The 144,179-nt window shown below is 41.8% G+C and overlaps 5 protein-coding genes, 3 long non-coding RNA genes and 1 other non-coding gene across 39 annotated transcripts; 3 read left to right on the top strand and 6 right to left on the bottom strand.

The window, feature by feature from the left end:
* Nucleotides 1–3,359: 3,359 nt before the first annotated feature.
* On the bottom strand, nt 3,360–21,412 carry LOC127009426 (uncharacterized). Its single transcript, XM_050882521.1, has 2 exons — nt 21,382–21,412; nt 3,360–4,009 (listed from the first exon to the last, which is right to left on the bottom strand). The coding sequence occupies exons 1-2, from the start codon at nt 21,410–21,412 to the stop codon at nt 3,360–3,362; spliced, it is 681 nt and encodes a 226-aa protein (XP_050738478.1).
* A 727-nt stretch (nt 21,413–22,139) lies between these two features.
* On the bottom strand, nt 22,140–22,210 carry Trnag-ccc (transfer RNA glycine (anticodon CCC)). Its single transcript has one exon. It is a non-coding gene; the product is annotated as a tRNA-Gly (tRNA).
* Nucleotides 22,211–50,784: 28,574 nt separating this feature from the next.
* On the top strand, nt 50,785–78,047 carry LOC127009338 (uncharacterized). The gene is made up of 4 exons (XR_007761879.1): nt 50,785–51,613; nt 61,948–62,079; nt 67,372–67,463; nt 76,454–78,047. It is a non-coding gene; the product is annotated as an uncharacterized LOC127009338 (long non-coding RNA).
* On the bottom strand, nt 73,896–97,968 carry LOC127009336 (ribose-phosphate pyrophosphokinase 1). Of its 2 annotated transcripts, none has more exons than XM_050882305.1 (7): nt 97,719–97,968; nt 94,912–95,095; nt 93,389–93,612; nt 91,715–91,888; nt 91,094–91,253; nt 78,472–78,615; nt 73,896–74,548 (listed from the first exon to the last, which is right to left on the bottom strand). In XM_050882305.1, exons 1-6 carry the CDS (start codon nt 97,940–97,942, stop codon nt 78,520–78,522), a joined length of 1,062 nt encoding a protein of 353 aa, XP_050738262.1. In that variant the 5' UTR covers nt 97,943–97,968; the 3' UTR covers nt 73,896–74,548; nt 78,472–78,519. The 2 variants fall into 2 exon arrangements, with proteins under 2 accessions (XP_050738262.1, XP_050738264.1); XM_050882307.1 differs by lacking the exon at nt 73,896–74,548 and adding an exon at nt 84,560–84,699 and having other exon boundaries at nt 97,719–97,967.
* Nucleotides 97,969–100,709: 2,741 nt separating this feature from the next.
* Nucleotides 100,710–115,993, bottom strand: LOC127009335 (zinc finger CCCH-type with G patch domain-containing protein-like). 2 transcript variants are annotated; one of them, XM_050882304.1, is made up of 10 exons: nt 115,795–115,993; nt 113,130–113,241; nt 112,759–113,001; nt 108,464–108,664; nt 107,946–108,088; nt 106,855–107,080; nt 106,384–106,512; nt 106,013–106,133; nt 103,917–104,087; nt 100,710–103,519 (listed from the first exon to the last, which is right to left on the bottom strand). In XM_050882304.1, exons 2-10 carry the CDS (start codon nt 113,175–113,177, stop codon nt 103,200–103,202), a joined length of 1,602 nt encoding a protein of 533 aa, XP_050738261.1. In that variant the 5' UTR covers nt 113,178–113,241; nt 115,795–115,993; the 3' UTR covers nt 100,710–103,199. The 2 variants fall into 2 exon arrangements, with proteins under 2 accessions (XP_050738261.1, XP_050738260.1); XM_050882303.1 differs by having other exon boundaries at nt 115,787–115,992.
* Nucleotides 115,994–116,176: 183 nt separating this feature from the next.
* On the top strand, nt 116,177–121,945 carry LOC127009337 (protein N-lysine methyltransferase METTL21D-like). The gene is made up of 4 exons (XM_050882308.1): nt 116,177–116,431; nt 118,579–118,663; nt 120,426–120,615; nt 121,027–121,945. Exons 1-4 carry the CDS (start codon nt 116,296–116,298, stop codon nt 121,252–121,254), a joined length of 639 nt encoding a protein of 212 aa, XP_050738265.1. The 5' UTR covers nt 116,177–116,295; the 3' UTR covers nt 121,255–121,945.
* A 9,199-nt stretch (nt 121,946–131,144) lies between these two features.
* Nucleotides 131,145–135,073, bottom strand: LOC127009334 (DNA fragmentation factor subunit alpha-like). Its single transcript, XM_050882302.1, has 2 exons — nt 134,996–135,073; nt 131,145–133,069 (listed from the first exon to the last, which is right to left on the bottom strand). The coding sequence occupies exon 2, from the start codon at nt 133,058–133,060 to the stop codon at nt 132,530–132,532; it is 531 nt and encodes a 176-aa protein (XP_050738259.1). The 5' UTR covers nt 133,061–133,069; nt 134,996–135,073; the 3' UTR covers nt 131,145–132,529.
* Nucleotides 135,074–140,039: 4,966 nt separating this feature from the next.
* On the bottom strand, nt 140,040–141,680 carry LOC127009333 (uncharacterized). 16 transcript variants are annotated; one of them, XR_007761864.1, is made up of 5 exons: nt 141,464–141,574; nt 140,852–140,987; nt 140,648–140,783; nt 140,252–140,449; nt 140,040–140,183 (listed from the first exon to the last, which is right to left on the bottom strand). It is a non-coding gene; the product is annotated as an uncharacterized LOC127009333 (long non-coding RNA). The 16 variants fall into 16 exon arrangements; XR_007761870.1 differs by having other exon boundaries at nt 140,716–140,783; XR_007761869.1 differs by having other exon boundaries at nt 140,515–140,715.
* On the top strand, nt 140,098–142,237 carry LOC127009332 (uncharacterized). Of its 14 annotated transcripts, XR_007761850.1 has the most exons (7): nt 140,098–140,225; nt 140,291–140,417; nt 140,551–140,757; nt 140,826–140,893; nt 140,962–141,097; nt 141,302–141,454; nt 141,523–142,237. It is a non-coding gene; the product is annotated as an uncharacterized LOC127009332 (long non-coding RNA). The 14 variants fall into 14 exon arrangements; XR_007761859.1 differs by lacking the exons at nt 140,962–141,097; nt 141,302–141,454 and having other exon boundaries at nt 140,291–140,349; nt 140,551–140,683; nt 140,820–140,893; nt 141,506–142,237; XR_007761861.1 differs by lacking the exons at nt 140,962–141,097; nt 141,302–141,454 and having other exon boundaries at nt 140,291–140,349; nt 140,483–140,683; nt 140,820–140,893; nt 141,506–142,237.
* The last annotated feature ends 1,942 nt before the right edge of the window (nt 142,238–144,179 follow it).

Genomic DNA, 144,179 nt, shown 5'->3' with positions numbered 1-144,179 from the left:
TCTTTTGAGGGAACACATGGCCATTAAACACAGAGGCTCTCAAGGAACAGCTGAGGTTCTGAACGGCTGGTAAGGGAATACGTTATCGAAACTCTGAAAAATACACTAATGACAAAGCCTTATTCCCCTTCATGCGCATTTGATATCTTTTGGATCCTTACCGAGCCATTACATGGAGACTCCTGAGGTACATAAGACTGTAAGATATGCAAGTATTTTATTCAGAGTCTGGAAAAACACTAACGATGGAGCCTAGTTTCTTTACCAGTGATTAATTCCTTTTGAAGACACACACAACTTCTTACAAAACTCTTAGATCCTCCCAACGCCAGAAAAGAAAACACATAACCTGGAGACATTATTAGGTTGTGGAAGTCGATGAAATAGCTTGGTGCAAATACAATTAAAACCTTGAACTTAGTGGTTTACGCAGATTTGTGAACATATGGTAATGGTAGATTGTAAATAGCTATATAGATCTGAAGAGCTTCCACGTGTAGTCCAGCTGATCTCTCATAGTCTCCTCTTATCCTTGAGTACCCGTGTGTAGCCTTGTGTCAATAGATTATACCTTCCTCAGCCGTGCCTCAAGTGGTCGAAGGGGAAACCAATAATTACTCGAGGGCTTGTCATCAAATAGGTTATGAGAACACGGAGAAAGGAGCATCAAAGGCGTTGGTGGTCGGCAAAATAAGAAAAAAGGGAAAAGAATGTTTGTTAAAGATACCTGCTGGACACACACACACACACACACACACACACACACACACACACACGAGAAAATTAAATAGATAAATATATAGATAATGAGAGAAAGAAACAAGTAAGAAGGTAAGAAAGATAGAAAGTAAGAAAGAAAAATAATTGAATAAATAAGTAAATAACCGAAAATTCAAATAACCAAAACAATCAACACAAACAGAAACAAATAAAAAAACTATACAACGCCATCAAACACCGAGGCTTTTTTTAGTGTTTTTTCTTTAGTTTGCCCTTGAACTCCCCCCTTTAACGTCAACATACACACACACACACATACACACATACACACACACACACACACACACACACAAAGCATCCCCCCCCCCCCCCCCCCCCCCCCACGCACACACCTACACACACAAAACATCCCCCCACACACACACACAATATCCCCTTACCCCCCTTACCCCTCCCCCCCCACCCTCCCACACAGCACCCTTTTCACCGGGCAAGCAATTAAAGCAACACACGCACCAAACTCTCCATCACTTCACCTGGGGCAGTGTTAATCATGCTTACTTGCCCGTGTAATGAGTCCAGGTAAGGTGCAGCCATGAATATACTCTTCAGGTCACTAATTACCCTCCTCCTGTACCTCGCATCGCTCCCTTGTTCTGATAATTCTCCCTCTCCGGCGCGGGTTTATGGATGGCGTTTCCGAGCCGTTGGTTGTCTCCCCGTTATGAGCCGCCTGGGCGCTGATGCAAGAGTGGAGGGGGCTCGACGCTCATTCCATATAGCATCCGAACGTTATTAATGTTATCATGGATTCTGGGGTTTATGTTTCTGTGGTTTATATATCTTTTTTACAGTAAAGGGAGCAGCTCAAGGGGAAGATAAATTATGAGAAAAAGGAAAAAAAAACCGCTAATCACTGCCCCTATATATATAAAAAAAAAAAAAAAGTTCAGAAGTGGCCAGAAGAGAGGTCAGTTTCGGGAGGAGAGGTGTCTCGATTTAGTTTCCTTTTCTTTCCTCTTCTTCCTCGTGTAATGTAGTAGTGGATAGGAATGATTTCTCGTTTTATGTTGATTTTATTCGTCCTTTTTCTTATTATTTTTGCTTGTTTATTTCCGGAGTTTAGGATAGTTTAGGATTCTTTACAGGAGCAGCAAGTAGAGGGCTTTTTTTTTATTATTGTTTCCTTTTTTTGTGCCCTTGTGCTGTCTCCTTTGCTGTAAATAAAATAAAATATGAACTACCCAATTGTTCCCCGTTCGACCTAAAGAGCCACAAGAAGTTATATGTTGCTTGTTAGACTCATTATTATTATTCCTTTTGCGAACATTCTTAGTCTGATTCCTATTTTTCTATCTGGTATTTTTTTTCTTCACACACCAAGTTTTCGTTTGTTAATTCATATACAGTGTCCGAACATCTTAATATCTCTTACTCTTGTTATTATTGATGCTGTTACCTCAAGTACCTTCTTTGCAATAATTTCTTCTTTCACAAACTAATTTTCCTTTGTAAGTTATAAAGTCGTTGAACAGCATGTAGGAGTATTTTTTGGGGTTTTACAGACAGCGACGAACATCATAAGTTTGTTCACGTTATTTTCATTATTTTTTTGTTTTTTTCTCTCTCTCTCTCTCTCTCTCTCTCTCTCTCTCTCTCTCTCTCTCTCTCTCTCTCTCTCTCTCTCTCTCTCTCTCTCTCTCTCTCTCTCTCTCTCTCTCTCTCTCTCTCTCTCTCTCTCTCTCTCTCTCTCTCTCTCTCTCTCTCTCTCTCTCTCTCTCTCTCTCTCTCTCTCTCTCTCTCTCTCTCTCTCTCTCTCTCTCTCTCTCTCTCTTTTTTGTAACTTCCTTCTCCGCACACGAATTTCCTCTTTCAAGTTGTAAAGCTTCTGAGCAGCCTTTACTTGCACTTTTATCGGCATTTAACAACAGATAATAGCAGTTGTAAGTTTGCATGTAATTTTCATATATACATAAACGTTCCTTACTATGCTGTACCCCCAAGCATTATGTAGAAGAGGTATACGCCTTTGCTACTATTGCCACGCATAATGGGTAGTACTATATGTCTACTTTCTTATTTTATTACATCGAGGGAGGCGGCGTAAGGGTAAAGAGCAAAACAACAACAATAATAGGCCTCTAGACACTATATAACAGAACGAGAGGCCAGAGGAGAGGTTAATTTCGAGTGGAGAGGTGTCCCTATTATATATATTGGCTCGTAGAGAAAGGGAGGAGCGGAGGAAAGCTTGACAGAAGTAAGGATGATATGAAAGAGGAGGAGAGGAAGAGAGGGAGAGAGGGAGGGAGAAGTAGGTGAAGATGGGAGAGGGTAAGACAGAGGGAGGAAAGAAATGGTGAGATGGAGAGAATGCGATACGCAATACTGGTGAGAATTATAGCTGTCCGATTGTCAAAACACACATATGCACACACACACACACACACACACACACACACACACACACACACACACACACACACACTTATACACATACGTCTGATGCCTTTTCTCGAGAGAGAGACAAAATTGTGATAGGAAACAGGATGCACAAAAGAGTAGTAGGGCAGATAGGGATAGAGAAAGACAATGGCCCGTGCCCATCAAGGCCTCCAGGCGGGCGTAGCGGGGCCGCGTCACCAGTACGTCCAGTACGCCTGGACGCCGGACACGTTGACGGCACAGATCGCCGTGCCGTCTAGAAATGCGTCCGTCCATGTGTAAGGGGCGTCGTGTGTCCTGGAAGTCGCGGTGTCCCTGCCGCGGGCGCGCCGCTTGGGCTTCCTTGCCTTCCGGCGGCGGAGAGTCTGGCTGCTGGAGTCCGCGGCCGCGCCGCTGGGTTTTCTCACATCATTGACCTCACAGCTCGAGGCCGGGGTCATCACCACACCGGCTTCCTTCACATCATAGACCTTGTCACCTGAAGCAGGGGTCGGGGGGCTGGCATCATCTGCCTTGGTAGTTGTAGCTTCAGTGATGGCGCTGGCATCATCTGCCTTGGTAGTTGTAGCTTTGGTGATGGCGCTGGCATCACCTGCTGGGGTACTTGGAGCTTTGGTGATGGCGCTGGCATCACCTGCTGGGGTACTTGGAGCTTTGGTGATGGCGCTGGCATCACCTGCTGGGGTACTTGGAGCTTTGGTGATGGCGCTGGCATCACCTGCTGGGGTACTTGGAGCTTTGGTGATGGCGCTGGCATCACCTGCTGGGGTACTTGGAGCTTTGGTGATGTCGCTGGCATCACCTGCTGGGGTAGTTGTAGCTTTGGTGATGTCGCTGGCATCACCTGCTGAAATGCCAGAGCTTTGGTGATGTCGCTGGCATCACCTGCTGGGGTAGTTGTAGCTTTGGTGATGTCGCTGGCATCACCTGCTGGGGTACTTGGAGCTTTGGTGATGTCGCTGGCATCACCTGCTGGGGTACTTGGAGCTTTGGTGATGGTGCTGGCGTCACTTGCTCCCTCCTTTTGTATTTTTTCCGCTGTTTCCTTCTCATCAACTTTTATTTTTCTCTCATGTTCCTTTTCTCCATACCCTCTTTCCTCCTCCTGTTACCACACGTTTGTTTGTCTTCTCATTTTTTCTTTTCCTCTTCCTTCATTTTTTCCTCCTCTTCTTTTAATCCTTTTTCTGCTCTCTTACTTTCTTTTTTTCACCCTATTAAGTTCTTCCTTCTTTTGTCTTCCTTTTTCTTTTCTGCCTCCGCCCTCTTCCCTCCTCCCACTCCACCTCGTCCTCCTCCTCCTCCTCCTCCTGTTTATTTACGAGGCGGGGGGGAGGGTCGTATCTCTCAGGTTGGAGGTCGTTTCCTGCTCAGCGTGACTAAATGAAGCTGTGCATGACTCATTTTCTCTCTCTCTCTCTCTCTCTCTCTCTCTCTCTCTCTCTCTCTCTCTCTCTCTCTCTCTCTCTCTCTCTCTCTCTCTCTCTCTCTCTCTCTCTCTCTCTCTCTCTCTCTCTCTCTCTCTCTCTCTCTCTCTCTCTCTCTCTCTCTCTCTCTCTCTCTCTCTCTCTCTCTCTCTCTCTCTCTCTCTCTCTCTCTCTCTCTCTCTCTCTCTCTCTCTCTCTCTCTCTCTCTCTCTTCCTTTCCTTGCCTCCTTTCTCCCTCCCTCCCTTCCTCCTTCTCTCCCTCTTCATCCATCCCTCCCTCCTTTCCTCGCTTTTCTCTTCCTCTCTCCCTCCTTCTTCCCGTTTGCTCCCCAGATCTCTCTCCTCTTCATCCTCCCCTTTCCCTCCATTTATCCCTTTATCTCTTTCCACTTTCTTCCCCTCCCTCTTTCCTTCCCTTCCTCTCTCCTTTCTCTCCATTCCTCTTTATCTCGCTTCCCTTGCCTCTCTTTGCCTTTCCCTTATCTCTCCTTTCTCTAAACTTTTCTCCTTAACCTTCTCTCCATTCTTCTCTGTATGACCTTCTCCCTCCTTTCCCCGTTCCTTCCTCCTTCCCTTCTTTTTCCATTCCCTTTCTTCTGCTTCTCTTTCCCTTCCTCTCTCACCCTCCTACCCTCCTTCTTTGCCTCTCATCTTTCCATCATTAACCTCCACCTCCATTTTCCTTTCTTCCTTCTTCTTTCCCTCTTCTATCCTCCGTCCTCTTTCCTCTCTTCTATCCTTCATTCACCTCATTACACATTCTTTCCCTCATCTTTTCTCACTTCTCTCTCTCTCCCTGTCTCTCTTTATCCAAGCCTCCATCATGCCTTCCTCCAACACTCTCACGTCGTCCCCTTCCTCCTCCTCCTCCTCCTCCTTCTCCTCCTCCTCCTCTCACCCCAGTCTCATTAAGGCCGAGAAAAGTTTACGAATACATTACTCTCTTACTTAATGGCGTCGAGAAGGATGAACCTCTTTTGGGGCTCATTCTTGTTGATCTTTGCCCGGTTTGTTTGTTCTCGTTCCCCTTTTCGTGACGAGTCTTTACCGCAAGATTTAGTATTCTCACTCCTTCCCCTTTCTTTCTTTCGCGCGTTGGACAGGCTCACTCATTCACTCACTCGCTCACCACAACCACCGCCACCATATGTATCACTGCAACGCCTCTTCACTTCCTCCTCACTGACGTTTCTCCCTTTGGCTTATTCCATGCTAGTGTCTTTGAGGTCTTAACAGGAAGTAGTGCAAGGGGGAATGTGTGTGTATGTGTGTGTGAGAGGATTATTGCATTATTTTTTTAGGCCTATATTCTCATTTTTTTCTGGACCTACACACCTACATGTGACAAGGATTTCGTAGGTGCTGTGTTAGTATTTCCACGGGTAGTTTTATGAGCTTAGTGATAGTGTAAGAAGGCTTTTGCTCCATGGACGTAAAAAAACAATACTGAGAAGCCGACTAATCTTTGTGGCCAATGGAAATATTTGTTGAGAGTCGAAAGCGTCTGAGAGTACTGACCATAGACACCATAAATAGTTGAGCGCTATCCCTGAACAACATTCCCCAATATATCGCCGCCTTCAGTTTTTACGTCTACCTCAGCGTTAAATACATCATACATAATAACACAACTCCGCCTCCAGTACCTGTTATTAATTACCTCTTATTACCCTTCTCTGCCACCACGGTCGTTATTATTAGTATCATTATCATTACTCTTTTTATTATTATTATTATTATTATTATTATTATTATTATTATTATTATTATTACTATTATTGCCGAAAGTAAAGACACTATCATTTGCATAATCGTTAACCTCGACACACTAAAAAATGGGATAATTAAATAAAAACTAAATAAGTAAAAGATAGACGATTAAAATATGTAAATCAACTCCGGAAAATTAAGAGGATCAAGCAACGAGAAATAAGCATAAAAAAGAACATTAACAACCAATAAAAAGCAAAATAATCATCAAGTTTTACAATAATAGTTTAAAGATAATCTGCTCTTATGTGCCTTAACTAGACCAAGACAATCACGCTAACAGTAAAGCCACAACACAATTCACATCTAAGCATGACAAATCGAATCATTACGAACCCTGACTCCTTTAAAACATAATACCTATAATATCATACGTTAATGTGTATCCCCTATTAAGCAATCATAGCACGTGCAATTAAGTTCAAACTACAATACTTTTCGGAGTTACTAAGTTGGTTACGTGACTGAATTGCCTGGTAATGCAAGTCAGGGCCAGCGACGAGATGACTTCCCAACTAGACCGAGTTAATCACACCGAAAGTTATCCGTGCACGACTGGAACTGGCGGCGGAGGGGAGAGTGTGACGGACGGGAGGTGGGGGACGGCAGGGTACGGATGACGGAGAGGAGATAGACGGGAAGAGAAGATGGCAGAAGGGCTTGGCAGGGAGGTAGTGACGGACGGGAAAGGACGAAGGCAGAGGATCGGCGGCAGTGAGAGTGTGACAGACTGAAGACGGGGACAGAGAAGGCGTGAGGGACGGGAGGTGGCAGCAACAGGGAGGATGTGACAGACGAGAGGTGATGACGGCTGAGAAAGGGACAGTAAGGCAGTGACGAGCGGGGAAGGGTGACGACAGCGAGGTAGTGGCAGTCTGAATGTATTGAAGGTATTGACAGGGAGAGCGTGACAGGCTAGAGTTGGTGACGGAACAGAGGGGCTACAACAGAAAGGCAGTGACGAGTGGTGCGGGATAACAGCAGACAGAGAGGGAAGGGAGGGGAGTGCGCTGCTGAGGGGAGGACGGGCTGAATGCGGCACAGACTCGGCGATGCTGCATGATTCCCCCGCCAGAGAGCGTTGGAGGCCTTGATTTATTGGATGCCGAGGCTCCGGTGATTGGCGCGGCCTGGGCTGGGCTTCACTGAGCAGGGTTGGGCTCGGTTGGATAGGCTGGGTTTGCATGGGATAGGATAAATGAATGTGTGTGTGTGTGTGTGTGTGTGTGTGTGTGTGTGTGTGTGTGTGTGTGTGTGTGTGTGTGTGTGTGTGTGTGTGCAGGTGGCAAGATGGGTGCAAGGAATAATTTGCTTGAGGACTCGCTTTCTGTTCTTACTAAACTATATATATATACGCAAATACGTTAACTAATAACACATAAATTTTGCCTGTCATTTCAATTCACATCTTTACTTATTCTGCCTATCACTTCTGAACTTATTCTGTCTATTAACTTGCTATATTATTTTTTATATATTCCCTATTAATTCACACTTTTTTATATATTTTTCCTCGTAGTTGACTGTTTTCTTTCCATCCATTTACAATAAGGTGTGAGTGAACTCCCAGTGGCAAGTTATATTTCCCGATCTTAACATATTTTTGAAACATTTAAATGGGTATCTTCGACGAGGTTATTTTCGTCAAACTCAGCAACCATCCATCCGTTAAAGTCAGTCAGGAATATTCGAACTTCATACCTTTGAAAAATATATATAACTACTTTTCCATTTTCATTTTTCATGCCTAAAAGCGAAATAACGGTACCAGAGTTGTTAGTCTTTGGTACAATTAGCCAGAACATTTTTTACTTCAGTTTCTTCTCTAATCATTCTCTGCTTTTCTCTATCTCTAATCTTCTTCTTCTCTATTCCCTTTATCCTAGTTCTCTGTGCCTTGGGTGTGTCAGTGTTGTTACAGACTTTACAAATTATCCTTATTCTTTAATATAACCCATTCATACACACACACACACACACACACACACACACACACACACACACACACACACACACACACACACACACACACACACACACACACACACACACACACACACACACACACACACACACATTTACACACATACACGTTTCTTGTATTGCCTCGTTAGTGTTGAGTTCCTAATTTGTTTAACAGTGAATTGTTTTTATCGTCTGGTGCTAATTAAGTTTCCCGGTGTGCAAATAACCTTCAGAGGCAACGAGGCATATTTTTCCCTTAATTTGCTCTTCGCCCCACACGTTCTCATCTTCTTGGCGGCGCTTTTAATAATTCTTTCCCGATTTCATTCTGCTTGTTTTTTGGGGGTCTGCTGTTTATTCTTCTTTGCTTCTCTTCACTTTGCTTGTTTTTGGGGGTCTTTCTATTTCTTATTCCTTACTTCTCTTAATTTTGCTTGTTTTTGTCAGTCTTACCCTTTCATTCTTCTTTACTTTTCTTCATTTTGTTTGCTTTCAACAAGAATAATTCAAAAACGACCGTTGTTTTCATTGTCTTTTTGGGGGGGAATTGGTAATCTCTGACCTTTTAGCGAGGAAGAGTTTGCAGTACCTAACTTTATGGTGTCACTCACATAATTATTTTTGGTTTATCGCTGTCCTCCTTAATTCGTGGTCAGCTGGGAATCATTTAGAGCAGACCCAGTTCTATTACTAGTTACTGGAAAGCTTGTGTTTGAGTTGAGGACTAAGCATAAGGCGTTAGTTACACACTTTATTGGTTAGTGCTTGCCTCAGGTTATATAAATACAAGTAAGACCGAGATCTTATATACGCGTATTTCATTGTTGATTTTACTTCGATATACGAGAAATCCTATCTTTGGTCTTCCTTCTATACCGCAAAAGAATAAAAAATCAGACCCAGGCCATCTCAGTATTTCGATTTTCTCACCATTTTAAGAAATCTAGTTGAATTTTCCCCCTCGCGCCTCACTTTTCGGTCTGTCGCCAACGATATATAGGCGTCCCCGAGGCTGACAGCGCTGCCCGGATGTATTTATTCTTCGACGTTTCACGAGAAATAAAATATGAAAGGAACTATTTATATTTTTGTCGATGGAACGCCTCCCTCTCTGTCTGTCGCCAATAATAATAGCTGGTCGCCTCTGAGCCTGACAGTGCTGGGACTCTTTCTTTTCCAGACTCACAGAATAGAAAATAGTTAAGGAAGTCGAAGTGTTTTGCCTAGAAGGTTATTAGTATCATTGCTGGCACCATTATCATTAATCACAATGCAATAGATGGAGCCGGAAAAGAATATATACGATAAATTATGAAATCTGTAGCCACGACACATCTAAGACAGAGATTATGATTAATGACAAAGAGAAAAATATAAAGAAAGATAGACAGAAGATAAATGAAAAGATAGAAAGAGAAAAAAAGATAAGAGATAAGCAAAGAATGAAAGACAAAGAGAGGATAAAGAGGAAGAAAGAGAGAATTATTGAAGTATATAAGATTTGGCAGAGAAAGCAAAAGATAAGAGATAGATAAAGACAGAAAGAGAGAGAGAGAGATGATAAACAAAAAGAAAAAGACATTATTGAAGTATATAAGATCTGACAGAGAAGGAAATTGATAAAAGATAGATAGAGAGATAGAAAGACAAAGAAAAAGGGAGGATAAGGAGAAAGAAAAAGAGAATTGTAGAAGTATATAGGATCTGACAGAGAGAGAAACAGATCAAAGTTAAATAAAAAGAGAGAAAGAGAAAGAGAAAGAGAGGATAAGGGAAAAAAGAATTATTGAAGTATATAAGATCTGACAGAGAAAGAAAACGATAAGAAGATATAAAGAAAGATAGAAAGAGAGGATAAAGGAAACGAAAAAAAAAAAAGAATTATTGAAGTATATAAGATCTGACAGAGAAAGAAAACGATAAAAGGCAGATTCAAAGATGGAAAGGAGAAGAGGAAGAGATGATAAAGAAAAAGACAATTATTGAAGTATATAAGATCAGACAGAGAAAGATAAAAGATAGATAGAAAGATAGAAAGAGAGAGAAAAAAAGGATTAAAAGTGGAGAAAGAAAAAGAGAATGACTGAAGTATACGAGATCTAACAGAGAAAGAAAAAAAAATAAAGATAGATAAAAAGACAGAGAGAAAGAAAGAGAAAGAGATGATAAAGAGGAAGAAAAAGAGAATTATTGAAGTATATAAAATCTGACAGAGAAAGAAAAAGATAAAAGACAGACACAAAAATAGAAAGAAAAGGAAGAAAGAATAAACGGAAAGAAAAAGATAAATTAAGCATATAAGATCTGACCAACTGTACCGTCGACACACAACTCTATATCATTATTTCACTTTACGTCGGGTGTGTGTATATGTTCTTTCTAAGTGGTTTACCGCGGGATGAATCTGATATACGCTTTAGAGGGACCGGATATTGTGGTAATGCTGTCGTGTGTGGGGGAACGGGATTAAAATGTGGAGCGGCGGCGGGAGGCGGAGCAGGGCAGGGCGAGGCAACCACACAGGCGGCGAGGGAGGCGAGAGTGGCTGCGATCCATTAGTTAATCATGGTCTGTGGGTTATGAATGGGTGGTGGTAGAGGGGTGGGTGATCTGAACTTACGGGTATAACTTTTTTTTCTTTCGTTGTATCAGTTTGTGTCTTTGTTTATGTATATGTTTGCTTTGGTTTGGTTTTGTGAATGGGTGGTGGTAGAGGGATGAATGATCTGAATTGACGTGTATAAGTTTCTGTTTTTCACTCTCTTTTTATGTAGGCTGAATTTGTGGCGTTGTTTAGGTTTGTGTTTGTTTAGGTTTGTTTACGTTTGTTTGTTTGTTTATGTTTATCCGTTTGTTTCATGTGACCAGTATTCAGAATGGGGCCTTTTTGGGGGTCGTTTATTTTTTGCCTAAATTTATGGGTTTATGTTGAAGTGGTCAGTGTTTTGAATTTGTCTCTTTTCGTCGTCTTTTTTTTTTTTTGCATGAATTTATGGCTTTGTGTTCAAGTGAAAACTAGAAAGTGGAAGAAGGAAGTTAAATGAGTGAAGTCGTAGGATATCAGATTCTTTTCCTTTTCGTCATTCTGTTAATGGTAAAAGAAAACAAGACAAGATAGACAGCAAATACACAGGAAGTAAAGAAGTGAAAGAAGAAAGAAGTTAAATTAATCAACTGAAAACACATCAAATTATTTCCTTTTCGTCATTCTGTTAAGGTTAGAATGAAAAAATTAACACAAAAGAGAGATGACAAATACACAAAAAATAAAGAAGAAAATAATGTCCCTAGGAAACAAAAAGGTAAATGTCTCTGGTCCAAACACATATCATTTTTTTCTCCTTTTTCTCACCCTTGTGTTGTGGGGAAAAAGAAAATAATAGTAGGAAGAAAAAACAAGAGAAAACAAAGCAACATTCACGAAACAAAAAGGATTAATGCCGCAGGTTAAAACACATTACTCATTTTTTTCTTCTTTTTCTTACCCTTGTGTTTTGGGGAAGAATAAAATATAGTAAGAACAAAAAAAGAGAAAACAAAGCAACATACTGATAAATGAGGAGAAGAGGAAATAGATAAAAGAGGAAATGGCACACTTAAGAAACGACACAGCTAACCATTTCCTCCTTTATTTCCTTTTTTTTTTCTTTCATTCGTTTCTTTACCTCTCTCATCCGGTCTCCTTTCTTTCCTTTCCCTATTTTCTCATTACATTTTCTCTTTCACCTTTCTCGCTTAGTTATCTTCACGCTTAGTTATCTATCATTATTTTTTTCTCCTTTATTTCCTTTTTTCCTTCATTCGTTTCTCTATCTCTCTCATCCGGTCTTCTGTATATCCTTTCCCTGTTTTCTCATTACATTTTCTCTTTCACCTTTCTCGTCTAGTTATCTATCATTTAGTTTTTGTTGCTCCTTTTAATCCCTAGCCTTTTCAGTCCACTTTTTCGTTTTTTCATTCATTCTCGTATAATTCTTGATAAGGGAGAAAGAAAACATCAATAAACCACAGAAACACGATGGAAAATAACGAATCAAAAGTTGTCAGGTCAATTCTTAACTAATTACTTTTTTCCCTTTTTCTTTTCCTCGGCGGTGGTGGTGTCCGTAATGAAGGAAGAACAGACACCCAAAGAAAAGATACGTGAAGTAAAATCAATAATCCACAAAGAAACAAGAAAATACAACAGCCGAGGAGCGAAGTGCTGATCAAAATGTGCAGGTTAGGTATCGTATCATTTTCTCCTTTTTTTTTTCCTCATGGGCGTTGTAATATTCGTACCATAAGAAAATATAAACAAAAGAAAAACAAGAAGTAAAATCAATAACAAGAGAGAAAAGCAGCAAAGGAAGAGGTGAATGAGGTCAGGACAACACTTATATCTCATTCTTTTTTTTCCTATTTATTTATTTTTTCCTGGGCGTTGTAATGTTAGTAAAAAACGAAGTAAAAAACAATAGCAAGAAAATAAAGCAAGAAAAACAGCCAAGCAAGAAGTGAAATAGGTTAGGTCATGTCAGCACACATATCTTATTCCTTTTCACCTTTTCTTCTTGGGCGTTGTAGTGTTCGTAATTAAAGAACATGAACAAGAGAAACAAAAAGAAAAATCAACGTCAAGGGGAAAAGAGAGAAAAGCAGAAAAGCAAGAAGTGAATTAGGTCAGGTCAACACACATCTCATTCTTTTTCCTCCTTTCTCTCGCCCCTGTGGTGGGTTGTTGGTCGTCTTCGTGGTGGTGAAGGAAGGAAATCAAGTGTGTTGGGAGACGCCTCAGGCACTCACACTCTCCCTCACTCCCTCCCTCCCACCCTCCCTCCCTCGCTTCCTCTCTCCCTTCCTCCCTTGCCTTGACATTTCTCCCACTCCTCTATTTTTTTGTCTTTTCAGTCCCCTCCTCCCCTCCTCCTCCTCTTTCTCTCATTCTTTTCTCTCGTCTTCCACTCACTATTTTATTGTCTTTGTCTTTCATACCTATTATTTTTTTCTCTCCTTTCTTTCGTTTCGTTTGTTTTATTGATTTGTTGTTTGGTCTTCTTTTCCCTTTTTCTTTTATTTACTTTCATATTTTTCTTTCATCCGGTTTCGTCAATTTTCCTTCTTTGTTCGTTTTCATCACATTCTCTCTCTCACCTTTCTCGTCTCGTTCTCTATTTTTTTCTTTTTCTTCTTTTATTCACTATCGTTGTTGTTTTTTTGTTGTTGTTGTTCCTCTCTTCTTCATTTGTTTTAGTGATTTGTTGTCTATTCTCCTTTCCCTCTTGTTCTTTCACTATTTTTCTATATCTTTTATCCGGTTTCCTTTCCTTTATTTTCCCTCCTTATTTTCCCATTACATTTTCTATTTTTTCACCTTTCTCGTCCTGTTTTCTATTTATTTTCCCTTCTTTTACTCCCGTACGTTTTTTTTATTAACTTTTTCTTAATTTTCTCATTGTTCTCCCTTCTCACTTCTCTTGTCTCATTCTCTCAATCTTTTCTCGTATTTTTTTATATCAATACGTTTGTGGAGGGTTGTTTGTTTATGTTTGGCGACGTTGCCGCTGCCCCTTCCGCCGCCTCTGCCATTACAAGTGCTGTTTGTGTATCTCCTCTTCCTCCTCCTCCTCCCCCTTTCTCCTTCTCTTCCTATTCCTCTTTTCCAGCTGCCTTATTCATGTTCCTGCCCTTTTGAAGTGGTTCCACGAGGCAGCGCTGATGATGGATTCTCAGATGATATACAAGACTGTTCAACCTCCTTTTTTGGCTCTCCAGTTGTGATAAATAAAATAAAATAATAATAATAATAATAATAATAATAATAATAATAATAATAATAATAATAATAATAATAATAATAATAATAATAATAACAGTTTTCCATTTTCTTATAATTTTCTTTTTCGCTCATCAAGGTAATAATTCGCTTTCATAATATCACGCTCTTGTTTCATCGCATCTTATTATCTCTCATTCTGTGTTTTTCGATTGGCGTTTTTCCGCGTCATAATCCGTCTGCGTGTCATTAGCGGTTCACCTTTAGCGCCGTGTTATATTCTCTCCTTTGTTCCTTCCCTTCGCGATGGCGGCTTTTATATGGATTTTTATATTAGCGCTTCCCCCCTCTCCTGCTTCCACTTGTGCACTCCTTTTTATGAATCCTTGTTCTCTTTTTCTTTCTCTTTTTCTTCTTGTTCTTCCTTCTGCTCCTCCTCTTCTTCTTCCTCCTCTTCTTCTCTGGTTATTCTTTATATTATTCTTTTATATGTTTTTTAGTTTCGGTATTGGTAATTCTTTTCTTTATTTCTTTCGTTTTTCTCATTTTCTTTCCTTTTTTCATCTGGTTTCTTTGCTTCCTGTCATCTTTCCTCTCTTTTTTTATGCTTTATTTTCCTCCCTGCTTTCTTTCCTTCTATCTTTCTTTTCTTATTTTCCTTCACCTCTTTTTTTTATTTCCTTCGCTCCTTCATCTTTATATAAATAATTCTTTCTTCAGTTCTCTCAATTAGCGTTCATTACCAAACTTTTCTCTCTCTCTCTCTCTCTCTCTCTCTCTCTCTCTCTCTCTCTCTCTCTCTCTCTCTCTCTCTCTCTCTCTCTCTCTCTCTCTCTCTCTCTCTCTCTCTCTCTCTCTCTCTCTCTCTCTCTCTCTCTCTCTCTCTCTCTCTCTCTCTCTATCTCTCTCTCTCTCTCTCTCTCTCTCTCTCTCTCTCTCTCTCTCTCTCTCTCTCTCTCTCTCTCTCTCTCTCTCTCTCTCTCTCTCTCTCTTTACCTTCCTCTCTCCCTCCCTATCTCTCTCCCTTCCTCCCTCCCTCCTCTTCCTCTTTCTCTTCCTCTTTTCAATAATTCCTCTGAGTTTCGTATTTCTTCCCTTTTCTCTCCTCCCATATCTGTCCTCTCCCCTCCTCTCTCACTTCCTTCCTTCCTCCCATCTCCACCCTATCTCCCCTCCCTCCCCTTTTCCTCTTCCTGGCATTGTTTATTCTCTCCCTTCTCTTCCCCCTTTTGGCATCATACCTTCCACCTTTCCTCCCGGGTCCCTCTTTTTCCTTTTCTCATACATGTTCTCCCTTATCCTCTCCCTCCTGTATCTTCTTAACCTTCCTCTTCTTCTACTGAATCAAATTTCTACTCCACTTTCCTTTTTCTGACTTTTTTTTTTCTTCTCCTCCTCCTCCTCCTTTCCTTCTTTCTAGCCTCCAAACTTCCATCTTTTCTTTTTAATCTAGCTAACACTGTCTCCTTTTCTTCTTCCTCTCATTTCTTTTCTTTCTTTTCTTTCTTTTCGACCTTAACTTTTATCTTCCTTATCCTGTCTTTCCTCCCTTAGTTGTACTCGTTGATTTCCAGTCTTCTTTCTGTCTTCCCCATTTTTTCTCTTTGGTCTTCTTTCCTTTTTCTTTATTACATATTTTCCCATTTTCTCACTATTTAACTTTTCATTTTCTCCTTTTTGTATTACGTATTCTCAACTTTCTTACCTCTCTCTTCTCTATACCTCTTTTCCCCTCTGTCTTCCTCCCTCCTGCCTTCCCTCTCTTTCCCTCCTCTCTCAATACAAAACAAACATGACCTGAGGCAGCAGAAGACGCAGTTAGCATACACATAACGACTCGTAAGGTTAAGCACTGAAACCCAATCGCCTTTCTAGCCATCACAACCAAATCACGGAAGCATTGCCGAGAAAAAGTGGAATTCATATTATGGGGCTCCTTTTTTTTGTCCTCGATCCTCCTGATATAATGAAGATCGTCTAATTGAACCCAGAGTTGTATAATTTTCCTCAGAAGATCGTTAGATAAATTGTCATAGGATAGGATGCCCTTTTCTTCTGCCTCATCCTCTTCCTTTTCTTCCTACTTATCCTCCTCCTCTTCCTCTTCTTCCCCTTTCTCTTCCTCCTCTTCCAAGTGCATTCCATTGTCTTCTTCCTTATCCTCCTCTTCCTGCTTACCCTCCTCTTCCTTCTCCTCCTCCTCCTTCAGCATCATCACCATCAACATCATCAGGAATATCGTTCAACACCATCAATCTCATCTTCATCACCACCAACACCACCACCATCACTCTAGTCTCCACCAAGCCATTTTTACTCCACCACCACTGCCACCTCCACTTCTTATTGTCACCTCCACTCCTACCCCCTCCACCACCACAACCACGTCCACCCCTCAGTAAGTATACATAACCCCCACTCCCCCCTCTCTTCCCCGGTACGGACCAGACCACAGCAGCGTCCTTGTTCCGTGTCCGTGTCCTTGCCCTTGGCCTTGTCCTTGTCCTTGCCGTCCGGTTCCGTAGCTCCACTGACGCAGAGCCTATTGAGCGGCGGCACGCACATACAAACACACACACACACACACACACACACACACACACACACACACACACACACACACACACACACACACACACACACACACAAACACACTACCACCATCACTACGATTACAGGGAGGAAAAGGAAGGGAGAGGTTCAGGAGATGGTGGTTGTTGTTGTGGTGGTGGTGATAGCGAAGTGGTGGTGAGGTAAAGAAATGGTGGTTGTGGTGGCTGGGATGGTGAGGTAGTGTGGTAGTGGTGGTGTGGTGGTGAGGAGCAGGAGTGGCTGTGGTGGTGGTGTTTGACAAATGGAACTCACTCCTTGAATTATCACGTATTGGTATTTTATCTATATGTCAATTTCCTCATTTACTTATCAAACATCCTTTCGTTTTATTTTAGTCACCCATCATGCATTCACTCACGCCTTTCATCCATTCATTCATTGCCAGACACACAAACTAATGACGCACTTCACATCTGCTAAAATCACAGGTTGTTTGCTCACGCCTCCGTCCTCTGTCTTCTCATCCGTCTTGTCCACGCAGCAGAAGGTCGTCGCCCCTCGCTGCCGCGCCGCCCCGCCCTCGTGTAAATATTAGACTACCTCAGACGCGGCACACTTTCTTTCGAATCAGCGCCTGTGAATTATGACGGAGAGGAGCGATAACTCACACACGCCACGCTCGCTCACAATAAAAGAAACACCCGCCGCCCCCCTGTTCAAGGTTCAATATCCTGTTCTCTCTTCTCTATCGAGAGTGATTTGTCATGCCACGCTTTCTTATAATCATTCAATCCACTCTCTCGTCCCCCTGTCGGAGATGCAACACAATTTTATACTTATTTGCCGAGGATAACAAATGTAAGTATATATAAAGACATTCTTCTAAAATGGTTCTCAGTTTTTTGCTTTACACACTTTCCTCAATTCATATATGCCACCCTTTCGTTCCCCTGTCCGAATTGCAACACATTTTTATACTTATTTGCAGAGGATAAATGAAAGTATATGTATAAAGACATTCTTCTATAGGGGGTCTCTTTTTTTTTTTTTTTGCTTTACACACTTTCTTCAACTCATACAAGCCACCTTTTCGTTCCCCTTGTCTGAATTGCAACACATTTTTATATTTATTTGCTGAGGATAGTACATGAAAGTATATATAAAGACATTTTTTCTAAAGGTTTTCTCATTTCTACGCAATATACACTTTCTTCAACTCATACATGCCACCCTCTCGTTCCCCTCTCCGAAGTACAACACATTTTTATTTATTTATTTACTGACGATAACACAGGAAAGTATATATATATATATATATATATATATATATATATATATATATATATATATATATATATATATATATATATATATATATATATATATATATATATATATATATATATATATATATATATATATATATATATATATATATATATATATATATATATATATATATATATATATATTAAAGCATTTCTAAAAGGGTTCTCATTTCTACCTCTTGAATTCGTACCCTTTTTTTAACAGAAGTGGAAGCAGCTCAAGGGAAATAAGAAGAGGGAAGAAGTTACAAATCCGCAAGAGACGTGACTCAACCCTCGACAGACACCTGGTAGCCACTCACCGCTGGGCAAAGAAAACAAAGGACGATACAAAGGTAGTGTCATATCCTATTCCAGAGGCCATTTGATGCGCTCTCCTGTTGGCTAAATGCATAAAGATATCCAATAGTGACTCCACGTTTAGCTTTACTCCGTTGGCAGCTCCATTTTTATATCACCAGACTCACGCATAACTCCCTAAAGCAGCTCTTCGTGTAGTGTTCGCAAAAATTCGTAATAAGTTCCGTAGCAGAATCTCGGTTACCCTCTCACCCTGTTGGCAGCCGCTTTGCATAATGGTTCTTACATTAAGCATATTCGTTCCTTTGTTCTGGCTTCCCGTCGCGTCTCGGTAAATGCAGCTTCTCCTTCGCTCCTCATTGCCCTCACATTATCAGCACGAGGCCAGGCCGCGTAATCCTTGCCATTATCCGCTCTCATTGCACCACATGTTTCAGCTGCTGTCCTGTCCGAGCGTTCCGTTGACTCCCTCCAACCATCACTCACGCTCATATCTGCTCGGCTTCATGCGTTCGCTCTCGGATTTAATTATCAGCTGACGCAATTAAAGGTTATGTGTAGGGAAAGAAAAGAAACAATGTGCTCCTACTGATGAAGGAATGCAACCCTTTTTTAATTCATGCTGCTGTTTCAAGGTTTTGTGTCTAATAAATTTGTATTGCTATTGCTTTCAAGCGGTCTGATAACGAGAATTTTTAGATTAACCATTATTGGCGGTGTTGTCCATCTTGCTAAAGAAAATATCGGCACGTTTTAATCTGGCGTAAAGGAGACTGAAAAATATAGCTCGGTCACCGTTGCTACATTATCGCACACAGACCATTGTAGTTACCGGTTTCTGATGCCTAACTATTGCCAAGAAACGTCAGGAATTCACTATTTCAATGATAACTATAAATGGATCTTGTTATTGGGGCCCAGGAGACAGTATTTGGGCCGGAAGTCGGTAAATATAAGAGGCTGAGGACGACAATCTGGCAACGTTGAACTCGGTATGGATTAACGTGAGAGTAGATAACAGTGTAACACCTAAGAATTCGTTTGATGTGAAGTATGACCAACCAAGGCGTTATAAAGACTTCCGTGGTACTGCTAGGAATTCATTGATATCACATTAGAGGCGCAGAGGTATTTATAGGGGTTGATTCTATTTAGACCTTAGGAAATAGTATGATCACGAGTATTACTAAAACAGAAGTCTAAAAAAATATGTTATACTGGAGAGCAACTACTTATTTTGTTATTTCCGCTGAGTAAATGCTCTCCAAACTGTATGGAATAGTATTATCACGAATATTACCAGAACAGAAATCTTTAAAAAAATATGTTGTACGGGAGAGTAACTCGTTATTTTGTTGTTATTTCCGCGTCCGCCCATCCTGGAATTGCTGCCCACCCCCGAACGCGAGCGAACACGATCGACTCTCCCGTTTGCGTCAAAAGCTTTTCCAGGTGTAATTTTCATCGGTAATTGACATTCTGAATTCCAATTGTAAACACTGTAATAGATCTTTTCGAGGGTAATTGTGCTTTTGATTGACATACAAATACTTGGATAGACATTTAAATATATATTTGTTTCTAGTTTGCCTGAAAAAAAGGAGTTCCACTATTTGTTTGCGTACGTCCTCCTTCATCCCTTCTGTGATACATGACCCTCAAGTACAACAGGCGTCAGGAGGGCTCGAGGCTCATTTTTCGTCCTCTCAGTCCCACTCTTTTTTTGTCTCCTCTCTGCATTCTTCGTTTATATTTTTCCTCTCCTCCCCTCCACTTCAGTCACAGCCTTTCCACCCCCCTTCCCCGTGGCTTCCCCGATACCGTACACTCGAGAAACAAGAACCTAAGGATAAAAAAGGTGTGTATCGATGACGACTTTCCAACACTACAGGTGATCCTATCCTGCTTGGCCAGTTTGACTGTGATGATCAGCCAAAGATTTTTCAGCAATATTTACACCAAATTGCAACTAACTTTACAATTCTTAGGGCCGCTTTCACAGTCATTTTGTTTGATTTGATCGTTACCAATGGCGGCGATCACCGCTATAGTATTTCCACGTAAAACTGGCCGATGGGGTAGTGGCAGCTGCGGGGTTAGCCTAGGACCGCACCTTACCACACACTCTCAACATCTCTCGCTTCCTCTGCAGCCGCCACTACCCCATAGGCCAGTTTCACGTGGAAAACTATATCGTCGATCGCCCCCATTGGTAACGATCAAAACAAGCAAAGTGACTGTGAAAGCGACCCTTAGAAGATAAAGTTTGTTATGGATGGAGCATTGCCTAGGCTATGACGCGAAAAAGTCTTCGGACACAGCAATTCATGTTTCATTAGTCAACAGTAGGACGGATTTATCCTACATTATTATAATTTATTAGTCATGAATCGGGTACTAAATCAAAACCAGGCGAGGTACCACTGACTTAACCGGTCCCTCTTGACAATTATCTGGGTGGCCAAGGGTGGCGCTGCCTGTATTTCTTGTCTCGTCTATTGGATCGCAGCAATAATACTTTGAAAAGCACTCGCGGCCTCAGCGTGCTCAGGGAGTCAAGAGGGCTCAACTCCCGGCCCTTTGACCTCAATATGTTTACAGTGGAATTTTACTTCCTTCTTGATATTCGAAGTATTTCTGCCTCCACCCAAAGGTGGATTGCATATGTTTAAGGAATCCAATATGTAGATGTGTGAGGGTCCGGAGAAAGCGGGTGACTTTTTTTTTTATCTAAGACGAGGACGAGTTTTCAATCGAATTGTTTTCTGCAGAGTTCACGAAAAACTGTTTTGAGAAAGCTGTTGCATAAATGATAAGCGTTATTCTCTTTTCATTATTATCATTACTAATTTTATGACGTAATATTCTTGATGCCAATAACACCCACAAATACATCTTTCATCTGCAAGGATGAGTGGTATTATATATATATATATATATATATATATATATATATATATATATATATATATATATATATATATATATATATATATATATATATATATTACTGTTAGCATTACGTATTACCCTCATTATTATGATTACTATTACTATTGCCTCATCGGACTAATCTATAAACATTAATCAAGAGAGAATGATTACTTCGACACCTGACCTTCCTCACTCACAGCCACGCCCTCTGGCATTATGAAGGGATTTTAACAACATATATCACTAACACTCCTCGTGTCCTGCCCTCACGTCACACACACACACACACACACACACACACACACACACACACACACACACACACACACACACACACACACACACACACACACACACACACACACACACACACACACACACACACACACACACACACACACAAAGGTGACCACATGGTCCCTCTAAACAGCGAAAAGGGGCAGAGAACCAGGTTTCGAGGTTCCGTAAGCCTCGTCGTATATCACAATGATTCAACGAAAAAAAAAATAATGCAAATATGTATGAAAAAAACTCGCGGCCTGTTCTCCCTCCTTACTTTCTTATTCTTTCCGTTCCTTCATACCCCCCCCACACACACACTTCTTCATCTCCTCTCCGTCTTCCTTCCTCCCTTTCTTCTTTCCGTCCTTCATACCCTTCTTTTTATCTTTTTCTTCCCTTCTCTTTCTCTCCCATTTTTTCCTCGCCCTCTCATTTACACGTACATGAAGTTTTACCGTAGGCGCATATAATCATCAAAATATATATGGTCAAACACGCTGGCCGTTAGAACTGAGCTGATATTTATGTAAAAGGAATATGGCTGATATCAAAACAGTACAATGCAACATGCTGTTCGTATACAATGGCTGCAAGATTGTTGGAAAATTAATTCAAGCCCATGATTGTTCGTTATTGTCGGAAAAAATAACATTCATTCACTGCGCCGCCCGGGAATCGAACCCGGGTCACAAGAATGGGAATCTTGCATGATACCACTACACCAGCGGCGCCATGGCGAGGAGGGAGGACGAAGGAGGATGCTACTATACACACACACACACACACACACACACACACACACACACACACACACACACACACACACACACACACACACACACACACACACACACACACACACACACACACACACACACACACTCTCTCTCTCTCTCTCTCTCTCTCTCTCTCTCTCTCTCTCTCTCTCTCTCTCTCTCTCTCTCTCTCTCTCTCTCTCTCTCTCTCTCTCTCTCTCTCTCTCTCTCTCTCTCTCTCTCTCTCTCTCTCTCTCTCTCTCTCTCTCTCTCTCTCTCTCTCTCTCTCTCTCTCTCTCTCTCTCTCTCTCTCTCTCTCTCTCTCTCTCTCTCTCTCTCTCTCTCTCTCTCTCTCTCTCTCTCTCTCTCTCTCTCTCTCTCTCTCTCTCTTCATTATGCTCCCGGAGAGGTTTGTCGAGGGTCGGAAGCAGTGATAAGGAGGGGGGGACAAGGGGGGAGTGGGTACAGGTGTGAAAGAGGAGGAGGAGGGTGATAATGAAGAGCAGGTGAGGGCTTGAGAATAAAGGAGAGAGGGAGGGAGAGAGGAGGAAGGGAGGGAGAGAGGGAGCAGAGGGAGAAGCGAAGAAAGGAGGAGGAAAGGGGAGGAGGAGGAGGAGGAGGAGGAGGAGGACGAGCAGGAGAAGAAAAAGAAGAAGACAAAGAAGAAGTAGAAGAAGAAGAAAAAGAAGAAGAAGAAGAAAAGAAGAAAAAAAAAGAAGAGGAAGAAGACGAAGGGATAGATTTAACTGGTGTAGAGAAAGGCAGGAAGGGGGAAGGTGATGGGAACGAGAAGAAATGGGGAAAGAAAGGAAGAAAAAAGGGGGAGAAAGATGAAGGTGGTAGGTACACCATGAGGGGAAGGAAAAAATAAAGAGAAGAAGGTTAGGAGGGAGAGAAAAATAGGTGAAGCCAATATAGAGCAAAGTGATAAAAAATAAAAGTGGCACAAAAAGAGCTCGTAAGGGAAGGAAAGGGGTAAAAATATGAGGATGGGAGATGAAGGAAGGGGAAGAGGTAACAGAAGTAGAAGGGAAAGAATGGAGGAAGGAGGAAAATGACAAAATGAGGGTGAAAGGGAGATGGGAAAAGAGAGAAAGAAAGCAGAAACACGCAGACGAGAAGGAAAGAGAAAGCTACGAGGAAGAAAGAAAGGATGGGAACGAAAGAAAAAGAGGGAGGCAAAAGATAATGGAGGGATGAGGAAACATGAGGGAGGGAGGAGAGAGAGGAGAGAGGGAGGTGATCAATGACTCTTGTCCTCCTATGTTACTCAAGTAGGCAAGGGTGAGGGAATTTGAGGGACGCTGTTGGGTGGAAACGAGAGAAGGAGGAGGAGGAGGAGGAGGAGGAGGAGGAGAAGAAAGAAGAAAAAAAAGAGGTTAGAGATTTGGTACTTGATGATATGTCTGGTTTTAATTAATAGAAGTCCTTAATTATTATAGTAGTAGTAGTGATAGTAATAGTAGTAGTAGTAGTAGTAGTAGTAGTAGTAGAAGTAGCAGTAGCAGCAAAGTATCAGTAATTATAGTAAGAAGAGGAAGAAGAAATAATAATAGATGTAAAATAGATAGAAAAAAGTGTAGTAGAAACAATAATCACAAACTAAGCAATAAGGAGCAAAGACATCCATGAACATTTAAATTCCTTAATATATTCAACTTCAAATAATTAACTCGTAAAATACATACTTACGTGCAAAATACATTCATACTTACTTGCAAAATACATACATACGTGCAAAATACATACTTACCTCCAGCCGTTCGGTCAGTCAGTCAGGGCATGGAAAGGAAGGGAAGGGAAGGGAGAGCAGGGCAGGGCAGGGCAGGGCAAGGAAGGGGAGGGTGATCAGGGCAAAACACTCATGGTAAAAGATACGAAAAAGGGCGTAGAGAGGCATCATTATCCGCGCCCCCTTCACCTATAACCATCCTTTCCATCTTCATTTCCTCTTCTCGTGATTCCTCCTCCTCCTCTTCCTCCTCCTCTTCCTCCTCCTCTTCCGTCTGCTTCTCCCTCGTTGACTTTCTTTATCCCATGTCCCTCCTCCTCCTTTTTCTCCTCCTCCTCCTCCTCCTTCTCCTCCTCCTCCTCCTCCTCCTCCTCCTCTTCCTCCTCCTCCTCTTCACATTTATTCCCATGCACCTCTTTTCTTTTTTTTTTTTTTTTTTTTTTTTTTTTTTTTGTTTTTTTTTATCTCTCTCTCTCTCTCTCTCTCTCTCTCTCTCTCTCTCTCTCTCTCTCTCTCTCTCTCTCTCTCTCTCTCTCTCTCTCTCTCTCTCTCTCTCTCTCTCTCTCTCTCTCTCTCTCTCTCTCTCTCTCTCTCTCTCTCTCTCTCTCTCTCTCTCTCTCTCTCTCTCTCTCTCTCTCCCCCCCCCCTCTCCTATTACCGAAGTCTCCCCTCTCACATTTCCCGCACTCGTTTTTCTCTCCGTTTTTCTCTCCTCCTCATCGCCTCCTTCAACTTATTTCCTCCTTTTTATACCAGTAATCCTCTCTTCCCTTCCGACGCATTTATTTCTGTTCCCCTCTCCTCCTCCTCCTCCTCTCTCTCCCTCCCTCCCTTCCTCCCTTTCCGCTTCTACTTTTTCTTTCCCTTCCTTTTCCTTCTCTCTCCCAGCTTGACTGCCTGTATCACTCCTTTCTTTCTTTTTTCCCTTTCTTTCTTCCTTCTTTCCTCATTATTTCCCTTTTTTCATTCCTTACATTCTTCCCTCTCTCCCTTTATGTTCTTCTCTTTGCTTTCCTGCTTTCCTCCTTCCTTCTTTCCTCCTCCTTCACATCCCTCCCTCTTTAGCTTCCTCCTTTTTTATTATGTCTCTTTCATCCTCCTTTACTCTTTCTTTCCCTTCCTATCTTTTTTTTACATCTCAATACCTTTCTGCTTATCTCTTTTTTCTCTTCGTCTTTCCTTCTTCCCTCCCCCCTTTTCTTTTCTCCATCACTCATAGACTCTCTTTTATCTTTCCTCCTTCTTTCCCTTCCCCTCCCTGATACTAGCCCACCCACCCTTTCTCCTTCCTTTTCTTTCGTCTTTCCTTCCCTTGCTCCCATCTCCATTACACTTCCCCTCCCTCTCCCCCCAGTTCCCCCCTTAGACAATCCTCGATCATCAATCTTCCACCTGCCAGAAATAACAAGTGAAATTTGAGCTACGCATCGCATAGGACGTTTGGTGAAGGAGGAAGAGGAGGAGGAATAGGTGATGAAGGTGGTGATGGAAGGAAAATTGGTAGTGAAAGTAGTAGCGGTAGTAGTAGTAGTAGTAGAAGTAGTAGTAGTAGTAGTAGTGATTGTTGTTGTTGTCAGTGGTTATGGTGGTGGTGCAAACAGAAGTGGGGCGGCATTAGAACCAGTTAAGGAAAAAAAAAATAGGTTTGACGTAATATTTATAGTAAAAACGTGAGTTAACAAATATAATAACAAAGAGGAATGAATTAACAAATATAATGACAAGAAAGATGCCAGGAAGCAATATTATGACAAAATAGGTGTGAGAAAACAAACATAATGAGAAAAAGGTGTGAGGAAGCAAATATAATGACAAAAAGGTATGAGGCGACAAATATAATGACTAAAAGACGTTAAGCCACACACCATTAACAACAAAAAAGACGCAATTCACTGTCATAAAAAAAAGAGAAAAAGATTGCACGTGAGAATATCGTGTCAAAACCCTGTCATGCTAATAATACCCTCGCGCTGCTATAATGAACCTGATATTTTAAGCCACACATGAACGCCAATCTCTCGTATAGTCAGCCAACGATGCCCTGAAACCTACCCACCACACACTCGTATAACAACCATATAAAAAACTACAGCGGCGTGGAAGCTCTTGATCCATCCAACGTTTGCACCGCGTTAAAAAAGTTGAAACAAAAAGGCGATGACCAAATTCGTCGCGTTTGTGAAGAGGAGTAGCGAGTGTGATCGAATTCCAGGAGTGACGCGTCGCCTCTCACACCCTCTCTGCCTGTCCGTCTGTCCGTCCGCCCGGCGCTTCACGGGAATAAACCGGATTTGTATTTTTTTTCCGCCGGGGAACAAACAGGATCGGGTAGGACGGAAAATTCCTACTGATGCAATTTACCTCGATTTCGAAAGAGGAGTGAAAAGTGGCGAGCTAACCGGCGAGACATGGAAATTCGTGGAAGATACAGAAGGCTCGCACATAGGGAGATATGGAGAGTAACAGGTTCTTCAGAAATTCATACAGGAGACGCTTGTGTATAAGGGAAAAAAGAGTAACAGATTATTCAGAAATTCGTGAAAGAGATGCTCGTGCGTAAGAGCATAAAAGTAACGAGTCATGCAGAATTTTGAAGCTGTTCGTAGGGTAAAGATTGTTGGGTTTCCTTACACATGAGACAAGGAGTAAGAGTGACAAACTACCCAGAAATTCGTGAAGGATAGGCTCGAGGGATAGGTTGTTGCGTTGCCGTGCTCATAATTACGTAATCTCGGGTTCTCCTAATTCCTCATTTATCCATTTTCTTTCCCACTCTTTTTTCTTTTATTCCGCTCATCCTTTTTGTTCTCTCTTTTCTTCTTAAACTCGTTCTTTTTTCGCTAATCTGGTCTTTCTTGCTTTCCTTCTGCTTCATCTTCTTGTTCTTCTTATTCTTTGTCGCCTCTCTTTCTTCCTTTGTCTAGTTACATATTTTCTTATTTCCATTATTCGTTCATTACTTCTTTCCCTCCTTTCTCCGTACGAGTGAAGAGATATCCAAAAATGCGTGAAGGATTGGCTGCTCGTAGGGTAAGGGGTTTAGAATTGCAACACAGAGAAGACGAGAAATCAAGAGTGACAAATTACCCAAATATTCATGAATATTCATGATAAGGGTTCTTGGTTCGCCTCACACTTGACACGGGGAAGAAAAAGTAACAAAACAGCGAGAACAAAAAAAGATGACTGGTTTTACATTCGTTTTAGTAGATATTTAATTTAATGTTATTAGTTAGGTTGATGTCAGAAGTAGGTGATGAGAGAGTACGTGAATGAGCTGGAGTGAAAACGATACATCTCCAGGAAGCAGAGAGACGAGTAATTCATATAATCAAGCCGCTATTTATGGTCTATTAGTTCGGTTAATTAGGAGGGGGAAGGGTGCGTGCGTGGGCCGAGACGGAAACCTTTCACCTTTAGAACGCAGAGTATCAAGCACTTCAGGACCTGTAAGGGTTTCTAGAAATGTGTATACATGGGATTAGATAAAGAAGGAAAGAGTTACTTATTAAGGGCTATAAGTTAGGTTAATAAAGAGGAGGTGGAATGATACGTGCGTGGGCCGAGACGAATACGTTTCAACTTTAGGACATAGAGAGGAAAAAGCACTTCAGTTAGTCTAGTAAAGGTATGTGAAAGGAATGTGTGTGTGGAATTAAATAGGGAAGGGATGACATATATGTTATGGGCTGTTGGATGGGTTAATTAAGAGGTGGGGAGGTACCGTAACGTGCGTGGGTAGAGATGAAGACCTTTCAACTTTAGGACATAGAGAGACAAGCACTTAATTTGGTCTTGTAAAGGTTTCTGAAATGGGGGGGGGGGGCTTGGATAGAGAAGGGATAACTCATTGATTCATCCCTATATCTGTAGAATTAGAGGAGGAGGAAGGAGGAGAGGGAAAGGAGTCAATTCTCATTTTCCATCACTTCTGCTTCACCTATCATGCTTTATTCCTGTTGTTTTTTTTCTCTTTTTTTTCGCTATTCTTTATTTTATCATTCCTGCTTCCACTTCTGCTTTAATATTTTGTGTGTTTTATTTCTGCTGTTATTTTTTGTTCCTATTCTTCCTTTTATCACCACATGTATTACCTTTTTATTATATCATCCGGCTGTCAATCTTTTCACTCTCTTCTTATTCTTCGGGGGGGGAGGGGGGGGGGGAGGAGAGACCGGGAGACCTTAGTAACACGTATCAGTCATTCCCTCCCGCTTCGTGTGTCTCGCTGGACCGGTCGCTAATGTATTCCGAATTTTTATCGTTGCGTGAATCTCGGTATTCGAACTCGTTATGACTGGTGTTAGTGTGTGTGTGTGTGTGTGTGTGTGTGTGTGTGTGTGTGTGTGTGTGTGTGTGTGTGTGTGTGTGTGTGTGTGTGTGTCTTCTGTTATCGATGTGACATTTTTCATGGGTTTTTCCTTTTTACTGTCTTTTTACTATTTTTTCTTTTTTTTTCTTTTCCTCGTGTTTCTTCTCTTCCTATTTTTCTTTATTTTTTGTTCATTCCTGGCGTTCCTATTTTGTTCTTCGTTCTAATTTCCCATTTACTCCTCCTCTTCGTCCTCTTCGTCCTCCTCCTCCTCCTCCACATTTTTCCTCATTCTTACACGTCCTAACCGGTTATTTTTTTCTACTTCCTTATTTCAACTGATTTTCTTTACTTAATGGTCGGTCGTTGTTGAATTTCTCCACCTCCTCCTTCTCCTTCTCCTCCTCTTCTCACTTTCCTTATCCTCCTCTTTCTCGCTTTCCTCATCCTCTTTCTGTACCTTCTTCTTCCTCCTCATTTTTCTCCAATTCCTAGTCGCTGTCGTCGAATTTCTCCTCCTCCTCCTCCTCCTCCTCCTCCTCCTCCTTCTCCTCCTCCTCCTCCTCCTCCTCCTCCTCCTCCTTCTCCTCTTCCTCCTCCTCCTCCTCCAATTCTACCTCTCGTACACGCCTGCTTTTGACTTTTTCTTTCCTCGATGGATCATTAAAACGTGACAAAGACGCGAAAACCAGAGCTGGGACAGAGAAATTCAAGCTCGTCTCTGCCTCTTTAACGTGTTCTGACATGTTTAGCTGTTCGTATCTTGCTCCTGCTGGTTCTACTGTTTCTGCTACGTTGTTCTCGCCTCCTCTACTGCTGTTTCTACTTATGACTGTGTTCCAAGTTCTCTCTCTCTCTCTCTCTCTCTCTCTCTCTCTCTCTCTCTCTCTCTCTCTCTCTCTCTCTCTCTCTCTCTCTCTCTCTCTCTCTCTCTCTCTCTCTTTTTTTTATTTAAACGTGTTCAGTACATTTGGTATAAGCAGTATTATGTGTCTATAAAAGAAGTCCGTTGACCACAATTATATATATACATATTTACGGTGGGTGTAGGAGTAGCCTGTGGTAGGACACACAACTCATCTGCTGAGTGGACAGTTGTGTCATCCACATCAGCAGTGAGGTTGTTCCCCACACCCACTGCGATGGAGAAGGCACATGGGGGTGTGTGCTGGCACGCCCATTGCACTTCCAGGGAGGCAGGTTGCTCTCTGCTCTGTTGCTTGCAGACCTCCTCCAGGTAGCCCTCAGGTCCGTCAGGTGGGGCACTAGGCCCCTGTTATTGCCTGTAGCACCGTCAGGTAAGCGACGCGGCGACGTTCTCCAGGCTATTCAGCGGGTTCGTATGGGTCCAGCCTCCTTCGTGTGGGTGTTGAGGTGGCAGTGGGCGCTGGCCATCCAGGTGAGACTTGTGCCTTATAGAGGGTGTTCATCTGGGAGGCTTTTTTGCCCCACCTCAAGGTGACGGTCAAAACGCTGGTGGAGTCCTGTCATTCCCTGAACTCAGTCTGCGGAGTTGCCTTGTCCTCCTCCGAGAATGGTTTGCAGGAGGTATGGTTTGTATATGTTCCACAGAATAGGTCAGGACGGACCCCTGTGGACAGAGCCCTCACCAGGGAGCTGGCTGGTCGAGGTGCTTGACTGCGCTGGCGATGTCCTGCCTAACCTAAGGTTTAGTGAGAGAGCAGGCCCAGCCTCCCCGTGATGCCTAGTTGCTGTAGCTTCGCCCGTCCCGTGGTGCGTGCCAAACAGGTCAGACGCGCCAGCTATATCAGGAGCAATCACGAGAGAGGGGTGCTGTCAATCATCAAGGGCGTCCCAGGGACTTTGAGAGGAAGGAGGTCGGTGACTGCAGGTGGTTTTCCTCGAGAAAGGATCAATTGCTCCCCGATGATCCTCTCAAATATCTTGCTGATGATTGGGAGGAGTGATATTGGCCTGTAATTGCCTGGCTCGGACCTGGATTTTTTCTTGTGTAGTGTGACTCTGGCCTCCTTCCACTGTGCAGGCCACACCCCTCTGCAGGCATCGCCGGAAGATCTGGGCGAGGGGCTGTGAGCTCATCGGACATCGCCCGCAGTAAGTATGGACTCACGCTGTCAGGGCCTGGCGCCTTCATTCTCTAGTCTTGAGGCGATGAGTTGGGGAGGGTGGGCGGCTGCTGTCTGCTCCTGGGTTGTCATCGATACGTTCCTGGGGGTAAGGCCTTGCTGTTCCTTCACCAGCCCCACCACTGGTCAGTTTGGTTTGGTGGTTGGACAGCTTTCTCCTCCTGTCGGCGTCCCACCTTTCTTTTGCCCACTTTGCTGTCTTCGTCATATTTTGCAGGCTCGTCTGTGTTGCCTTATTTTTTCCTGTGGGGGTCTTTTAATCTTCTCTCTCTCTCTCTCTCTCTCTCTCTCTCTCTCTCTCTCTCTCTCTCTCTCTATCTATCTATCTATCTATCTATCTATCTCTCCCTCTCTCTTTTGCTAAGATTTATCAGTAATTGTCTACTGAAAAAAATAATGGTAGTTTTTGCAGTTTTTCGCCTTCATTAAATTCCACATTGTTCAATTCCACTTCCTTTCTTCTCCTTTTCCTACTTCTTTTTCTTTCTTTCTTTTTATTTTCGTCGTTTTCTTAATTAATTTCTCTTCCTTCTTTTTTCTGTCTTCTTCGTTCCGAGTTTCTCTTTTCTTTCTTTTTCTCATTATTCTTCTGCTTCTTTTTCATCATCCTCTACCATCTCCTTCGCCTCGTCCTCGCCGCCGCCCTCCTCCTCTTCCTCTTCTTCCACCTCCTCCTCTTCCTCCTCCTCTTCCTCTTCCTCTTCTTCCTCCTCTTCCTCCTTTCCCTCCTCCTTTATCTTCCTCCTCATGCGTCACTCACCTCATGACGTAAATGGCGAGTCTTAGTGTAATATTTTTTTCTGGTTCTTATGTATTACCTCCTTCCTTGTTACAATATTACTCTCTCTCTCTCTCTCTCTCTCTCTCTCTCTCTCTCTCTCTCTCTCTCTCTCTCTCTCTCTCTCTCTCTCTCTCTCTCTCTCTCTCTCTCTCTCTCTCTCTCTCTCTCTCTCTCTCTCTCTCTCTCTCTCTCTCTCTCTCTCTCTCTCTCTCTCTCTCTCTCTCTCTCTCTCTCTCTCTCGTTCTCTTTTTCACTCTCTCTCCCCCCTATCCCCCCACCCCCCCTCAGACACGTTTCCGACATGTATTTCCACAAAACACGGCCTCACCTTGACCATTATGACGCGCTAACACGATATATTACCCGTGTTTACCAGCGGCAACATTCCGGGCGGTGCGTGGCCGCGGGAGCATGTGAAAGCACTTAGGACGGCGGCGATGAGAACAGCAACAATGGCAGAGGGACACGGCGGCATGGTTGGTAACACTGCATTATTATGTTGACGCAAGGAAGTTTGAGGAGGAGGAGGAGGAGGGGAAATGTTGGCACCACTGCTGATGATATTGACACACGGAGGGAGGCCAAGGTGAGGTCGTCATCGCCGCTGTTCGCCACCTGGTCATTTGGGTGATGGGCGGCAGTCATTGGTCGACATGGCACACCTCTCCGTCATTGTCGCGGCGTCCCCCAAACCCCTGCACAGGAAAACACGACTGCCTGGATTTCTTTTCTCTCGACTTGGCAGGAGCGGCGTGTCCCCCCACCCACCTCTCCCTTAACGACATTTGCTACGGGACATTAGACAGTAATGATTCTGATTCCCTCGGCGCTTCAGCATCCATACAAGAGTCGTCTATAATACCGTCACTCTTCGGGGGTGTCTTTGCTTATTTGTCTTGTTCTTAGTAGTAATCCAGCGATGCACTTAGACAAGCAGCCATGTTCCCATAAACTTAGACGTGTAGAAATGACTTTAATGCCAAGATTTTGAAACTGTCCCTCAAAACACCATAGATAACGTATGAGTGTATAGAGTAAGGAAAACTGCCGTAGAAGCAATAAAAAAAGGAATAGACGCAATAATATGAAAGGAACAATATTAGAAGAATATAAGCAATAAAATGATAAAGCAAAAACAGAAGACAGAAGTAGAAGTATGATAGACATAATGATAGAAAAATAGAACCAACAATATAATAAAGGCAATAATAGAAGCACAGAAGCAATCATGTAACCATTCACAAAGATCATCACCTAATGGAGGGCAAAGCAGTCTCTCATTATATATATCTTCGTATTTTCTATTTTCGTAAAGTCCAATTATTTTGTCTTTTGTCTTCTCGCCATATTGCTCTCCGTCCTCCTGCCTCGCTTCTCCTCCCTGAGTTGTCACCCCTGTCCGTCTGAGCGACCTTTACAACAGACAAAGTTCCCCCCCCCCCCCCCACACACACACACACATCCCCCACGAAGAGGGTGTCTAAGAAACTGAAGAGTGCGCAGGATTCCGAGCATGAAGGTATTAAGGGCTCCATGATTCCGAGGCTTAATGTCATTCTTAATTAAGGGTGACTGAAATAGAACACACTCGATCTCTCTACTCTTTTTATCTGCCTATTTATCTTTATCTATCCATCTTCTATCTATCTATCTGTGTCTCTCGTTTAAGGACAAAGAAATCTCTCGTCTTTCTTTCTGTCTGTTGTTTCTCAGATTAGCTCCCTTGACTCCAATTATTTTCTCATTAGTCCATCATCTCATTCTCTTGCTCTTTGTCCGCCCCGCCGCCCACTTTCCTTCCCCCGAGTTGTCATTCTGTCAGCCTGAATGACGATTTGATTGCATTAAGTCGCTAATCAGTGCTGCTCTTTTGTCTCGAATGCGGAGTCTACGCTTGTGATTTTCTTTTATCTCGTCTTTCTCTTTTTTCTATATCCCCGTCTCTCTTTTATTTTGAGTCGTATTGGTGATGAAGGAACTTGAATACAAACGTCTTTTTTTCCCATTTAGTTTTACCCTTAAGCAGCGCTCTTTACCGTAAAAAGAAAAAATGGCAACAAGTCTATCTTCCACGACTTCTATTGCGATACTAGGGTCGGTTTTCTCAGGTGCTACCGACTCTTACATCATCAATTCCCAAAAGCCGAGAAAAGGAGATTAATCGGGCTCTCATGCGTGTTTCTTCAGGTTCATGATACAGAAGAAGGGTCCATCTACCGCCAGGGTCATACAACTACCCCTGAAAATTACCACAACGCCTACGAAAGCCTTGTCAAATAGGTTCATAGGCGCCGAAATGTTTTAGAATCTGACCCTAAAGGTGGAGTGGCAGTGTTACCAGATCCCCAAACTGTGCAGTCTTAGTAGCGGAGCCAATACCTTCCCTGCGTTTCGGATGGATTGTGATAGACATGTGTGACGGAATGCCTTGCTATGTATGCAGAATGGAAATCTATATCACTAGCATGTGTGTGTGTGTGTGTGTGTGTGTGTGTGTGTGTGTGTGTGTGTGGGTGGGTGGGTGGTTGTGTGTGTGTGTGTGTGTGTGTGTGCAGTAATAGACGTAAGGACATAGAAAGAAATACAGAATTAGACAAACGTGCGTGTATATTGGCATTTTGAAACGTGAAAGAGTAATAGTAGTAGTAGTAGTAGTAGTAGTAGTAGTAGTAATAGTAGTAGTAGTAGTAGCTTTTTTTAGGTTTGTCATATTGAAGTATTGGCACTCACATAACTTATATATAAAGTTGACAATAACGATTCAGAAGAAAGTCTCAATGTTGTCTGTCCCTTGCTTCCCTCCCTCCCCCCTTACCCCCTGCCCCATCTCCCTCCTCCCTCCTCCCCATCACCCCCCTCGCCCCGGACAAGGTTATCCGATACCAAATATGTCATACCGCCCGAGGCTCGCCCCGAAATTTCACATCAACATTTTTTTATATATTTTCATAAAACAAAAACATATATTTTTCCCATGGTATAAAGTCTGACGCCAGCACCGCACACACTCACAATAATATAATATTCACACATATAAACACATACATACATACATACATACATACACACATATATACATACATACAGACAGACAGACAGACAGACATAGATAAGTACAGATTTTATACATTCACACATCGAAAGAGAGAAAGACAAGGAGAGCGGGAGAGTAGTAGTAGTAGTAGTAGTAGTAGTAGTAGTAGTAGTAGTAGTAATAGTAGTAGTAGTAGTAGTAATAGGAGTAGTAGTATCAGCAGCTGCAGCAGTAATAAGTTAGAGCCGTTCATTCATAGTTTCTGTATCCACTCTTTAACATACCTCATGACAAACACTAACCCAGGCGTCACCGTTTTACTTGACTCAAATTCACATTACTTTGGCCTCCCAGAACTTCCCACTCACTCACCCCGTCGCTCGCCGCCACCCTCTCAGCGCTGTTTCCCGCATTGCTTGGCCCCCAGATCCACCCACCCACCCCCTCGATGCTACGCCGTCGCCCGCCGCCGCCCCCTCGTCGCTGTTTTCCCGCGTGACGGATGGGCGGGCGAGGCGGGTAATGACGTCCGGGCACTATCAGGTCCTCGAATCGCAATTTATCACAGCGGCCGCCTCCCTCGACCCGATTAATCACGTGATCCTTCTTGCTTCAAATTACGACGCCGAGGCTTTGATATTACTCTTATTATTATTAGTAGTAGTAGTACATCTAGTAGTAGTAGTAGTAGTAGTAGTAGTAGTAGTGTGTCATGTGTGTGTTAATCCTATCTCTCTCTCTCTCTCTCTCTCTCTCTCTCTCTCTCTCTCTCTCTCTCTCTCTCTCTCTCTCTCTCTCTCTCTCTCTCTCTCTCTCTCTCTCTCTCTCTCTCTCTCTCTCTCTCTCTCTCTCTCTCTCTCACTCTATCGCTCTCTCTCTCTCTCTCTCTCTCTCTCTCTCTCTCTCTCTCTCTCTCTCTCTCTCTCTCTCTCTCTCTCTCTCTCTCTCTCACACACACACACACACACACACACACGATCCCTGTAGCCCGTAACACATCACTTAGCGGCGGCCCCTGAGGAAGCGTTCTTCACTCTCTGGGGCCCTTCAGCGAGCATAATAACACGAGGAGGCAGTATAAATAATGTGGCACAGACGTGAAGAGACGGCGAGCAGTGAGCAATGGGAGGAGGCGCTTTAACTTGCCGGAGAAGACTCGTTTCACCGACCCGCCCACACCCACCCACACACACACCCTGGAAACCTCAGTGAGTGGAGGACGAGTGCTGGAGGGGATAAGGACGGCTGGAAAGAATGGCTGCTTGAGGGGAGAAAGAAAAAGGGTGAGAAGAGACGAGAGGGAGAGGAGAGAGGAGGAGAGAAAGAAGAGATAAGAGTGAAAGGGAAAAAGTAATGAGAGGAGAGAAGAGAGAATAGGGAAAGAAGGAGAGAGAGAGAGAGAGAGAGAAAGGAAGAGGAAAAGAAAACAAGAGAGAAAGAAAGAAAGAGAGAGAGAGAAGAGAGAAGAGAGAGGAGAGAGAGAGAGAGAGAGAGAGAGAGAGAGAGAGAGAGAGAGAGAGAGAGAGAGAGAGAGAGAGAGAGAGAGAGAGAGAGAGAGAGAGAGAGAGAGAGAGAGAGAGAGAGAGAGAGAGAGAGAGAGAGAGAGGAGGGGAGTTGAGAAAAAGAAAAATGAGAAAGAAAAGTTTGAGTACGAATTTAAGTTTGTGTTATAATGAGAAACAACTCGCTCAACCCGTGAGTAAACTGAAGAAGATAATAGAAGAAGAAAAAGAAAGAGGAAAATGAAAATAAGAAAAGATAATGAGATGATGGTGATGATGATGAAGGAGAAAGAAAATGATGATGATGAAACCCTAAGTCGACTATTCACCTCTTTTTATCTTACTGACAAGATTTACGTGAGATTATGGAGCACTTATAAATTTCTAAGGAAAGCAAAATGTATACGGATAAAAAGATTACATGCTAGAGAAAAAGACATTCGTAAATATTTCGCATCCCCTAACTCATTCTGTCAGCAGTTACCTGTGATTACAGAAGATACATAAGGAAAGTAAGGTAAAAAAGCTGTCAGCGGATAGAAAGATAGCATGACTGAAAAAGACGTTCGCAAATATGTCAGAGTCTAATCACACATTCTGAGAACAGTTACGTAAGATTGTGTAGCATTTATGAATTTGTAGGAAGAGTAAAGAAGATTATATGCAAGGTAAAGAGCATATGTGTACCGTTAACAGCCCATGATTCATTCCCACAACAGTTACGCAAAATTATAAAACATGAATTATAGTGAAAGCAAAGAGTCTGCAAAGGAAAAGATTATATGCAAGGAAAATAACATATATATACCTTTCACAGTCCATAACTCATTCTGACAACAGTTACACAAGATTATAAGACATAAACTTGTAAAAACAGCGAAAGGCATGCAAAGAAGAAGACTGCACACCAGAAAAGGACATTCATAAACGTTATAAACTCATTCGCAGGATTATGAAACCTTTATATATTTGTAAGGAGTGAAAAAGGTCCGCAAAGATTATGGTCGGTATTATAAAACACTTTTGCTCCTCACATCAGCTATTTCTAAAGGTCAAAGAGGGGGTCACTCGGGTTCTAATGAGTGTTTCTTTAGGATCACGGTACAGAGGAAGGGTCAAACATCACCAGGGTCATAAAGCTACTCCTATAAATGCCCACAACTCTTATGAAAGCCTTGTCAAATATGTGTTCTTGGACGGTGGAATGTTTTATAATACGACTCTATATGTCAGGAAAAGAACATATATATACTTCTCGCAGCCCGTAGCTCATTCCGACAACAGTAACGCAAGATTATAAAACATACATGAAGTTGCAATGAAAGCAAAGAGTCCGCAAAGAAAAAGATTATGCGCATCAGAAAGAAGACATTCGTTAGCCTTTCACAGCCCATTACTAATTCGCTACGTCATGAAACCTTTATGAATATGTAACGAAAGCAAAAGGTCCGCAAAGAAAGGATTATACACCAGAAAAGGGGCATTCGTAAACCTTTCACAGCCCATAACTCATTCCAGGGGACATCCATTCACCCGGACACTGCAATATTCATAAGCGTGTTAGGAGAGGACAGCACGGCTCGGCGCGGCGCTTCACGGGGTGGGGGACAGAGCGGCATGCATATAATTTTCTCCCTGACGTTTTATTTTTGGAGGCCGAGCGCGGGACCATTTAGCAACTCGCCCCGCTGCTATTTTCTGTCTAATTAACTATTTGTGCGACGTCCTGCGTCTGAGTGGAGATTTATAACCCGTATACTCTTTGTGCCAGGCGAAATAAATCTGCGCACTAGGGAATATATGAGTCTGACCTGCCTGCCTGCCTGCCTCCTGTACGTAGCTGTGACCTGCCTGCCTGCCATCTGTCCTGCGCCGTGACTGGGTTCGTGAAAAAAAAAAAAACGCCGTCACGGATGATTTCACGCTTAGTCGACCTTTACGACCACATTTTTTTTAACACGGGGGCCTTAAAAAAATAAAGGAATGAATGGAAAGTGTTTGAGAAAAAAATATATTATGCCTGCAGCCCACGCTACTATATATAGACAAATGTTTTTTTTTTTTTCAGGAATGGACATAAATTTTCCTGCACATTCCTCTCTCTCGTCTCTTTGTGTGTAATTTTTTTTGGGGGGGGTTTTGTGTTATTTCGCGGTTGTGTGTTGCCCTCCTGCTAAAGTGTTGTTAGTAATGTTCGTAATAGGAGTGGTGAGTCAGAGCTTTGGAGGGAAATGCTTGCATGTTTTCGGAATACATTACCCACTATTACGGTTATCATCAGAATCATAATTGTAATAGTAGTGGTGTTGGTGTTGTTGTTGATGGTGGTGGTAGAGGCAGTATTAGTATTAGCAGTGGTAGTAGTAGTAGTAGTAGTAGTGATATTAGTAGCAATAGTAATAACAATAAAATTAATGATACCGCTAACAGGAATCATTAAAAGGACTATGATAATGGTAACAATAATAAATAATGATGATAATAATAAGAAAAGAAGAAGAAGAAGAAGAAGAAGAAGAAAAATGTTATGAAATTGTCTTTATTTTTGTAGGAGACACCATATATATATAATAACGTTGCCTTGTGTTCTGATCCTTTCAATTTCCTCTCTCGCTACCTTTTGATCATTATTTTTCTCCTAGCAGCTGCCTTTCAGAGTGACGTCAACGAGTATATTTTCATGAATGTAATTTTAATCTCTGCTGTCATTTTTTTTATTTTTTTTGTAACAATCTTCATTTTCTCTAATAGGAAATACCTGTTTGACATACAACGACCTATTCTAAGTATTCATCTGTGCTCTCATTGCCTATGTCGGTAAATTCTACAAGTCTATAGCATTGTCGAGCTGCCCTTTTTCACAGTGACGGACGTGGCCTATGTTTTCGTCACTAAATATGTATAAGCCAATGCTCACCATCTCCCAACCTTTCCTTACTCACAAGCTTTAAATGTCACAAAGGATTATGCGCTTTCACTTGTGTGCCCTGTTATCTCGCTGCCTCTGTCGGTAAACATCCTTGTGTCGAGCTGCCCTTCCTACAGTGACGGATGTGGCCTCTATTTTCGTCACTTAAGTATGTATATCTCGGCGCTCACCACCTTTCCAACCTTTCCAACTCACAAACTTTAAATGTCAGGAAGGATTTTACGCTTTCTCCTGCACGAATGATCTTTTCCCGGGGCAAAAAAATAATAATATCGATAACAATAATCCGGAGTTCATGTCACGGTATTTTTTTTTTTTTTTGGGGGGGGGAAAGGCAAGGGCATGTCATAAATATACATGAATCCTCTGATGTGTCTTTCTGTCCTTTTTTAGCTCTGTCTCTTTGTATCCGTGTTTCTGTGTATCGCTGTAGCTGTATTCTTTTAATAGCTGTATGTCTTTGTACCTTGCATAGACTCCTTCCTGTGAATTCAACATTTTTCGAAGAGGGGAGCAGAAAGAGACTGATTTTTCACCTTCCAGTCAGTTTATCAGTAAGTGTTTGTCCCTCCGTCTGTCTGGTTCACGTTTGTCTGCTATGTTTGGGTTACTTGGGCATGGAGGAAAAATAAGTGCTGACGTTGCATTGAGATAAGAATAAAAAAAAAGAAGAACAAGAATAAACTGCAGACAAGACCTCTGGAACGAAATTTCAACATCGCTTTTCAACATTTTCCAGTCTTCTTTTTTTGTTGCTGTTTTTTTTTATGTAGAGAAGCGTGTTGCCAGTAGTATTTATTTCTCTTTCTTTTATAGGTTTTTGCTTTGTGCTTAACTCCTGCACCGTAAAGGAAATAAAAACTGGGCTCTTGATTAATATGGCGCGTGATTACATATCCCTGACAACTGGATTAGCTCACTAAGGAAATAAAGAAGAGTCGGTGAGGCCTTTAATTGAAGATACAGTTTATTTGCTTTCTTCTCTGCCGTGAGCGCCTGTGGTCAGTCAGTGGGTCGTTCGGTCGGTCGGTCTGTCTCGTCATCTGAATAAAAACAGATCCCCCGGAACGTTTTCAGTCACGAATACGTCATTTCTCCCCACTAACGTTTGTGTGTCAGGGAACGGCGGAGTGATTGGCGGGGAGACAGACAGACAGACAAACGGACACACACACACACACACACACACACGCACACACACACACACACACACACACACACACACACACACACACACACACACACACACACACACACACACACACACACACACACACACACACACACACACACACACACACACACACACACACACACACACACAGAAAGAAGCAGTAGTAACTTTTTCAAGAAGAAGAAGAAGAAGAAGAAGAAGAAGAAGAAAAGAAGAAAAATACAGACGAGGCACAGCCTTCACTTCCATTTGTAACATTTAAGTTTTTATTGACTCATTTATTCAATTATTTGTTTTTTAGATGTCAGAGCATTTACAAAAAAATCGTGTATAATTTTGGCTTTGAGCCTTAAGCTTCATCCCGTCAGAGAAAGATGGTGATTGGTTCTTTTTTAGGTTCCTCATCTTCACTATCATCATCATCATCGTCATCGTCATTATTTCCATTTTCATTATCGGTGCTTAATAAGGAGATTCCGCTCCGATTTGTTATTCATTATTCAGAGAGAGAGAGAGAGAGAGAGAGAGAGAGAGAGAGAGAGAGAGAGAGAGAGAGAGAGAGAGAGAGAGAGAGAGAGAGAGAGAGAGAGTCTGTGTGTGTCAATCTGAGGTCACTGACACCACCACCATTCACCACCACCACCACATCCTTCTCTTCCTACTCCTCCTTCTCCTCTTCGTTCTCCTTCTCCGCCTGTTCCTTCATCTCCCTCCTACACCAGAACTACCACCACCACCATCACCCACACACCATTACCACCCACCACCACCCCCACCACCACCACCACCCTGGCAGCCGGCACGTTGGTTGTTCCGATAATCATTGCAAATCACATTCGTAAGGAACACGGAGGAGGCACGGCCCGAGAGATGGGAGTCCCGTGTCCTTGGAATGGCCGCATTTAGGCTGGACATGGGTGGTGATGGTGGTGGTGGGGAGGGTGATGATGGTGGTGGTGAAGCTGGACAAAGGTGATGGTGGTGATGGTGGTGGTGGTGTAGATGGTGGTGGCGATGGTGAATAGCTGATGAATGGTAGTACAAGTAAAATGGCAGTACAGGTGGTGATGATGCAGGTAGTAATGTTAGTGGTGAATGAAGGAGGGTGGTGGTGGGGGGGGTGATGGGGATGGTGTTGGAGAGGCCGTGAAAATGGGGGGGAAGGGCGAAGTGTCTTTTTATCCTTCTTTTTAATTTCTTCTTCTATCTTTTTATATTATCTTTCTTCGTTAAAGTATTTCCTAACCAAATATATTTCTAGCTGCTCTCAAAATCACAAATATTTCACTGTGGCTTTCATAATTAGTCATATAGTGGTAGCAACGTCCCTGTAGTTGGCTGGCTTCATTCCGGGTGGTGATAGCGATGATGGTGATGGTACAGTGATGGTGGTGATGGTGTGGTGATAGTGGTGATGGTGATAGATGTGGTGACGACGTTGGCTGTCGATATGGGCCGTCATGTTGCGTCCCTGTGGCTGGCTTCATGCGGAGTGCTCAGAGCGTGTGTGGGGTGACGCGGGGATTGCTGGTGCCGCCGCTGCCTCTGCCTTTGTCTCACCGGTGCTAGGGGACGGCCATGCAAGGCTTCACCCGCCGACCACCCGCACACGTATCACCTGCTAACGGTAGTGGCCAGACGCATCACGGCCGTCCCCAATGCACCACCGTACTGGAATCTAATTTACTTACATGTTAATCATATCCGTATCAAGCTATTTTAATCTTCGAGTCATATATTTCTGTCTGTACTTTTCCCTGGATGTTCAATTTTGTTTTCATCCGTACGCTATTGAGTTGTTATGGATTACTTCCTGCCTCGTCTGTCTTTTCTTTACTAATAGTCAAGTGAACACCAGATATTTTTTAAAGTAACGGAATTAGCTACATGGCAAAAGAAAACGCTAGGTACTGCAATTGTAAAAGAAAATGAATGTCTCTTAGTGCTCAGTAACTACCAAGAAGCAGCGAAATGAGTCATGAGGGTAACGCTTATACACTAAAACGAAGTCGAGGTAAGAAAAATACGAAGAACACCGAGTTAGTCAATACAGTTGGTTGTACTCTACAGTAAAAAAATTCTTGCTCCTGCCCAACCGTATCGTTTATAAATGCCTACACTCCCTCAGCGCTTGTACCCATGTTGATTGACTCATAGCTAAGTTAATGGACTGATTTCACCCTAAACGAAACATATGAAACGTAAAGGCAGCATACACTCGCCACTTAAATATGAGAAAAGTTCCCCCATTTTTAACGCCGTGTGTGGGAGGGGAAAGGGCTGTGTCGCGGGTGAAGACGGAGTGGCGGGGTCTCTGGTGGTCCTCCCCCGCCCGGCCGTGAGCGAGGGTGTTGAGGGGCCTGACGTCAGCATGTTCTCTCACGTGACAAAAAAATGGCATCGGGAGTCCATCATATTCAGCTTTCATCTTTTGATCTCCATGAATGTTTTTTTTAAGGTTGCAAAGGAGGGTTATAGTGGCTTCTTACGGGGCTAGTGCTGTTTTTAGAATGGTGATGATTGTGAATTGGAAGGCGGGTCGAAAAGGAACTGATCAGAAATGTATGAAATTACGAGAGGAAAGAGAAGGGAAGGTTATACAGAACTGATGGCACAAGGGATAAATTGTTAGCGTGTGGAAAAGATATAAACAATGGCAGTCAAACCATTATACAACATTTCCGGTTATGAAAAGAGAACCTGATGGAAAAAAAAGTAAAAAACAAACATTAGGCGAGGCTGCTGCAAAGACTCGCTCGCTCGGCAACCAGAAATTAAACCTGAATTAATTGTTACCCCAAGACAATGTGAGATGCCGCGACCTTGCTTCTTTAGAGGGGTCGTTAGCTGATTAACAATGAACCGCGGCAGGCGAAGAGACAGAAGAGGGAGGTGTGATCAGGTAGGGGGAAAGAAAGAAAAGGATGTGTAAGAAACGTGGAGAGAGGAGAGGGGTGCGAGAAGCGAGGGGAGAGAGAGTGTGGACGTGTAGAGAAGGATTTTATTGACCTGAGTAAGCAAGGTCCACCGTGACACTCCCTATTAATCATCTGAGCTCACCCCGACCTGACCTTCGATCCTAGGGTTGAACATAAATTTAACGAAGCAAACATCTACAAAGCCGAGAGGCCTACTACATATAATGATTTTACCATGTTAATTATAAGATTACTTTAAAACAAAAGAAACGAAAAGAAATCTAGTGTGGGCCTTTGCAATGGGCCGCTATGAGTCGCAGAATATCTCCATGCGATGAATGATCGCCACTCGGCAGGCGCTGCTCAGCGCGCCTTAGCCCCCAACAACAACGACAACAAAAGTTCGCTTGGATTCAGCCCGCTCACCTCAGGACCACTCCAGAGGGGCTATAGGTATGAGAAGGGTTGTGAGAAAGAAAAAAATGGTGTCAGAAGGGTAAGGAGAGACAGGAGAGGATAGAGAAGGGTGTGATAAAAGTAGGGACAGAGGGGACGTGTTGTGAGAAGTGAAGGGACAGAGGGGAAGGGGAGTGAGCAGGCAAGAGACAGAGAGGAGGGGTGTCAGAAGGGAGGGGTGCTAGAAGCGAGGGCACAAAGAGGAGGGGAAGAACGAGAGAAGCGAGGAAGCAAAAAAGAATTTTGTTATGCTGTTCCCAAGAGACGAGACTCCTCAAGGCGCCGTGTAGTGCAGAGGCGGCTTGGCCTGAGCTAATAGGGGTCAGACCCGCGCGAGGAAAGGACAACACCCACGTCAGCAGGGACACTGAATAACAAACGAGGGGAGCGAGGAACAAGATGAAGTGAGAGACGAAAATAAGTCAAGGTCACATGGACGAAGCTAAGCTGAGAAGTGAGAACAGTCTATCTTAGTGACTGCGGGAGGGCGTGTGTGTGTGTGTGCATTAGCCGCGAGTAGACTGCCGGCCTTCCCCCCTTTCCTTGGCTCTCTAGCTCTCCTCCCCACCATCCCCCCGGCTGAGTGATGTGGATTGTTACCCCGGAGCACGGCCTAACCGCCCCCCCCCCTCCCTACTAGAGTTCGTGACACAGGGGCGGCCTATGACCAGACAGACAATCACTGCCCCTCGTGAGCTGGGCCACAACGACGCAGCGTGAAGGGTCTGGCCTCCCAACAAGGCCCTGTACTCCCTCGTTGCCAGATTGCCGTACTCAGCCGCTTATATTTGCCGATTTCCGACCCAAAAACTGTCATCGAGATTCATTTATAGTTATCATTAAAATCGGTAATTATTGGTGTTTGTTTGCAATAGTCATGAGTCAGAAACCGGAAAATTTAATGTTCTGAGTACGATAATCTGGTAACGTTGCGAATGTGCTCCCCCTGCCTCGCCCTCCACAGACAAATACTACCGCCGCCCAGCTTACAAGGGCTGCCGCAAGGAGGGTCGAGACTCGAAAGCGTCGCAGTTAGTCCGCTTAAGATTGCGAGAAGAAAGAGGTAAGTGTGAGGGGTCAGGGGTAATTAATCAGTGCACTCACTCATTACGTGTTATGAAGATTACACAACTTAGCCCTTATTTGATACGAACACGCCGGCAATTTGGCTTTCTCGGTTAACAGGGGGAAGAGAGGAGGTAGAGATTCAATAGCTTTTACGTCGCAGGCAATTTCTCGTCCGCCAAAGCTGCAATGTGATGACAGCAAAGCCTTTTACTCACCTGTGCTGCTGTAGGCGAGGCTCACAAAGGCGCTGCAAGAAAGAGGTGAGTGTTCCCGGGACAGCGTGAGTGTGGCGCAGCTTTTGACGTTGTTAGTCCGGCCTTTGGAGTTCCGGGAGGTTGTTCGCACACACACACACACACACACACACACACACATACACACACCGCCGCGAGAGAGTAGGAAGTGCTATCACGAACGAGAAAGAATTGGATTACGTATAAACTTATTGTGTGTGTGTGTGTGTGTGTGTGTGTGTGTGTGTGTGTGTGTGTGTGTGTGTGTGTGTGTATGCCACGGTCAGGTGCGGATCCGGCCCTACAAAGACTTAACGCAATTAACACAACGCAACGAACGCAATTTGCAAAGCCAATTTAGAGATGGAGAGGGGCGTGGGAGGAGGCTAACAACCCTTTGTCCTCCCTCCTCCTCCCTCCTGTATCCCCCTTCCTACCTCCTCCTCCTCCCTCCTATTCTCCTACCTACTCTCCTCCCTCCCTTCTCCTTCCTACCTACTCCTCTCTCCCTCCTCCCTCCATCCTCCTTCTCCTCCTCCTCCCTTCTGTTATCCTTCCTACCTACTCCTACTCCCCCCTCTTACCTACCTCCTCACCTCTCCTCCCTTTCCCCGGAAGACTGGAAGACTGGAAGATGGCGAACGTAACACCGATTTTCAAAAAAGGAGACAAAAGCGTTGCATTAAACTACAGGCCCATAAGTTTGACATCAGTGGCAGGAAAAATACTCGAAAAGATTATTAGAGATAAACTTGTTAAGTTTCTAGAAAACAATAATATAATCTCCGACACCCAGCATGGCTTCAGAAACAAGCGCTCCTGCCTAACGAATTTATTAGACTTCTTCCAAGGTATATATAAGAACTGGGATGCCCACATCCCCAGTGATGTTATATACCTGGACTTTCAGAAAGCCTTCGACAAGGTACCGCACGAGCGACTCCTTAAGAAACTGCACTCGGCGGGCATCGGAGCCAATCTGATCGCGTGGATAAGAGATTGGCTCACCGACAGAAAACAACGAGTACTACTCAACGGACAGCCTTCCGATTGGCTACCAGTCATTAGTGGAGTGCCTCAAGGGTCAGTGCTGGGACCCATCCTCTTTATCATATATATCAATGACCTAGAATCAGGACTGAAATCCACAATATCGAAATTTGCAGATGACACCAAGGTGGGTGGAGATGCCCTCACAAAGACCGACTGCGAAATCATTCAGAAAGACCTCAATCACATTATCGAATGGTTGGAAAAATGGCAAATGTCTTTTAATGTTGACAAATGCAAAGTCATGCACATTGGGTCCCAAAATAGTAACCACACATACATCATGAATGGGAGACCTCTGCAAGCGATGCAGGAGGAAAAGGACCTTGGAGTCACTATCAGCAGTGACCTGAAACACGCGAATCACTGTAAAAAAGCATACAACAAGGCCAACATTATGCTCGGGTTCATAGCGAGGAACTTCGAGTGTAAAACACCAGACGTGATGCTATCCTTGTATAATTCCATGGTAAGACCGCACCTCGAGTATGCAGTGCAGTTCTGGTCTCCCAATTACAGAAAGGACATTGCTTTACTGGAAAGGATTCAACGACGCGCCACAAAGATGATTCCAACCTTCAGGGCTCAACCGTACGAGGAACGACTCAAGCGACTCAATCTCTTTACATTGGAGAAAAGACGCCAACGAGGGGATATGATTCAAGTCTTCAAGTATCTAAAAAAGTTCAATAACGTCGATTACACCAAATTCTTTGAACTGCAAACCAACTCAAGAACTAGAAATAACGGTTTACCCATTCAGTCGAGTCGATGTAACACAGACATTGGAAGGAGTTTCTTTTCAAACCGAGTCATCCGCCACTGGAACAATCTTCCCTCAGAAGTAGTAAATGCGAATACCATCAACTCCTTCAAATATAGAATCGACCATCATTTCGCTGCGTCGGGAGTGAACTGAATAGCGAGGGGCTTCCATCTGCTCCTCAATATCGAGGTGCTTTCATCTGCTCACCAAGCCCCAAGTGGCGGTCGAGCAGATTAAATCACCCAAGCGGGCGACCTCGTAATGAGCCAATAGGCTTTCTGTTGCCTGCATTTCCATGTTTCCATGTTTCCATGTTTCCCTACTTCCTCCTCATCGCCTGTGATATTCTCCCTCCCTTTCCTTCCCTCTCCTTCTTACCTCCTCCCCTTCTACCTTCTCCTCCTCCTCCTTCTCCTCCTCGTCTCTGCTCTCCCTGCCACCCCATTCTCCCCATTGCACTGATGAGCCAACCAACGACCGCCGAGCTCTATGATGGACTAGGGCGACCCAGGTACTGCACACACGCCTCGCCCCCTCACAAGGCCGCGGTAGCCACCTGGAATAGTTATGCGGAGGAGCGGTATAGGGGGACGTGAGGGGCTTGTAGCACTACGCGTGAGGGACAATGCGTGTGCGTGTGTTTGGCGTGAATGGTGAGTCGTGGCGAGGTAGTTTTAAATGGACGAAAGAAGTGTTCATATTTGTAAAGAGGAAAAGTGGCAGTGGGAGAAGTAGACTTGTAAGACGGGAGAGGAAAGTCGCAAGAAAATAATGAAGTAAGAAAGTACGTAAGATGCGAAAGTAAACTGACTGACATTCTTGATCTACGAAAGGCAAGAGAAAAGTGACCAAGTTAATGCTACTACTAAAAAAAAAATAGGCTTATCTGTAAAAAGACGAAAATAAACTGATTGTGACTTATTTGATTCCTAAGACTGAGTTATTTATGGTTTCTCTTTCCCATCCTTGACCTTATCGAACCTCCATTCATTTTATACCTCATGTTTGAATCAACTATATTTTTTGTTTCCTTAAGATAACCAACTACGTACCCTTTTTGTGAACCAGTTTTTGCTTATCTCCTTCCTGAATCTGAGTTTATCCATTATATTCCCATTGATGCGTACCATACTATAGCATATCTGTTTCTAGTATTAACATGTAGTTTATCTATGTAAATCCCCCTTATTAATCTAACGCACTAATATTAATTTCAAGTAAATATAAGTGTAGGTTCTTTTGTATTTCTCTGTACGGTATGATGGATATTTTTTTCTCTCTCGAAAAGAAAACGAAAAACGAAACAAGGATATTAGATTCTGTTGTGTTTTAAGATCGGAAACTCTTGGTGACAGAGTATAGTAGAAACACTGTTTTGGCTCCTGGGGAAAGACGTGTGTAGGCGTTGAGATGAAATACAGAGAAAAACAGAGAGGAAGGCGGAACGATAGAAAACTCTTGGAGGCGAATAAAAAAAGGCCCCGAAGCCATTTGATCGACGGTTGGAATGGCGTACAGCGAAACGGAGCGAAAATGTAAATCTTGGCTCCCCTCGCATCGCTCGGGGGGTTTCGATTCGGCCGCCTTAGTTTCCAGATCATTTTTCGAGCCTCAATTTCAGAATCTGTTTGATGCTGGTAACGAACAGGAAGGAGGAAGAGGAGGAGGAAGAAAGAGGAAAAGAACAGCCGGAAGAGGAGTTGGAGGAGAAGAAAAAGAAGGAAGTCGAAGAAGAAAAGGAGGAGGTAGAGGAGGAAGGATAGGCAGATAAGAAATTGGTGAAAGTGGAAAAGGAGGAAGAGAAAAAGGAAAAGTAAGAGGAGGAAGAAGAAATAAAGTAGGCGGAAAAAGAATGTAGGAAGAGGTGGAAGCAAAGCCAGATAAGAAATTGGTGAAAGGGGAAAAGGAGAAAGAGAAAAAGGGGAAGTAGGAGGAAGAAAAGAAGAAAAAATAGACGGAAGAGAAGACAGAGGAGAATGTACAGGCAGATCAGGAAATGGTGAAAGTAGAAAAAGGGAAAAGAAAAGGAATAGGAGAACAAAGAAGAATAAAGAAGAGTAGGTGGAAGAGAGAATTCTGTGAAGGAGGAGAAAGAAACGTAGGCAGAAGAGGAATAGTTAAAGTGGAGGAGGAAGTAGAAAAGGAGAGGGGAATGCGCGCGGCTCCCTGGTTAGACTCGACGCGTTAAGGAAGCCGGGAAATAAACGCGCGTGAAAAACCGTCAGGCCCGCCAGCGACCTGAGCGCCGGAAAACACGTGTATGCGCTAGGGAACCCTCGCTGGTAATTGGATTTGAGCGAAAGGCGGGTGACTAAATTACCATAAAGTCCTTTCCTCCCTTCCTCAATCTGTATATTTTGTCCCGGGTGCAGCTTGGCGCGTCTGACTTTGCTCTCTCACTCTTTTGTTACCCCGTTCAAGTGGCGGATAAAAACAAGGCTCAGAATGTGACGAGAACTTAGATGCGTTGCTCTGTCAGGGTATCACGAGTCATGACGTTCTGTATTTCTTCTCATTTCTTTATTTTCGCCAACTGGGGTTAAGAAATACAGTCAGATTTACTTTTTTTTCATTAGCGTTTTATAATAATTGATTTATAATGAGTGAAGTGTTACGTAATGAGGCTGTGTCCCGTTTCTGTTTATTTCAAATTTTCTTCCATTTTTTGTTTTCTTCTTGTTTTTCTTCCTTTTCCTTCGTCTTTCTTTCCTCCACTCTCAATGTTCTCTGACTTTTTTTCGGTTTCATTTTACATTTTCTGTCCTTTTTCTTCCCATTCCCTTCTCATTGCTCAGTCTAGTTTCATTTCAGTTTCTTTTTGTTCCTTCACTTTCTTTATTCTCATTCCAGTGTTTTTTTTATTTCACTCCGTTTTTCCCTTTCACAGTTTTTGCTCCCTTCTTATCTCTGTGACTTTTACTTTTCCCTCCTCAGTTTAGCTTCATTTCCAATTTCTATTTTATTCCTTCACTTTCTTTGTTCCAGTTGTATTTCTCTTTTTTCACCTCCTCACAATCTTTACCCTTTTTTTTCTCTGTGATATCTGTGGCCTTTACGTTTCCCTCTTCCTCCTCCTCCTCCTCCTCCTCCTCCTCCTCCTCCTCCATCTTTCCCGTCACTGTCTTGCGCTCAATTTAATCTCATTTCCAATTCCTTATTTATTTCTTTATTATATTTGTAGTGGTTTTTATATTTCACTCTTCACAGTCTTTGCTCTCTTCTATCTCTGTGGCTACCTTTCGTTCCTCCTCCTCCTCCTCCTCTTTTCTCCCTCCCTCCTCACTGTTCCGCGCTCAATTTAGTTTCATTTCGAATTCATCCACCGCCGCCGATGCCTCTTCCTTTCCTGGCCCCTCGCCATCGCCGCCGCCGTCTCTTCCTCCCCTACACTTCCGCCGCTCCCAAGACTCGACGGTGGAATTCCATTAAGACTAATGATTCAGCTCTTCATATATGCACGTCACCACCTCCTCAGGGCGCTCGCTTACCCTCCCTACCCCCTCAAACACACACATACACACACACACGTCTCTGCAGCTCTATAAATATCTTCCTGTCTGTTTGTTCCTCTGCCACATAAAAGAAAGATGATAGGAGCAGAAAACGAAAACAAAAGGAGCGTCTTGATTACGCTACCCAAAAGACCTCACTTGGGAGACTGATTTGTGACTCTGGATCAGAAGTCTCACCGGACCGCCACCAGAGGGGCTGACTGAATCTTGCTCCTCCTCCTCTTCCTCCTCCTCTATCTCCTCCTCCTCCTCCTCCTCCCTCAGGCCGCTGCTGCAAGAAAGACAGGCAAAAAAAAAAAAGGACAGTCGCGCGGCCCACTCAGGCGGAAAATGAAAGACAGCAAGTCACATCACTCGGGAAAGAGAGAACTCCTACAACTTGCCTTCGCCTTTTTTTCCTTTATTTCTTTGTTTTGTTTGTTTTCCTGCACCATTTCTTCCTGTCATTCTTAAATAAACCCCATGACTTTGCCTCCTCCTCTCTTTCCTCCATTTCCCTTGAGCAGCTTTTCTCCGCTCCAGTTTTTGTCCCCTCTCCCATATTGCAAATTCATACGTCTCTCCTTTGTCTATCTCCTCTCTCGCTTCCCGCTTTTCCTCCTTTCCTTGTTGTGTATATTCCCTCCATATTGTTTTCTTCTCAACTCTTCTTGACTTCCCTTGCCAGCTTTCCTCCGCTCCAATCTTTGTCCCCTCTCCCATATTGCAAATTCATACGTCTCTCCTTTGTCTGTCTCTTCCTCTTTCGCTTTCCACTCTTCCTCCTTTCCAAGCTGTGTATATTCCCTCCATATCGTTCTCTTCTCAGCTCTCCTTCCCTCTCCTTGCCTCTCATTCCCGTCCCATCCTCTCCTCTCGCCCTACAGACCTCGTACATGAGTTTCGAAGTTGCTGGCAAAACTTGGGGAAAACTGCTTCCATTGCGCCCGCGAACATATTTGGAAGATGCCGCATAAAAAGAGATTGCGCCAGGAATTCGGTAAATATTCGGTAAGTGGCCGTCCCCTTTGCCCTTACACGCGCGGCAGCCTCGAGTCATGCGGGAAGTCAAGGAGAGGACACCCGCTGCTGTTGTCAGGGAGGAACCGGAGTCAGAGGTCGCACAAGGTCGCCTCAACACTTATGGACTAACACGATATCCTCCCCTGTCTCAGGCTCAGGAAATAACAGTATAGCAACAGCCTCAAGCTCCACTCCTAGTACCTGAACCTCACACACAAACAAACACACAGGTAATTGAGGCTCGCTACAATACTTATGGACCATATTTGTTTGTTCCCCTTGTCTCAGAGGCTCAGGAAATGACATAGAAACAGCCTCAGTCCTCACTACTAGTTCTTGAATCGCACACACAAACAAGCACTGAGGTAATTAGTGTTAATTTCTTAACACTTATGGACTGTAATTGTTCGTTCCCCGTGTCTCAGAGGCTCACCAAATGCCGTTACAGAAGCAGCATCAGTCTTCACACCAAGTACATGAATTGCACACACAAACAAGCACTGAGGTAATTGGAGTTCACCTCTTAACCCCAATGGACTGATATAATGATTTTTTCCAGAGCGAAGAAACAAGTGATCAATGAACGAACAGGCAAACGAGTCAATGAGCCACGATTCGAGACGGACAGGATGAAGCAGTGCAGTCTCTCCAGGCCAGTCGCGGAGTGGACGCCTCGCCGCCTGCCTGCGCTCTCCTGTCCGTCCTCCTGTGTGGCCCAGAAGTTACGTGAGGGATTTGTCACGAGGGAAGGCAACCCAACGTGATGTCCCCGTCGAGGCATTTTCAAGGTCAGCGGATGGAGGTGAGGTGGGATGTGTTTTGTAGCCATCAGCGTAACTTGCATAATTAGATAAATGCCACTTGGTCATTACAAAGTAGTGCGTCAGTGGAGCGTTGTTATTGTTAGCATCAGTATTGTTCTTGTTATCACAAGTAGTAAGATTAGCAGTACAGTAGCCGTAGTAATGGTAGTACTAGTATTAGTAGTAGGAGGAGGAGCAGTAGTAGTAGTTGTTGTGGAGATAGTAGTAGTTGTAATAGTTTTCCATTATCATTTCCACTACTGTTACGATCATTACTACTACTACCACCACCACAACGACCACCACCACCACCAGTACTACTGCTACTACTACTACTACTACTAATAATAATAATAATAATAATAATAATAATAATAATAATAATAATAATAATAATAATAATTCCACCACTGCCACTACCATTACTACTACTACTACTACCATTACTACTACTACTACTACTACTACTACTACTACTACTACTACTACTACTACTACCATTACTACTACTACCATTACTACTATTACCATTACTACTACTACCATTACTACTACTACCATTACTACTACTACCACAACTGTTATTACTACTACTGTTATTAATACTACTATTACTACCACTACTATTACTACTACTACAACCACCACTACTATTACTGTTGTCATCATTATCATTATCATCATTATCATCATTATTACATCAACGATACCGACATACATAGCGCCGGGTATTAGTGACAAATGAATTAAATTACATATTGGAGAGCGGCACAAAAAGCGAGCTAATGCAAGCCTTAGCGAGCCGGCGTTTCAGAGCAAAGAGTGTTTAAGTGATAGATAAATGGAGAGATAATGGAACAGGTCTTTGAATACCGGGATTTTCATACGATAGATAATAGCTTGAATGATGGCGCTTTGAACAGTCACTCCTACGATAGATGATAAGTTTTTAGAGTTATGAATGGTGGTCTTCATACGATAGATTTGCTGATAGATTCGGATAGGTAGACTCATATGATAGATAGATAAAACTGGACTGATAGTTGAAGAGTTGACCTGATAGATAGAACTAGACTGATAGATAGAGAGCAATACTAATAGATACACCTAGATTGATATATCTTTGAATAACTACATTTTTCTATACCTGAAAATAGATAGCGACAGATAAATTCAATTTCTCCGCGCTAGCTCGATAGACGCACAAGCAAATAGATCTTTGAATAATCCAATTTGCATGGGACTGATGGATTCGCGGTGTTCACAGGCAGCGGGTGATTGTTTCCACGCGGCGCCGCTAGAGGCCGACACCAGGCATTTCATCAGGTTGTGACTGCCCCGCCGTGCCCGGGATATCAGAATTGGAAGGGCAGAGATAACTTTTTTATTTTATTTTACGAAGTGTTCTACTGCTATATATGTGCTAGTTATTGTGAGGATGGTATTGGCAGTGATAGTAAATAAAAGGAGAAAGAGGGAGAAGAGATAGAGGAGGGAAAGTAAGCAGTGGAGAGAGGAAACGGAGGAAAAAAGGAAGGAGAAGCAGGGACACTCGTGAAAGGGAGAAAGAAAAGGAGGAATGGGTTCAAAATAGATAAAGAAATGGGAAAGATGAAGAGATAGCAGTGGTTGTAGTAGTAGTAGTAGTAGTGATCGTAGTAGTAGTAATTGTGATTTATTGGCCTTTTTTTCGATTTTTTTTAATGTTTTCGCCCATGAAATGCCTCCTTTAATGTAAAAATAAAATGTAGTAGTAGTAATAGAAGTAGTAGCAGTAATAAGAGGAGGAGGAGGAGAAGGTATTTTTGTGTGGTTGTAGTTGTTGCTGTTGTTATTAGTGTTCTTGCTGCTGTTTTAAGATTAACTCAACAAGACAAATCAAAACTTTTCCATTCGTGCTCACTTCCCAGCAGCGGTTTCCCCCTCTCCCTCGTTTCCTCCCTTCCCTTCCCTCCCTCCCCCTCCCTTCACTCCCTCTCTTCCTCTTTCTCCTTTCCCTCCCTCTCTTCCCCTCTCTCTCTTTCCCTTCCTTTTCCTCTCTCCCTCTCCTTCCTTTCCTCCCTTCCCTTCCCCCTCTTCCTTTCCCTCTTTTCATCCCTTCCCTTCCCTCTCTTCCTCTCCCTCTCATCCTCCCCCTCTCCCTCTCCCTCCCCTTCCTTCCCTTCACCCCTCTCCTCCTCCCATCCCACTCTCTCTCTTCTCTTCCCCCATTCCTTCTCTCCCTTTTCCTCTCTCCAAATCCTTTCCTTCCCTTCCCTCCTTCCCTTTCCCTCCCTCCATCTCTCTCTTCCTCTCATCATCTACTTCCCCTCTCGCTCACCTCCCCATCCTCCCTTACCTCCATCCCACCCCCAAGCTCACCCGTGAATCCCACACTCACGCCCGTCACTTCGACTCACTCCAACACTTCCACGGGCGAAACAAAACACCAAAGAGAACGAACTCCCTCCCCGCTCACTCACGGCCATTCACGTACACAATAGACTGACACGCATGGCCATCGTCTGCGCGCACCCCGTTATGCTATGCTGAGTTGCCGCTTGTTTCACCTCCGCGGCGGCGTAAGGTGGCGAAAGAGACCATTTTCGGGGGCGGTTCTTATCGGACGCTGCAGCCGAGCCGTCACACGTAGCAGAGCGATAAGGAATGGGGTCAGGCCCGCGGAGGCGAGGCAGGCGAGGCTGAAGGCGAAGTGGTTGGCATCTCCCACCTCCTCCACAAGTCCCTGGCGCCTGATAAATACCGGCTGGAGAGAGAGAGAGAGAGAGAGAGAGAGAGAGAGAGAGAGAGAGAGAGAGAGAGAGAGAGAGAGAGAGAGAGAGAGAGAGAGAGAGAGAGAGAGAGAGGATGTGTGTATATGTGTGTGATGGAGGTTAAGAGAGCGAAAAATGTAAAGAATTGTGCGTGTGTGTGTGTGAGAGAGAGAGAGAGAGAGAGAGAGAGAGAGAGAGAGAGAGAGAGAGAGAGAGAGAGAGAGAGAGAGAGAGGAGCAAGGTGGGAAGAGGAACAGCGATTGGAGGAAAGGAAGTAAGAAGGTAGGAAAAGTTGGAGAGAAACGAGAGAAAGAACATGTGGAGGGAAGGAGGGAAGGAATGAACACAAAGGAAGAACAAACAACAGCGGACCCAATGGTCCTTACGAGGCTGTTTGTGACAAGCTACACTAACTATCTAATCAAAGGTGGAAGATGAAGGACAGCAAAGGCAAAGGCTCCCCCCCTCCAGCCAAAGTTGTCAGGAAAAAAAAAAACGTGCAGCATGGAAAAACTGCATTGAAATTATGTAGGAAAGAGGAAAGAACTACCATTACTGCTACCACTAACCGGGCGATAAAAACGGACAAGGAAACCAGTATTCGAAAGAACTTAATGTTATTACGACAATGAGTAATATCTTAGTTGCTGGTTGGATTCAAAAATACTTGTCTAATCTATTCCTGAAGGCCGTGACTGTTGTACTATCAACGATATCACGGGGTAGAGAATTCCAAACATTAACGACTCGATTGAAGAAGTGTTTGGCTTCGTGCGACGAGAATCTTTTATCACTTATCTTGAAATTGTTATTTCTTCTTGTTCTATATGATTTATTAATTGTAAAGTAATCTTCCGCATTAATATCACTGAATCTTTTAAACATATTAAACACTTCTGTTAGATCGCCTCGCATTCTACGTTTTGATAGGCTGAATAAATTTACTTCTTTAAGCCTTTGTTCATAAGATAATTTTTTCAGTCTAGGAATCATTCTTGTTATTCTCCGTTGAACCCGTTCTAACTTTTCTATGTCTTTTCTGTAATTGGGAGACCAAAACTGCACACAATACTCTAGATGGGGTCTAGATGAAGTAGGAGAGGAGGGAGAGATATAAGGTGGGAAGAGGAACAGCGGGAGGAGAAGGAGGAACAGAGAAACAAGAAGGGGAAAAGGAACAACGAGAAGAGATGGGAAGGAGGAAAGAGGTGGAGGGAAAGGAAGGGGAAAGAGGAACAGGGGGAGGAAAGAAGAAAGGAGGGAAGAAGGAGGGAAGAAAGGAGAGAGAGAGAAAAGGAGAAAGAGGAACAGCGATTGGAGGAAAGGAAGGAAGGAAAGAAGGAAGGATGAATGGGAGTTAAGCAGGGTAGGAAACTGAAGAGAGAAGGAGGGAGAGAAAGACAGGAGAAAAATGGAATAACGGCGGAAGGAAAAGAAGAGAAAAGATTGAATAAGAGTAGAAACACGAGTAAATACAACTATAGTGAAATGAAAACAGGAAGAGGAGGAGAAACAGATAAAAGAGAAGAGAAACAGGGACGCAATGAATTGAAATCAGAAAAGAAAAAAAGGAAAACGAGAAAGAAAAGTAGAGAAGAAAAAACAATATTGGGTGGAAAGAAAGCAGAAAAGAAAGGAAGGAAAGGAGGAAGAAGAAAAAGAGGAACACGGGAAGAAGAAAAAGGTAAATACAACGAAGAATACTGAAAACGGAATGGAGAAAGAATAATGCGGAAGAAAATGGAAAGATGCCGAGAGAAGAGGAGTAGGGGGAAAAGGAAGAGGAAGAGGAAGAAGTGGAGGAGGAAAAGGAAGACTATTACAAGAGAGAGAGAGAGAGAGAGAAAAAAAAAAGTTCGCGAGTGGTCACATAAATTTCGGACACGACGAGAACTTTGCAGAACTCCTCCCCTCCCCCCTCTCTCTCTCTCTCTCTCTCTCTCTCTCTCTCTCTCTCTCTCTCTCTCTCTCTCTCTCTCTCTCTCTCTCTCTCTCTCTCTCTCTCTCTCTCTCTCTCTCTCTCTCTCTCTCTCTCTCTCTCTCTCTCTCTCTCTCTCTCTCTCTCTCTCTCTCTCTCTCTCTCTCTCTCTCTCTCTCTCTCTCTCTCTCTCTCTCTCTCTCTCTCTCTCTCTCTCTCTCTCTCTCTCTCTCTCTCTCTCTCTCTCTCTCTCTCTCTCTCTCTCTCTCTCTCTCTCTCTCTCTCTCTCTCTCTCTCTCTCTCTCTCTCTCTCTCTCTCTCTCTCTCTCTCTCTCTCTCTCTCTCTCTCTCTCTCTCTCTCTCTCTCTCTCTCTCTCTCTCTCTCTCTCTCTCTCTCTCTCTCTCTCTCTCTCTCTCTCTCTCTCTCTCAGCAGAAAACACTCAAGATTAGTTTTTTTCCCTAGTGGAGAGAGAGAAGAGAAGAAAATATAAATTTCTTAAGTACATTCTTCGTAAATATATTCCTTCTCGCATTCTCAATATTTATAGAACATCGATTTAGTGATTGTGTGTGTGTGTGTGTGTGTGTGTGTGTGTGTGTGTGTGTGTGGAGTAGGAAGAGCAGGAAGGAGTTAGTCATGTTGATAAAAGTAACAAAGAAGAAAAAAGTTCCCTGTTTTTTCCTTCCCTTCCACCCAAGTTTGTCTTACTTAATGGCACAAGAAAAGGGAAAAAAAAGAAGAGGTGGAATATTTTACAAGCCATGCAGCACCTGAGGCAACTAGCAAACCCATTTATATATCTTTACCCGCAAACTACACCAATCACGCGAACCTTTTAAACCGAAAGAACAAAGAGTTTAGTTGTACAAGTATTTAGCCATGAGATATTTTTTTACATGGTACTCGATGGCAGACGAGGACGTAGTGTGTGTGTGTGTGTGTGTGTGTGTGTGTGTGTGTGTGTGTGTGTGTGTGTGTGTGAGGGAGGGAGGGACGGGGGGCGAACCAGGCCATTTAGTTCCGGCGCCACACACACACACGCACACGCACACGCACACGCACACGCACACACGCACACACACTCACACCTGCAAGGCCTCTACGGCACCATAAATCAAGAGGCGCCTCTAAAAACAAGCGTATCTGAGCCTCCCTTGGGCAGCCGTTTATCATCCGAGTCATCAGTCAGCGAGTCAACCCCCCTGACCCATCCCACCCCTTCCCTCACCCCCCCTATCCCTCGCCCCAGTCACCCCCCTTCCTTTCCTCATCCCCACTTCCTTCCATTCATCCTTACCCACCCACCTATCCACCCACCTATCCACCCATCCTCCCTTCCATTCATCCACACTAACCCCCTCACCCGTCAACCCCTCACACTTACCATGCACCCTTATCGCACACTATCCTTCCTTATCCTCCTCATCCCTAATCTTTCCTCCATTCTTTTTACCAGCCCATCCACCTAACTATCCCCTATCCACCTTCACACATGCTGCCCACCATTATCTTTCCCTATCCTTCCGTATCCTTACATCCCTTCGTCATCCTCAATCTTTCCTTCATTGTTTTGTAATCCCTTTCCTTCCTCCCCATCTCATATCTGCTTTGTGTATCCTTTCTTTAATTCCTGTCCTTTATTTCCCCATCCCTCCCCTTTCATTTCCCGGGCGGAGTGGAAAAATTTGGGCGGCTTTTCCGGAGAGAGAGAGAGAGCACTCCAGCCTGGGGAAGAAGGGCCTCGCCGTAACTCGTGATTCTATTTGATCTCTCGAGTTTTCCAATCTGTTCGGCGCAGCGGGGAGAGCGAATGCGAGTCGTGGCGGTGCCGTAGGCGGGTCGTGGCTGTTTGTCCTACACTCGCTGCCTAGAAACGCTTTACTTGGCAAATTGGTGATCCGGGAAAAGGGGCTCCCTCGTGATGCTGCTATCCAGACCCTCGCCCGAGAGCCCTGATGAGCACAAACGCGGGAAGCTACAGATTGAACTCGCCAATGGAACTCCTTTAGATGTTGTCGCAGCTTCAGTTAGGCCAGTCGTTTGGTGTGCTCAAGGGATGGTAAGAGATTTAAACCTAATGAGCAAAGACACGGAAAAATAGAAAGTACACGAGTATGAAACAAACTCGCCAATGGAACTTTTTTAAATGTCACAACTTCAGTTAGATCAATTGTTCTGTGTTCCCAAGGGATGGCGGGAGATGTGAACCTAATGAGCAGAGACATAGAAAGTATAGAGTAAAGAAGTATGGATCCTCTTATGAAGAACGAAGCGCCTTGTCCTCTAGGAATAGTAATGAGATCGAAACCTAATGACCAGACAAAGGAAAGTAGAGTGCACGAGTATGGACCCTCGATCCCGGCGCCTTGTCCTCTAGGGTTAGTAATGAGATCGAAACCTGATGAGCAGCCACAGGAAAGTATAAACTACTCGACTAGGAATCCCCATTATGTGTGTTCATAGCTGGGTATTTCCTGGGACGCTAGGAGGTCAACAGTGGTGATATATTATGTGGTATATTGTGTTAGTTTATTCCGACAAAGTATTGGGAAAGACCCGAACTGTGAAGAGGCTTAGTCTAGACTCGACCACAGAAGCCCTGGAGATTATGTGATCAGAGAAATAATATTGAAATAAAAGTAAGAAAGTATAGGAAGGAAAGGAAACAGTGGATAAAGACAACAGTTCAGAACGAGACAGACATACAGACAGAGACTTGAGTTGATAACGATAGGACGGGGAAGCAGACACACAGAGGGTCAAGCAAGGGTTAGGGGTCAGCGGATCAGGCAGTGGACGAGGTAAAAACGGCGCGGCTAGTCCCGTGGGGCTGCACGTGACCTGTCGGAGGCTGGCGGCAGGAAGTGGCCGGCAGTGGCTAGTCATTACTGAAGTTAGCCGCCAACTGCCACTCAGAAAATATCCCAAATAGCCCAACATGAATACGACCGTAATTTGTGTGCGAAATTCATTGAACTTTACGGACATCAGGCAATTATCATTATACCATTAATATCTATGTAGGTGACTAGGAAAAATATTTGAAAATCCAGCAACACGCGACTTCTAAATGTTTCCGGCGTAGCCTCATCAGGAATAGCCCTAATAGACGGAAAACAGCGACTTCGGCAGGACTGGCAAGGAGCGAGGGGCGGCATGCTGCTGCGCTCTACGGCTGGGCACTGTTTGCCGGTGTTATCTACCACGGAAGCGGCGCTCCCCTCCAAGCACCGAGGGTCACCGTAGATGTGGTAATGATAAGCGGCGTCACCGCGTGTCGGCGTCACGTGTCGCTTCCGCGCTCCCCGAGGCCGCGGCGCCCGACGCAACTTCACAGGCCCACGGAACACCAGTGTGAGGGGAGGAGCGGCTCCTCGGGCCGTGTATTGCTTTGCGTCACATAAGCCACTGAGGATTTTTAGTTTGCTTTTCTTATTATAATTATCAGCATTACCAGGGAAACCGTGTCCGTCATTGGCCAGGTGGGCTTACGTGTGTCTGGCTTGTCTCTCCGTCCGGCCTGCAGCACCTGCCTGCCCACCTGCTTGGCCTCTGCGTTCCGTGGAGACACGTAAATAAGCACGTGTTATGCACCCAGCTGTCACCGCTTCCTGGAGAGCCTCATCAAATACTGAACCAATGAAAGCAGATTTATTTTGCGGAATATTTCATTTCATAAAACCAACGCGTATCTCAGAGTCCAATCGGACTGACATTTCCAAGTTATATTTTTATTAAGAAATATAATTTACTCGTGTAATTCATATTTGCCATGAAGGTGAATCACTCACACACACACACACACACATACATACATATATATATATATATATATATATATATATATATATATATATATATATATATATATATATATATATATATATATATATATATATATATATACATACATACATACATATATATATATATATATATATATATATATATATATATATATATATAATATAATATATATATATATATATATATATATATATATATATATATATATATATATATATATATATATATATATATATATATTTATTTGTGTGTGTGTGTGTGTGTGTGTGTGTGTGTGTGTGTGTGTGTGTGTGTGTGTGTGTGTGTGTGTGTGTGTGTGTGTGTGTGTGTGTGTGTGTGTGTGTGTGTGTGTGTGTGTGTGTGCTCGCACTCTTGTGCGCTTTAATTAATGATTACCTCCACACATCTGCATCTCCAGGTCAGTGGAGGAACAAGTAGGTCACCTCGCGCCTCTCACCTGTCCCTTTGCGGAAAGAATGAAGGTGACTGATGTCTGTGTGTGCGGTGAATAACGCCCTGACGTTCCGGGCTGTGTGGCGGTGATGGCGTGGGTCGGCACATGGTCTAATCGGCAGACCGCTAGTCCCCCGCCGCTTGGCAGCGAGTAGGAAGAGTCAGCCTCGGGCCGCTGGTGCACGGACTGGCGTCGGACGGACCAACTTTATGGGGGAGGGAAGAACATAGGTCGAAGGAAGAGGTCAACGGGAAGGAAATGGGGAGATGAAGTAGAGGAGGGAAGATGGCAGAAGGGAAGGAAAAGGAAGATAAATGAAAGTGAAAAGAATATGGAGAAGAATGCTGCTTGTGGTTCTTTGGAAGGGAAGGGAAGAGGAGCATGTGAAAGATGAGGGTGAGGAGAAAAATGGAGGAAAGTTGGTGGGTACAAACCTGTTTAGTTACTTATTCACTTCTAACCTTATTTACGAGGCAGTTGAAATCTTCTTTATCTTGATTAACTGGCCGGCAGGGGAACCCCACGCCATGCCCCCCTCCCCCTGCCCCCTACCCCGCCTCGCCGCATGCGTTCTCAGTCCCTGCACGCACGCACACACGACAGGGGGAAGGAGGAGGAGGAGGAAGAGGAAGATCATTTGAGTCTCTACGAACTTAAATGCGTTTTTGAGGATTGGAAATGTGGTCTGCGTGTTTGTGATCCTCTTCTCTTTTTAATCATTCCGTTCCTTCTTTTCTTCCTTATCTCCACTCACCATTTGCTTCCGTTTTATATTCACACGTACATCACTGCCAGCTCTGTTCCAGTTCCGTGACTTTTTTTGCAAGTTTTATCTGTCGCATGATCCATTCTGCAAAGCGGTTGATGCCTTTCTTTGAATCGTTTTGCCTCTGGCCATGGCTTAACAGTATTGCCTATTAGTAGAAAAAGGGTTGAGAAAGAGGTCACTATCAGTATAGTTCTGTTAGCTGATGCAGAGGAGGATGAGCAGGATTAAGAAGCTGATGTGCTTTTTCATCATGAATCTCTCGCGAATCTCATTGCTCTCACTGCAACCGTAGTGACACCATACACACAGTAAAAGAAAGCGCATTATGTTGATTGACAAGATGGATTGTAGGTATTTTGTAAACTATGAAAACACGGCGACTAAAGCGCCCTCTCCCAACGGTTAGCATCTACCAGTGTAAACAAGGTCCTCATATTATCCCTTTCACAGTATCTCTACTACTCCTCGCTTCTCTTTCTCTACTCTGCCTCTCTTGTTTTTCTATCTTTCTCCTCCATAATATTCATTTTCTGAGGCCTTGTAAGCGACAGTATAGGACTTACACCCCTTCAAATAGCTTATCCACCTGTCACCGTTCTCTAATTCAACTACCTTCTCTTTCTGTTACAGGGAAGCTAAACATGCACCTTCACCTACGTATGGACGGCGACGGGCGAGACCTGGAAATGACGAGAGACGGACTTGGGTGGGCAGGCCAACCAACACACATATTGCTAGAATGGATGCAACGACGACACGATGGTGAGTTTCCATTTACCTGTGCACCTCATTACAACTTTACGGTCTCCTTCTCCTCATCCTCCTCTTCTTAACCATCACATTCATTCTTCACATCCACCCGTTACCTTTCTTCTCCTTATCCTAATTCTACTCTTCCTTCCCCTCTTCCTTATCATCATCATCTTTCACCACCACCATCACCCCCTCGGCAACACGCACGCCATACTGCAGCGCCACGAAACAAGATGATAAATGCTGCCCTCTCTGATCGCCCCATCCCGCCTCGCCCGCCCTATACCCGCCCTGCCCTGCCCTGTCTAGCCTTTGCTCTTCTCGCCCTTCGCCACCCCAGCCAGCCCTTCCCTCTCTGCTCTGCCTTGCCCTGGCCAGCCTTGCCTTTGCCCGTCCTTCCCCTACCTCGCCCTTCCTTGTCCTTCGCCGCCCCAGCCCGCGCATTAGCAAAGGTCGATCAGACTAATGGGTCCTTCCGGCGCCACGAAGCTTATCATTCTTTATCTCGCCTCCTGATGCTTCCAGGATCCCGGACGAGACTTTATCTCTGCTCTCCTTGAGTGTTAATGTCGAGAGTACTTTGATTAATGCCAGTTATTTAGTGTGTAGATTATTATCATTATTACTATTTTCATTATTACTAAAATCATTATCTGCTGTTATATTATTATCCCACTGCACTTAGCAGAAGTAGTTGTAGTAGTGGTAGTAGTAGTAGTAGTGACAGTAGTAGTAACTAGTAGTAGTGGTAGTAATGGTCGTAGTAGTAGAAGTAGCAGTAGTAGTAGTAGTAGTAGTGGTTGTAGTAGTAAAAAATAATAGTAATAATAATAATAATAAAAATAATAATAATAATAATAATAATAATAATAATAATAATAATAATAATAATAATAATATGATGATGATGATGATGATGATGATGATGATAATAATAATAATAGCAATAATAATACAAATGACAACAAAAAAAGTAGTAGCGATTCATTATGCAGGAATACAGCTGATCGAAGGTAAATACTCTGCGAGGAATTTATTGTTATTTGTGATTCATTATGCAGAAATCATCATTAGACCTTTAATACTTGCCAGCCTGAGTGCCGGCAGACCTAAAGCCTCTGCCGCCGCCGCCACCGCTGAGTTGTTGAGTTGCTGGGCACCGCTCTAGACTTGAGTAAAATTCCTTCTTCATTTTAATTTTCTTTGACTACGCTCGTGGGAGTGTAAAGAACGAGGACGATTTGGGTTTTGATGTAATGAAAACGTAGTATTTGCGACATTCCTCCTCATGGGGTAAGTCACAAAATAAGGAATCATAAAAGGAAAATAAAAGAATAAACGATATTTTTGTTAATTAAGAGAAGGAAAATTTAATGTTTGAAATTTTATCCTTACAGTTTTCAGTGGTACTTTAATTATCGAGATCAACATTTTATTATCATTGTCACCATCATTGTATTAGTAGTAGTAGTAGTAGTAGTAGTAGTAGTGGTAGTAGTAGTAGTAGTAGTAGTAGTAGTAATAGTAGAGAGCAACAACAACAAGTGGGCATCGCAAACTACAGCAAAAGTAAAGCGGTCGAAGCACTTCCACAACATTCATATGTGTAATTCAAACTTTTTTTATATAACTCTTGGAAAACTTGGGTCTGGGTCGGCCTGCAGCGGCAACTCCGGGCCCGGGCGTGAGTGGCTGCCCGTGGGACGCTCCTGACGGCGGGGCTGGGGCGTTGGAGGCGGCGGGGGTGCTGGCCGAGGAAACATTACCCTTTGTTAGACTCCCCTATGGCTAGTGTTCATGCAGGCCCAGGCAGGCAACACACGCTCGGCCCTCTGTGGAAATGGTGTTAGTAGTCAGTCCCAAAAGCATCGCACACCCATAATACCGATGAAATAGAGAATGAGCGGAACATTAGAGAGCGTCCGTCTGCTCCTATGCGTGTATGGTCCTTGTGTTCGTCCAGTACTTCACATTGTTACGTCCTCAATGGCAGGGACCGTTTCATAGGTAGCTTTACGTTTACATGGCAGCTGTAGTAGTAGTAGTAGTAGTAGTAGTAGTAGCAGAGGTAATAATACCGTCATTCGTCCTCCAAATGTTCGTAGTTAGTAAAAAAAAAAACATTGCAGTTCACTACGTAGAGTTTCCAACACATTTCTGAAGCCTACGCAACAAATCTTATTATACTCAAATTGTTTACATTTACTTTAAACTAGAAAGTCTCGGGAAGTGTCCAACTACATTTAGCACCAGTTAACTGATCAACCGAAAGTTTTACAGTAATATATCCACCTGATTGCCATTAACTTTCCAGCGACTACAATAATTCTGAAAGTTAGGGAGCGCCACCTAGGCCGTGAAAATCTACGGGCACGGCCAGCCACGTTTACATTGCTCGCTCCTCCGTGATGGGCAATGTGAACACGCCCAGTATCTATTCCCCCAGAACATATTTATTTTACATTACTGTATTAGTCATATGTTATCAGGACGAGTAATGAGCATGCTACTCAATCTTGCTATCATAATGAGCTCTTTCATCTTGCCCTGGCAGCCACTCATTCCTCCCTGTTCCCCTGCTATACATATGTCTTTGCCCTTCTCAACTTTAACCTTCTCACATAATTTCCGTTGGTTCCTGCTGAGTCTAATTGCGTCAACCGAAGCTGTTTATCTTGTATCATACTTTCTCCTCTAATGTACCGTTGTGTGTAGTAGGATTGTTCTCCCTTCATACAATGCATCTCCACTGACTCTACTCTCCTCTTTACTCCACAAATATTCCCTACTCCACCAAGTAATTCCGGTCTATCCCCTGCCCAGTTCTTCTATGCTCCCCACTCCCCCTTTCTAGCTACTCCTGGTTCTGCACTTCCCCTATAGCTACTCCACGATCATTACTCCTTCTCGTGTCTTCCTTACTCCCTCTTAACTACTCCTTCCCACCCTTTAGTGTGTCTTTAATCTCTACTATATCGCTGGCTACATCCTCTCACTCTCCAGGTCTATATTAGTCTCCCCTTCTTCAGTTATTCCCTCCCTCCACGCTTGCCTTCCGCCCTTGGGCGTGTCTCTGTCCATGAATAAAGGAACACAGGCGGGGAGAGCTTGTGGCAGACTGCGGGATTCACATAGGCGTGGAGAGGCGAAGTTACGAGGAGTTAAGACGAAAGTTAGCTTCATATATCCGCCCAATTACACACACACACACACACACACACACACACACACACACACACACACACACACACACACACACACACACACACACGTCATAAATAACCGCACATACGTATACCATTCCCCTCCACCGTCCCTGTTTGCCTGCGTCCTTGGATCAGTAACAGATTGGGGAGTGATAATTAATTCATTCGACGCGCGGGGGCTTGACTCTGTCACACGTCGTTTTACTCTGTCAGCTTTGAACGCGTCTGTGCACCCGCCCGCCTGTCAAACGTTTCATTAATGCAAAATCGCGCTAACAAAATGACAGATCCACAACTTTCATTATCATTGGCATTATTTATCTTTATTTTCCCCCCTCGTCGGGCTTTCGAATTAAAACTGTTAATGGTGGTGTCAACAAAACTGATTAAGTTGGCTTACGTTTGCAGGCTTGATGTACACGCTGAAGCACCGCGGCTTTCAAAGTACAAATGAAACGCTAATTGATCGTCTAATAGCGACCGGCATCAAACGTTAGCACACTCGGCTCACAACCGAGAGAGCCCGGGTTCGATTCCCGGGCGGAATGGAAAAATTTGGGCGGCTTTTCCGATACCCTACGCCCCTGTCCATCCAGCAGTAAATGGGTACCAGGTATTGATCGGGGGTTGTGTCCCATCTCCTGGGATCTGTTCCCTTCTATAATTCCTTCCCCTTCTGTCTCTCTCTGGCATATGACCACAAATGTTGCGCCGACTAAACGAAACTTTCCAACTTCCGGGATCAAACTGAAATGTATAGGCTCTACACTCTCCCTCTCTATCCCTCCATTTCTCATTCTATCTACCTAGCTATCTATTTACCTGTCTCTCTAACTGTCTATCTACATCTCTGTCTGTAAGCTCTCGATATCATCATTCCTTTTATTAATCAAGATTTTTCCTACAACCGGAAAATTATCAGTAAACGACCACCTGTTTTTTTCATTTTCGACACACCAGACTTGTACGCAGATGACGAACATTCTCAATTATTTCGAGACTGACACACCAACTAGGCTTTCGCAGTTGTTGTAGGCATTTCAAAAGTGAAACTTCCGGGGGACTCCATTGTGTTTCTTGTTAAATGTTAAAAGCTGATAAATCTTAGTACGGGAGAGCTTGGAATACACAATAGCTAGAAACCGATCCGTCAAATGTTTGCTTTCATTCATAAGTGATTAGACAACACGATAAGCATGCAGTCTTTCAAAGGGCCGTGTCATGAGTGCATAGCCGCTTTCTCTCGGCCCTTGCAGTGGTTTCAGGAATGTGAGGGAGAGGAAAGGTAATGAGACGAGGGACGGAGGAGAAGGCGTGTCCATTAGTAGTGGTTAAGACGAAGATAGTCTCTGACGTTTCTTCTTTCTCAGCCGTATTGTTTTCCACGATTTTTCTCTTCCACTTCTACGCCTTTTGTTGCTTTGGGCCTCTCTCATCATACATCTCCTCTTCCTCCTCCTCCTCCTCTTCCTCCTTCTTCTCTTTTTGTATTTCTTCTTTCACTTCCTCCTCTTCATTCTCCATCTTTTTTCACTTCCCATTTCCATATCATTTTTTATCACAGGGCTTCTCAACTTCTATTTTCCCTTCCTCCTTCTCCTCCTCTTCTCATACACATTGCCTCCCTTCTACTTTCCAAATCTTAAGCATCCTCTTTCCTCCTCCTCCTCCTCCTCCTCCTCCTCTTCCACCTCCTCCTCCTCCTCCTCCTCCTCTTCCTCCTCCTCCTCCTCCTCCTCCTCCTCCTCCTCCTCCCTGCAGAGTGCAAAATAAAGGTCGGCCTAAAACAACAAGACAGCCTCTCGCCCAGACAAAAGGAGGAGGAGGAGGAGGAAGAAGAAAGGAATGGGTCTAGTGGCTTTGCTATTGTTGTTAGTTTTAAGTTGTTTGTTGTTTTTGTTGTTGTTCTTGAAGTTGAAGACGTTGTTCCCATTCTTCTTTTTCGTAGCACCAATAATAGTAGTAGTAGTAGTAGTAGAAATAGCAGGAGAGGCAATAGCATTAGAAATATTCGTAACAGTTTTGTATGGAAGTAAAATATCATACATCTATTTGTTTGCTGACCTCCAACTATCGCAATATATTTTGTTTCCAGAGCCGCTGTATTGGTTGCCGTGCGCCGGGCCCCGTGTAGCTGTGCATGACGTATAAGCCTCTAACGCAGCGGATGAACCAGCTTAAACAATGGTAAGCTGGAACCCAAACCAGTAATCCACGCTGTTCCTTTCTATAACTCTTTCCATTCTCTCTTATGTCCACTGTAACCTTCATCATAACTGCCATCAGTCATTTACCGTCAACCTTCCTTTCTAAACCGAAACCATCCATAACTCCATCTTCTTTTCCTTTTATTTTTCATTCTCTTTTATATCCTACTTGACTTTCCATAACTTTCTTCAACCGTTAACCCTCAACCTTCCTTTCTAAATTATTTCCATTGTCTCCCCTATTCATCTTTACTTTCCACAACTTTCATCACTCATTAACCATCAATCTTTCTTTTTAAACACTTCTCATTCTCCTTTTATCTCCCTTAGCTTTCCATAACTTCATTCTTTAACCTTCAACTTCCCTTTCTAAATCATTTCCATTCTGTATTTCTCTTTCCTATTCGTCTTCACCTTTCATATCTTTCAGCAATTATTAGCCATCAACTTTTCTTTCTATACTCTCCATTCTCTTTTATATTTCCCTAACCCTTTCATAACTTACATTTCTCAACCATCGACCTTTCTTTCTAACTCTCCCATTCTCATTTATTTACGTTAGCCTTTCAAAGCTCTTATAAATCATTCACCGTCAACCTTCCTGTCTAAATTCTTCCCATTCTCTTGTATTGACCGTAACCTTTCGTAACCCGTAAATTCTTAACCTTCAACCTTCCTTTCTCAGCTATTTACATTATCTTTTATTCCCCGTAACCTTCACAACTTCTATAAATCATCAACTTCCACCTTTCCCTCTAAATTCTTCCCAGACTCCTATATTTGTCGTAACCTTTCGTAACTTCCGTGAATCACTAAACTTTAACCTTTCTTTCTCAACGCCTTTCATGATCTTTTAAAGCACCCGTAACCTTACACAGTAGCTGCCCAGGTTGACTTGGTGATACTGATGTTGTATACTAAAGCTGAACGTTCAACTCAGTAAGGTTCTCGTGTGCCTCTGAGTTGTGTCCATCACCTATTTATTCAAAGGGGTCAGTCTTATCTATGTGTCTCGTAAGCATGTTTGTTTTCTGTGAAGCAATTACTGTTCTATTCCGCCTTCCGACTGCTTGAATGGAAGCTTGTAAAGAGGAATGTTAGTTCACCGTCAAGACTTTTAATCAATCGTCTCTTAGTATTTGTGTGTAACATCATTAACCTGTTTATTCGTATGTGTTCTAATTTTAACCTGCATCTATTTACCCGGGTTAGTGAGGGAGGTAATGAGAGAGGAGCAGGGAGGGAGGGAGGGAGGAAGGTGTTTGTGTGTGTGTGTGTGTGTGTGTGTGTGTGTGTGTGTGTGTGTGTGTGTGTGTGTGTGTGTATGTCCTTATCTCCCTATTGGTATGTGACGCCCACTCTTGAGCGGGGCAGACTGCGTTAGGTTAGGTTAAGGTTCGGTTTGAGTAAGTTATGGTCATTCTGAGGGGGAATCACAGTGAAAGTATTTCCCAGAACACCCCATGGTTAGTTTCGAGCCATTGCCAAGCGTCTTTACTCGGGGATCACATAGACATAGAGAGATTGGAAATACGCGTACCGGCATGAGCAAAACATCGAGCCTTGAGTCTTCATCCTAATTTATGTAGAGGAATGCTGGAGTGGCACCGCGAAAACTTCCAAATAAATGACCGCAGCTGCCACCCTCGCGAGAGTAATAGTTACAGGGCCTCGTCGGCGTCCATCCTCCGCGTGAACTTGTGATGGGTTCTGATACGAATACTCTGCCGCTCTCGACTCTCACATCAGTTATTTCTAAACGTCAGGAAAGAGGTAAAATGCGTTCTCATGAGTGTTTTTTAGAGTTCATGGTACAGAAGCCTTGCCAAACTCCCACCAGGATAAAAAAAACTACTACTGGTAAGGCCCACAAATCCTACGAAAGCCATGTCAAATTAGTGCGTTTGGGCGACGAGATGCAGGGCCGGCCCTAGGCCAATGCAACCGATGCAACTGCATCGGGCCCCGCGCTTCTTAGGGCCCCGCGGGGATGACGTCACTCATACGTTATGAGGTCTGTCACACTTCCTCTTCAGCGAGGGAAGGGGAGGTGAGGAAGGATGAGAAGGGAGGAATGGGAGGAGGGGATGAGAAGGGAGGAAAGGAGGGGAGGAGAGGATAGGTGTGTAGTGGATGAGAAGGGAGGAAAGGAGGGGAGAAGGGAGGGATGACAAGGGAGGAGAGGAGAGGAGAGGAGGAAGAGAGAGAAGCGGAAGAGAGGAAGAGAGGAAGAGAGGAGCGTGTAACTTTGATAGGAGGAGGGGGGAGGCGGCACTAAATGGCAGTAAGATGGATCTTTGCATTGGGCCCCGCACCTGCTAGGGCCGGCCCTGACGAGATGTTTGATAGTATGGCCCTAAGCCCCTAAGATAAGGAACGCAAGTGAAAGTTAGGGGGATTCGGAGCTTAGAAATGAAAAATAATAAGAGACGAGTCTATTGCAAAGTCCTTAACTGAGGTCGAATGAAAAAAAAACGAGATATTGAAGCACCTAGTAATGAATTGGTACGTTGGAAAGGATGATGGCTGTTTAGGAGGAGGAGGAGGAAGAGGAAAAAGAGAAGGTGTGCACGTAATAGGCTGAGAGGTATAGTGTGTGTGTGTGTGTGTGTGTGTGTGTGTGTGTGTGTGTGTGTGTGTGTGTGTGTGTGTGTGTGTCCCAGAAAACGTTAACAGTAGGGCTGCTGACGGAGGAGGAGCAGCAGCGCCGATAACAACAAAGGAACAACATGACGAATGGTCGTTCGGTGCCCGCCAGTCTGAGGCGCCGCTGAAAATAGTAGACGAATGGGAGGGCGGGAGGGCCGTGATGGATCGCCCCGCTGCTACCATGAGACGGGGCCGACAACACGCGTCAAAATGAGTCTGGAAGAGGAACCGGGCGTAGGGAGGAAGCGTTGTGTGCTGTGATGGATCGTTCATTTGTTACCATGAGGCCGACGACACGCGTAAAAATGAGGCTGGAAGAGAGGGAGGGCGGGAGGGAGGGAGAGCAAGACGGAGAAGTGAAAAGGCCGATTGGAATTCCTTCGAAGAGTGTTATTGGCTGAAGGGAGACACGAAGGGCGATTTGTTTGTTATTCTTCTGTTCTTTGCCCCTTTGTGTTTCGGTGCCAAGAGTTCAACTGTGAGGAAATCTCGTATGTGTTCCAATCAAGCCGAACAACTAAACAAAACTCAACTTACATAACCTGTTTTTTTCACGTGTTTACTTCGCTGGGACGGTACTCTTGATGCCTTTTTTCCCCATCAATCAGCTTATACACGAGGCTCACGATCATATTCTTAAACATTTCGACTCCCAAGCACACATATTCATCAAGAGTTTCGAGCCTCTCCAAGCGTAGTTTTTGACCCTAGTGGCACGCAGTTTGACCCTTCCTCTGCATCACGAACCTAAAATATCACTTAATAGAACCCGACTGATCCCCTTTTTGGCCTTTGGAAATAGTTGATGTGAGAGGCGGAAGCGTCTGTAACGATACCGACCTCATCCTCATAATTAAGAGGGAGGTGGCTCGGGGTGGAGGGGAGGGGCTTGCTACGTAGATTACTATAGGTCTATATTATTAAACCTTTCGGAGCCCAAGCACGCATATATAGCATGACTTTCGTAGGAGTTGTGGGTCTTTCCATGGGTATTTTTTTTTTTTTTACTCTAGTGGGAGTGACACGGCTTCAGTACCATTAACTAAAAAAAACACTCCTGAGAGCACATTTTGCCTCTTTTTGGCCATTAGAAATACCTGATATGTGAGTCGATAGCGTCTAAGAACACCGCCCTATTTCTCCCCTTCAAAAGATAAAAATAACTTGGGAGCTCAGCGCTCGAAATTTTGCCGCTCTTAATTTGACGCGTGACAAGCCACTCCGATTCAAGTGGTGGAAATGAATTAACGAAAAACCTCTCTCTCGATAATTACACATCGCGCTGTTAGTGTGATGAACATTCAATGAGCATTCAGTGTATTGTTGGAGCTGCAAACTGGCGCTTTTGTCGAGCCTCGCACTCCCGGTGATGACGGCACGCGGGTGACGGACCTCAACTCAATTTTATAACGTCCGTGTTAATCCCCGTGTTAAAGGATTGTGTCCATTCGAAGTCGATTTTACCATTGCCACTAATGACTGATAATGATAATAGCTGACCTCTCTCCGGCCTCTCGTTCTTGTTTCTTTTCTTAGAGCAGCGTCTATCGGGCTTAGTTGTTGCAGGGTTTTTTTTCCTTTGAGCTGCCTCTCGCTGTAAAAAATGAAAAAAACGTTGTAAGCCAGACCTAGGTCACTCGTCATTACTCCTCCGTCCTTTCCTTGCTTCTTATAAGTGTTCAAGGGAGTGACTCGTCGGTGGATCCATCATTGCCGTAAACTTTTGATGGGCTCACGTACGCTCACACAGAAAGGACTTGAGAATGCAGGAAAAGAACATGAATTAAGGTTGGCCGCTGCGTTTGAAAGCTATGACTGATCCCTTCGTCATTATTCCACCATTAACTGAGTTTGTAATGAAATCGTATTCGTTTAAAACTAGATCTAATTATCCGGAGCCAGACCCACTCCATTTGAAGCCAGACCCAATCCATTCCAAGCCAGACCTAATCCATTCGAAGTCAGACCTCATTCATCCACCATCATTCCGCCCTTTATATACTTACAACAGACCCTCAGCTCCTGGTCCTTTAATTACCGAGGTTCAGGGGAGTGATTCGTTTCCTCACACTTCACCCCGTGTTGCGTGATGGATGGCCGGAAGGGAGAGAGGACACGGAAAATTATTATGAAGGAGAGGAGCCGGAAAAATTTACCGGACAAATAACTTCTCCCGAAAAGCAAATGGCTGAAGTTTGGAGGTAAATTGAGCGTGAAACAAATAGTAGCGAAACATTCTGCCCCGCGCTATTGAAGAAAAGTTAGTTCGTGCTGCCGGAGCGCGAAACTTTGGCGGGGAAAGTGCAACGCTTACTCCAGGCGAACTCCAATAGGGACATTGTCTTACACATTTCGGCGCTCAAGCACACACATTCGGCAAGGCTTTCGTAGGGGTTGTGGGCATTTTCAGAGGTAGTTTTATGACCCTGGTGGTAGTTTGACCTTCCATCTGCAGAGTGAACCTAAAATAACACTCATGAGAACCTGACTGACCTCCTTTTTGGACTTTAGAAATAGTTGAGGTGGAAGCGTCTGAGAATACCGACCCTATAGTCCTCTGTTACGGTAGGAAGCTTTTGGACTTGTATATCGTGGACTTGCGGTGAGCATTTGGCAACATTCGGGCAATTGAAGGGATTTATGGTCGAAAGGGATAGTGAAAGCCAGCAGTTACCTCGGCCGGAGCCAAATTTAGGAACGCCAGGCCAACGGGTTCGTCTGCCTCATGGACCCTCAGCGGCGCGCGGAGAGATGGCATCTACACCCGCACGACCCCGTGTTTTAGGGGAGCGGGTCACTAAAGGAGATGCTTTCCGCCGTCCACTGGTGGCCTCTGTATAATGTTAGTTCAGAGGCCTGCTTCAAGAACGTTAATATTTTTGTGTGCGTGCATGTGCGTGCGTGTGCGTGCATGTGTTTGCTAGCGTGCGTGGGTTGCGTGTGCATGCGTGCAGGCATGTGTGTGCGCGCGCGCGCGTGTGTGTTATACATATTGAGGCTTATATTACATAAGTTTGCCTATTTTTCGGTTGTTTATTCATCTTAGAATACTGCTTAAGAATTTATTTTGTATTAAGTAACTTTTTCCTTTCCTAACTCTCTCTCTCTCCCATAGATTTTAATTAATATCTAGTTTTTCTATTCTTAATTTAAACTTATTTTCTCATTATTCCTACCTTCATTTTTCGTTATCTTTATTTTTTGTTTGTATTATCTAGTTTACTCGTATCACTTTTTACAGATATCTGCATTCCCTCATATCTAACATTGTTATTACTCATACTGATCAGTCAACTAAATTAAGATTATCAATCAATGTACAGGAGTCTCGAAAGGCTACAGACAAAGACATACCTGGGACAACCTCTGTCATTATGCTGTAGTCACGGCATGGCAGGAACATCATAGTAATCCTTTTTACAGCAATGGCAGATTAACGTGTGGTAGCAGAAGCTGATAAAGTGGGGGGGAGGGGGTCTTATGCATGGGTGTCCAGAAGTGGAGCAGCTGTCCCCCTTGGAAATGTTATATTCCTATTCACACTCATTTACTGGCCATACACTGGGGATAGAACTTTCAACATAAACCCTTGCACCTAACACTTAAATCAACTCTGGACCGAGTAAAATGTTTTATGATATTTCACTTCCAGTCTCCAGGTGACCGAGCTACCACAGGTTGTTCAATTTGATGACCACAGCTCTTTCCTTTACCTTCAGCATATACACAAAACTTACAGATGGCTAGAAGCAAAAGAGAATACTTTGTAATTTCTTATATTTATTGTTCAGGTTTTTTATCAATATATATATACATGTAGCCTACCTAGATTGGATAGCAGGCGAATATATATAAATGGCTGCAGCAAAATATACATTCAGTGCAAAACTGTTTCCGAGAATTTGCCTGAAAACATTATTATGAAATAACTACCTGAAGGTTTGAGCATCCACATAGTCATATACATATATATGTATGTACTACTGAGATAGACATTTATAAATTTTAAAGCATATAAAGTAAAACATTTTGTAGCAAAATAGATTTATAGATAATTTTTACACAGCACAATTGTGTCATAGGGAAAGCAAGTGTAGTTACATCTTAACAACTGTGATGCTCACACAGCAATTTCTTATGCCTAATGTAAATACAAATTTATTTGAGTAATAAAAATATATTTTGAAAAGTTTTGTTAGTAGATTAGTCTTAGGAGAAGCCTTGAGGTGTAATGCACACCTGTGTCTTTTTAAAAGTGGACTGACAGCTGGGTGGAGTCTGATGAACCCGAGTTAGATAAGCATCTGCTCTAAGGGTGCCTAGGGGAGCAGCTGGACGAGGTGCCAGTCCATTGTCTTTATAGTTGCATGCATGGTAGAAATACTGTCCACTGTTTCATGTGTTTATTGTGCTCCTCTGCAATAAAGAAAGCAAGAATAAAGACCAGTGAAAGAATGGTGTTCATCACACCAAGAAAATTACAAGTTGTCTCCCATCAGTCAACTTGGCACACCACCTGCACCTCGTTGTTAATTCACCCACATTTACACTGCAGGCCATTTCAGTTAGTACTTGCAGTTCAGTTGTGCTGTTGCTGTTAATCAAACTGTTCAGTCTGCTGACTTATTTGAAAACAGGGAACAGTATTGACCCATGTGGCCACGACAGCCTTAGTGAGGCATAACTTACACAGTATCACATTTATTTTAAAAGTAAATTTATCCAGTAAATATGTTGTAAATACAAGGATGAGAAGGCTTCCCATAGACATAAGGCTCCTTGACCCCATCCATCTATCAGAAACTTAATTCACAGTGTCTCCCTCCGAGTAGTGAGACAAAAATTTAATAAGGTATATTTCCTTAAACACACACACACACGATTTCCCCTCCATAATGTCAGCCGGTCATGAGCCCATTCAGTGATCTTATCTTCCCCATCCTTTCTACATGTCCACACAACTCAGAAAATTTGACTTCATTAATCAAAATGACAACTCATTTCTTTTACATTTCAGTTACTATTTGTAAAATTGCTCCCACTTAGCTGATAAAAAATACTCAGATTATCTGCTTCAAACTGTCTAAAAACTACAAAAGAGTTGTGTAACAGAAAAGATTTGAGATATTTATAAGGCAAGTTTAAAAGAATTAGATGAAGTGGATGTTAGACAATAATTGGCATGCCACAGGAGCAGTGATTGGAAAACATTTTTGCAACCTTGACATTGATTTTACGATTCAGAAATTCTTTACTGTAATTGAGCAGCTAAAGCTCAGTTTCAAAGACTTCTCAATAATATTGGGGGTAGCAAAACTGTTCTAGCTCTCTTGACCCAGCTGGTCCATCATGCAAAATTTACAAGTGATTTCTTAGGTCACCACAGGTGGTAAAAAATACAAATAGCCAACAAATGGAAGCAAAGGCAAGCGTGATGGTGAGACACACTGAGCTAGGTAGTGTTTGTTAGCGCGAGTGCATCAAATATTTGGTGCATACAGCTGAGTGACCATAGTTTAGGCTAGTAGCACTTGACAATTTATTTACCTCTAATGTCCTATTTATTGATCCATGTAATTAAAAAAAATACCACAAGGAAACCAAGGAAGTGGAAGTGGTAATAATGCAAGGGCAGGAGTTGTCTTGGTGAGAGGGAAACTTCATTCTCCCCTCCACTCACCAAAGTTGAAAATTTTAGGGCATTCTATTTTTTAAGTAATTACAAGTGCAGTGGTTAACCCAGTAGCAGTGACAGGCCAAATTTTTTGGCTTGACATAAACCCCCAAAACTAGAGGATGCATTTAAACTGATCACAAATGCGTTATATATTATGTTATGATTTGCGCAAGTGATGATTTTTTCTCATTAATTCGCTTAGAGGAGCCTTAAAGAAAAATGATCCCCACAGCTACTGGGTTAAACTTTGCAGGTTAGAGAAAAGTAATCAGCTAAGCCTGCAAAGCAGAATGATATTGATTTCCCATAAAAATTTTCATATTTGACATAAATGTACTATAGTGCAGCCATCAGCTTTGCCCCCAATATAGTGGACATGTTATGAAAATCACAGATGTATCATTTTAATTGCCCTAGTTTGATATTCCAGTCAGTTTGTTTGCTGGATGGTTAACTGATGGCACCTGTGAGAATAAACAAGACTTCTGTAATGTTGCGGTTGCATTGTAAAATATCCACTTGAGGTAGTGGTTCAATGGCTTGATTGTGTTAAGCTGTTTGATTAACCAAGATATCAAATAATATTTTTGGTGAACTTTCAGTTTGTGATGGCTACAGTTGTTATAACCACCATTTTTTTCCAGCTATCCAAAGCTGTACTCCAGTATGACAGCAGCTGCTCCTGAGGGTTGTCAAATGACTCTCACTAGATGGATGGCACCTGCAATCCTCCATGGTGAGTCAGTGTTGTGTTCTAGTCAAGATAACTAACATAGAACTTACAAGATTTCAGAGGAATAGTCAGTCTCACAGCTTTCTCTGCTTTAATAATTAAATGAATTATACTTTTGGTTAATGTCCACAATTTGAATCAGACAACTCATGTCTTGTGATTTAATTTTAGAGAAACATTTAGAAGAATATGAAGTGTGTGTTTATGTGTATGAGTTTAGGCATGTAGTTGTGAGATGACATGTTAAGATCTAAATTATCACAGTGTTGGGATGTGTGGAAGTGTTGCCAGATGTGTTGAAGTAGAGATTCTGGAGGCAAAAATGCCAGATAGAGTGTGCACAACAACCATCAAAAGCTTTCATAAAATAGACATTTTGTGCCCCACTATTGCAAACTGCTGTATTTGCTAACCCACTCCATTGTTTATTTAAAAATGGATTTAGACTAATAGCTGTCTCCAAATATGATGAAAGGAAACACTTTCAGTTTAGCAAAGGAAAGATATCTATAACCAATAAAGGTTTCTATGAACTATGTGACAAATACTCGAGTAGCAGAAGCAGAACTGTAACATTGGCATTAAACTCTTCTGTTCATACACTTGAAAGCAGACGTCATGTTAATGAGGTCAAGCACTGACATTAAACTAACTCATGAAATTATACTTAGCAATGCCCTATTGGTATTTATAATGTTCATTGTACTCATTGGTGTATTATTTTTAAACTTACTGCTCACTTATGTCAATTACTGGAACAAAAAATACATCTGTACATTTGCTCATGTCTTGAACAGCCTGTACTATCTAGGCATCCCTAATGAGACAACTCTCTTGCATGTTACAGTCGCATGTCCTGTTCTGGATATTCCTCATCTTTCATGACTGCCACTCTGGAGAGGCAAACCAACCCAGAAATTGTAGAAGTCATGGCAGACAGAGACCCAGGGGATGAAAATGGAGCATTTGCCTGAATGACCATTATTAAACAGAGGTGGAGGAGTGGTGGGTATACTTTTGTCCTACAGTGAACTAGTAATGGCTGAAGATGGTGATGAGGACACCATTTTCATGCAAACCTTCAATTTTATTCTAATAATCAGCCTTACATTCATTCCTTTTACTCCCAAAATATTTTAATTATCAATCTCAATTTTCCATTTGCCAAGATGGACCAGTTTTCCTACCTCATGAATGCAGAACGGTCTAGTTACACCTTCCTTTGGTGTAGTACGTCATGAGGTAATATTAACATATTTAGCAGCGGTCATATAATGTTTATGATGTAAAACTTGATGACTTTGCATGAGCAATAAATTCACATGCCATCTGCTCTAGAGTACATGCAGCTCCATGCATACAGATAATGTCTCCAAGATATAAACACTCGCCATCACTCCATGATAGGTTTCTGATGCAAAACAATATGCTAAAACAAATAACCTCATTATAAGAAGAATTAACAAGACAGGGTAAAACTCAGATTACAAATATCAATATACAAATTATCAAATTAAACTGATAATAACTGATGATAGAACTTATATCAGCAAACATCATACAAAATGTGATATTTCCATCCATAATTCATAGGACTTTAAAACAGAAACTGAGACAGCCTGGTGAATACCACTGCCATGTCATTAACATTAAGCACCTTGAATAATATTCATATTAGCCATGAATTCTTTTCTGATGCAAATTTTAATATAAAAAAATATATCAGTAGCAGTATTTCATATAAAAGTCATCACAAATTTTAAACAAGTATAACAAATTATTAATAGTCAATCTGTATTATATATATATATATATATATATATATATATATATATATATATATATATATATATATATATATATATATATATATATATATATATATATATATATATATATATATATTCACGTAAATAGAAATATCCTCACTAAGTTGGGTGCTGATATAAAACTTGTCATCACGCAGGCATGAGGCGGTCAGTGGTATGGCACATTGCTGGAAAGGTAGGAGATGCTTTCCCCGTTGTGAGTTCTCCTCAGAGCCTCCGCAAATGTCATTGAGACATCAATAAGCTGAAAAGAAAATATGTTTTAAGGCATTACACACTTACAAAATCATGTGAATTTAACTCTCAAATAACAAGTATCAGATGATGGAGACTTATCCTACAGACTTGAAGACATTTTAGAGAGACTACAATAACATGCTTGATTGTAAATCTCTGATGTGCATGTACTGTCAATGAATTGCATAAACCAAGACTTCCCAAGGTCTCTGAAAAATAGAAAATGGCCATGAATTTGCATAAGCAATAAAAAAGCAAATGCCCTGCTCAGTACACTGAGTAGCCCACCGCTGCAAGTCATGTTGGTCCAGATAAGAATGATCACATCCCTCTTTCTGAAGGAAAAAGATACTCAGTGCTAGACTACCATTCAGATGATTGGACTGGCATGCAACCCCACCACCACCAGTGTTAAAATTAATACATACTTTCCCTGTTTTGTCTTAACGCCTCTCCTAACCTCAGCAAGAAAAAAAAAGTTTATCAGCTGTTAGGTTGACGGTTGATTATTTTTCCTGCTTACACAAAGCAGGACAACCCCCTTGGTGAGCCACACTTCACCGACCCACCAAAAGGTGAACCCTCACGACCCAAGTCGTCTCCCTCACATAGTGCTATTTATTACTGGTGTGCAATAACTTGTGACAAAGCTACCAAAGCACATGCTAAAAAAATCCCAATAACAGCCAATATGGTTCATCAGGATTGATTCACTACAAGAAACAACATTAAAATGTTGTTGTGACTATTTTGTTATCTCTACATAGCACAAAAACATCTTGGTAAAAATGTTAAATTTTTAATGGCATATACTTGGTTATTTGAAACTATGAATTACTGTAGCTGTAATTAAAAAAAATGCAGTATCAGTCAGTGTGCCAGTGCCTTATTAAACTTTGTACTAAACTGAATACATGAACATGATTGTCCCAGCTTGCCACAGACAAAGCTTGGCGAGTTAAAAACCGAGTGCATCTCCACTGACACCGAACCCTAGAGTAGATTTTCCTCCAGAATTATTCTGTAGTGGCAACTCATCTCCATGTCATCCATTTTAATCTTGGTTAAAGTTGTTATTTTCTTCCTCTTTCATCTCCTTCAATCTCAAATAGATAGGAGAATTTGTTCTTAATGTTCAAACTTAATTTTACATTCTTATTCCTGACTGCAAGAGTATTGGTGTGTTTCTTCTGTTGAAGTGTATTTTACAGTTTGTCAATAGATGGCCATTGGATTTGAGTTTAGTTACTGTTCAGATTTCCAATACAAACTAGTCAGCTTCATTCATTTTCTCTCTATTAGGTCTTTTCTAGTTTCATTTGATGTTCTCTTGAAAAACGTGTTCATGATGGTTTGTTTGTTTCCACAGATTCAGCGTTTATCTTCTCTCCCATTTCTTGTACCCATGCGCTATAGCGGCGCGTGGCCTTCTTGCTCATCTCCATTGAATTGGCCCTTGAGCCTGTGGTGGAAAGTACCCTTTACCCCAGGACACATGGCCTATATGACATCTAGGTTACCATAGTTTACTTCCCAAGGTATACCCATGTACCCATTTATTGATCAGCCTGAAAGGGATGATGAAAGGCTGGATGGGCTGCACAGTAAATGCCTGGGGCAGGATTTGAACTCGGACCCACGGAATCATACCTAGGCATTCGAACCACTGCACCACCAATGACCAACTGCCATTTCAACATTATTGTTGGTCCCTACTTTGGCATTAAATTCTCTCATGACTATTGAAAACGGGATTCAAGCTTCCCCACTGCTACTTCACAGTCAATATACGTTGATGTCGGTGCTTTGACTGGAGAATACTTCGTTTGTATATTTTGTTCAGTTTGACAATGATTCCCACTACTCCAGTGATAGGATGATTTTACTTTAAGTGGCAAGCACTTCCATGGTTAACATGCCTTACTAGGGATCTACAAGCCTGGGTTTGAACCCAGTCTGGGCTGTCAGTGAGCAGCCCTACGAGCTATTCATCCTTCCACTCTGTCAGACAGGTTGATAAATGGGTACCTGTGCAAGATCAAGTGTGGTGACCCAGATGTCACAATGGAGATGAGAACAGAGGCCCCACACTGCTATAGCAAATGCCCCTAACTTTACTTTTACTTAAGTAGGATAGTGTTCCTTAAGAGCATCTTTGAGGCATTATTAACTCACTAGCTTTTTTCAGCTTAATTTTTAATGAGCCAATTCTGCAAGTTTTCTATCCATCCTGTATGTTTAGTGACAAATGTGTAAGACTGGTAAAAAAAAGGTAGGATTAGCACAAAGACTTCTTAAAATGTGTTTTAAGGGGCCTGATATAGGTCCTAAAAAAATAAGATGCTCCAGAGAAAAACTGGGAGAATCTTTTCTAAAATCAAACAAAATGATGGTCCCCACCAGCATATTTATTGAATAACTGTCCAAACATTCGGAGAACAATGTATATTACAGTTGCGTAAGCATGTTGTTCACCATACTGTGGTAATGCTGACAAAATTAAGAATGTAGTAAAGCTATAGTCACTGCACCTGAGTCTGGTGTGTGTTCTATCAACCTGCTGTCACATGGCGTGTCAGATTTTGCGGATAACACGATAATTGAGGAAATGGTTATCAGTATTGATGATGTGCAGATAGCAATGACAAATGCTGTCAATTATAGTCGCTTTTTAATTTATCAATTATGTAGCAGGCAGATGTTTTGTTATACTTTTCTGAGTGAAAAGCAGTGTCAGGCCTATTTAATGATCATAATCAGCAACCTTATAAACAAACAAAATGGTTGTCTGCAGCATAATTAATAATTTGAAACAAAATAGACAAATTGACAGTATTTGTCACAGCTGCTGCATATTATTGATTCAGACCACTATTTCCTCTTCATAGGCTATCATATTTTACCCATGTGGATACGCGGAGTGACAGCAGGTTGGCAGAGCAAAATAATGCACAACACCAATCCATGAACTTCTTTTTGCACAAAAGACACTGTCCAAAAAGCAGAGGAATTGACTTCACAGTGACTGTACAATTCTCCCCTATCTTTAGATTAGTACATTTCTCATATTTCATACAGTTAACCTTGCCATCCAGACATCCACATTACCGTACTGTGAATGTAACTGAGACAAGGCAGTCACAACGGCTGAATGCAGAGGTGGCAACAGCGCATGCACAGAGGGACCTGATGGGAACGTGTAGGGTATGTAAGGCTGGTGGGAAACTCAAGATGAGTTGCTCACTCATGATCTCTCTTCCCTCCCCTCCTCCAGTGACACCCTGTCCTCGGTCCTTTCCAACCCCTCCTCAGAGGGGGTGGGAAGCCCTGAGGGGAGGGAAGAGATCTGGAGTGTGCACTAATCCGAGACTGCCACCAGCACTGTACGCCTGACTTGTATGCCCATCATGTCCCTCTACACATGTACTGTCCCCACCTCCACCTCAGTTACAGTGTGCACTGTTCAGGTACTTTATATATCTGCTAGGAGCCTATCAAAATTAATAAATTCAAGTACCAGTTTATAATATCTGCTTATAATATCTATGGTTTCTACAGAATTCTTAATATTTTGTTTCCTTATCCTTAGACTGCCAGTATAGTTTATATAACACATCAGCAGCCTTGGTCATGGCTGTGGTGGAGTTATATAGTACAAGATATTACCCACTGGAATACTTCAGTGAATGTAGGGAAAATGTGTAATATGTACTTCTGCTATTCTTAAGAGTTAATTCCAGCAGTTGGTATCCTTCTGTCAGTCAGTCCTGTCTCAGCTGTCAAGATAAACATACAAAGGTCATGTGAAAACATTTAAGTCTATAGAGAAAATATCATCACACCAAAGTTTAATAAGTTAATCTCAGAAAACACTGAATGTAACTGTTCTGCACTAAACTCAGACATTTGTGTTTATCAGTATTTTTTTGCATCCAGAAATGTCTGGGTATCAAGAAATATATGGAAACACTGTTTTTGCCCCCTTACTCCCATTCCCACTAAAGCTCGAGTAATGGTTTTCAACATCAGTCATCAAGTTCATGATCAAGCGAATCTAATGAGACAAAAATGAAACTGATTGCAGAGTTAGTATTGGAGTAATTGTGCTCAGAAAAAAATAACGCGTGTTCACAGCCTACTAAAATAACCTGTATGCCCTAAGGGTTAACTCCAGGGCTATGAGCATTTTCTCCTGTGCCATATGGGATATTTTAGTAAGCACCAAACACTAAAGCTATTTTATTCCAAGCTCAATTACCCCAATCAGGTTCATTAATGTCTCACTAGAATTTGATTACTTTGAATTTGATGATGATTGACATTGCAAATCTTAACTCAAGCTTCAGTGGGAGCAGGAGAGGTGGGTACATGGGTGAGGGGGCTTTAACCGTTTGTTTCCGGATATTATCTGATGCCCAAAAATACACTGATGGTCAACAAAATGTCTGATATCAGTGGAGTACAGTTTGCTCAGCCACGGTTGGTAGTTTCAGAGATAAAAATGCTAAAATTTGATGTGGTTTTTTTCTCCATAGATTTTAACATTTTCACATGACTTTCATATATTTCTATAGCTGGCATAGGACTGACTGATGGGAGGAGGTTACCAACTGTTGAAATTTACCATAGGGATAGTAGAAACACATATAATCCATTTTCACTACGTTCACTGAAATATTCCAGTGGGAAATGAATGTTTTTTATTACATAACTGCACCCATAGCCATAGCCAAGGCTGCTGATGTGTTAAATATCTACACCCGTTGTCTTCGGGCTAACTATCTTATCAGACAAGTCAAACTGATCTAGCTGTACCTGTCACCATTCACTCTGGAAATGTGCCTGTAGAGGTGGCCCCAGTTTGTTTCCCCATACAATCCACTCCAGTTTAGTAACATTTACACACACTATCCTTCTCCTTCATATCCTTATCCACACACACTTCTCTCTCATACATTTACTCCCCTTTTTCTCAATTTATCTACCAATGGTCATTAGCACCCCTTGACTCTCATACATCTCACTAACTCATAACATGTCCAAACACCTCAATAAATTAAGCTTCAGCCAGGTCGCTCATCTTTCTGTATGTACCTGTTTTAGTTTATTCCATGCCCATGATCAAAGGCATAGGTCAAGGATGGCTGAACTACACTATTCCTGATCCCCATCCTCACCTCCATAGTTACACTTCCAACTCTTGTGATTCAAGTAGCCATTGCCTACCCTCCCCTCACTTCTCCCTGTATGTTCTTCAACTTAGAACTCCCCCTAGCAAGTTATATTCTTTCACCTCCTCATCACCCCATAATCAAACTTTGTAAAAATGCAAGGTGTGAAATACGGTATTTGTAATAATGGCAAGTCACCATTTACATGAACAAATTTGTAGTAGTTCTCAACAGTAAAACCAACAAGTGACACTATTATTAATACTACCTGTAAACTATACAAACAGGTATGTGTGTGTGTGTGTGTGTGTGTGTGTGTGTGTGTGTGTGTGTGTGTGTGTGTGTGTGTGTGTGTGTGTGTGTGTACTAATAATTAAATTACTAGTGGGTTACTAATCAAATCTGGTTACCACTGCCTTAAAATGATTACAATAAATGTAATCACTAATGTTCCATGCCCTCTTGCAGGTGGTGCTGAAGGTAAGCAGTTTGAAAAAAAACAATGTTCTGTGACTACTTCCATGCTGATCTACACATAAGCAAATAAAGTATTCTGCACCAAAAATGTTCTGAGGCTGAGGCAGTACAACAAAATGAGGAGAGTAGTGAGGAAGAGCTGGGTTAAGGTTAATATTAGCAAATTCTGAACCACATGCCTGTAATTGACCACCACAATTACCCAAACTGCCAAAAATTAGTAGGGATAGCATTTGATTATAAAAATATAAGTACATTTTGCAAGCTACAGCTCAAAGGGAAACAATTATTTAATTCACCTACCCTATTTGCCTCATATGAACAGGGCCATGAGTCACACTCATCATGATCTACAGGGGTACGGAGTTGAATAGGAAAGAAACCGATTCACCATTGTGGGTTCGACGAATTGCTTCGGCCAAAATGTTGGAGACGTCAATCAACTGCAAAACAAGTTTCATTGCAAGATGCCTGCAAATCAAGCTACTTAACAACACACAAAAATCTGCTTGTGACTGAAAAAATCAAAAAAAGATATCCAGAAGCATTTGACAGAAAGCAATGTTATTTTAAATACATACAGAATGGACATACAGTTAGCACACAGAACCACCCTGTTTTGAGGTATTTTTTGGTAATATGCAAATCAGGGGTAGGTAAAGTGCCTTCATACCAGTAGTTATACAATTATGTTAATACAATAAATAAATATTTATAGAAATGAAGTTAGATTATTGATTTTTTTAAATAAGAAATTAATAAAACCACAAATCAAAAAAGTATTAGTGCATCCTCTGTAAGTTGATAAATATTAGTAATGATAAATAGTACATCCTTTCTCTATATTAACTTGAGGCATATATTGGTAATCTTAAAAATGGATTTAACAAGAATATGTCTCATTGGGCTAAGTGTGGAATGGAGTACAATGGGCAGAATTTCACTGCTATAGCAATTGCAGGTGGGCTGTTTACGTTGTCATGATGAGCTAAATTAGACAACTACACCTCTACAATAAGAGAAGGCGAGATAATGCCACCTGACACTAAAATAACTAAAACACTAAAGAATACCAAGCAGATTAACAAATGCAATATTATGTACTTTATACTGAAGTGGTAAAGATGCAAGTAATTGAAACTTCTCAACCTTCCAATAAAGTCTTGCCTCAAAATTTAGGTAAACAAACAAAACGCAAAAAATTATGACTTTCCAATGTGCAAAACTTGTATCACTGAGCATGCATGGAAAATAGTTTTATTCACAACAAAATCGTTAATCACAATAAAATCAATGTGCAGCACCTAAAAAGAAGCAAACCCAGACATAGGCACCAACGCATGTCTTTCAAACATGGCAAAGGTTGATGGAGAGACTCCAGCCTGGTGATCCTTGATGCACATAAATAACAAATCATCCCACATGATGCATTTTTAGAATTCTCTCTTCTCACTCCGAGATGAGAAATGACCTGCTCATAGGTGCATCATCTCCCCATTCACCCTTTGCCATGTTCAAATTATAATAAAAAGTACCTACTTATTTTAGTGACTTAATTGTTTGGAAGACAAGCTAGGAATCCATGGGCTCAGGTTTGATCCTGACTTGGGGCAGTCAGCACTCACTTCACCTAGCTGTTCATCCTACCTTTCAAGCTGGTAAAAAAAATGGGTACCTGGGGAAACCTGGGAAGGAAAATTACCCAAATACCCCAGGATGAGGGGTCAGTGTGACGTCAGTTTACCTCCCCTAGGTTTCCACAGGTACCCATTCACTGACCAACCCAAAAGAGAAGATGAACAGCTGGGTGGGCTGTATGCCAACTGCCAGGGTCGGGATTCAAACCCAAGCCCACAGATTCATAGCTAGACATGCTAACCACTTCACCACAGAGGAGCTGTAGTGAGTAATGGAAATAATACAGCCAATATACATCAGTGGAGTGAAATGAAGTGAAGTGGGAAAGGTGTAGAATGCAGTCCTATGACAAGCAAATGCATGAAATCTGCTCAGATGGTATGGTCTTAAAAAAAAAATGAGGGAACAAGTGAAAAAAAATCCCTGCTGTGAAGTTGGTGTCTTAAGCAGGTGGGAACAACCAAAAGGGTGGCTATGTATAAAGGAAGAACATACGAGGCGTATAGTGTAAAAGGGGCGACCTGCCATTTTTTTAGTTTTGAGAAAATCACGTTTAAAGAAAAGTTTTCAAAGTTGTCTGTAACTCTGCTATTTATTGGTGGATTTCAGCATTTTATATGTTAATGAAAAGCTTGAAACAAAAGCCATTGGACTACATAAAGAAAATTACCATGATAGCAAGAATTAGCCTTCCTTTCAGGGTGAAAACACAGACTGTTGGAGCTACATGTTCAGAAATTCAAGGTTTTGGGACACTTTCCTTTTTTATTTGATTATTTATGGATTGGTTTTGATGTTATTAGTCACTGAAGATAGCTTTCATCAAAGGATATTCGATTATGTTAAAGAAAAATAACCTGAAGCGTAAAAAAATAGACCCTCATTCTATAGGTCTAATGGTTTATGTTAAAAAAATAGGTACAGAGGGATGCTGACTGCGTGACGTCACAGCCATGGGGGTAGGGAGTGATCACCTCTTTTAAAGAGACTGCCACACACTACACACCCCACGCCGGGCAAGTTTGACAGAAAAATCACGCAACTTCAGCCTTTACCTTAGCTTGCCTCACCACATTATGCAGCAAGAATTCAGCTATCAGAAGCTGCCAAAAATTAAATACCGCCCGATTTGGTTTGGTCGCCCCTTTTACACTATATGCCTCATATGAGTAAGCATGAGAATGGTCAACTCATATGCTGGAATGAAAAAACTGCATAAGTAAGACAATGACTTTGTAGGATTAATAAAATTACAAGTTGCACACCTCTCCATTCTAAGTACTGTTTACCTGACACTGATGGGCTATGATACAGCATTCTGTGTTAGTAATTGTTATATTCATACAATTATTGGGATCTGAACCCACCTCAATGGCCAATCTTTCTTCTTTTTCTACTCTCCTTTCCTCTACCAAGGCCACTGGCTCCCCCTGCATTTGCAGGAAGCAAGGCTGCTGATCTTTTTCATTTAGGTTTTATACTTGTATCAAATAGATACTGTTATTGTTTCAGGAGTTGTCAGTAACTTAACACGAAAAAAATCTACAAAGTGAAAGGAAGAGCAGTTCAAGCTGCAATTAAAAAAAAAGAAAGAAAAAGAAAAAAAAGAAAGAAAGGGAGTGATAGAGACTGGTGGGGAGGGACATAATGCTTTCCTTGCCTCACTTCTTGCTATCACAATCAGCAGCACACTGGCTCCTTACCTACACCAACTTTTTTTTCTGAAATATGCTGGAGTTTATCTTCTTGCCATGAACACTGAGGAGACACACAGCAGTCATTTACAAAATGTATGTGTGTGTACAAGCCAGCCTGTACTATTGCACTAGTTTAATTTCATCAACATTAACCCCCTTTGACCACAACTATAGTAAGAGATTAGATTCTTATTTGGACTGACCGTTTGGCTGGAATTCCATGATTTCCCCAAAATGCCAACTTTTTACTGGTGTGACATACAGGAAAATTTATTGAATAAAAGTTGCTCATTTAATCAAGATGAAGTCTGAAAAATATTCTTTATAATCTTTTACCCAGAAATTTACTGCCTACAGAGTGCCAAAGTTGCAGTGAAACGTGAAAAATAATTTTTGTAAATTTTTGTGGTTTTTATAACTCAACAGTGAAATCAGATAATATGGACAGACTGTTTGGCTGGAATTCCATTATTTCCTAAAATTCCAGCTTTTTACTGGTGCAACACATACAGGAAAATTTATTGAAGTTGCTCATTTTATCAAGGTGTGAAAAATATAGTTCATAATCTTTTACCCAGAAATTTATTGCCTACAGAGCCAAAGTTGCAGTGAAACTTGAAAAATAATTTTTGTAAATTTCTGTGGTTTTTATAACTCAACAGTGAAATCAGATTATGATTTGGACAGACCATTTAGCTGGAATTCCATGATTCCCAAAAAAATCAAATTTCTGCTTCCAACTCCTCTGAACAAGATATTGGTCCATCTAGATTCTAGAACATCACGTATATCAGTGGAGGTGTCAAGACTATGCTCAGCATGCACACAACGAGCAGAAACTAAAAGACGACCGCCGAAACGGGACGGCTGAGGGAACATAATTGCTCTGCAGACGCCATAACGCGTAGGCAGGAACTGTAGACTATTTTTAGCACGGAGTGGTGGTAAGGGACAAAAAAAGGTGCCAGTTAGTCACTTAGCTTCGACAAAGACCTAGTTACACTCGGCCTTCAAATTCCGGATAGCTTCTCGCTCTATGGTGCTGGTGTCATGCTCTGATAGAACTATATGACACCAGTGGCATCATCGTTATTAAGGGGTTAAGGTCAACAAAGTCTGATACATGTGCGGTGAGTGGTTAGTGTGCCGGTGCCACGTCAAGGAGGTAGTGGGTTCGAGTCCTGCCCGCCGCACAGCTGGGATTTTTCAGTCACTGCTGAATGGCCTAAGACTACCCACATGCTGCCCTGAAGACCACCTATCAACCCAGCCTCTAGATGCCCTCTCTAAAAAAAGAAAGGCTCAAAGATGAGCTACAGGGGGCAGCATGAGCCAAGCAAAAGGGAGCCACTATAAACACTTGCCGGTGCCAGAACGGACTGGGCTGACCATCAGACCCCACCAGGAAAGCCTACCAGCGCAATAGACCAAGACGTAAAAAACTCTCCAAGCCATTGTTAGCCCCCCGAGTGATAAGCCGTAGGACTCTATCCTCTCAGGAATTCTGTGTCCCTCCCCATGGCCAGCAATCGGCTAAATTTCCTATCTGGATTGATTGGGGAAGGGCTTGCTACCCCGCCCTGCATAACATCATTTTATGTTAGAAAAACAGAGCAAAATTACATTTAAGTCCAATGTCAACAGGTTCTCGGAGAGTGCTATGTGAAGCGACATTAAGTGACCACAACTTTACCGAAGACTCAGTGATATAAGAGTCAAGTTCCTGTGCCATATTTCTGGTCGCACTGAAATATATGTGCTATACATTTAATATTAATAAAAACAAAAAATTATTCCCTGAATCATTGGAGAGTCAGTGAGTGAGTGCTGATATGGAGAGGCAGGCTACTGAAACCCTACCTCACCCTCATCACTGGAAGTGGACAAAGGTAAGTCTAGGTTCCACCTTTTGTCTTTCACAGGTGAACAATTTATGCTTAGCACTCATTGCAACAGGGATAAATTGAGAAACTGATGTTTGGAAAGCAAGTATCTTTGGAGCACCTCGTGTCATGATGCAGCTTAGAAACAAACAAAGAATAAAGCATGCCAGCAGTGGCACTTGAATGCTTTTGTATGACACCATTTAGTCACATGTTTGTCATTGCCATTAGCACTTCAATTTTCTATTAATTTTCCAATTAATTTTATTTGTGTTTTCTCAGTGACCTTGTAAATAAACAGTATTTGAGGACTTACTGAGTGGCCAGGTTCAAGACTCAAGTCATGACCATCACTACTCTGTTGATGCATTTGCATCAGGGGAGCCAGTCACCTACAATGTGTGCTAGGCAAAGCCTCCAGGACCCATCCATCCCAAGGGATTGTGGGCCTGTGATAAATCTTTTCAGAGTTCTGCATGTGGGCACACAGAAGATCCAGAGCCTCTTGAGGATTGCCTTGAAAAAAGGAGTTACATATTCACTCACTTAACATGAGTATATAGGGTTGTGAATACCTGTCCTGTAAGTATATAGGATTGTCAATACCTGTGCAGGACAAAGATTTGAATCTTCAAGTCTTGCGATCCCTGTCGAACTCTATATGACTGCGAGGCAAGGTCACTAAATATGGACTCAGAGACAAGCTGACTTTCGTAACAAATACCTTTGTAGAATCATGGGGTATCACTGGTATGACCTCGTTGAATCGGTGATTATTCAGTAAGACTGAATTGAGGCCTATTACTCGTATCTGCATGGTCTGTGAATGCCATCCCCAGCTAAATAGGCATTAGCACAGTACCCAGAATCAAGACTGCTCACCTGGTTGTAAGAGTGACATTGCAGGTAAAGTTGGGGGCATATGTGTGAGGCCTTGGTGCTCATATCAGTCACATTAGCCCTTGAACCTTTGGGGGAAAGTCAACCCTTACCCTGGGACACAGTCAGTGTGAAATCTAGGGTACCACAGTTACCCAAGTACCCATTTATTGACCAGCCCAAGGGAGGATGAACAGCTGGGTAGGCTGTGCACCACCTGCCAGGCTGGGATTCAAACCCAGGCCCACTGATTTCTAGCTAGGCATGCTAACCACACAATGGAGGTGCATAGAGTCCAACCAAAATCTACTTGAGGATGCTGACAAAGTATATTGACCCAGATTCCCATTCTTTTAAAATTTTCAAAAAATGAGCAGCCAACTTCCCAAGCAGTCTACAAAGTCAATGTAAAATAAAACATTAAAAAGTAAATTAAGAAGTAAATGCCCAAACCCTTGCCACAGCTAACACAGTACACAGCCAGAATAGGTGCCTCTTGCAGTTCAACTCCTGCTCCTAGATCTGTAAAGCTCAACATAGATACCTTCTGGTATTTATGTAAGTATCCCCACTACTACTCACCCAAATCAATGTCCCTGTAGCTGGAAAAGGTTACATTAGGTGGTATGGAAGACTTTTCACCAGAGATCATTTCTCGTTTACAGTTTAAGATTCCTTTCTGCTCCTTCTACTTACCAGGAGAAGTCATCCTCATCTCAACTATGTTATCAAAGCCTCACCTGAATTTTACTAGAATCCTTCATATGCTGCTCTTGAGGTATAGTGTTTGTCACTACCACGGCTTCAAAGCAGGCATTATTGATTCGTGAAACAGCTGGGCCAGAGAAAATACCATGGGTTAAGATGGCATATGTTTTGGTGGCACCAGCTTCCATGAGTCTGTGAAGAAAAGTTACACTTCATTAAAAACAACGGCATCTACAGAAGAATCTACAGCTCCCTTAATTTGACCCAAAATATTAAGTACAATACATTTAAAGTATCTCCTTTCAAGTTTGAACATGCACATCAAGTTCAGATCCATACAAAACTTAAGTTGTACCACATCCTTATAAAACATCGTATAAATCTGTTTTCTTGCACTTCTTAATCTTCAACTTGACCACTTGCCTTTCCTGCCAATGAACTAGATAAGTGCACAACTGCCTAAAAAGATTAATCTTAACCATATGTAGACACTACATAAGTATCCTCTCTACAGTTCATATCAATTATAGTCGGCCCACCTTATTCGAAGGTTTAGCATTCACAGTTTTGACTAACTGCTCTTCAAACTATATATAAGAAATCCAGAATATTTTCATTAACAAAACAAAACTTCCCTTTCCATGGAAACTTACTTTTCAGCTGCATGGCAGATTGTTCCACAGGTGTCAGCCATGTCATCAACCAAGATAGCAACGCGATCCTTCACATCTCCAACAAGTACCATTGATGCTACTTCATTGGCTTTTTTTCTTTCTTTGTGAATCAGGGCAAACTCGATGTTAAGGCGATCAGCTATAGACGTCACCCTGGAAGAAAACAATTTTTTATGAAGTGCATGCCAACTTCATAATTAGAACTAGAATATATACTTGATACATATGTAATGCCCCGACGAGCTTATTTTCCATCCTTCCTATTTCTCAACACGGCCTCTGCGTGTATCGAAATAACACGAGAAATTAATCAAGACAAGGAGAGGGTATTCCCCGGCTGCCTGGGATTGAACCCGCGACCAGCGTGACAGGAGAGCCACTCCTTACCGAGTCGGCCAAAGAGGTACCCCACTGGCTAAGTGGGTTATGGGAGGCTAGTTCATCAAGCCGTCGCCGCACTACACGGCTTTCCCCCCTATGTAGATTAATTTCTGTGTGTTGACAATGTCCCTTTGAGACATAACTCCACAATGTCCCTTTGAGACATACCTCCAACTCTCCCATTTTCTATTACCCTCGGAGCATGGGTCATCCTACCTGTTACCCCTTCGGGGAAACTCAACAGAACTGCAGGAGAGGATGCCCACCGCTATGCCACCACTGTAATGCCCCGACGAGCTTATTTTCCATCCTTCCTATTTCTCAACACGGCCTCTGCGTGTATCGAAATAACACGAGAAATTAATCAAGACAAGGAGAGGGTATTCCCCGGCTGCCTGGGATTGAACCCGCGACCAGCGTGACGGGAGAGCCACTCCTTACCGAGTCGGCCAAAGAGGTACCCCACTGGCTAAGTGGGTTATGGGAGACTCGTTCATCAGGCCGTCGCCGCACTACACATACAGTAATGATTTATAAAACATGTCTATTATCCATCTACTGGTAAAACCATGCTTCTTTTTAATACATGTAGTATTTGACAAATTTTGTCAAAGAACCTACTTCATAATTAGACCTAACATAAAAGTTATATTAGGACAACATTAGCTTTTCACTTCACAACATATAAAGAAAAACTATCACAGTACTGACAAAAGATGAATTTTGTTGAAACTTTGTAACAAACTACTAATGCTCAGTCCTTTGAACAAATAGAACTACCACAATGATTACAATTTGACCTCTACTGACTGAAAATGCCATCTTCCAAGCTCAAACTAAATTCACACCAATCAGTAGGCCTTTGCTATGGCTTGGGCTGCACAACTGCATGTTTTTCTATAAACAAACTACTGATAAATCTATTATAATAGCTACAGTGGGAGTATTTCAAAGCTAATGAGAACTTTGAATATTTCCTGTCAATATATTTTGCCAAGTGAAACCAATGCATGAGAAAAAAACTAAAGCTTTCTGAGCATATAATTTTCAGTACAAGAGACTAAGAAGATTCAAGAGAATGACTAGACTTTTTCCTATTGTGGCTAACCTTTAGACGTTTCTTAAGGAAGCATGACTCAACAAACACAGATCAAAGATAAGACTATTTTGTTCATTCAATGCAGAACCACACAGACAAAATCCATGTAATTTCATCACCTGCAATTCTACTTTTGTAATGTTGCTGCTGAACATCATGATATTGATTCTTACCTCTTAGCTCCACCAGCATCTGGTGATACAATAATTGCATTTCTCCACTCTGGAATATTTTCCCTGATCCATTTCAGCACAGCAGGTTCAGCATAAAGGTTATCAACAGGAATGTCAAAGAAGCCTTGAATCTGAGAGGCATGTAGGTCCATTGTGATGATGTGGTCAGCCCCGGCAACCGACAACATGTTGGCTACCAGTTTGGCTGATATCGGAGCTCGAGACTGCAAGAGATGGACATGCATTACACCCGGTAGCACTGTCACTTAGGCTCTTGTACAAACTACGAAGATGGAATAAACAGTTTATACAGAAATAAACAAAGACTGGTTATGTACAGAACAAGCTAGGGGTAACATGCACTACAAGAAAAACAATAACAAAACACCCTGAATAAATATGCTATTGAGGGCAAATGAGGGAATGAAGCATCAAAATGGGCACAATTTTGACTTGTAACTAAAGTGGACTCCATCTACTTTCTGGCTCAATACCAGCTTGTAAGGAGCATTGTGGCATACTCGTAGACTCTACAGGCAAACTGCTTCCAGTTATGAATATGCTTTAACTGCCAAACTTGCAATTTGAATCAGAAAAAAGAAAAAGATGGGTCCTCAGTTAATACAAAATGAAACTTCAGCATTTTACCTGTTTGAGTGCAATGAATGATAATGTCTAAATTTCTTTTTTCTGAGTCATTGCGGCATAATACTGGACACAAATATATATAGAACATGCTATTGTGGGAATAAGACAAACAATTCTGGAACATGTTATATGCTATGTCACACTGGTTGAGCACCAGACATCACACAAGTTATTCCTCCTCACCACACTCATGCCTGCCATCACCAACCTCAACCTTAAATAAAACAAAGGTAATCTATCAGGGCAGATTCTAAGTAAAGACATTGTTTAACAGACCACACAAAACCAACACTAGTAAATAAAATAAAAAATTTAAAATTATATACCCTATTGAGGAAATTAATATAGGTAGGCCTACTATGGATGTTTTTCTAACATGAGGTATGAACATAAAATAAACACTTGACCTTCATACCCACATAACTACCTGATTCTCCAGACTTTTTTTATCTTAATTGAGGCTTTGAATAACTAAACCAGCTGCCTCAACCACACCCTGGCCTTGCTCTTTGTGCATGCAGATCCAAAGCAGTTTTTCACATTACACTCGTAGCACAAAATTTAAACTAATGGCTTCCAATGTTAGACACCTATTAGAAACTTTAAGGGTTCAGCAAATCCAAACAAAATTCCCCCCATTAGTCCAAAGAGTCAAAGGTTAACATTTTCTCTCAATACCTAAATTATTTAATGCATGCTTGCAAAGGAGGCAGTTCTCTCCTCTAATTAGGACAAGACATTATAAGAGACTGAAGGATCATTAAGGCTTCATTCTGTCACCATCACAGTGCAATATAACTGGCTCTGAAATAACCAACTAAAGAACTGTTTGTGACTTCACCAAAGCAACATAATAAAAACTGATTACCTCTTACCTTGTCTTTTTTGTCCTGTCTGGCATAAGGGAAGCAAGGAATGACTGCTGTAACCCGAGCAGCTGATGCAATCTTGCAGGCATTGATCATGATCAGCATTTCCATGAGGTTGTCATTAATCTCACCGCAGCCACTTTGTACAATGTAAACATCCTCTCCTCGAACGCTTTCCCCAATTTCCACACTGAAAATATACAGAATTAATTATACCTACAGTGAAGCTAAAAATGACTTAAATGGTTAAAATAATGCTTTAAGAAAAATGCAGCATTATTTCATTCCTCCAATGTGTTTCAAGATGCCCTTAACCTATCTTAACTAATACCTGGTCATCTGATCTGTACACTGAACATATTCATAAATGCTTCTTCAATAATGAAACTTTTTATCTAGCAGAATCTCTCTCTCTCTCTCTCTCTCTCTCTCTCTCTGCTTATTTCCTATCCTTTCATAATTTAATGAGAACCGTCACACCACAAAGCCCGAGTCATGAATCCTGTCAACAATTCCAAACAGAATCCAAACAAAAAGTGCATGACACTGAATGGGGAAGTCTTAATTCCCTGCACCTCACTTCAATAAGCTCTCTTTCCTTAGGAAAAGAAACACTAAAACAAAAAAATAATAAAAAATGACAATTTCAGGGGGCCAAAAATGTTATGGTGGTAGGGTGAGGCAGTCACCACACTACACCAGTCACCTATACCTGCCCTTGACAATGATGAGTCATGTATTTAGTGGTACTGTTCTTTCAGCACATGATCCCTCTGCAAACATGCACTTAAACACAAATGGTGATGTGCAGACAAAATTTCGGTTGTCTTTGCAGTCCTTGGATCTGGGTGACTACTTGCTAAAATTGTATCTTGGGTTTTATTGATATTAAAATATTAATAAGTAAAATTCTTAACAATTTTTGCCATAAATGTTGATACTGAAAATCAGAGGCAAGAACAAACTAGGTAATAGAAACAGTTAGGAGAGCAACTCTTACAGCAGAATTATACAAGTTGGTGCAGTCAACGGACTAAGACAAAACTGGTTTTAAGTAGAAAGAGTGGGAGGCCCAATATTCACGGGCAGTGCACAGTGTGGGCTACCTCTGCTCAATACACTACAACCTACAATGCCTAAAACTAAGCATCTAGTATGCTGTATTAGTGACAGTATTACTGACAGCAATTAAAACCTATATCATATTTCTCCATCCTCAGATACTTAACATGCCAATGACCTAAGAAGGCTGTCTGGACTCTTTGTAGCTTCGATGTTCTTCTGCATCCTTGTACAACAATAATTAACAACAGAGCAAGGTTTGGTGTTTTTTCCTGTGAGTGACCTGGTTTTGCACCAATATAATCCTCATAATATATAAATGTTTCCTATCCTTTGAGCTACTACTGTCCATGCAGTAAAGCAAACTTCCCAGGGCGATATGTAGAAATAGATATGATGATTGAGAAGAGTTCAGTGTTTAGTAATTAAGGATCTATTATAAAGCCCAAATCCTTCATAAACAAAGTGGGAAGTCTGGTAGGTAGCAGGGTGCCTACCCAAAGATCCCCCTACCAACCAACAATAAATACGGTGGTCTGCTGGCATTAGGGTTAACACAGTGTCCGTTGGGAAAAGGCAAAGGGTATACCTGGCTGTCCCTTCCCCCCAAGCCCCACTTCCCTAACCTGGCAACACCTATCCTTCAAGGTCATCCCAGTGAACCCACACGACCAGTCGACCATACAAAATGTCGCCCCCTCACACATACGCAATTCTACGCATTACTGCTTTCATATACCCATTTACACATCCCCTGCTGCCCCCATCACCCCATCCTAGCCACCAAATAGGCATTGACGCTCAATATCATTCGCTAATCCGCCTCAACCAGTAATGGAGGGATAAGTGGCAACAACGAAACCTGCTTGCTTAACCTGTCATTATAATATCCTCCACCCTTGCCCGACGTAATCCTTCCATCCCCAGCGGTCACGCAAACCATCCCTTCACCCATCCACACGTTGTCAAACACAAGATCCTTCCTGAAGCTGCTAAAACTGCTTAATCTGTCGTCTTAACCTATCTTTATATTAGCTTCTACCCTTGCCCCGGCCTATCCTTTCATCTCGCAGCTGTCACGTAGACCATCCCAAACCATCCCTTCACCCACACACACGTTGCCAATCACAAGACCACTCGTGCAAAATTTTGTGACCCCGTTGCGCGATGAAAAAGATTGATTATTTAACACCAACGACCGCAACACGCAATGGTGGTCTGGTGTTGATGCTTTGTGCACCATCATTAAACTTGCCAACTGCCATTGTTATGAAGCAGTTATTAATTAATGACGCAACAACTTGATATGCGGGGGCAGTGACCTTCCCACTTCCCAGGGCTTCCAAATTCGAAAAACTCATCCATGGCAACCTTTATTCCCACACGAGCCAATGGTAATTATGAAGCCCAAAAGTTATTGATATTGAAAAAAAAACTAAACAGTGAACGATATGAAACCTAAACCAATGGCAATTATGAAGCCCCCCTCCCCCCCCCTCCCACAAACAACCAAATGGCGTCAACCCTTACCAACCATTGCTAGGAGAAACCCAAATTATAGCCGGTAATACGAAACCCAAACCTGCCACTGAAAATAATTAAACACCCTAACAACCAAATGACGTGCAACCCAGCAACCCATAACCCAAATCATAGCCGGTAATATGAAACCCAAACCTGCCATTGACAATAAAGAACAGCACAAATAAAAAACAAGAACAAGACCACAAAGAGGGGCCGTGTGTCCTCACCAGGTCTCTAAATTCGAAAACTTCTTGGTGACGACCTTCCCCAGATCGATACCCAGGCGGTCCACCACCCTCTGGGCCAGGTCGGGATGCGAGGAGCCGGAGAATATCTTAATGTTGGGCATCCTGGCGGGCAGCAAGTCCCCCACTACTATACCAGCGGGCACTGCGTAGGGAAACTCAGGGAGCGGGGCAACGGCGAGTGCTACTCCTTCTACTGCTGGCATGCCAATGATGGCCGGCCTGCTGCTGCTGCTGCTGTACTCCTCTTCCTCCTCTTCTTCTTCTCCTTCTTCTTTTGACCTATAGCACTTTGGAGATCCTGTTAATACTCTCATTTGCTTCTTATTTTTATCCAGAGCCTCTCTTTTGCTTCTTCTTTTGATCTGTGGCTCTTTGTATCCTTTCGTAGGTCCTCCAGAGGCTTTCTTTTGCTTCTTCTTTTGACCTATATAGCTTTATATAAGTCCTCTTAATTGATACTCTCAATAGTCTTCTTTTGACGTGTAGCCTATTGCTTTATATCGCTTCGTAGGTCCTCTTGATATATACTATTTTTTCACAAGCTGTGTTTCTCGATCTCCTCTTCTTCCTCTACTTCTTCTTTTTACCTTCTGCTGTATAACTGTGTATATAAGTCCTCTTAGATCCTCTCTTCTGCCTATTTACACACTTTGTTTCTCAATGGCATATTACACTATTTATCTCTTCCCACTAAATTACACTATCGCACTTAAAATGAGAGCCAATAGGAGGCACTTATTTAAATTATGATGCTTCGATCGTTATTTTTTTCTCTCTTTATGATGTGCCACAAGTACGAATGAAACATGATTATAGTAGTGATCGTTTCAAACTATCGGCTGCTGCTGCAAAATGGTGCACATGGGAGCGTAAGAAATATTACGTGTCACTATTATATCCGTCCCCTGCAATGCAGTGCCCATGCCCACGCTACCCCCCTCAATGCATGATAAATATATTACTAATCTGCTGGGCACTGTATAGCCACCATAACTACGGCAAACAGTTACGTTGCTAGCCAACCCACTCTGGCACCAAAAAAGAAAAGAAAAAAAAAGATCCACGTCATCAGGCGCCAAATATAAATCCTAGAGCTCTCAGGATAAATGACTGAAATGACCATATAGCTTCATAGCAGCTCACCATTCATTCACACTTGCTAAACATGTAATACAATATGCGACTTGAAGTGCTGATTAGATTTAACAGCAATACTACAACTCATGGTAACTATATATAATAATAATTATATGGGTATTGTATAAGTCTCCCTAAAACCGGTCAGAAAAGTGTAAAATCATGTTGTCCTGATTTCAAACAGCAAATAAGTTATATAATAAAAAGGACTTGTTAATATTCAGAAGGGATTAGGAAAAGACTGGGAAGAAAGGTTGAGAGAGAGGTTTTGTGGAGCCATATATATATTTAGTGATGTTATGGGTTACTGAAGGTTATTTAGACCACACTCCTTATTTAGAGGACATTCTCTCTCTCTCTCTCTCTCTCTTAAGTCCTCATGACCTCAATGTGCATGGTATTAGAAAAGAATACTAATAATAATATTGGACTGAAATCTATCTCCCTGTGCAGTCTAAAAATGGAGGTCTGCCACAGATAATAAAAAAAAGGATATAACGCAAAAGGGAAAGAAAATCTAGGGTGATACCACTAGCCTATGTAGAGTGATGGGGTGATATAGTCAATGACAGCAAATCTAGAGTTGGCCAAAAGCAGAGCTAGCATAAAAATAGGTTAATTGAGTTTGTACTGAAAGGTTGGTAGATTGTTACCATCAATACCGGTTCCCTTGCAGCTCCATTTCCCGTGGCGGCAGTCTAGGTGATGAACCTCAAGAAAGACGACTCAGAATGTGAGGAGTAACTTCACATATCATTCAGGTTGTAGTCATCGGCTATGGTGACCTTGTCAAATGCATACCCATGCACACACTACCTGGATAAAGGTGTGTTGAAAAATTATTAACCATAATGATTAGACCAGAACTGGAATATGAGGAAGTTGTATGATTACCTCAAAAGAAGAAACGTGATGAAAATGGAATGAATACAAAGAGTAGCTACTAAGATGGTACCAGAACTAGAAGACCTACCTTACGAAGAAAGATTAAAAGCACTGATAGCACTGGAGGAAAGAAGAGAGAGAGGAACCTGATACAATACATAAATATGAATAACTTAAGAGGAAACAGATAATCTAGGCATAACTAAGTCTAAAATGTGGTAAACTGCTTCTTTACATTATCATCCCAACTCATATAATGATGCTGTTCTTATTCTTCTTTTGTCTTGATAATTTTTACATTCATTTGGAAATGCTGTCTTGAGGTTGTGGCTCAGGGCTCGAGATCATGTGGCAGAACTGGAGTTCGAGCTGCCTGGCCTGGCTCTCACCTTTCATGGCCAGACATTCTGACCCACCAGACCACCACACCCCATGCTGCCACACACGTCAGTTCTCACCCTGACAGGTCATGACAACAATGTGCCACTGACATTTTATGACATTTTATAAAACTCATTCTTGTCACAAGCTTAATATATCTCAATAATTAAAATGGTTTGGTCACATGGAGCAAACGGAGGAAAGTAAAATGACCAGGAGGGTGTATGTAAGTGAGACAGAGGGAGGGAATGTTAGAGGACGACCTCCAGTGAAATGGAGGGATAGGGTGCAGGAGTACGTTAGGGAGAGGGGTTTAAGATCCTTGAGAAACTTTGAGCAGGCAAGGAGGGAGTGTATGAACAGAAAAAGATGGGAACTCTTCTGCCGTGGCCATCCCCTGGTGGGAGCTCCTAGGAGCAGGCGTCGATGAGATGATGATGATGATGAATAATTATGTTATTTCATGATAATGGTGATTTTTTTGTGTTACATCATAGCCATGAAATGTCTGACCACCCTATGGTTTATTGCTACAAAATATAAGTGGACATTAAGTAGGATGCAAGATAAAGAATCATATCCCCTTTATTTTCCGTTATATAATTCTTGAAATGTCTTCTAGCCTTCAACACACTCATGATCTGCTGAAAATACAACCAGTGGTGTGGCGAGTTGGAAAGTTTTAACTAGGTTAAATGATTTAATACTTTCCAGTGCAGGCAGATGTTAGTGAGTGCTTGGGTTGTACTTGTAACTCTGGAGAACTTTATTACTGCAGTGACGGACCATACACTGAACACAAATATTGTATGGATGTGATGGAGGTACATTTCATGATGACACCAAAGTGTAAATGTACTACTTTCTAACCCCCCCAAAATATCTAACATGTAGAATGAGACCAGATTATACTTCTCCAAATTACATTTATTATACTTCTATTTTCTTATGTATGATGAGAACTCAAACTCCACTTTGGGGCAGCATCAGAAGTGGCACATAGCCCTTACTCTCATCAGCCACTGTTTCTTCCATGCCTATCCTCTCCACTAAAGGGAAAATGACTCTTTTTTTTAAATAAGAAAAGCAAAGTCTTTAAATAGCTACATATAAGTTACAGACTGATATGAAAGTTCCCTCCAAAAGAGCTTAAACAACCTTAATTACCTAATTTGTTAGACTTTCTCATCCAAAGATCCTGCTAACATTATCAAGTGTTCCCTGAATAAATAAATAATAAGGATCTGACTTCTTATAAAATGCAATATTTGTAGAATGTTCATCACTGTTTGGCCCCCACTAAAGCCTCGGGCCATTGGCATGATCCTACTCTCAAGATTCAGAGACTTTTTTTTTTTTCCGTAAAAACAAGGTAAGATGAAATCCCTTAACACCAGTGCTGCTTTGCTGTAATGTGTAACACCATAGGAAAGTTACATTTAAGGTATCAATGCACATTTTGTTCAAGGAAATCATATTAACCCTTAGCTGGCAGCAGAATTATATATAGATGGTCTAGAATTTATCGTCAAGTTCCGGGGTGCCTATATATAGACACCTCCAAATATCATGCCCTGTTTTCTCCCAGCAGACACTATTAAGTAGTCAGTAACATACGATTGCCTGAGCCTAAAAATATCATAACTGGCAGCTTTTGAGTGGCTGTGGTTTACATGACTTAACAACAGAGGTGTATAACTCTAACGACTAACCACTCATAAAGTCCCAGTCTGCTCCCAACTGTTAGAAGTATTTACAATTGTGATCTATGTCAAATTGCATTGTGCATAAATATGTTTTAAGATGTACCACATATCAAAACAATTTCCAAGGTAAGAGAAGGAGAGTTCACAGCAATGAATAAGAAATTGTGCCATAAAGAGCAACTGTAATGCAACAATTTTCTGGTGATGGTGGAGGGAAGCCACATCCTGATCATACGTCCTGAGCACAGCTTTGGCTGTGTGTGAGTGACTCCATTTACCTTATAAAAATATGAACAAAATCTACTTACAAAACTGAAGTATTGTATGGTAAACATATAACAACACCTCCATATTGCAGAAGAATCTGTATATAGGCAATGTTAAAAACTTATACAATGACGTGTCACTTTATTTATGCTGCAGTCAGTGATGGAGTTCAGCCGGTTCGCACCGGTTCACAAGAACCTGTTCTTAGAATTTCTTTAATCTTGAGAACTGGTTGTTACTGTTACCTTAAATCAGGGGTTCTCAATTTTCCCCCCATGAACACCTTTTACTTATAAGTTATAAGAACCTGTTGTTAGCGAGTCCTGGAGTGGGAGCACCTGTTTTTAAAAAAATAGAATCCCACCACTGGCTGCAGTCCTATGGGTGGCAGTGACTAAATAGAGATGATTCTTTTTATTGAGTGCTACTCAGCAACTGATGCTGCTAGCCAAGGGTTAATAGTGTGTGTGTGTGTGTGTACAATTCACCACGGCCTGACCATAAGCTGAACTCATCATAGCCAGCAAGTACTCTCCCAATGGACCATGTTGGCTATACAGGCAGCGCCACACGTGGACAGTCGGTAAACTGTCAAAGCAGCACTTTCTAAAGAATTCAAATTGTGTACTAGAGTGCATCAGAGGCTGCCTTCAGGATACAAGCCATTGGTACCACCACCGCTCCAAGTCAACGACTGCACACACTTTACTCCTACCCGATTTCCTGAATCTACTATTTAACATGGAGAAAAACTGAAATTGGGTAGGAGTGAAGTGTGTGCAATTATTGTCTTGGAGCGATGGCTGCACCATGGCCGTGTATTCTGGAGACAGCCTCAGACGCATTCTAGTCTATAACTTGAACTCTTTGGAAAGGGCAGCTTGGAGTTGAGTGGCCACATGTGGCGCTGCCTGTATAGCCAATACGGTCCATTAGAGCAAGCTCATTATAGTTGATCTCTGGGTACTGCCGGGACCTTCACACACCCCATCCCCCTTGCTGAAGGAGGGACAGTAACTGTTCCTCGTCAGCGGAAAAATCTCAGCTGAGTGGGGTGATCATGTAATATCTGTGTATGAACAATTTAAAAAATACAATATTTTTTAGTGTCTCTTCTCTTCTGCTGCTCTCCCTGTACCAGTTTTTCAGCATCTTTGAATTTTCGCAGCTCTGACTTCTTAGCTTCTAGCCGAGTATTTATAAGAGCAAGTGCAGCTTTGTTATTGCTCTGCCTCTCTTTTGTCTTTTCTATCTTGTTCACTTCTCTTTCCAGTTGTCGAATATTTTCACTGATTTGATAGTTTTTCCTGTTCAGGTTTTTGGCAGTATCTTTCTGCAGGACACCTGAACTTATGTTCACTTTTGGCTTTTCCTTTTCATCTACATCATCTTCAGAAGGCTGACCTAGAAATGGAGAGAAAACTTAGTCATTTACAGAGTTAACATATCCATCACTTGTGACTCCATTTCCATTGACACTATCATTGTAAAAACACATAATTTCCTGCACTGAGCAAGATGGAGATTTTAAATTCCAGGAGCAATACAGATTAAGATAGAAAATTCTCTATGAAGCTGAACCAAAAAGTTAATCACCTCATTGCCTGTACCAGTACACTACACATGTTTTGGTAGTTTTGAAATGCTTTAATAAAAATAAAATGGTCCCTTATCAAGAAAAGATTGGAAATTGCCATTCCAATATAGCCAAAATCTTATGCATGTATCAATGATTAAATATATCCCACAATTAAAATAAATTCACTTGAAACTTCAAGAACATGGAAGCACAACACATTACCTTTCCCTCCCAACTTTTTATTTATTATGTCAAACACAGAAGTTTGCTTCCGCAATCGTTCTGCAACTTGGGCCGACTTAGCTTCTTCTTTCCTTTTCTCCCTGTCAAGGCGCTTCTCAACCTCCAGCAGCTCCTCGCCATTGGATGCTTCTCGCAGCTCCATGCACCGGTCTGCAGGGAAACAGTCACATGCTCAGGAAGGCACACACTTACATGCACTGGACACAATACTCCTGATAACATATCTACTGCTTTACAATCAGCTAAAAAGTAAATGACTTTCCCAGGATGATAAAAACTCTACCACCAGCGACCAAGGAATTTTTTTTTACAAATATTTTCCTGTATGTCATCCCACCAATAACTATCATTGACTTTGAAAGCTTTACCAAGCCATTACCATCTCTTCACTCAAATGGTTAGTCTCAACTATTACCAAGTTACAGACTAAATGTTAATTCATAAAATCTTGCCATGAGAACCACATATTCACAGCCATTCTCTAATATAAGAATATAACTCTTCACCCAAAAAAATACATCATGAAGGAAGAAGAGCAGTCAGGAGAACACTCATATTTACAGGACTTAAAATGAATGTCATTTATAGAAAATAATCAACAGTTGTTATCCATCACACCCTACCCTTCAGGATGGGAGGGAGAAAGTATAGAAATTAAATATATGAGAAGCCTGGTATGGAAGTAACATCATAGAGAGTGGGATTGTAGAGTGAGTGAATGGATGAAGGATATTGCTCTGAGATGATTTGGGCATGTGATGGGAATGAATGTGGACGACTTTGTGATGAGAGTATATGAGGGCAGGATTGAGAGAGCGGGTTCACTGAGAGACAATCAGTGAATCAGATAAAGAGTGTATGCACATTGGAGAGAGATGGCAAGCAAGGGACTGAGTGAGCTGCGATGGAGTGCAGGAAAAGGGGAATGTTGGAAATGCTTCCGTCATGGCCGTCCCCTTGAGGGAAGTTACAGCAAGGAAACAGGGCATTGGCAGAAATTATAGATAAAGCAGCCAATTCAGAATAATGGATTACATCATTTAGCACAGACTGAGACAAATTTAGATGGATTTAGCAGTTGTCATGTGTTAAAATGTGGTAATGAGTATGATATGAAGTAAGACATATGAGGCATCTGGAGAAGGGGCTTAACCCCTTGAATGTGGATTTCCTACAAGAAGACATCACCGAGCTACAGGAGTGGAGCAAAAAGTGGCTGCTACAATTCAATGAAGAAAAATGTAGTCATGCACCTAGGGAGGGGAAATCCAGCATGGGAACACTCCGCTATCCACCACAGAGAAAAAGAATGACCTGGAAGTATATGTTACCAGGCAACAAGTGAAGCTAAATCCGTGCCAATTGCAGCGGACGGATTAAGGGACAAACATTTTTTCCTAGTTAGCACTGGAAAAGGCAGGCTACACATTCTAAGAGCAAAAATCAAGTTGGAAGGGAAAAGCGACCTTGTATTTGGTGTACCGAGGGTCAAAACTTTTTCTTTGCACCTTATATCTTGTTCTCTTTGGGATGTGTAGCTACCCTGCCTTTCCCAGTGCTAACTAGAAAACATGTTCAGCAATACCTTGGTTTACGAGTGCCTTACTTTACGAGTGTTTTGATTTGCGGGCAAAAAGATCACTAAAAATGACTTGGTTGGCGAGCATCCTGTTTGTACAAATCGAAGATGTGAGAGTGGGTTCCCTTTGTTCACTGCAAGACGACAGCGCTCAGAGGAAAACAATGGGAGTGGGGTCTCGGTCCATGTTGTACACTCACAGAGGTAGCACCCATGCACTGCTGTACGCTTTCATTTGTGTCCTAGTGTGTGATGTTTATGTTTTCATCACTAAAGTGTGCATTTGTTTTGGTTTATAAGCAAAATTACAGAACAAACTGAGCTTGTAAACCAAGGTATGACTGTTATCTGTCCCTCATGCCACTTCTCCAGACATCTTATATGATGTAGAGATTTGGAACTCAACACTATGGTATGCTGGATTTCCCCTCCCAAGGTGCATGACTACACTATCTACCGTACAGCCTCAATGCAATGCAAGGCACATCATGCATACCAAGAGACACTCCCTGAGGATACACATAGGCGGACACTGGCTCCACTCGGCCCTCCCCTTCTCGGCCCAGGCCAGTGCCCACAATATAGCCCATTTTCTCCATCAACTTGGACCCGATGCCCTGAAATAGGAAAATTAAAGTTAGATACCTCCTGAAAACAAAATCAATGCGTCAAGATACGTGTTCATCATTGAGTTGGTTTTCTGATGATCCAAATTACTTTCATATAGATATAAATTAATGAAAAACCTCAATACACTAGCCAGATATAACAATGCATTATATTATAGCACTTTCCGTATAATAAAATCTTCACATACTACAAATAAAAAACTTAGAATTCCAGGCACGAAAATAACAACACATGTACTTTGGTGTGCTTCTCCCAGTCTCCAAGCCGTCTTGACAGGGAATTCTGGAACCAGTTTGCGCTCGGGATGAAAATTTCTTGTTCATCATCACTGCTGTCCAGACTTGTGTCCTGTGTGGGGCCAGATCTCTGTAACCCATGAAAAATGTATAAATAAATAAAGTATGTATATAGGAGGGGGGATTGAGGGATGAACCAGAGAAAAGAAGCTAAATGAGGTGAAAGCATGTGAATAATGTGAATAACTGTGGATTAAAAGATAGGAACAACAGGAGATGGAATAGGTACATGAAGCTGAATGAATGGCAGGATGAATGCATTAGGAAAGAAATCCCTTTTTAGCATGAAGATCAATGTTTCCCAGTGACTGATGGACGGAGAAATAACTGGTGTCATTAAATATTGTGGACATCAGTCATTGCATATAGTAACACCTACGAAATGCAAAAAAATTCAGAGCAAAAATATAACCTCAGCATCATTGTCATCTTCACTGTCATTCTCCACCCCGTCATCGTGGCCCAGCGGTACAAGTTGCAGTGGCGTCACTTCTGCGATCTCCTTATTCTTGTCATACTTGATGCAGAATGCTGATCTGTCTTCCAGGATGTCTTGTATGGTCGCATTCGTCCAGAGGTCACTGCTGTACTGCACCAGCACACGGCTGCCAGGGACTAATGCATCATAATCAGGGTCTCTGAAAGCACAAGCAAAGCACTACAGTTATTGACCTCTGGATTGCAGTGCTGGATCATAAAATCTGTGGTCTATGATGTAACAAAACACAAGAACTGCATATCTGAGGTGGAATTCATGATGTATATAGTTACAGTATAATATTTAAGTATGATTTGCTCTCATGCGTAACTCAGTGACCCGCCCACAAAGGCTGTAACATATTTGCTTGAATAAACTGATGATGCACCCTCCAGAGTATGCCCCCAATGACTGACTTACTGATTTTGTAAAGTAGTATAAACGTACAGGTTAACTTCCCAAACTTAACTCCTTTGTGATTTTGTATACATGTATATCTTAACCCTTTTGAATTGACCATAATATTCTTTTTCTTTAATCTTACATGTATACGATAGATTCCAGTGAAGCCATTAGCCTCGTTAAATGGCTGTTTCCTTTACCTAATGGTATTTTACTATCATTGTTTAAAATTACCACAGTTTCTAGCACATATTTTGTCCAGCAAGTCTCAGGCTTCCAACACCATTAATGGATGATTCAATGCCACAGTTATGATCTACCAGCAAGGGGAATTAGAATCAAATCTACCGTGAGCAAATCAAACTTCCGAGGAAATTAACCCTTAGACGGCACTGGAATTATATATAGGCAGTCCAAAATTCAGTCAGTCAGTTTTGTATGGCAGAAATATAACAACACTTCCAGATTGTGGTAGAATCTCTATAATATACAGTTAAAACATCTATTATGCAGTGTAACTATATTTATGCTATGGTCATAAGGTCACAGTGACTAAATACAGACGATTCATTTGGTGGGGAGCTACTCTTCAAATACTGCCGACGTCTAGGAGTTAAACATACCTGTATTCCTTGATTTCTGCCACAGGAACAACTTTTCCATGGGAGAATCGACACTTGTCCTCCGAGTACTTGCAGTAGCCGGAGAGGAAGAAGCGACAGGTGAGCATCTCCAGCGAAGTCGGCTGACTGAACAACACCCGCACCTGGAACAACCCACTCAGGTGTAAACTCATGATTTGTAACCACCATTCCAACAAGGAGCTGCTTCCATCACAAAAAATAGCACTCTGGAAAATTCTGCTGAAATACAAATAATGAATGGTACAGTAAAGATTGATAACAAAACTTTACTTGGCCAGGTAATATTTATATCTCCGCTCAGTTTTCTTGAGTCCTGGGTAACTTCTTCCCGGAATGAGTATTAGCTGGAATGGTGTTTATGGAATGGCAATGAAACCTTAGTGACACTTTGTTGAGTTCAAATGCTTAAAGTTTAGTGGCAAATTATCAGCTACAAATTTATATAAACAGCATACATAAGAAATATCAAAACAGATACAAAACGTCATCATTCTTGCCTCAGGATCCACCAAGCTGACATCCCCTCCTTCCTTTGTTACGAGGCTGAGGATGACAGCGTTGTGGTAGGAGAGGCCGCCCCACTTCTCTGTGAAGGGAGCTCTGTAGTGATTCCCAACCATTGCCTCAAGTTCCTCCTGGGAGTGCTTTGCTGTGGTCTTGTCTTCTTCATCCTCCCCTGATATAGCTGCAATTTCAGACTGAGGAAAAAATATATTATTTTTACTTTAAACATATTCTTTCCACAAAAATTATCATATGTAGCTACATACATAAAATGAATGAAAAAAAAAAATATATATATATATATATATATATATATATATATATATATATATATATATATATATATATATATATATATATATATATATATATATATATATATATATATATATATATACACACACACACACACACACACACAAACAAAAGAATTTTATAAAAATTTTTATATTTCATTTTAATCTAATCCTTGGTTCACACACTTCTCCCAGCGGTGGTGCCACTGCTAACTGTCCTTTCAGGTTGTTTTCAGTTTAGGGAACAGCCAGACGTCAAGGTGCCATGTCCGAAGAATGGGGAGGGTGTTGAACAAGCGGAGTGTTGTTTTTGGCAAGGTGACTGTGTGCGAAGAAAAAGACCGGAAATGTGGGCGGCGAAAAACTGGCAGCTTCACCAGGATAATGCACCGGCTCATTCTGGCCACCTGATCCAAGGTTTCCTTGCCAAAAACAAAACTCCGCTTGTTCAACACCCTCCCCATTCTTCGGACATGGCACCTTGACGTCTGGCTGTTCCCTAAACTGAAAACAGCCCTGAAAGGGAAGCGTTTTGAGTCGCAAGAGGAAATTATGAAGAAAGCGTGATTAAAAAAAACTAGTGAGATATCCAAATTTTTTTTCTTTATTTCTAAAGGTCGGATACTTTTTTAACCCACCTTGTGTGTGTATATATATATATATATATATATATATATATATATATATATATATATATATATATATATATATATATGATGCAAAACAATTTTATTGACAATGTAGCAACAGAAAGAAGGCTAAAAAGTGGCTGCAAAATGAAGTGATGCGTCTCTAAAATTTGCAAGTACATGTACAGTAAATTCTTGGCGAGTCTGAAAGCATGGCCAAATATTCGCTTTGATTTTGGACTGCATGTGCACTATACTGTCAAGAAGGATGGCTCCTAAGGCTTCCACAAGTGACAGTCCGGAGCCAATGCTCAAAATTAATGAGTGAAAGTCACAAAGAAAGTGTACTCTAGGTTTGGGGAATTTTGCACAGCACTACAACATTAGGTAAAATTATTACGTGAGTGAAAAGTTAATAGATTAAGTGAAAATTCAGTACTCAGGCAGCCTTCGTGTATAAACGGAGGCTCACAGGTCTACAGATCATCACTCAGCCGTAAGATGTTTCCTAGGTCAGAACAAAACGTCATTACAAACAACTTAATGTTTACAGAGCTTCTTGGGGCTTTAGACTCTGTAAAAAGAGTTGTAAGACATATAGACAAAACACAGCAGAAGCTGAACAATGCAGAAACAGCCGTTTCACTGAACCTCATCTATTTAAAGTGAATATATATATATATATATATATATATATATATATATATATATATATATATATATATATATATATATATATATATATATATATATATATATATATATATATATATATATATATATATATATATATATATATATATATATATATATATATATATATATACAGTCAAGCCTCGGTTTACGAGTTTAATTTGTTCCGGAATTTTGCTTGCACACCAAAACACTCGTTAAACAAAATGAATTTCCCTTTTGAAATTAATGTAAATCCCATTAATACATCCCATATCTCAAAAAATATTTATAGAAAAATATTTTATATGCTATCTTTTTACAAAATAAAAGTAATTTTACTAATATATATATATATATATATATATATATATATATATATATATATATATATATATATATATATATATATATATATATATATATATATATATATATATATATATATATATATATATATATATATATATATATATATATATATATATATATATATATATATATATACACACACACACACACACACACACACATATATATATATATATATAAAGGAAACAGAAAATCATATTGGGAAGAAGTAAAAAACGAAAGAAATGCAGAAAATATCTCCCCAAGTAAAATTAATGAAGTTATGGATGAGAATGGAAAGATGTTGAAAGACGGGGAAGCTGTGAAAGAGAGATGGAGAGAATATTTAAAAAACTTAATGAATTTTGAAGATGGAGGTCCAGCAGTTATAACAGCAGTAATTCTGAGTGGAGGTAGAGGAGGAGTATATGAATAAGAAAGTATAACATAAGAAGAAGTAAATCAAGGAAGAAAAAGATTAAAAAATGGATAGGAAGCAGGAATTGATGGAATTACAGCAGAAATGTTGGTGTGGAGGTGATGTAGTTACTAAATGGATGGTCAAGATATGCGCAGTGGCATGGGGGGGGGGGGGGTGCCAGCAGACAGGACAAAAGCCATCATTGTCCCAGTTTACAAGGGGAAGGGCAGGAGAGGGGTGTGTGGGAGCTATAGAGGTATAAGTCTGCCGAGTATACCCGGAAAGGTATATGGAAAAGTCATAATAGAGAGGGTGCAAAGATTTACAGAAGAGAAAATCAGTGAAGAACAAGGAGGCTTCAGGAAGGGAAGTGGATGTGTGGATCAGATATTTACCTTGTAGAAAAAATATTAGCAAAAAGAAAAAATCATATGCTGCCTTCATGGATTTAGAAACAGCTTATGACAGAGTCGATTGGCTGGCATTGTGGGATGTTTTAAAGATATATGGTGTGGGAGGAAAACTGCTTAATGCAATAAAGTCTTTCTATGAGTATGCATCCGCATGTGTCAAAATTACTGGAGAAACAAGTAAACATTTTGAGATAAAAGTGGGCTTGAGGCAGGGGTGTGTCATGTCACCATGGTTGTTCAATATTTACATGAATGGTGTTATGAGAGAAATGAAGGGCAAAGTTGGGGAAGTTGGAGTAAAAATGTACGCCGAGGGAAGGAAGTGGGTGATGAATTTAACCTGGTAGCAGCGCGGATCATGTTTCTTAATGGTCCCTCTAAGCGGGAAAAGTGAGAAAAAAATCATCACTTGCACAAACCATTTCATAATATATATTGAAGCATTTGTGATCAGTTTATGTATCATCTATTTTGGGGTGATTAAATCGTGGCACAAATTTGGCCCGTCGCTGCTACACTGTAAAGACAAATTTGGCCCGTCGCTGCTACCAGGTTAATCTTATTTGCTGATGACACAGTGCTCATTGCAGAAAATGAAAGTGACTTACAAAATTTGGTTAGTGTTTTTGATAGTGTAAGTAAAAGGAGAAAGCTGAAGTAAATGTCAACAAAAGTAAAGAGATGGTCTGTGAGCAGAGTAGAAGTGAGATTGTGGATTTTGTATGCCCATATAGAGTGGGAATTGAATGTGAAAAGAATGCAAAATAATTTTGAATGGTGAAGAAATGGAGGAGGTCAATAAGTTTAAGCACCTTGGATCAGTTATGTGTAAGCATGGTGGTACAGAAGGAGAGACAAGAGAAAGGGCATTGCAAGTAAGAAAGGTGGTAGGGTCTTTGGGACGTATCATGAGTGGCAGAAGTGTGAGCATGGAGGTAAAGAGGGATTTAAGAAATACAGTAATAGTACCAACCCTCACATATGCAAGCGAAACATGGGCTTGGAATGAAAGTCAGAGGTCTAGAGTGCAGGCAGTGGAAATGAGTTATTTGAGGAGTGCATGTGGTGTGAGTAGAATGGATGGAATGAGTAATGAAAGTGTGAATGAGCATTTTGGAATGTGTCACGTGGGTGAAGGGAAGAAGTGAAGCGACAGACTTTAAAGTGGTTTGGCCACATGGAGCAAATGGAGGAGAGTAAGATGACCAGGAGGGTGTATGTGAGTGAGATAGAGGGAGAGAATGTTAGAGGACGACCCCCAGTGAAATGGAGAGATAGGGTGCAGGAGTATGTCAGGGAGAGGGGTGAAAGATCCTTGAGAAACTTTGAGCAGGCAAGGGAGGAGTGTCTGGATAGAGAGAGATGGAAACTCTTCTGCCATGGCGATCCCCTGGTGGGAGCTCCTAGGAGCAGGCGTCAAAGATGAATGAATGAATGAATACACACACACACACACACACACATAGAGCTTATATGTAAAATCTTATTTCAGTTGGTATGTGTTACCTTGAAGAGTGCAAATTCCTCATCCAAGTTGATTTCTTCACTTTTACTGTTTGATGGAGTGATATCCTTTGCAGGCTGTTCCTGGTTGCCATGTGCTGTGTCCTTCTGTGGCTCAGAGTGTGACTGTTGGTTCAACTGTTGCAGGGTGAGTTCAAGAAGCTGCAGGAGGTTGGCTTGTAACTCTTTCAGCTGACGTTTTTCTTCATTTCCAGCTGTTGTGAGGGCCTCTTCAATCTGCTGCAACTGAAACAAAATTTAAAAATGTAAATTGATATAAATACATATGGGCCTGGTTTGATTCAGTTACTATAAAGAACAAAAATAACTCATACAAATAGGCAGAATTTGTTTATGAAAAAAATCAAATTTACCTGATTTTGATAAACTTCAATGGATGCCAGCAACTCCTCACCAGTCATGATTATATGATTAGTGTTGTCTTCTTCCCATAAGATTGCATCATCATACTTTCTGCCCTGATTCCTGTAAAAATATATATTGTGTAAATGATGATAAATCTAAAGAAAGGATCTTCAGAGAACTTACTCTTTTGTGTGCATCCACTTGAACCACAAAATTATGGCAAAAATCAATTTTAGGTAATTGTAAAGAATCCGTCCATGCCAGCGTGATGTGGTGGTTAGCAGACCAAGCTTTGAATCTGCAGGACTGAGTCTGACTGTCCCAGGCAGCCGGGGCACAGCCAACCCCAGCTGTTCATCCTTCCTTTCGGGCTGGTCGATAGATGGGTACCTGGGGAAACCTGGGGAAGGTAAAGTGTGGGAACCTGGATCACACTGGCCTTGTGTCCAACGGTAATGCGTTACTTCCAGCCACATGCTCAAGGGCTGCGTAATGTGACAGAGATGAGCACCGAGGGGTTGCAAAGGGTGGGAAAATTTCCGAAAAATAGAAACATTCCAAGGGAAGTTTACAGGAATTTTCAGAGCCTGGGAATTTTGGGAATTTTAGGGAGTTTTCAAATTTGTCACACATGTGTATTTGTGTTAATAAACAAACCAATTCTGGTTAATATAACTGTTAATTAAAAAGTTTTAAGCAAAATAAATTGTATTTCCAATAGATAAAGTTAAGTTGAAGGAACTTTCAAACAGATGATATCCAGGCACCAATAGCATAAATTAACAAAGAAAGCCTTCACTGTGTTAAAAAGAAAGTCTCATCAGTAAGGAATAATAAATGATTTTTCAGAGTCAAGATGTACAATAACTTTTTGTGGTTTTGTTAAGTCAGGTTAACTTTAGGGCATCTTTACACACATAATAGGTGACAGCTTACGGCACAAAATAACAAAGAATGACCTCACTCAGTCAGTAAGGAAACATACTTGATTTTTCTGAGTCAAGATGCATGGATACTTTTTGTAATTTTGTTAAGTTAGGTTAAATTTGGGGTATTTTCAGACGCATGATAGCCAGCACTTTATGGTATAGTCTAACAAAGAATGACCTCACTTTGTTTTATAGAAAGTCTCATTAGTAAGGAGGCATATATGAATTTTCTGAGTCTAGACCAGTGTTTCTTAAACTTTTTTGTGCAGCGGACCCCTTTTATTAAAATTACTCATGTAGCGGACCCTATATTATTATAATTTTCCTCTTGAGTTTGAAAGTGTTTGCAGGTCATAATATACTGAAATTACAACTGAATTATTTATTACTGGCTTATCTTCAAAATAAATGTTTATATTTTGCTTAACATAATTTCCACAACATTTGGTGCTACAAAAATAGGAATTTATGACGTTTTAAAAAATTTGACTGAAATCGATATTAAAAATTATCCTGCGGACCCCTTGGAACATTCCACGGACCCCTGGGGGTCCGCGGACCACACTTTAAGAAACACTGGTCTAGACCAATAGTAACTGTTTGGGGTTTTGGTAGGTTGGGTTGGGTCAGGGTAAGTTTAGGGTGTCTTCAAACTCATGATAGTCAGCAACTTATGGTATCAATTAACAAAGAAAGGCCTCACTTTGTTGCATAGAAAGTCTCACTTTCAATTGCTTGGATTTTCTTAAGTCCCCAGGCTTGTGTTGGGGGGTAGGGGGGTGCTGGAGTGGCAGACTTCTTGTATATATAATATATATATATATATATATATATCTATATATATATATATATATATATATATATATATATATATATATATATATATATATATATATATATATATATATATATATATATATATATATATATATATATATATATATATATATATTGACCCCCTGCATGTAGGGAGTTTTCCTTAATTTAGGGATTTTTCTAGGGAAATTTTGGAAGTGGGGTGGTGGTCCAGGGGGGCAGAGCCCACTTTGGTCAGGTTGTAAAGTTCGGTTGGAGTAGTTTAAATATGCTCCCCACCGAAAAAAAAAAGAAAAAAAAAGATTTTCCGCCGCATCATACATGTGGGGGGGTCCACCCCCCTTGGTTAGCAGGGGGGCGAGAGGGGCTGTTAGGTTATAAAGTTGGGACTTTCCTTACTTTCGAGACTAGGGAATTTTCCTTCATTTAGGGATTTTTCTAGGGAAATTTTGGAAGCCCATTTTTCAGTGATTTTGGCTTCCCCCCCAAACCCCGGTTCCCCACAGTTCCCCAGGCTTGTCTTGGGGGTAGGGGGGGGGCTGGAGTAGCGAAGGGGGAGGCGGACATCTTATAAAGTATTACCATATATATATATATATATATATATATATATATATATATATATATATATATATATATATATATATATATATATATACATGCCGCCTGTCCTTTCTCTTATTGAAGCATCTGTCAACCGCGCAGTCCCTGCTCCCTCCCTTCCTTACCCCTCACAACGCCACCATTGCAGTCGCGACACGTAAACATATTTAGAAGAAAAAAAAACCCTCGAGAACGAGTGGTTTGCGGCGGCAAAGCAGTGCGGCAATGTGTCGCGTGGCCACAACGCACTCCCCATGGCACCAAGGTGCTCTTTGCCGTGAGGCGGGTGACGCTACGGAATAATACCGAAAGTTTACCTTCTCACCACTACTGATCTCAGCGCCGAGGACGTAGCAGCATGCCGGGCCTGTCTTCCCCTTGTTAGTGAGGTCTGTCAGCTGATGTTAGAGGTTCAGGGGACAAAAAAGGAGTCTTGGCATGAAACATTCCAGAATTCTTGGCCACAACACAACAGCTGATCCGTCCACTTTTGTTTACATTCTCTCTTTGGTGTAGGTCTTGGCCGAGTCTCCGGCATTGTTATCAACGGGGCGGCGAGCTGTAAAAATGTTGTTTTGTCCCTAGAGATCACGTTGGAGTCTCTATATGTGTGGTAAATAAGCTGATGTTAGATAATTAGGGACAATAAAGGAGTCTTGAGTTTAAAAACCTGAAATATTCTCCTACTTCACAACACAACAAATGATTTTTCGACTTTTGTTTACCTTGTTGGTCTTGGCTGTCTTCCTCGTCATTGTTGCCAACGGGGCGGCGAGCATCACGAAGTGCCCTAATAAAACACCGAAGAAGAAGAACACTGAAGAAGATGTTTACCCGAGAGGTCGAGTTGGAGTCTGTGGGCCGCAGCCTCCTCCTGAGTCAAGAGGTGGAGGGAGACGTCGGCTGCGTGGTGTGGGACGCTGCCATTGTCCTCGCCAAGTACCTGGAAGTTCAGGAAAAAGGTGGGATAATATTGACGACAGGGTAGCCTCCTCTTGTGTTAATACAATATGGATTCGTTTTTGATCCCTGAATGCAGTGCAGTAACAAATGACTTCTGGAAAATAGAAGGGGTGTCGAGGGGGGCAAAGTCCACCCCTTAGAGGGATCAATTAAAAAAATTAAGAGGGGTTAGGTTAGTTTAAATGGATAATTTACAGTTTCACCCAACCAACGATTTTCTTATGTGGTTCATGTTTTTCTGGTGATAGATCGAGTGAATTGCACGATTTTGTACGTAATTTCCGTCGCAAATGTTTAAATTTATTAGGCATGTGGTGTGAAACAGTGGAAATATGCAGCGCAGGATGGGACGGGACAGTGGTGAGGGTGGTCCACTATGCAGGCCGGTGGTAACGGGTGGGAGCGAGGTGGCAGCAAGTGTACGACAGGCAGTGAAAAGTCAATCATTTAGTGATTTCCGGAAAAAAATACTATCTCCACAATAAAAAGCATCATATTTTGTCCAGAAATAAGCAGTCAGTGTCTAAAATTATTAGGCTAGCCTCTCGTCAGTAATCCCCAACAGGTTGGTAATGGCAGGCTTTAACACAAGGAAACAAATACCTTGCTTCATACTTGTAATCAACTGTTTTATCCACTGACATGCATGTAAGGCAATGTCAAGTCACCAGCTGGGTTCCCACTAGATTGATATGTAGCTACCTAGAAGTATCGCCAAGAGTTTAATATCACATACCTTAAATAAGAATTTCAATAGTCACTTGTTCAGTGTGGTGTTAAATTATTAATTATCTGTTCAGTGGTTGTTGTTGGGTTATTAAATGTTGGATCAAGTGGGGTACATTGTGATATATGTAGCTAGGGCCCAAGTTATTAGAGTGTTTCAATCACATTTTTTATCTTGGAAATTTAAATGAGATGCCCATGGGATGCCCAGTTATTTAATCAATCAGCTAGCAGCAAACTTTGAGGAAAAAGGGCACCTCTATGGGCAAGTGCATTTCATCTTGATAGAATAGACTACAGGAGCCGGTTATCCATTGTGATGGCCGGTTTAGGGTAACCTTTCAGAAACAGTTGAGCCATGCAAAAGCAGCCCACTGCTTTCATGATCTCCCCTTCCACAGGTGTGTATCCTGATCCTGCTGGGGTGAGGTGCTGAGTGCTGCACAGTGCCAGGCGCCAGTCTCCCTTGCAACAAAACTGTTCACTTTTAGAAGGCACAGGAGCAGTACTGCTGCATCACTTTGAACCAAATGCCATCCTATCCTTGCACCAGTCCATGATGGTGATGGTGGGCTAGGTCTAATCACAGTATGTAGGGCTTATAGGCCTGTATTTGGCCAACTGCCAGATGACCCCTTTGGCCTGCACGTAGCTTTGCTGTAGGCTGTTTTATCAGAAAACTTGTCTTCTTCTCCTTTTTGTTTTATGTTCATATTTACCTTTGTGGGATTGGACAGGCTATCGATCTCTCCCATGATGATTATGAACTCTCTCCTCCCTATTGTTCATCCTTCTCATGTCTTCCAGCACACACTGTCTCCATGTCTTCTTTGGTCTTCTAGCTGGTTTCCTTCCTTCTACATCCACCTCTGCAGCTCTTCTGAGGGCATGGCCTTCCTCCCTTCTCGTGATAGGCTGATACCACCTCAGTCTTCACCTCCTCAGCACACTCAACACATCCTCCACACCACACATTCTTATCACCCTCTTGTTTGATACCCTATCTTCCCATCTCAAAAGTCTAATGTATCTCAGCATTCTACAGCCACTACTCCTTATCTCCAACTCTAGATCGGCCTCACACATGCACAGTAGGTATTTACCCTGCTCCTTAATGGTATTTTTTTGTTGACCAGCAACCACTATTAACCCAGTAGCAGCGACGGGCCAAATCTGTGGCTTTACTGTGTAGCAGCGATGGACCAAATTTGTGCCATGATATACCCCCCAAAATAGATGATACATAATCTGATCACAAATGCTTTGATATATATTATGAAATGGTTTGCGTGAGGGGTGATTTTTTCTCATTTTTCTCGCTTGGAGGGACCATTGAAACATGATCCCCGCTGCTACCGGGTTAAGACTTCCTCTTTTGCGTGCTTCATGCATTTGCCACTTTGATATTATTTTTCAACAGGTAAAAGAAAACTCCTTGAAGGATCCACTGTGATTGAGTTAGGCGCTGGTACTGGCTGCGCTGGTCTTGCTGCAGCTCTCTTAGGGTAGGCAAATGCTTTTATGATACATAGTTGTATGACACCACATGATAGCTTGTAGCAATCAAATTAAAAAATTTTCACAGATATTAACACTACACAGAGGTGTTAATTATTTGTTGGTAGGAAGGTATGAAATGTCTATCCATAAGTTTCATGTATTGATGTATTATCCAGCAAACGAGGCAACCCTTGAACATAAAAAAAGCCCAAAATTAGGAATCTGAATACCAAGCATAAAATCCAAAAATTAAACCCTAAATTTTGGAATCTTCTTAACCCTTTCAAAAAATGATGCAGATGTCGGCATCACAGTATGGAAAGGGTTAAGAGGAAATGGAAGAGGATTAATCCTCTTCTAAACCTCTTAATTCTCTTCCATTTCCTCTTAATCCTCTTCTAAACTTCTTAAGAGGAAATGGAAAAGGATTAAGAGGTTTAGAAGAGAATGAATCCTCTTCCATTTCCTTTTAACCCTTTCCATACTGTGACGCCAACATTGCATCACTGTATTGAAAGGGTTAAAAGCCAGGTGTAGAATCCTAACCCTGTATCCCATAGTTGTGGGGCCATAGGGGGGATGTGGGCATTGCCCAACAATCACCTTCAACGTTCAGTTTCTTTGAATAATTTTAAAATCATTTAAATTAGTCAATAACATTAAACATAACTATATTTCTATATGGCAAATTTTCATGAAAATATCTTGATGGTTATAACCTTGAGGACATGGTAAGTGAGCCACTCAGTAACCACAACTAAATTATAAATGAAAACAATACTAGCTGGTCAGTAAAAACATCTGTTAGGAAAAGGAATGTTATCCAATGACAAGATCCTTAGGAAATATAATGAGCAGAGGTGGGCACCCGCTAATTTTTTGTTAGTCCGCAATCCGCAATTCCACTAACTTTGTTGGGCATTCCGCTAATCACTAATCCGCAAATTTTCTGGCTTTGCCGGTCTGCTATCATAAATCCGCTAATGCTAACGCTAATAAATTTTTCTAGTCGACTAATTAAGTCTGCAACAGTCCACTAACCATTTTTTAGTCCACTAACCCTTTATTGGTAGTTAAAAACTTTAAGACTTAGCGAGTTAATGTAAACTGCCTCCCACACAGGCTGCCAGAATAGGCCAGCTGCACAACAGACAGTTCTAGAGTATTCCTGCCCACGCAGCCTGGGCAGCCTGCCGCCTTCGTGCTGCGCAGACCGGCTGCACATCAGACAGATCTAGAATAGGGTGGCCAGATTTCTGGAAGTGAAATCCGGGATGCTTTAATAAAAAAACATTTTCTGGGACAGTGCATGAAATCCGGGACATTTCCGGGACAGTTTTATTTCTGGGATGAACCATTAAAATCTGGGACTGTCCCGGAAACTCCGGGATGTCTGGCCACCCTAATCTAGAAGTTTCTCCACACTTTCAAAAATATTTTTGAATTTCCTGGAAATTTCATTGTTGACGTTTCTTTAAAGTTTGCGTTAGCGGACTATAATTTTGGGATTCCGCTAATTGCAAATCCGCTAATTTTTCTAATTTTTTGCTAACGCTATTCCGCAATTTTTTTGTTAGTCCACTATTAGCGGATTAGCGATCAGCAGACTTAAATTGCGGAATGCCCACCTTTGATAATGAGTGCAAGTTGGGAGTAACCACAGTCCTTGCACTGCATATGATGATACAGGCAATGGTGAATTTGTGACAGGGTGAACAACTTCAGAACTAATTTCAGAATCCATTGTCTTGATTATTTTTGCTACAGGGCATCCCGTGTGACCCTCACTGACTTGCCTGACTTGCTACCACTGCTGGAAATAAACCGAGTCCAGAACCTGTCTGGTGTCACTGGTGTCGTGGAAGTGCAAGAACTGACTTGGGGCAACTCTGACCAAATTCAGACACTTGAAACTCCTGATGTCATCCTGCTAGCTGATTGCATTTATTATGGGGAGGTGAGTGTTACACAATAAGTCAAGCATAATGAAGGCAATGCCTCCTTCATGTGATACAATTGAACAAATAGGGTAATGCATTAACCCTTTCCATACGGTGATGCAGACGTCGGCGTCACAGTATAGAAAGGGTTAAGAGGAAATGGAAGAGGGTTAATCCTCTTCTAAACCTTTTAAACCTCTTAATCCTCTTCCATTTCCTCTTAAGAGGTTTAAAAGAGGATTAAGAGGTAATGGAAGAGGTTTAGAAGAGGATTAACCCTTTCCATATGGTGATGCCAACATCGGCGTCACCGTATTGAAGGGATTAAACCAGAATAGTTCACAAATTGCCATGTGAATATTTGACCACTAGTCAGGATTAAAATAAAGAAAATCTGTCTACCACTTCAAAATCATGATTTTTTTCAGTCTCTTGAACCCCTCGTGTCCACTGTGAAGGCTTTGAGTGGCGCCAACACCACTGTCATCATGAGCCACGAGCAGCGCACTGACGGGAACAAGCCGGAGCTACAGAGGAGATTCTTTGCTTTGATGGAAAAGTATTTTACACAGACCCATATAGCTGTAGAAGACCAGCATGAAGTGTACAGGAGTGAAGATATTCTAATTCATGAGTTTAAGAAGAGAAATCAATGATATATGTAAAATTTATTATTTGTACAATTTAAAATATGAATATTAATTTTACTGGTGAACAAGACATGGCTTACTTTTTCAGTGATTGATTTTATTGAATGTGATGTGCCTGAAAGCAGAAATAATTACTCTTACCATATTGCCAGTAAATATGTTTTTTGTCAGCTCTTCTATCATTAGAATTCTATCTGATTTTTAAATATCCATAAGGAGGCTTAAGAACCCGTCCGTGAGGTAGAAACATACTGGCATGAGGCAGGGAAATAACTGCTAAAATTACAGATCTGGAAGTAGCATGTTGCAGTCAGCTGAAAGACACTGTAGGCTGTGTGATAGTTAAAGAAAGTCTCATGCATATGCCTATACATTGATATATGAGTGAAGAGGTAATCTCCATACTGTAAAGGGGTGTGAGAAAGGCTTGCTTAAGGTTACCTTAGCTACTGTATTTGTATGTATATGTAGGATCTATTTTGGCAATAGTGTCATCCAGGTGTCACTTAAATTAGAATTTCCAAAATGGTGATATTACATGTTCAAAGGTCTATTTGCTTCTGAGGCAAAACCATTCTTCCTGATTTATTGATTTATAAAAAAAGTTAGACTAGAATAATGATGCACCAAGTTGTGTAACATCTCAATTCATGAATCTGTTTTTCATGGTAACCCTCAAGTATTCCACAGGCTTACTGCTGAGCTGAAATACCAGAGTCACCTAGCCTACCCAGAAGCTAGATCATTGCTTCGCCACCCCATCACATTATTATGAGGTCAGAGCCCAGTCCACGGTGCCCAGTCACATTCATTCATAGGTGTAAGTGCTCTTCTTTGCTTCCTCACAATAGTCAGGCTTGGTTTTACCCTTCCACACTTTACATAGGTCCTGGGCACATATTCTCAGTTTCTGTTAAAACATCTTTAGGATGAAATTATGGTCAAGGACTGCATGGAAGTTTTACTCTCCCTCCCATTATACAACTCAGCTCTGGGAAGTGCATTATCATGAGTTGTTGACAATGTTTTTATTAACACCATAACAACTCTGTCAACACAGATTCAAAAACAAGCAGTGTAATATACCATTGCACAACATATGGGTGTTGTGCAATGGGATGCTACCCAGTGCAGTGCACTGGGTAGCATCCCTGACTATGAATCTGGGTACCTGAAACTGAAAGCTGACAGTGTTTAAACCAGTTCAGTGAAACTGAAAACATGGAGCAACAATATTTTGCAATGCTTGCTCATCAGTCTTCGGGCCTAAAAATGATAAATGCAATGTTCAGAGTACGACAATTTGGCAACGCTGGTTGGCAGGGCTGTTACAGCACGGATTGATAAAAGCAATACTAATATCTTATGCTAGTACATTTTCTAGAGCTGAGTTATGCAATGAAAGGAGAAGGAGCAGAAATTTTCATGCATACCATGAATTGATTTCTTCCTGTAGATATTTTTATGGAAACTTAAAAAAATAAGTCTGGGAAAGCTATAGATAAGCATAAGTACTGTGTGTGGGCTAAGATGGGCAGTTATACCAATGAAATAATGTCTAAAACTGAAGAAGAAATGGACCAGGGAGCAAGAAACAGGGATATACAGGTGTGTTCCCAGACAAGCCTGGCACCAATGACCAGTCTTCCCGTGGGATCAACACCCCAACTTTTTGTGACACTAAGCATGAAATTTGGCGCACCATTGTACTTTCATCCTGTGATTCTTTATAGGGAAGTAAGAATAAATACTTAAGTGCAATTTGTAGAAAACTTTTCTTAATAAAGATTTAACAAAATCAAAACCATTATGTTTAATGGCACTTCTTAAGCAATATTACATGAGCATGATACTGTAAAAGGGATGTTTCTCCTTCTGTGGCTGAATACAAATGAAGACATCTATGCAGCCTCACTCCCTGACTTCCAATGCTTACCCCATATCTGTACATTTCCTTATGGAGTTACAGGTATGTCTTTTCAATATTAAATATGGAGCCACATGAGTTACACTGAAAAAAGAAGGGTAACTGAAGGGAGATGAGGCAGAATGTTGATGTGGAAAGATTACCTTCAAGAGGAAAGGAAGTTCTACATAACATGCACTGACTTTGCATTATTTAATATACTGTATCGTCTGTATGTCAACTCATCAATACTTTTTTTTCTTTTTTACGTTCAGCCTATGGTGCCAGTAAACTTTCTTGGTGGTGCCTGGTGGTTGGCCCCAGCCTGTTACAAGGGCACAGGCAGGTGTTTTAGAGTGCCACCATCTTGCTTGGCTCATGCTATCCCCCAGGGGTCATTTTTATCCTCTTTAGAGAGTTAATCTAGTCCAGGTTAATAGGAGGTCATCAGGACAGCATGTGGGTAGTCTTAGGCCACTTGGCAATGACTGAAAATCATCAGCTTGTAGTGACCGTCAGGACTTGAACCCAGGTCCACCAAGACACTTGCTATCTCATGGCTCCTCTCCTCCCTCCATGCTCGTCTTTCCAATGAACTTTACTGGTGAAGTTCCCCACCAGTATCATGTTGTCACTCGTATGGATCAGACTCTCTAAACACTTAGCAGTATTACACAACATATCTAGTAACCTGCTCGATGTGGAAAGTCCCATGTGTAGTGACCTGCCTGATGTGGAAAGTCCCTTATGTAGTGACCTACTCGATGTGGAAAGTCCTATGTGTAGTGACCTGCCCAGTGTGGAAAGTCCCATGTGTAGTGACCTGCCCGATGTGGAAAGTCCCATATGTAGTGACCTGCTCGATGTGGAAAGTCCCATGTGTAGTGACCTGCCCGATGTGGAAAGTCCCATATGTAGTGACCTGCCCGATGTGGAAAGTCCCATATGTAGTGACCTGCCCGATGTGGAAAGTCCCATATGTAGTGACCTGCCCGATGTGGAAAGTCCCATATGTAGTGACCTGCCCGATGTGGAAAGTCCCATATGTAGTGACCTGCTCAATGTGGAAAGTCCCATATGTAGTGACCTGCCCAATGTGGAAAGTCTCATATTTAGTGACCTGCCCGATGTGGAAAGTCCCATATGTAGTGACCTGCCCGATGTGGAAAGTCCCATATGTAGTGACCTGCCCTATGTGAAAAGTCCCATATGTAGTGACCTGCCCAATGTGGAAAGTCTCATATTTAGTGACCTGCCCAATGTGAAAAGTCCCATATGTAGTGACCTGCCCGATGTGAAAAGTCCCATATGTAGTGACCTGCCCAATGTGAAAAGTCCCATATGTAGTGACCTGCCCGATGTGAAAAGTCCCATATGTAGTGACCTGCCTGATGTGAAAAGTCCCATATGTAGTGACCTGCCCGATGTGAAAACTCCCATATGTAGTGACCTGCCTGATGTGAAAAGTCCCATATGTAGTGACCTGCCCGATGTGAAAAGTCCCATATGTAGTGACCTGCCCGATGTGAAAAGTCCCATATGTAGTGACCTGCCCGATGTGAAAACTCCCATATGTAGTGACCTGCTCGATGTGGAAAGCCCATAAAAACTCACTCAGCAAGGGAGGCGCCTCTTTAGCTGCAAGGTGGAGTGGTGGCTTCCCATCTGATTGGTCACAGTTCAATACCCCCAGCGTCGCAAACATGTTTCCCCCTTTCCAGACCGAGGTAAATTTCTCGTGTTTTTTGACACACAGATGACATGTGGATGATGGAAAAGTGAATTCTGGGTACTATTACTTATATTTTGGTAGTCCATCTCATTCCATGCCCTCGTCTTCGGTGGGACATACCCCATTGCAATATTTCTCTGATATTTGCGTGCTCAATACTTTCACCATGCCCTCACCCACTCCCACTTTATCCACCATCATGTTTCCACCATCACCATCACTCCTCCCAGCTTCCCATCTCTATTTCTTCTCAATATTCTAAATTGTTTTATCACACATCTAAAAGTTTTGTGCTTGTTCAACTTTTGTTTCCATTGAGCATAATATATCTGCCTTCCTCTCCCTCAGATAATCATTTACTATATCCAGTTTTGCTGACAAGACTCCATCCATATTTCCATAGGCTCCTTTCTGCTCATTTCCTTTCCCATTTCCTCCTGAAATACCACTTCCTCAATCTTTGGTCTAAAACTCGACAGTGGAATCTCGTCCATTGTATGTATGTGTGTGTGTATGGAAGAACTAAATTTCAGGTTAATAAACACATGGCAAGATGAGGGCACGAATTGGCATCAATAGTATTTACATATATTATGACAAGTGACATAACTGAAAAGCAAAGGATGTGCATAGGAAAAGACAAAATATTTTTTCATTTTATGGTTACCCTCTTGGAGGGAGTTCTGGAGGGAACTAGGCATCAGAGCAGCAAAGTTAAGCATTTATCCAACATGAAAATAACAAAATCTATTTTTCAGGATGGATGGCCTCAGTCCAACAATAGAAGCAGGTACTACGTGACACTTACATCATTACTTTGGATCAAAGGGTCAATCAAGCCTATGGAATTACAAGCAAAGGTACTTAAATATTCATGATTGTCCCTGTGCTTTCACAGCCACCACTCAGTGTTCAATAAAACCCTCTGCAGTCTCTTCCAAACCCTCATTACAAGGACCATTTCAAGTTGCATCGTCGTTGCATCTAGCAGAAACGTAGAAAACTTGCAATCACATGTACATACTTTTACACAGCTAGAAGGAAAACATCAAGCAATATTTCTAGATAATTGCTTTTGCAGAAAAATGTATACCTCTAACCTTCTACATACTTTTACTTTTAAATAACGTGAGATGTACCAAGATATGCTCTCTATCATTCCATACCTAAACACAGACTTCTCATCTCTGCTACTATTGGGTGGTATATATATATATATATATATATATATATATATATATATATATATATATATATATATATATATATATATATATATATATATATATATATATATATATATATATATATATATATATATATATATATATATATATATATATATATATATATATATATATATATATACACACACACACCATTAGCAGTGACAATAATTGAAAACGTATAACATTATAAAAATACAAAATTCACCACCACTCTTCATGTCTTAAAGGCTACTGGCCATGCATCTATCTATTTGAGCTTCTGTGAAGGCTAACTTAATTATAAGAATTCAAATGTTCATAACAGGATAAAATTCTAAATTAGCTACCTCAAAAACTTGCATATTCAAATAGCCACCAATGTTTTGTATTGGAGCTGCATGAAGTTACAATGAATCTATGCAATTCAGATATAACTAGGGAATTTTCTTGCAGGGATCTACTTCATAACATTTATTACTCGAGGGCAGTGAAGAGCAGTATAGGATTGCTATGAGGTGCAAATTTTTATCATTTACACTAACAAAACATTTCCCACTCACATAGCATCATTAGTGCTTTCCACAAGTTATCTGAAAGGGTAGAATTGCAAAGGACCTATTCTTACATCTCTGCAGTAGTTATAATATGATGACTTGTAAATTAAGAGTAAAGTTATACATACAAACAAGCAAAATACTGTTTTACACAAAAGAATAACACAGCCATATTTAAACTATTCCAATACACCAATTACCTAACTGAAATGTACTTGAGTCCTCACACAAAGTGTGGCAAAAAGCATCAACTGATGCATGCCTGAAAACCAGCATTAATTGAATAGACATTACTGACAATGAAGCATTGGCACAACTTCAGCACAGATATATATTGAATGCATACATGCACTACTGTTTATGTCATTAATATACGCTATGCCTACAAAGACAGGTAGCTAACGGGTAGAACTATCTATTACTAATGAACACCAAACAGACACAAGCTATGTAATTTAGCTTGCTTTGAGATCACATGATTCATTTTATGTTCTGCAAGTCTAAACCCCCAAGCTTATCTAAATGATGGCAGTGTATTACTCCTGGGAGCCTGTCTTATTACAGTAACACTTCAATAAAAAAAATCATAATTATGTAAATGTGCATTTCTTCCATATTCCCTACTATTGGGTAGTTTTGAGAATGTGTATAGCCAGGTATGAGTCTGTATATTCTTCATTTGTTCCTCCAAGCTACATGATCATATTTGTTTTATTCAGGAAACATGCTTGCATACCCACACCCACCTCCACACACAATATTATATATATATATATATATATATATATATATATATATATATATATATATATATATATATATATATATATATATATATATATATATATATATATATATATATATATATATATATATATATATATATATATATATATATATATATAATTTTGCCTCACTGAACATTAATTCCTCAAGGACAAAATCCACTATTACATGAATGAATAACACCCAAAACCTGGCCAAGCACTACTTGACTTAGCATCTGTAAATATTGCCAACACAGAATGGTACATGAGTGAGCAACACTCTCAAGGGAGTGATCTTCCCTGCACCATCTGCCGTGTGGATTCACACACGCTGCCTACTGCATTGCACTGCTTCATGTTCCAGGAGCCGGCCTTACACATTGCCACAAACATGGTGCTGGTATGCCTCTATGTTGGCAGGGATCAGGTTTGTAATGCATGAGGCCACTGGAGGCTGTGGCAATCTTCAAATTTCTTTTATCATCTAAGAGTTATTTTCAGGCCTTTCATGTTGAGCATATGATGTTTTTAAAGCCTTCTATTAGGTATATGTTATTTATGAGCCCTCTTTGTTAAGTATTTAAGACATATAAAATGGGGTTAGGGGATCTTGTAACCAAAGCCCTTTTCCCCACTGAAAATTAACTTATTAAACACAAAACTTGTTGTGCTCTATGGGCTCAGAAATTTAACTTGTGTTCAGTCAAAACAAAAAAAAAAAAAAAAAAAGAAAAAAAAAAACATTTTATATATATATATATATATATATATATATATATATATATATATATATATATATATATATATATATATATATATATATATATATATATATATATATATATATATATATCTATATATATCTATATCTCTATATATATATATATATATATATATATATATATATATAAAAGCAATATTATTTTTGCCAGCATATAGGACACACCTCTGTATAAGACGCAGCCTACTTTACAGGGAGAGGGACCAATTAACTAGTTTTCATCATAAATTTGTTTGAAGTGATTCCTAAATAGTTTACTAGGGGAAAGCATATAATTTGGTGTACGTAAACCAATGGTTCCCAAACTTTTACCAAGCTGATGCTCCCCTGGCTCCCACAGGACTGACACCCCACCTCACCCACGCAAACACTCACATCTTTCTTGGCATCTGGTGTGCTACAAATTGTAAACAAGATTAAACACTTAGCCTTAGTGTTCGTGACATAGATTTTGTAATTCAGATTTTGTAAAAAAAAATAAAATAAATAAAAAAATATTACCCCTAATGCTACCCTGCCACCCCCCTGTAGTGATCTATGACTTGTAGCATAGATTTAATGTAACTCTGTTGATGATTGATTGAGCAGCAACTTATTACTCTTTTTATTGAGTCTCTCAGTAAACTAAACACACAGTTGAAAGTGTGGATGCTTCATGACAGCTGCAGGCACTGTTCCATTTGTTGACACGTATTGCAGGTCTTTCAATAACTTGTTTTAGGTAATACCTCTTAAATGAATGTTCAGTAGCAGTCATAAGAGATGCCGCACCCCCCCCTATAAAACCAATGAGGGATACACACGGCATGACGGATGTCCAATTCAACTACGGTCTATGTGGCAACACTTTTGGTGGTATCCGGTAACTCCAGCAGTGTTCCTCAAGTCTGTAGGGAACACAACACATGAGTCAGTGGCTCCCAGGCCTTTCTTTGTATGGGGAGCTACTTTGCTGCTATTTACTACAGGTAACTCTCGATTTACGCGAGTTTGGTTTGCGCGTTTTTTAAATAACGCGGGGTAAAAAATCCAAATAAATGTTTAATTTACACGTTTTTTCACTTAAACGCGATATTTTATGGAGTGGCCACCAGATGTCTCACGCAACTGGACTCACACGGTGCAGCGGCCACACAGCTGAGCTCAGTTCTTCCCACGCACCACTTGAACAACAATACAGTACCCACGCTGCCACGCTACTCAACAATAGGGGTGGGCAGGTACCGGTACCAGTTCCGGTACTAATGGTACGAGCTATACAGTACGGTACCAGTACCAATACTAGCCAGTCGCTCATGATGTCCCTCATTTCTTCCTCACACGAGTGAGGCTGAGACTGAGGGCCTGAGTGGATATCTCGGCGATATGGATATTCTCTCTCTCTCTCCACTGAATGAAGTGAATATTCATTTTTCGATAGAAACCTACCTCTTGTTTGATTTACATTGTTTTTGATTTACGCGACCTCTTCAAGGACACAATACTCGCGTAAATCGAGAGTTACCTGTACCCGCAACCTCAGATTATTGTATGCTCGCTATTTCTTCATGCAACGATGCTACAAATGTCTCAGGATGGGCTGTACCAAGGAAGAAAGGGGTAGAATTTTGGCTCTGATGGAAGAAAATGTCCCAGTACAAGAAACAGAGTGCCATCTGGGACATGACGGACGCACCATTCAACACATACTGGCGGCCGCTAGCCACCTGCCTACCGGGGCCGTCCCTCTACCTAAACCACACCCAGGGCATGCTAGAAAATCCTCATCTAGAACAGACATAATCCTGAAGAGTGAGGTTACCAAGAACTCATTCATTTCAACCTGCCAACTGATGTCTCTACCCACCAATCTTCTGCAGAGAGTGAGTGAAAGAACAGTTCACTGCCAGATTCAGAAGGACTTGGGGCTCCCATCACTCAAAGCAGCCATCAAGTCACTCCTTATACCATGAATGAAAAAACAGAGGGTAGTTTTTTCATGTAAATATAAACACTGGAGCCAAGAGGACTGAAATAATGTGCTCTTTAGTGACGAGAGCACATTTAAGCTGGTGAGGGAAAAGTCGAGAAGGGTGCGTCGTCCACTTGGGTTTGACTGATATGACGACATGTACACGGTCAAAAGTGTTAAACACCCAGACCAGGTTGTGGTCTGGGGTGTTTTCAGTAGCAATGAAGGTTCAGGAGACCTCTTCTTCCTTCCAAAATATGTAACTATGCATGCTGAAAACTATTTGGAGGTGCTTTGGGATCACATGGTGTCCTGTTTTGAAAAACACCATGAGACAACATTTATGCATGACGGCACCTTGTCACAGGGCAAAAGTGGTTACAGAGTTCCTTAAAATGAAGAAAATACCACTGCTAGGGTGGCCAGGCAACAGTCCCAACTTGAACCCAATAGAGAATGCATGGAACTACGTGAAGGACAACCTTACGCCTGTGATGCTCACCTCCCTGCCGGCACTGCAGCAGGGACTTGTCAAAATGTGGGGCGAGCTTGACATGGATTTTCTGTCAAACTACTCCAGCAGCATGCCAAGACGTCTACAGGTTATACGAAAGAAGGGTGGGATAACTGGACACTAGTTGCTGTGTATTGAATTTTTCAAAATAAATTTGTTAAACTACCAAATTTTTTTCTGTCTGGGGGGAAGGGGCAGCATCTGCTATGACCGATATTGTAAGACTTATATTTATTTCAATGTTTCATATGATGTGAGTTTTTAGTCTTGTTTGAGAAGTGAGAAGCTTGGTGATGGCTTTGAAACCAGAAACATGCTGTCCAAACTTGACTGTAGTTCAGTGGTTTCCAACCTTTTTTTCAGGCAACCCCAATCATGCACCTCTAGACATTACCAGGACCCCACTAGATTAGTTGTATATGTATTATTATAATATAGTAACACCATGTTTGATATTTTGAGGTCTTGGCGACTCCAGGAAAAACGCTTGGCGACCCCACTTGGGGTCACAACCCCAGGGTTGGGAAAGGGGGCTTTAGTTTGTACCAATTGTGCCAATGGTAAATCTAGTTTTGTTATTCCTTGTTTCACCAAGAACCAAGAACTTACCAATGACATTGAATGGGGACTTACTTAACACAACAACCAAGGACAAATAGTGTGCTTAGTGTATTACTGCCGCTCATTCGCACCCCTCACCCTGAGGCGCTGTCTCTGCTCTATTATACACATGGTATGTACTTTTTTTCTAAAACGTGTCTTATATGCCAGCAAATACAGTGTGTGTGTGTGTGTGTGTGTGTGTGTGTGTGTATAGGTAGAGTAATAATGTTGATAAGAATTATATACATATGTTATAAATATATGAAAACTTCACAGATATTAAGCGTCATTACATTACAAAATTCACATTTTGTAGTTTTGATTCAAAAATTTGTATCTGCACATGACTTTCATGTCAATAGCCCATGTGCCTAAGATTTTACTATCCAATGACTTTTCACTGTAAAGTGATGAGATTGCGACTCTGGCCACATTAAAGTTGCTTCTAAGATTTGATTATCAGTGTGTACTGGTTATAATTTTTCCTTGTTTATTTGAGCAAGATTAATAAATTGGAACTTTATATTCTGAATGTGCCCACACAGTTAAGGTGGACTGAATGTTAAACTGAATGTTGCAACGTAAGTAAATAATTCACTTTCAGGAAAGTAATAATAAATGTGTTCTGAAAAACTTCCAATGCCTTAAGGTATGAAATGCTTCTGCTATTTTCCATGATACTTGCTTTTCTTGTCAATAAATACCAGACAAAAGTTTGTGAAACATAAACTATCTCCTTAACACTAGCTCTACACAACCAAATGAGCATCTTATGTCAGCATATTTGTGAGCAGCTGCTCGCTGCAACAACAGCACCACACGTCACGACATGGTACAAAAGGTTCCACTAATAAGTAACAGTAGTGCTCTATTACACACTTCTGCTGTTGAAAAACTTTAAAAAGCATTAACGAATTCCTCTTAAGCCTCTGACTGTGTCTTACGGAGGTTACTGAGCAGCAGGGATCTCAGACACAATAACAGTCATAATACTTATCAGTAATCATCCATCTAGCTTGATATTTGGTCAATGGCTTTCTTTATTTTAGCAAAAGTTTAGCAAGGTACCACTATGTGGATTCAAGAATATTTGATCATGCATTAAAACATTTTCCCCCACTCTTGTGATTTCATGCCATGTAGCATAAATCCTTGATCATTAACACACTTTATCATGGTCCCAGCACTTTCCTTTTAACAAATAATTTTTACGATAAAAGTGCATTATTTTACCCAGTTTATATAAAAAACATTATTCATAACATTTACTTCTCATTTCCCTGCAAGTGTTCTTTAAGCAAATCAACAAATTCCAATGCATCAGTCTCTTGCTTCTTTTTAACATAAAATTCAATGCATAATTCTTGTAACTGTAGGGACGAGTCTGTGGAGCTCAAATTTGCATCTTTGATTATCTCCAGGTCAGATAAGCTCAATAAAGCTACCGAAGCTGGATTTTGTTGAAGAGCATTAAGAAGATTACGAGCTTTTTGGTCATCATCTGCTGCACTATCAGTTTCATCAGAGACCAGCAAAAGATTGCTTGGTACTGATAGAGGCGAGGGTTTCCATACTTCATCAGCTGACAAAAGAATGAGCTTTGTTTCAGCAGGAATGGTCTCCCAATAGTCTTCATCCACAACAGTTCCATCTTCTTCTAACACCAAGGTGACAGAGGTTGGGTCTGGTAGTCCAAGCTTGGCTGCTCCTTTTTGCATTGCTTCATCAAAGCTGCTTGCCACCACTCCATGCCTCCTCTTCCTGTCTTGCGACCACACTCGAACTGGTTTATTCATAGTTTATTTCTGTAATGCATAATGTTTGTTTATATCCTTGGCTGACTGTCACAAAAAATATAGTAGGAATGTCAGAATCTATGCCAATGCAAAATGCTTCTTAACTGAGTTCGTGTCACATGGACCATCATGGTGGCAGAAGTGGCTTTCTCTTGCTACTTTAGGCAGAATATATTGCCACAGCTGATTACTTTTTGGGTCATTAAGGGTTGAAGGTTTGGCACATGATGGCTTTGTGTTAAGCTTTAAATGTTTCTATGTCAAATCCTATTTGATTATATAAATTGAAACCCCATGATTCACATTAGGTTTGTGTAACTAACAGGCTGTTTGAATGCATATTAATCACTGGTTGATGCATTTTCTGTAATGGCACACAATGTAGCCTCTATTGCTTATCCACAAATTGCCCACAGGTCTGAATTGTCCCATTAGTTTCTTGTACTTCACCCAAACATGTTTGTTAAGATCATGGGGTAAGTGATTGAGTAGCAAGGGATGCTAAAAATTCTAGATAATAATAGTACCTCATGTACTTGAGGAATTTTTATCATTAAAATAACTCTGGATCACTAAAAATAAGTTGGTAATAAATACCTTGCAGAGAGCAAAAGGAGGGGCTCAGGGATTCTATTCCATCAAGATTAGGGAGTTACATTAGATTTTAAGTTGAAATTTCATCAACACATTAGAAACTTTTGGCTTGGTTTGGCTTCCAACTTGTTACCGTCTACTTTGTGTCACTCTCCTTCATTCACAATTTGTCTCCTCACATCAGACGTGTCTCCAACCTTGGAGTTTGTCTCCTCGGTGTGGCATTCTGGCTTTATTGGCAACCTTAATCTCCTGGAATCAGTCCAACAACAATGGACAAAACATAACTAGTCTATCCAAACTTTCATATCCTGACAATGTAAACTGATATAATTCTTAATTATCAGATCTTTCAAGGTTTGAGTGTAATGTCGTCTGATTTGTTCACTATGACTCCACACTCCAGCTGCGCTAGAGGATGCAGGTTTAAAATATACTCAGACAAAACTGTCAAACGGAAGCTCACATGCATGTTTTCTCATGTCAGGTTATACCCTGCTGGAATTCTCCTCCATGTGAAGTTTTTGATCCACCCTCCTTGGGCTCATTCAAACTAAACTTATTCTTGCACTTTGTGACATATTCTTTAATCCATTATTTATACCAATGCTCTGTATGACTTTTATAATTTCCAGGTAAAATTCCAGATTTATCCACCCATATCTTAAATACAACATAATTTATCACTTTTAAGTGTAAAACAAATGATAAACTGCTCATCTGAATGGCATAGCAGCTGTGTGTTGAACCTCAGCCACTTCTGTTGTGGGGTGGTGGCCTTACCAGGTGGGTGCAGGCTGGTTGGATTCATGACACAAGGTTACAAGGCTAGGTTAGGTTGAAGTGAAGGAGCATTTATGAGGCCTCTGCCCCTCTAGAAGGATGGTTTGACCAAGCGGAACCACCCTCCTGGTAGGAAAGAGTTGTATGTGCTCCCCTCGACCCCTGGCAAGGCATGATGAAGTGTCAAGTGTCCCTATGTGTCTCATGTTAAGTGTCCCTGCGTGTCTGAAGTGTTGTGTCCCTGTGTGTCTGAAGTGTTGTGTCCCTGCGTGTCTGAGGTGTCAAGTGTCCCAGGATGTCTGAAGTGTCAATTGTCCCAGCATGTCTGAAGTGTCAAGTGTCCCAGGATGTCTGAAGTGTCAAGTGTCCCAGGATGTCTGAAGTGTCAAGTGTCCCAGGATGTCTGAAGTGTCAAGTGTCCCAGGATGTCTGAAGTGTCAAGTGTCCCAGGATGTCTGGTGTCAAGTGTCCCAGGATGTCTGAAGTGTCAAGTGTCCCAGGATGTCTCTAGGCTCTGACAACAGGTAAATGGGCGTGGTAGTGTGCTGGGGTGGTCACCTTGGGGCTGCTGTGCTGGGGTGGTGGTTGGTGTTGATGGTGTTGGTGATGGTGCTGGTGGTGTTGCGTCGTTACTGTGCCTTTGTAACGGGGCCTCCTGAAGGATGTTTGGTACTTATTTTCTCTTTAAATTGATTTTCGTCTTAATTTACAGAGCTCACACACTGTACTTTGTTTCTTTTCTATGTTTTCCTGTTCAAAAAGGAAGTGTCCAATTACTGTGTCTGGGTAGGGTTGTTTGGACTCCTTTGCAGCATCATATAATTTACATTTTTCCTCTTCGCTGGTGTGTCTTTTCCAATCATTTAGGCCGGTATTATAAGACACTTTCGCTTCTCACGTCAACTATGTATTTCTAAAGGTCAAAGAAGGGATCAATCGGGTTGCATCTTAAGGTTCATGCAGCTGAGGAAATATGCCCTCAACTCATACGAAAGCCTTGTCAAATATGTGAACTTGGGCGACGAAATGTTTTAAAATACGACTCATAGTGGCAAACAATTTACTCTGGCCTTGTAGATGGTTGATGCCTTGGAGGAAGAAAGAAGAATACAAGGATCGAAAGGGCATGACGTCACAGAAGTGAAGGAGTCCTGGCCTGGGCTTTGCTCCGCCCCCTCCCTCAAGTCCATCCATAACATTGCCCGGCTGGCCGGACGCGCGACACCCACACCTTAACATTTTGCCTTCATGCCGGCTTGATCTGCCTTTCGTTGCGCCCACAGAGGCGGGGATGGCAGCATAACGTTTCATCGTTAAGACAAAATTATATTTACGGTGAAACATTATATAGGAGGCAAGAAAACTGAGCTTGAAAAAGAGCGACACAAAAGAATGCGAATGATTCCTTGGTAGAAATTTTAAGGAAATCTATAATTCATCTCCCATGGCTTTTACACACAAACAGGTCACATTACTGGAATGTAGAGGTCTTTGGGTACTATCAGAAGTACAATGAACACATAGGTTTTTTTTTTTAAACCTGTAAATTAAGAGTATAAACATGGGCAAGTTACTGAGTCGATTCAACCCACGGGCACTCTTTTCATGATTTGCCTGACAGCGTTACTTTTCATTCTCTCATTCTTATTCTCTCATTCTCTCTCATTCTTATTATCTAATTCTCATTATCTCTCTCTTTCTCATTCTCATTCTCTCTCATTATCATTCTCATTACCTCTCTCTCATTCTCATTATGTTGCATTTTCTCCATTTACTGGTTAATATACCTCTAACAGTGACATGCATGATTGTGTAACACAGTTGGTTGACGTCAAGTCAAATATAGACTATTATTTGCGCATGGGTAAGTTTTTCTCCTTGCTGCCCCAATACTTCCCTCTGTTTTCTCGTAGTGAGTTTTTATCACATCTGAGACGCTTTACATATAAGGCTGTACATCCTTCTACATTAAAAGTAAGGCCAGGGTCAATATATAATGAATACTATACAGAGGAAGTGTGAGGGATCAAGGCGGGTGTGGAACATTTCAGCTCAGCTTCTACGGAATAAAAACAAGGAAATGCTGGTGTTTTTTTCTATGAAAACCTGTACATACATCCTTAGTGCATATACTGCAGCAGTTGAATAAGTAAAACCATATGATATGTGGAAGAAATAAGGCAGACGAGCTCATTTACTCCGACGATCTGGGAGCGAGAAAGTCAATGTGTTGAGTGGACTTGCTGGCTCAAGCAGTGGCGGATCTAGAAAATAATTTCGTGTGTGTGTGTGGGGTGGGGGGGGGGGGGGGGGAGCTAGGCACTCGACTCGCAACCGAAATTTCTCGGTTGAATAGAAATTTTGGGTTCTATTCCCGGGCAGAGTGAGAGTTAAAATGGGCTTTCTCTCTTTATACCCCAGCCCCTGCGCCTCCCTAGCTGAGTGGTTTCGGTGACCGCTTACCACTCCTCGGGGCACCGGTTCGAGTCCGATCAGATGCCTTCGGCACAGCCTACCCAGCTATTGCTCCTGTTCATCCTTTCTTTCGGGTTGGCTGGGGAAACTTGGGGAAGGTAAATTGTGGGAATCCTGACGGCATAGGGTCATGTGTCCCCGGGCTAGTGGATACGAGTCCACCACAGGCTCAAAAGGTCAAGGAGGCGGAAATTGGCACCGTTGCAACGAGCAGCAATATCACATGCTCCCCACTTTACCTACGAGTATTACTTAATTAGGAAGACATTGTAGTCTAGTCTCTGGGTTACTAATTTTTCCCATCCCAGCCTGTCTTCCATATTGTAATTCTAAAATGTTAGGTTACAAGAGGAGCTTCATTAGCTTTATTTGTGAGATGAATGTGGAAGAGAGGCTGGCTGGAGCCTGGCTGGAGTATGAAAAAAAATATTTGCTCTTAGGTTTACTTACACTTGATGATGACATTTGAGAAGCACATCCGTTCCATGTCTTCCACTATTGCACAGAAGACAGACTTACTTTGTAAGGCCTTTCAAATATTTGCTTGTGACTCAACTGTAATCAAATTTTTTTATGCATTCATTTTGCCCCACTTTGAGTATTGTGCTCCTGTTTGGATGCCTGCTGCTAATTGCCATTTAAAGTTACTTGACAGAGCTATCAATTTAATGAAATTTGTTTCTCCGGCACTTAATTGTTCTTATCTTGATCATCGGCGTCAAGTGGTGCCATTAGCATTTTATCTAAAGTTTTTAAGAATAATCGACATTCTTTACTTTTTTTTACAGCAAGGAGTCAGTCAAGGGCATAAAAAAAGGAAACAATAATGAAAAAAAAAAAAAAAAGACCGCTACTCACTGCTCCCAAAAAGAGTTAGAGGAGTGGCCGAAAGATAGGTCAATTTCGGGAGGAGAGGTGTCCTGATACCCTCCTCTTGAAAAAGTTCAAGTCGTAGGCAAGAGGAAATACAGATGAAGAAAGATTGTTCCAGAGTTTACCAGCGTGAGGGATGAAAGAGTGAAGATGCTGGTTAACTCGTGCGTAAGGGATTTGGACAGCAAAGGGATGAGCTTGAGTAAATAAGTCGCGTACGTGTTGCGAGGCCGCAGGAGGGGGGGGGGGAGGCATGCAGTTAGCAAGCTCAGAAGAGCAGTCAGGGTGAAAATATCTATAGAAGATAGAAAGAGAGGCAACATGGCGGCGGAATTTAAGAGGTAGACGACTATCAGTAAGAGGAGGAGAGCTGATGAGACGAAGAGCCTTACTCCACTCTGTCCAGGAGAGCAGTGTGAGTGGAGCCGCCCCACACGTGAGATGCATACTCCATACGAGGGCGGACAAGGCCCTGTATATGGATAGCAACTGCGCGGGGGAGAAGAACTGGCGGAGACGATACAGAACGCCCAGCCTCGAGGAAGCTGATTTAGTGAGAGAGGAGATGTGAAGTTTCCAGTTAAGATTTTGAGTTAAGGATAGACCGAGGATGTTTATTTTTTCTTCTTTTCTTCCTTGTTTTCATCCCCTACTACTTATTTTTTACTTTCTTCTCCTCCTCTTCGCCTTCTTGCTTTTTCTTTTTCCTTTAATTCTTCTTAACTTCCTTTACATCTTTCTTCGTCCTTAATTCATCCCCTTCTATTTTCCCCTCTTTCTCCTCCTCCTCCTCCTCCTCCTCTTTATTTTCTTCCATTTTCATTCTTCTTTTTCCTCTGCATATCCTCTTTATCTCTTTCTTCTTCAATATTTTCATTTTTTTTCTTCTACTTCTCCCCTCCTCCTCCTCCTCCTCCTCCTCCTTCTCCACTCTTCACATTAATTGGCTCTTCCCTTCAGCTATAATATTACATCTTTTCTTAATACTTATCGTCATTAATATTCCACATCTTATAGGGTGGACTAACACCTCCTCACTCTTATCTCCAACTCCACTCCACTCCACACTCCTCTCAAATTTTCCTTCTTCTCTTCTTCATCTTCTTTCTTTCCTATATACATATTGGTAAATTACAAATGTAGTTTTTGTTTTAAGCCAGGTCCATTAAACCGAGGCTTTCTAAGGACCTGAAGACTCGTAAAGAAAGTACATAACAAGGGACAGGTTTAGGCCACATAAAGCATAATAACTTACATATATTTTAACAATGTATAAATGTATAGGTCAGTCGAAGTGAAAAATGTATACAATACGAACATGTGAAAAAAACTTAGATGACATCACTCTAGCAGTAAACAAGTGTACATGTGAAATAAAAACTTGAAAATAGCTTGATTATTATTGAATTAATGAAATTTACAACAATCAGTCGGATTTTGCAAAAATAATGTGAGAGAGAGAGAGAGAGAGAGAGAGAGAGAGAGAGAGAGAGAGAGAGAGAGAGAGAGAGAGAGAGAGAGAGAGAGAGAGAGAGAGAGAGAGAGAGAGAGAGAGAGAGAGAGAGAGAGAGAGAGAGAGAGAGAGAGAAGGAAAAGAAATAACTATATAAATGGAGAGCAGGGATGAATGAAAGGGAGAAATAAAATTAAATGAAGAAGAGAAAAATAAATAAACAGACGACCCTTCAGAAGTGGGACGCCAATAGAAATGTTAAGAAACTTTAGTGGGCCGCCGTCCTCGTGAGTGCAGCACACTCACCCGTGTTTCATCTCATCAGCTATATAAATGTAAAGAACCTGAAAGATGTTAATTGGTGAACTAATTCTTACTAAATAAAACCATTCAATCATTCGGAGAAGGAAAATATAATAAAAAAAGAAATATCGAAAGTAAGAAGAAGGGGAAACGGACGCTGCGACGCGAGCCGTCGCGAGGATTCCCTTGGATGCTTGTGTGCGTTCCTGAGGCCCGTCGGCATTCCATCCCAGAACCGATAAACGCGGCGATCAGCGACTTTTCGGTACATATTATTAATTTCATAATCCAGTCTGGTAGTTTTAAGAAGCGAGTTCTTGCATTCGCCCTCCTCGCCTTGGCGGGGCGGGGGAGCGCCAGCGAGCCCAAGGTCTCCCTGGCGAGCGTGGCAGGAGTGGAGGGCTCCCGGCAGGGCGCCTATGCGTCCCCCGGGGCCCGACGAAGGTGCCCGAGATCTTCCGGCTACAAAGCCGAGCAGTGGGGTTCCATAGCCGTGGTAGGCAATATGCCTAAGAGAGCAAACTCTGAACAACAAACCCGGGCAGGTGGGGCTCATTAGCCGTGGTAGGCAATTCACCTAGGAGAGCAAACTCTAAACAAACCCGGGCAGGTGGAGGTCGTTAGCCGTGGTAGGCAATTCACCTAGGAGAGCAAACTCCGAACAACAAACCCGGGTAGGTGGAGGTCGTTAGCCGTGGTAGGCAATTCACCTAGGAGAGCAAACTCTAAACAAACCCGGGTAGGTGGAGGTCGTTAGCCGTGGCAGGCAATTCACCTAGGAGAGCAAACTCTAAACAAACCCGGGCAGGTGGAGCTCGTTAGCCGTGGTAGGCAATTCACCTAGGAGAGCAAACTCCGAACAACAAACCCGGGCAGGTGGAGCTCGTTAGCCGTGGTAGGCAATTCACCTAGGAGAGCAAACTCTAAACAAACCCGGGCAGGTGGAGGTCGTTAGCCGTGGTAGGCAATTCACCTAGGAGAGCAAACTCCGAACAACAAACCCGGGTAGGTGGAGGTCGTTAGCCGTGGCAGGCAATTCACCTAGGAGAGCAAACTCTAAACAAACCCGGGCAGGTGGAGCTCGTTAGCCGTGGTAGGCAATTCACCTAGGAGAGCAAACTCCGAACAACAAACCCGGGCAGGTGGAGCTCGTTAGCCGTGGTAGGTAATTCACCTAGGAGAGCAAACTCCGAACAACAAACCCGGGCAGGTGGAGGTCGTTAGCCGTGGTAGGCAGTTCACCTAGGAGAGCAAACTCCGAACAACAAACCCGGGCAGGTGGAGGTCGTTAGCCGTGGTAGGCAATTCACCTAGGAGAGCAAACTCCGAACAAGAAACCCGGGCAGGTGGAGGTCGTTAGCCGTGGTAGGCAGTTCACCTAGGAGAGCAAACTCCGAACAAGAAACCCGGGCAGGTGGAGGTCGTTAGCCGTGGTAGGTAATTCACCTAGGAGAGCAAACTCCGAACAAGAAACCCGGGCAGGTGGAGCTCGTTAGCCGTGGTAGGTAGTTCACCTAGGAGAGCAAACTCCGAACAACAAACCCGGGCAGGTGGAGGTCGTTAGCCGTGGTAGGTAGTTCACCTAGGAGAGCAAACTCCGAACAACAAACCCGGGCAGGTGGAGGTCGTTAGCCGTGGTAGGTAGTTCACCTAGGAGAGCAAACTCCGAACAAGAAACCCGGGCAGGTGGAGGTCGTTAGCCGTGGTAGGTAATTCACCTAGGAGAGCAAACTCCGAACAACAAACCTGGGCAGGTGGAGCTCGTTAGCCGTGGTAGGCAGTTCACCTAGGAGAGCAAACTCCGAACAACAAACCCGGGCAGGTGGAGCTCGTTAGCCGTGGTAGGTAGTTCACCTAGGAGAGCAAACTCCGAACAAGAAACCCGGGCAGGTGGAGCTCGTTAGCCGTGGTAGGTAATTCACCTAGGAGAGCAAACTCCGAACAAGAAACCAGGGCAGGTGGAGCTCGTTAGCCGTGGTAGGTAGTTCACCTAGGAGAGCAAACTCCGAACAAGAAACCCGGGCAGGTGGAGCTCGTTAGCCGTGGGAGGCAATTCACCTAGGAGAGCAAACTCCGAACAACAAACCCGGGCTTGTGGTGCCCGTTAGATGTCGTTGACAATCCACGTTTTGGGAACACCAAAGAAAATGAAAAAGAATACCAGAAAAAGGAAAATATTGAAACGAAACATCGAGAAAAGAAAAACCAAACACAAATCATCCACCATTAGGCCCTAACTAACATCACCAAAATTATGGGTGGGTCTTTTCTGGGGAGAAAAAGGCTCATCCAGACCAAAGAACATCAAAAAGGGATGATATAGAAAAGATCACCGAAAAATATAGAAAAGAAAAAAGAACAGAAAAAAACATCGAAAAAGAAAAGTAACAGCAATAAAAGAACAACATCAAGAAAAGAAAAATACAAAGAAACATCATCCACCTTTCGACCGTGACAAACATCATCAAAATTATGGGTGGGTCTCTTCTGGGAGGAAAGAGGCTCACTCAGACCATCAAAGAACATCAACAAAAGGATGATAGAGAAAAGAACATCAAGAAAGGATGAAAAAGAGAAATAGAAAAGAAAAAAATATCGAAAAAGAAAAAAACATCAAGAAAAAGAACAAGAAAACCAAGACATCAAGAAAAGAAAAATATAACAAACATCATCCACCTTTCGGCCCTCAGTAACATCACCAAAATTATGGGTGGGTCTCTTCTGGGAGGAAAGAGGCTCACCCAGACCAACAAAGAACACCAAGGAAGGATGATATAAACAAAGAAAAAAACATCGACCAAAAAACAACAGCAACAAAAAGAACAGCATTAAAATTATATATAAAAGAAAGTAAAAGGAAAGGAAAGAAAAAAGAAAAAAGAAAGAAAAGAAAACACCAATAAAAAATAACAAAAAAATCAAATAAAATCAATAAAAACAAAAACAAAAAATAAACAAATAAAACAAATAAATAAATAAATATATAAATAAAATATAGTAAATTAAAACATAAAAAGCATAAAATACAGACACACATCATCCACTTTTCGCCCCTAACATCAACATCAACTAAATTATGGGTGAGTCTTTTATGGAGACAGAGAGGCTCATCCAGACCACCGCAACAACACAAAATGGATGATATATAAAAAAACAGCAAAGAAAGGGATAAGATATAAATAAGACACCAAATAAGGACAATATTAAAATAAAACAGAGCATCAAAAAATACAATTTACAAACACAACACCAAAATCAACACATGACAAAAAAACAAAAAAAACTGAAAAAAAGAATGATCCACTAACTATCTAACTATCAAACTAACTATCTAACGAGCTACTTCTAACTGTAATAGCTGTTTGACTAGCTATTTAACTATTTAACTACCTGCCTACCTACCTAACTAACAAACTAACTAACTTCAAGTAATTAACCATCTAATGATCTAACTAATAAACTATAACTGTTTGACTATCTATTAACTAACTATTTAAGTAACTACCTAATTAAGTAACTATAGTCGCCGAACCCTTAGAGGCGGAATGGGGGCCCCTTTAACCTCCACTCAGAGCGCAAGGGATTGGCTGTGTGTGTGTGTGTGTGTGTGTGTGTGTGTGTTTTACGGTCATATTGCGAAATTGGTCATTTTCGCGAAAAAGACCCAATCCGTGGTCAATCTGGAAAATGACCTTAAATGTTTTGGCAATATGCAATAAGATCATGGTTTGGGTCTTTCTGCAAAATCATAGGAAAAAATATCTAGTTGGTCAATGTGAAAAATGTCCAAACAGCAGAAAGCAGCCAGTTGAAAATAATGTGTGTGTGTGTGTGTGTGTGTGTGTGTGTGTGTGTGTGTGTGTGTGTGTGTGTGTGTGTGTGTGTGTGTGTGTGTGTGTGTGTGTGTAATTCACCAAGGCGTGATCACGAGTTGGACTCGCTTTCGCAAGCAGGTACCCTCCCGACATGAGGAAGGGTTCATTATCGTCGATCTCTGGGTACTGCCAGGACCTCACACACCACACACCCCATCCCCCTTGCTCAAGCGGGGACAGTAACCACTCCTAGTCAACGGAAAGAATCCGGCCCGAGCGGGGCTTGAACCGCCGCCTGTTTGGCCGTGAAGCCTTGCAGCGCAGCGCTCTACCGACTGAGCTACCGGAGTGTGTGTGTGTGTGTGTGTGTGTGTGTGTGTGTGTGTGTGTGTGTGTGTGTGTGTGTGTGTGTGTGTGTGTGTGTGCCCTATTAAGAAAATGCAATACAGACTTGTTAGACTTGACCACACACACACACACACACACATACACACACGCACGCACACAGGTATTGTTTCCCAGGTCTTTGGTTGCCTAATACTTGGTTTTATAATCTATTTGTTTGTTAAGCTGTAATCCTCTGTGTTTATCTCGCTGACTGCCGCTAGACGTAAGAAATGCGACTTTAATTTATACACCTAATCAAGCATAAACCTTAATAAATGCAAACTTATGTCGATCTTTCTTATAATTTAGAGTATTATAACATCACGTCTGTAAAGTTTTTTTTTCCCTGCTATACTTCCTTTATGATATCTCACATTATATTACTTATCTAACCATTATTATTTATGTAGGGATAAATTTATCTGCTTATTTACTT

The sequence above is a fragment of the Eriocheir sinensis genome, chromosome 40 (genome assembly GCF_024679095.1).
Source record: "Eriocheir sinensis breed Jianghai 21 chromosome 40, ASM2467909v1, whole genome shotgun sequence".
Lineage (NCBI taxonomy): Eukaryota > Metazoa > Arthropoda > Malacostraca > Decapoda > Varunidae > Eriocheir > Eriocheir sinensis.
Note: the sequence above shows the minus strand (reverse complement) of the source record. Positions and strands in the feature narration are given on the sequence as shown.

Coding starts and splice junctions, on each gene's coding strand:
- LOC127009335 (XM_050882304.1), bottom strand. CDS start 113,177: ATGACTGGTGAGGAGTTGCTGGCATCCATTGAAGTTTATCAAAATCAG. Junction 113,002..113,129: donor TTGAAGTTTATCAAAATCAG/GTAAATTTGATT, acceptor ATTTTGTTTCAG/TTGCAGCAGATTGAAGAGGC. Junction 104,088..106,012: donor TCCTCAGGGAGTGTCTCTTG/GTATGCATGATG, acceptor GTTTCCCTGCAG/ACCGGTGCATGGAGCTGCGA.
- LOC127009334 (XM_050882302.1), bottom strand. CDS start 133,060: ATGAATAAACCAGTTCGAGTGTGGTCGCAAGACAGGAAGAGGAGGCAT.
- LOC127009336 (XM_050882305.1), bottom strand. CDS start 97,942: ATGCCAGCAGTAGAAGGAGTAGCACTCGCCGTTGCCCCGCTCCCTGAG. Junction 95,096..97,718: donor TTTTCGAATTTAGAGACCTG/GTGAGGACACAC, acceptor GTATATTTTCAG/TGTGGAAATTGGGGAAAGCG. Junction 91,254..91,714: donor ATCTGCCATGCAGCTGAAAA/GTAAGTTTCCAT, acceptor TTTTCTTCACAG/ACTCATGGAAGCTGGTGCCA.
- LOC127009426 (XM_050882521.1), bottom strand. CDS start 21,412: ATGCCAGAGGGCGTGGCTGTGAGTGAGGAAG. Junction 4,010..21,381: donor CGTGGCTGTGAGTGAGGAAG/GTCAGGTGTCGA, acceptor GCATTTCAGCAG/GTGATGCCAGCGACATCACC.
- LOC127009337 (XM_050882308.1), top strand. CDS start 116,296: ATGTTTACCCGAGAGGTCGAGTTGGAGTCTGTGGGCCGCAGCCTCCTC. Junction 116,432..118,578: donor CCTGGAAGTTCAGGAAAAAG/GTGGGATAATAT, acceptor ATTTTTCAACAG/GTAAAAGAAAACTCCTTGAA. Junction 120,616..121,026: donor ATTGCATTTATTATGGGGAG/GTGAGTGTTACA, acceptor GATTTTTTTCAG/TCTCTTGAACCCCTCGTGTC.